Raw genomic sequence first — 144,179 nt, forward strand, 5'->3', positions numbered from 1 at the left:
GAGGCTAATCTGGAGTGCTAAATCTCTAATTCATTGTTTTATAAAGGAGTGAACTAATTATTCTTGTGAGCATAAATAAGACCAGCCATGCTGAGCGAAGAGACGTTTTTACGTAGCAAACAAATTACTTCATTTAAAGTGCTCTGACGGTTGAGAAAATCACATTGGAAAACAAATCTCAAGCGCCTCGAGAGGAATAAGAGTAAACGAAACGCTAAATCTGTCATTTACCGTGTATATGTCAGCGAAATGGACAGCTTTTTTTATTTGAACAGAAAGATAGTTTAGTGCAGGAAACCTGTAAAATATACACAGTCGGAGTGTAACAGTTCACCAAAGACACGGTTAACCTGAAGCCTGTGCAAAGCAACTTTGACATTTTATTTGGATGTTAAAAGGAAGAGTTTTACATTATTGGCAGACAGTTAGCTTAGCTTAGCATAAAAGCAAGGGGGGAAAACAGCTAGCCTTTTCAAAGAGAATCCGCTCGTTATGATGTGCGGGAAGTTCCGTTAGCCGATAAGTTCACAAAGTGAGAATCTTAGCTTACAATCTTCGCCTTAAAAGTCCACAAAATCGGCTTCACCTGTAAGTCATCTATTATTTACATTTATATTAACATGTTTAGCTTAATATTTCTTCGGTTGAATACAGTATTGTTGATGATGGGCAGTTTGAAAACACAACTGAGCTACTTTTTTATTTTATAAGGAAGAGTTTAAGCAACTGGCTTGTACTATGGGACAATATGTTAGATGACTTCAGTTAAGAAAACACACATCAATAGTAGTGTTAGCAAACAAAGAAATAAATGACATTCATGCTGTGCGTCTGAGTTTACCAGAAACACATAACTGAAGAGCTTACTTGATTTATTTTTTTTGGTGAGGGGTGAGGGGGAATTTGTGCGAGCAAAACGGCAAAAACACATAAATAACACCTCAAAACAAAGAGGTTGTTGACGCAGTGTGACTTTTGTCTGTAAAAAAGAAGAAGAAGTGTTGTGGTGGAGTGGGTTTATGAACGTGTGAAAGAGAAGAAGGCTGACACAAAGTGAGAAAGACGTAGACAAAAGGGTATTGTTCTCAGAAACATGGTGGATCCAGAGTTAATGTACACGCATAACACTCCACTTAACATGCCCAGCGGCTAATATTTTCCATATGATCGAATGTGAGGAACTCCTCGTCAGTAAAGCTCTCCAGAGTGAGTCGAGGGTTACAAGGTGCACATGTACAGACTGTAAGCTTTTGTGAGGCTTGTAAAGCTGCCCGGTGTTAAGACCCAGCACCGGTTCTGTCTTATTCTGTCCAAACTAATGACCCCACCATCAGGCTGTGTACCAAGGGAGGACGAACCTTTCATGCCGGCGGCCACAATGGAGGAATAAAATAGGATATTGGCCATTTTAAAGAATGTTTCGATCACTTTAAGCTGTGCAGTCGGATGATTTCGTCGGAGAAAGTGTTCGCTCTTATATCTATGGAGAGCCAATGAAACGGAGCGTTCACGGCGTCTCATCTGGGGCAGTGTTGTAGATCTCTGATAGTGGAAGCTGCAGCTCTGTATTATCACATTGTATTTCAATAAGCTCCAACTGCACATCCTCTAATAATCCTCCGGTGTCGAGGGAGAACTTGAGGGCAGCGGAAATCGCTGGTGAAGTTCTGTGATCGGCGACGTAAATCACATGTTTCTGAACTAGTCATTTGGACAACTGGAGACTCTGGCAGAGTTGGAATGAATTAGGTTAATTGCAGCCACAGTAAGTTTTTTTTTTTGTGGTTGAGCATGAACATTTTTCTTCTTTCAAAGTTGGGCATGACAAAAAAAAAAGTTGGAGAACCACTTAAAAGGAATTCTGCTACTTTATTTCCTACTTTAAAATGGTCGTTTTAAAGTAAAACATCGACACCAACATACATTCTAGTTTACAGTACCGGCTTAAATATGCACTGTGTTTCCTGGTGGACTGGATGATATCAAGCTGTGAGTCAATTGGGTCAATAGTACTGCAGCGTTCAGCCGCAGCTGCATTTCCTCACCGTGCTGCATATGACAATGCATCAGCTTAGTGAGTGTTCTTCAGTAAACAACATCACACATGATGCCAAATGTATTAAAGAAAGTACAATTGATGGCACAGTTCGTTTCATAAACCAAAAAGTATCACATAGAATATAATGTTGCCATCATGGTGGCAACCTCCAAAATCATCCGAATACGTGGTGGAACCACGAGTATCTGTTCATGTCGCAGACGTCGAGATGTTTGGACATTTATGTAGGCTCGGCGACCAGAAGGACATTAATGTAGATCTCCAAATTACATATCCTTACTAAATATTGGCCCCTAATAAATAACACATATTTAAAATGTGCCCAATCGGATAACGGCATGAGGCCGTTTGGCTGAACATAGAGTTCAGTTGCCCCGGGCACGAGTTAACGTTATGATCAAAATGTGCCCTCCTTTCTTTGTCCTGTGCTGCCACCACGCAAACAGAGATGCATAGGTTTGGCAGTACATCACTACGTCTTCCCTAAGCGTTAACGAGAATCATTTTTGTCATTTTAATAGCCCGCCCGTCAGCCAAAACCTCTCCTTTCCTCACCGCCAACATCTTTACATTAAAGGCTCTCGGTGGGAGGGGGGGTGCTTGGTTATCAGCCACTGCTTCATAGTCATGAGGTGTCATCGGTAATAAGCAGGTACCAGTTTACCTCTGCCAGCGTCTGTCAGGCAGAATATTTAATTCACATCTCCCACCAGGCCCCGTTGGGACCTTCAACCTGCCAGCAGCATCCATTAGCTCAACGTACAATAACAGGCCTCAGGGAGAAGGGCTCCTGGGCGGGAGCTCGGAGACCTGGCTGGCTTGTGGAGCCTTCACAAATACTGCCCCTCCATAACCAAAGAAGAACTTTTTTGCACGCGGATGCATTTACACAAAGGTGGAAGCATGCAAGCAATAAGACAGTGTTGAACTTCTCCTGCACGGTGGTGTAGTGCCTAGCACTGTCGCCTCGAAGCAAGAGGGGCCGGGGTTCGGTTCCTGGTCTGGGCGATTCTTCTGTTTGCACGGTTTTCCCCGTGTCAGCGTGAGTTCTCCGGCTTCCCTTCCGCAGTCCAAAGACATGCAGCTTAGATTAATTGGGACTCTGAATATGAATGTCTGCCCTGAGATGGACTGGCGACCTATCCAAGGTGAACCGTTCCTTCGCTCAATGTCTTCTGGGATCGGCTCCAGCGAGCCGTGACTCTAAATAATCGATGGATGGATGGATTGGAGAGGAGGTATTTCAAAACTCTCTTGTTTATTTTTTTAGTGACGGAAAACAATGTTGCGACTACATGCATTGAATTTAAAAGTCTTGTTGACAATGAATTCTCTTTTGTTTGTGTATGAGTACGTACAAAAAATAATCTTCTCAGGACCTTTTCAGGTTAGACACGTGAGACTGACAGAGGCAAGTTGTGCTGCTGATAGGTAGGTTCATAGCGGTCCACTTCTGTTCTGCTCTTCACTGTCACAACAATAAATCTCTTCGCACATGCACGGAGTTGAACTCTGCTCAACTTTCTCCTGTTTTTCAAAACCCTTGACATCTCCCTCTCCCAGCTCGGCGCTTCTCTGTCGCTCCCAGTGTCCGGGCTCTCATTTGAAATGAGTGACTCAGACGCTCAGTTTCTCTCTCTCTTGATGCCTCTGCCGGTGTGTGAGTGTTCGGTTATGGTGGTTGTCAAATGTGCTTTGAGAAAAAAGCTGGACCCTCGAAAAGGTTCCCGACTGTGGTAAGATGTCGGGCTATTTGCTGGAATCAGCACGTATCCGGACAAGCTGACTCTTGGAAAGGTTTCAGTCGGATGTTCGGCACCGGAGGTCAGGGTGGCCTGCCGGAATTTTCTGAAGTTCCAATTTCCTCACAACAAACTCTAGTACTTTGAAAGAAAAATGCAGCTTTCGAGTTTTCAGGAAATGAAATATAGCAAGGAAGAGGAAGATTCCAGGGTTCATGCTTTTCAAGAGATTTATAAAGAAAAGATGACGGTCAGGTGAGTAAAACTATTGCCTCAGTATTTCCTCATCCATTCCCGTTCCCTCCTTAGATTATTATTCCAATTAGTGTCCCGGCATGTCAAGAGCTGGCCGGCCGTCACGGTCCACCACAATACACGTGTGTGCTTTCACCCTGAAATTGCTAGTTTGATGCGATGCCCCTGTTGAGGTTCAGAGGAGAAAAAAAGAGCTTTTTTGAAAAATAAAAAAGCCTTGTCCAAAACTCAAGGTGAATTCTGCAAAAAGAGAAATTCACAAACCTCGAAAAACACCCGAAAGCTCTTCTGAGCCAACCGCAGACGTTGTGTGAAGAAGCCGAGAGTGACGGCTGCTCTCCGGCTGATCGTCGCAATTACTCCCCATCATCGCCGCATAATTCACAGCACGGAGACGAAGAAACCGACTCCGGCGTGACGTAATATCTGAGCTGCAGCACTCAGGAAGAAAGCTAATTTCTTGCATTTATAAATATATATATGTCCATGTGCGAAATTGAGGAAACAAATTGAAAAACATATTGACAGTTTAATTTTTTGGTAGCACTTCATAGTAACTGCAAACTATTTAGCAGTAGTATGCAAATCATAAACACAGTTATAAATACTTTCTTGATTAATAAGCTTGACTATTATGCATTTCATGATTAAGTGTTCATACTTAATAAATAATGGATTTCCCATTTGTAAATCAAGGACTTTCAGATGATTGATCCTTTATAAAATAGTCCTTTCTTTTTTTCTTTTTACATCTAGATTCATTAATTTAAGAGGGTAAAAAAATGACGTAACAACTTGAACGGCGGAAAAAACCTGATAAATTCTTTTTTTCCTTCATGTTTTAGAAATGATTCAATAGCAACATGCTTCACATGGAAATTCAATGGTCTTGACAGACGTCATCGCCGCAGCATAACTGTGTAGCCCTTTGAGAGAATCACAAATCCCTGTTGCGCGCTCGCGACGGAGCCCATCCTCACCCGACACCGAACAACGCACATGGAAACAAAGATGACACTTACATGAAGGAATATTAAAGAGAGGTCTCTCCGGCTTGAACCACATTCAAGCCGGAGAGACCAACGTTACAAAGAACAATGACACTTACGAGGAAATGTTTAAGTCATAGCTTTGTATATGAACATATATTTATGCATATGTTAACATGAAGGTTCACACTGTGAATAGGAACATTGATGTGAAAGTTTAGCTTGTGAAGTTGTGTTTTCGTGCTCGCTCTAAACATATTCTCAGGAGGGCAAGAAAGAGAAAAAGATGTTCGTGGATCGATTTGCAAATGAAAGAAAAATGGGAGATTAGGGAAGCAGAGCATTTGAGCATTTGTTTGTGTTATCACAGAGGTAAACCCTGATCGTTATATGCTGGATTTATTTCAACACTATACAGTGCAGAACGGCGTATGGGTGTACGTAGGCTTGAAAATATGTTGTACTCAATCTATAGTGCTATCTATTAGTAGCAATTGGTTTATTAAGAATCAGTAAATTACTGTTTAGTTCGTGAATGAAATGCCTATACCACATTGCACGAGTCCAGAACCGAAATATATTCACTTTGCTATCCTAGAAAGAAAAACAGAAGATGTTCACATTTAAGCAGCTGGAACCAGCGAATTCAAGCTTAAAAACAAAGAGACAATTTTGAGGTTAGCTTGAATTCCCGGCGTGAGGAATAAAACCCAATGGTAATAAGGTTTCACTGCGGGAAAAGTGTAAAATATAAACCTGAACCACTCCCGCAGCATAATCCACCTCTTCGTTCTCCATCTGTGCAGTCAATATGTTCCACTCCTGCTCAAGTATGGCCAGATAAACCTTTTTTTTTTTTTGTAGCTTGTGTGTTAAACCGCCGACAGTGATGGTCGTTGGCATCTGTGTTTGCTAACATTTTATCCAAAGGAAAAGAAGTGAGAACAACATGCCTGGGCAGTTGCATTAAATGAAGAAAAAACAACAACAACGTATGAGTAGTGATGGGTAGTATACACATGGACCACAATCCAGTGTAACATCACGTTTTTAGCTAACGCTACTTACATTTTTCTCTATACACCGTAGACACAGCAACGGGGAGCAATTCAAGGTTAAGTGTCTTGCTCAAGCACACAACGACATGGACTAGTGAAGCCGGGGTTCAAACCACCGGTCCTCAGGGTGAATGACAGGCACGCTAACCACTGAGCCACAGTCACCTATGTAACAGCCATTATCTGCTTGAACGTGGCGGTTCTACTGCTGCCACCAACTTGAAGGGACGCGCCGATGCAGGAAGGGATTATCTTCATGCTCAAAGGAGAGAGCGATCAAATCACTGAATTTAATTAATGTCAGCTCAAAGGTACATTAAAGAATAAAAGAAAAAAATGCAATTAATTGAGATTTGTCTGTACTCGCCCAGACTGCTTTCAGGTGCACACAAACACACACACGAGCGGCCGTCTGAAGTCGAAAGTGCTGCACAGCCTATTAATTATCATTTCTCCCCCCAAAAAAACAAAAACTGACTAGTCTCTTTGGAAGCTCTTCAAATGGCAGTAAAGCAGACGTTTAGTGGGCTTTACTCATTGTGATGCCGATGCAGTTACTGATCACATGTGAAGGAAATGAGGACACCTCGCATACTCTGTCTATGCTACATTGTGTTAAATCATAATTGTACCACACTTTGAGAAATATAAAAGAACACTCGTTCACCAGACAACGCAAGAGCGATCACATTTCTAATTATAATTGCTAAAATAGTCATATTCGCAAACGATAACCATTTCATTGAGCTTGAGCATAGTGCGTGGACAAGTACACACAAAGCAATGTCCACTTTATTATTCAGAAATACAAATTATTCGCATCTTTTTGTGTGTATATGGCTCAAGTCTACATGAAGAAAACACAAAATCAAGAAATGAACAAGGAAAAAACCTCCTACTGACTGCCATAATAAGTGTGCAAGTAAACAAAATATGTGAGCTTGAAGCAATCACATGACATCGTTGGCCAGCGCCCAAGCAATAATGAACAAGGCGACTCACAAGTGTGAACCAAAGCTTGCGATTTGTTTTCACAAGTTTGCCTGCATGAGCAGATCTGATTTTGCTGGAGCATACTGCCAGCCTGACTGTGAGTTGTTGTTTTTTTTGACACATGACACAAGGTTTTGATGATCTGGCAGCCGCTACACAGTTTTCATATCAAGAATTGTGTTGCGGTGTGTGTATTGTACTTATTTATTTTTTTTAAACACGCATGCCATTTGCAGACTGCTGCATCATCAAATCTCCGTCGTGATTAACTCAAAATGCTTCTGACGCGATGAGAAATTGACTGCGTGATTGACTTTGACGACACAAAAGCAACATGCGCTGGATTCGGTCGGGTATACGCGGCAGAAACAAAGCAACAAACAGTCACACAGCTCCTTTCTTTTGTACATTTCTGTCCTCTGCAGCAGGCTGCCTTCTGCTTTCCCAGCAAGCATGCTGAGGATATAGCCAGACTGTAATGCGAATCCCCCCATGGGTGTTCACAGAGTAAAGCCAGGGCAACAACAGTGCTGTGTTATCGGTGTCAGAGCCACTGGATAGACTATATCAGATAAAGCCTCGGGGAGGTGGGCGGCCAGGCTGTACCTAGCAGCAAAATGGGGGTGACAGCAGTTTATACAGCAACAATCAGAGTACAGCAAGTCATCTAAATAGGCCGACGGAGATTGGTGTGCGCCGATAGATTAGCGAGCCGTGACATTTGTGCTCGGCCTGAACTAACACAATGCTCTCTTTCAGTTCAGGTGTCCGTGTGCTTAGTTGGTTTTCGCGGCGCCGCAGTAATCTGTACGCTTTTACCCTGCCGGCATGCTGAAAAGAGACGCAGGGAAGGAATGCTAATGCGCCCCAAAGCTAGAACTGTGTGACACATAAGGTGGAGCAGATGATCTCTCTGTGAGAGACTAGCAAGCCTTCATACTGAACAAACAAAGAAGGCAACACGCCTGCCTCCTCTTTGTGTGCTCTTGGTCGGGGCTGCACATGTATGTTCATTTAGAGCCCTAGTTCACTCCCATGCAGCGTTTTTTTGCTATTTAAATGCACAGATTAAATCTGACTTTTGGGGAAATACTGTTAATCACAACTTTCTAATGTTGTGTACCTGTGCATGGCACTGGAGCAGTTGATTAGCTTAGCATCTCGGGAGTTGAACCCATGAAGACAAAACGTTTAACATTTCCTTAGACTATCTTGAAGTCTCAAAGACAAACGAATGGCAGAAATACTAGATGTTCCACAACTTTCCTGGAACAAATGGATGACAATATAAACACATGAAGAACCATCGGAGGAGTTTGTGATACCTCATACAAGAAATATGTTTTTGGGCAAATCACGCGCAATAATGTAGAAGAGAAGAACAAAAAACAAATCAATTTATTTTTGATTTATTTCATTTTTGTCAAGGATCCACATCTTTCTCTAATATGGAGATGTTAGAGAAAGGAACGTGAGGCAAGGTTAACACAAATACATAACATTGATTGGATTAAATTCTCAATAATCATAGAACATGTTGCTTGTGTTCCTTATAAATTAAAAAGAAAATACCACTAGTGTGAGAGGAAATGTCTTCTCGTCTTTAATGACTCACATTTGTGCTGAGAACATCTGGGATTATATTTATTGCACCTCAAGTATTCAGATTTTTTTATTATTATGATTTTTATAATCTCAGAGAATATGGAAAGACAATTCTCAAAATGTTTTTTCTCTCTTACCCAACTCCGTAATACTAATAATACAAATTTAAATACTTGTTTTTTTACCCGGGGCTATAATACACTGTCATGGTCACGTATCTCCAACACAGTCTCACGTAACCTCGTTAAAATAAATCACATAATAAGACTTTATAACTCAGTAACTTGTTAACAAATTGCACAGGATCCTCCACTGACGCGTCGTCGTCGTCCTTCCTCGACGGATCTCTGCACGGTACTTTAAAACAACTTCACGTCGTGCCCCCAAATAAGCAAACGCGTGTCTGCTGCCAATTCTGCACTTTGAAGGCGCCAAGTAGACCGGCGCACGCGGGGGCGTCGAAGGCCGCGTGCATCTGGTGGCTCTGCAGAGACGGGAACTCAGTCGCCGACATCATTTGCTCTCTTTTGAAGCAGGAATTGAAGCGAGCGATCGCACGCCTAGCATCGCCTCCTCGGCGTTACTCCCGCAAGTCGCAGCCTCCCCCCCCCCCGATTGCGAGTCACACTACTTCCAGGCAATTAGCGAATGCGCCGCGCGCCGGCTTTTGGCTTTCAGCCGCGCGCAGACACTTCGACATCAGCGATAAGTTGCATTGTGTTTTCCAAAACGCCACCTTAAGTGGGATGTTCACTGCCGGAGAGGACGCCTCGTGATCCTGGATATCAGCATCAGCATCCACGTACAGGCGGAAGTGTATTTGAAATGAATCAGGATGAAAAGCTAGCTAACGACACAATCGAACGATAAAAGCAACGGAAACCGTAAACGCAAAGCAATAAAATAAGTCCAGCGAGACGTGAAGTGCATGTGGAATCGCAGCGCTTCATACAGTACGGAGCCAGCGTTCATAACCGAACAAACTCATGGATGAATATAGCCTGTCGGCGTTGTCGTTAAATATGATGTTTAACTCCCTGAGACATGAGAGCACATTTATTTCTCGCAGGTTGGCAGCCCGTCATAATACAAGCCCTCCAACTGCCACATGTACCTTTTTAATATTACTATAATTTTTCGATCACAGCATTTGATTTATTAATAGCAGTTGAGATGGAAAGAGAATTTCAGCGATGTGACTTCTTGGCTGCTGAAAAAAGTAAAAACCGTGCACAGATTTTCAGTTTAAATAATTTGAGTCTCTTTTGTCTTTTGTTTGTGATGCGCATACCTTTTGGTCGCTTCCTCCGTGACGCTGTGGTTGTAGTTCTTGATGGCAGACTGTAGTTTCTTTTGCTGTGGCAGTAATTGTGAAACATTTGTTTTGTACCCTTTCATTGTGTTTGTGTGTGAGGTCAGCGTTGTTGGATCTGCAGCAGTCCAAACACTGAGGCTCCTCACATGTACCTCACCGTTAGCACCTTCATGCTTAGAGCCTCTTTGTGGCGTAGCGCACTAAATAACCCACGGAAATATAAACTAATAAAACCAAAAAAACACACCCATATTGGCTCCAATAATGAGCCAGCTGAGGAGTTCATCATGGAACTAGTGCAGATTAATTTCACTGTCAATAATGAAATGAGAAAAAGTGCAGCTTTCATATGAATATGATTTGCTCATTTGCTACCTTCATGTTATGCTGTTACTGCTGCCAATCATCCCATTTTAAAATGTCTCTATTAAATATGCGTGGGCTACTTTTTACACAAATATAAACATCACTTGAGATTTTTCTAAAAAACAAAAACACATAGGAGCAAAGGAACTCTAGTGTATCTGTGGAAATTAAGATAATACATGATTTAGGGGAAAGTTTATTAAAAGCTCATTAATTTCTGCTATCTCCAAACATGTTTAGGTATGCAATGGCATGGTGGAAGCAGCTCATTACTTTTTGTACAACATATTTTATAACATCCAGCATGATTATGAGCAAGATTTGCCAAAAATCCGTCCTTGAGCGGTCCATGAGTTTTTCCAACTCGATGGTTCAGGGCCTTAGCAAGATTCCTCATACTAATAACACACCTTTCTGGAGAGGTTAGGACCTGAGGAAACCAAATCTGCAATGAAAAGCACTGTAAAACAAAGCTTTATCATATTGAGAAGGTGTTTTAGTAAAAAAAAAAGTGTCGTTTGGTTAAAAAATACAAAAGTTACTTGATCTATGGGATTGTTGGAATTTTGCATGTTGAGGCTTTAAATCTTCAGGAGCTTCTGCTGGTGCTTTATGATCCGGATGCAGAAACATTTGCTGTTCAGGGAAGCCTCTGCCTTCAAAATAGTAAGACATGGATTGCTTTGTTAGATTCCCCCGAGCCTTACGGTTACGTGGATGTGTTCGTTATTCAAATCTGACTTTTTTAAGGGGAACTCATCACGAGTTTAGTGAAAGGTTACGGTCGCTGCAGCAAGTTCACAGAGTTACGGAAGTACTTAAATTTAACAATTACTTTAATTTTTTAACCATATGTATATTCTCACAAGAGTTCCAGTATTGTAGAACTTTAAATGAAGTGAATACCCGATGTGGTTGTGAAAATAATTAAGTTAACGGTTTAAAAAAAAGAGACTTTGAAAATGGCGGCTGTAAGCATGCGCTGAGAAAACCCCACACACTTCCGGGTGTTCCCCATTTATAAAATGTGAATGTTTATTAAATGTCGACAAGAACATTAAAACACAGTATCAAGATTCAGCAAAACAATCTATAGTACGTCACCAAAATGAAAAGGAACAGAAAACGGAGTTAGTTCTGCGCTGGGACCCGGAGGAAAAGGGGGGAAGGAGCCGAGGGCCGAGGAGGACGGGGGAGAGGAGGAGAGCGGCTGCGAAAATAAATAAATAAATAAGCAGAGCAATAAAGAGGGAGGCCGGGGAGAGGAGAGGAGGGGAATGGAGGAGCTGTGGAGTGAAGGGAGGGATTGGCAGCAGAGGCTAAGGCAATTAAAGGAGGAACAAGAGTAAGAGAAATAGAAGGTTTGGGGACCTAGGGGATCGATCCGGGCGCTGATGCACCGTAATGAGCGGGATAACCGGGAATGATCAGAGCCTCTGAGTTCCCTCTGTTATCATCTCTTCCGTTGGAGACTTAGCAAAGAGAAAGAGAGAGAGAGAGAGAGCGAGAGAGACTACAAAAGCATCCACTCAACATAAACACAGACGGGCGCCATGGCAAATAATACTTTTACATTGAAATAACAAGGGAGCATCAACATATACAGTGAGCACGACGTCGTGGTGGCGAGGGCGGAGGGGCGGGGGGGGGACCGCAGACTTCTCGGAGGGTATTTAAGTTCAACACGGTAGGTACCAGAGGGGCGGTGTCCACTCTTATGGGTTCACAATCACAATAAGTAATAGTTCTTTATAATTATGGTAAATCTCTCTTGGTATCAACACAAATAGCAAAGGGGCAAAGTTTTACAAGAAGCGTCACGTTACTCCAAAACTCCACAGAGAGATGCGCTCGGCCTTTCCGCTCCGTCGTCTAACACATGCACACCCGAAGCGTGTGCGTATATATGTACACACACACACACACACACACAGACACATTTACACACTCACTCTCTCTCTTGACACACACACACTCTTGCATACGTTCACCTTGAGTGACCTCACACGTGTCCAACTTTTTAAAAGTTTTTGCTAAATCCCCTCTGACATTATCAAACCTCAATAAATACTCTGTGCCGTAATCGTCGCACACCTGCAAGCATTTGCAACATGTGTCTGTGCTTTTGATGTTGAAGGGAGCTGGCGGCGGTCCACCGAGACTTATAGCCGTGTGCACACAGGCCGAGGTGCACGCACACACACACACACGAGCAGCAATGGGAGATCCTTCCCCGAGCACCGGGTGATGACAGACAGACTCACAGCTGTTCGGTGCTTGTGCGCGGCAGCTCGCTGTCAGCTGGGGCGACACCCTTTCAGCACACGTTTCATGAAATTGTCTCCCAGTGCGACTGGAATTCACCAAGCTGAGATAGTCAGTAAAGGTCCCGTATGTCCAAGCGAGGCAGCTGATGTGCAGCCGAGGGGGGGCGAGGAGGAGGAAGGGGTGGAGGGGGGGTTCTCACGGTGTGCCGCCGTGGAAAAGATTTGTATTTTTGTGCTGCGGGGTTTGAACCAAAGGGTGGGGGAGGGAGGTGTGCTTTTAGGGGACGACCGCGATCCTCCTCTTCATCCGTGTGAAGAGCCTTCTGTTGTCCAGGTAGACCAGGGTGCGTTTTTTTTTTATCTTCTTCAACCGAGGGAGTTTTGTGAAGTCCATGTGCTTGAAGTATTCTTTGTGTTTTAGCATAGTAAGAAAACAGCTTCACATGCTCTAAAAGTCATACACACTGTACAATAAAATCTACAGATATATTTTTTTTTTAAAGCTTTTTAGTACATCCAAATAAACTCCATGGAAAGAAAAGTTGTTCACCGACTTTCCCCGAAAAATAATTAAAAGAGACGGAAAATCAGGAATGCACTATTTTCTGCCCATAGTTTGCCTTTGTGCTTTTTTTTTCCTCTTCTCGTTTTATTTTTTATTTTTATGTTCTTTTTTTTGTTTGTTTGCTTTCGGCGATTCTGTTTTCGCCGTAAGACATTGTAGAATTCATACTCAGAAGAAAGAAAGGAACAAAAAAAACAGTGGTTGAGAGTGTCAAATGTTATTTTACAGCAACTTTGCATGACAAGAGAAACTGTGCCACACAAATAAAATGACCGGGAATAGAGAAAGAAAAGAGAAGAGGAACCAAAGAGGTGAGAGAATGGAGGGGGCAAAAATATGACACGGTTTTTTGATTCCTTTTTCCTTCTCTGATCTCATTATTCCTTCAAGTTGTTGTCTTCCCCTCCCTATAACACGTATGTGCATCCCAGGCGTTGTTCTTTCATGTAAGTACTGTATCTAAATGCAGAGTGAAGGTGTGCCAGCCTGCATCACGGTTAGCCAGAGCTAAACATTGCAGACAGTCAGGACGCTCGACTGAACTCATGACAGGAAATTGATAATGTTAGAGAACTCTGTCTGTCTCTCTCTTGTCGAAGACACGCACACACACACACACACACACACACGCACAGAGTGCTGGGTTACCATCTGTGTATGCTGCATCAGTTGGCCGGTACTCAGCTGGCAGGCGGATCAGACAAAGTGCCCAATATGCTTCCTAATGGCCCAAGTCGGATGAATGAGATCCTCCGCTTTCTCTTTCTTTTTCTAATTTTCATCCTTTTTACACCTCGTCTTCTTCCGCGTCCTCACTCCCATTTGATTTCCTCTGCCTCCTCCCCTCACCCCCTCACCCCACCACACCCTTTCCTCCGACTAATTTAACTCTTGTCAGATTGCTTCCTTGTTCTCGCCGTCTCTGTCTCCCACTAATCATCCGAGGCCCCCGCACTGCACCCTGCTGGGTGTCGTCCACACAGATCAAGGATGTAAGTGTGACAGCGCTGTTCCTTCTCACTGGTGGAACTTCCTTGCAGATGTGAGGGAGGGGTGGAAAAAAAGGAGGATTTGTGTCTCCTTTTTTTTGGTATATTTTCTTACACGGGGGTTTGTTTCTACAAAACCTCTCTCCACTCACAGATTATACAGCAATGGGCAGTGAGACTGAACCACGATCGAAGTGCCATGGCAGCACAGATGGGAGGTCAGAGTTACATGTCAGAAGCGAACTACTGGTGTGCGGTCCTGCAGGCGATGCTCGGACCGCCATGTCAGACCGGGGGGGGTGGGGGAGGAGCTAGCGCAGTGGACTGTCGCCTCGAAGCTCTGGTTTGCTGCTTTCATGGACCGAATGTTCAAAGAATATGCATGATGCTTATGTTTTATAACAAAGGGGACCAGCTGAGTGATGGAGGAAGAGGAGCAAAAAGGATCAGGAGGCAAACAGCAGAAGCAACTAAACTCAAAGGAGGTATGTGTTAGTGAATAAACAATATCAAGACAAGTAACTCCGCCTGGCTGTCAGAAATTGTGGTTTTGTAATGAAAAAAAATTTGTATCTCCTCTTTTTTCTTCTTCTTTGTGTCTTTCTCATTTGTTCTCAAGGTCGCGGGTGGGCCGTATTTTCATCTCGGAGAACTTGAGGGAGTACTGCCAACCGGTCCAGGAGGACCACTCGATGCCGTCGGCGTAGGAGGTGTGCTGGCCGCGCAGGTACTGGCCGTTGAGGTTGCAGGTGTGGCAGTTGCGGTACCACCAGGCACCGTGGTAGAAGGAGGCGCAGTTGTTCTCCGAGTGGTCGTTGTCCCGGTCTTTGGTGGTGAACTTCATCCCGTTGTGCTTCAGCAGAGAGTCACCTTTGTCAGGGGAGGGCGGGAAAAAGATTAAATGTGTCAGTACACGTATAAAGGATTGGGATAAAGATTGAGGTTTTGTTTCTAATAAATGATACAAGCTCTCATTAAAAGGAGATGCCACAGCTTTTGCACCTCCTTATAGTGTCTTTGAATTGGACATATATGTACATTGGCCTGAAATCAATCATGAAGACATCTATTTGTGTCTTTCACCAACATATTCTTGGATCTGTACTGAGAAACCAGTCATTGGACGGCTTTAAACTAAATTATGAGATACACTTATGAGATAAAAAGTCATAATTATGACTTTTTAGTGTGGCGGAAACGGGCTTCCATACATTTGACTTCAGCATGGTGCTGGATGAAAAGTTATGGGACAAGTTACCAGACTAACCAAGTCTGGTTTCAAATGAATGATACAAGCTCTCGTTAAAAGGAAATGACGCAGCTTTTGCACCTCCTTATAGTGTCTTTGTCTTGGAAATGTACGTACATTGGCCTGAGATAATAATGAAGACATCTATTTGTGTCTTTCATCAACACATTCTTGTATCTGCAGTGAGAAACCACTCATTAGACATATTCACTTCAAAAATAAGTGCGGGATGTTTCAATTAATCATTTCTAGAAACAGAGAGAGCGATGATGTAATAAAAAACGAGGCTTCGCGGTCCTCCAGAGTATTGCTTCTCATTATCTAAAGCAGGAGGTCGGGTGGCGTTGTAGCCCATTCATCAAAAGGTTCTGCGGTGACCTTTCTGCCTCCCATTCTGTAATGACAACCAAGGACTTCATCGGGATGTCTGTCAGCCGACGGATAGAAACGTTGAAAGAGAGGAGAAACGACAATGTTGCTATCAGTCTTTCTGTGTTAATCTTTTGAGGTATCCGGACATCTCGAGAAGCAGAAACCACCTGTAGCGGTCCTGGCCGTCTTTCTTTCCTGCAACCACGCGATCACGAACCGCTCGCCTAGACGGGAGTCCCCCAATCGCCGAAGTCTGATCCACGCGATCAAATTAGCCCAAGCTGAAAATATCCGCTCGCCATATGAAGATTTCTCGCTGGCAAAATTCTTCTAAATCGATAACTGCTTCAACGAACCGTCGCCCCGAGAGGCTCGCGAGGGAAATGAAAAGCGACGCCCTCGCGGACGCTGCTGTGGTAGTTTCGAAAACTTTTTTCAGCAAATGGATGTTCAAACAGCTCCTAATGTTCATTGGACTCCCCATACCTCCGCTGCACTCTGTGTCCTTTCCCTTTCTCTCTCTCTTTGAAAGCCGGCTCCACGCTGTTACCACAAGTGGGATGGAAGGACAAAAGCCCAGAGCCGAATGAAAGACGGCTCGTACGGCAATCAGGTGATGGCTAACGGCTCGTCGGGAGGCATCAAACAACCCTTAATTGCTCAGGATGTGGCGGCCCAGCTTCCCGTGTACCCTCTCGCTCTGCCCCTGTAACACCGCTCTCTCCATTTGGCATTGCCATGGTAACAAGTCGAGCGGATAAGTAATCTGACGGCCGTGGCCGATATTAATGTCGTGTGTGTGTGCTTCACCATTACAGTTGCACAGTTTGACAGTAGGGGGAGAGAGAGAGACAATGGGTTGATGTCCATGGGAGGGGGGTGTGGAGATGAAGTGACGGGGGAGGCGAGAAAACAACAACAACAAAAACGAGAAGGAAAAAAAAAAAGAGCTGCACTTAAAGGCTCATTTGCAACACACTGGTTGTGACCTTGGTGGTTTGGGTGGTTTGGGGGGCATCCTCTGATGTCCATTAAAGACCCAGCTGCCCCAAATGAACACCTGTCAGCTCATCGGAAAGCGGCCGCGGCGGAGCAAAAAAGTACGGCTAATAATACCAGCGGTCCGCCTCCAGGGAGGCCGAGGTGAGCATCCTGAGAGGGTTTGAGTACCCTTAATTTGACTGCATTCAAATGTCCAACAGGCGGATGAGTTCAAGGTCAGGCCCTTGCTGAGGGGGCATCTATGTGGGGGAAAAGCACTCAGCACTTTTTCTTGTACCCTCGCTGTACGCCGCTGTCCCTTAAATACCTGTATGCTTCTTTTTTTTATTTACCTCCCTCCTGTTCCTCCTCCCCACACCTTTTTTGTCGCTCCATTCCAGCCTCTCCATCCCTCCCTTCCTCTTCTCCACTTCTTTTTCCTCGCTCCATCTCTCATATCTGTCCCCATTCTCTCTCTCTGTCCTCGCGGCACAGCTCCCCAAAGGTTCTTTAAATTGCTTCCTCATTTTCAACGGCTGGTTTTTGTTTACGCTGCAGGTCAAGCAGTGCAATTAATTGGCAGTAATTTAATCAAGGTGACAGGTAGCTGGCTCGGATCTGACGGTTGGCGGAGCAGAGACGCAGACACCAGCGGTCCCTCTTTTCCCGCCGTCGCAGCCGTCTGCACGGCTTAACAAGTGGGCATATCCACTGCACTGTAAACATAACATTATTACTTCACGATGAGGCAGCGTGCGCTCGGAAAGTTACTGGAGGTTTCAGAAGAAGTAAGAAGAAAAAAAGGTATGGCATTTTATTATAACTACACAATATTTAGCATCAGCAAAGCACGAATGGACGCTTAATTCATCATTTATAAAGCATTGTTCCACCATAAACACTCATTAGTATGCATTGACTGTGATAAATACTTTATAAATGATGGATTCTTCATTTGGAAATTAAGTATTAAGGACTTATAAATGATTAATAAAATCTTTTATAAAGTCTTAGTGAATTATACCAAATAAATATAGGACTTTTTAATCTCATCATTATGACTTTTTTTTTTGTGGCGGAAACAGGCTTTCATACATTTGACCTCCTGATGATGCTGGAGGAAAAGTCATGGGAAAAGTTACTAGACTGACCAAGTCTAGTAACTTGTTAGCATATAACTTAAGTTAGCGCGCTAACATGCCAACCAGCACTTCAAATAACAATTCATTAATGGCTGGTAGACTTCTACATTAAAATGTCATTTAAATGAGTTAAATATGCACTTTATAACGTGTTATATTACTGTAATTCATGATTAACTCAGTTACAACTCGTCAGTTAAGTATGTTCTGTGACTTCATCTAGTGAGCGCCATATGCTATACAACTCATTTAGAAGCAGTTTCTCAAAGCTAACAAAAGTCTCAGTCATATTCTCAACAGAAAAGGGAAATAGACAACACAAAGTGATAGAGAACATTAATATGATGGTGACATGGGGGCGATGCCCATCAGTGCCACGAGTGTTGTGTTTGATAGTTTGTATATAGACATGATTGCTTATTGATGTAGTCCGCCGGTATGCTAGCTCGCTAGTGTTTATTCATGCTTAAATTAATTAATGCTACATACGATTTACAATCAAAGTAAAAGCATCAAGAAACCTTGCAAGCAAATTCTGGCCGCGCTCGTCGGGCTTACACACCTGCATTGCCAGAGTAGTCTCCCACTGTTAAAGGATATCCGTCATCATCGGGGTCCACCGAGAAGAGGCCCACTCCGAAGGTTCCATACTGGGCATAAGCAGTGCTATTTTCAAAGTCCTCCAGGTCGATACGTAGCTCATAGTTCCCCTGGATGGACAGGGCATGGATCTGCTTCAGCCCTGCAGGAGGAAAAGATTGAGACACAGACCAAAACAATCCATTACAAAGTGCTACCGTTGTTCTCAGCAAACAGCTTTAAAGCCATCTCAGCAGCCTCTCAATGCCGTAAATGTTCTGAAAATAAGATGTAACATGGTTTTTGGCCCATTTGGAGTCTCCCGCTGCATTCGCCTTCTTCTCCAAAACAAGATTAGAGTTTATTTTTCCAGCGCGTCTGCTGCTCACAGAAGGGAGTTTTGGACTAAAGGACGGAGAGACCAGCTGAACCCCCGACGACTATACGTACGCCATGTTAAAGGAAGTTGTGACACACCCAACTTCTTCACAGTACAACTCCGCAATGTTTCACGGCAACAAACGAGTATTAGCACTTTCACTAATACTCATGCATGGCCTATAAAAGACTGTGAATGTGTGTGGAATTACACTGAACTCTCCATGAAATGGTGGAGCAAGAAGACGCTTTAAGTCCCAAATTCCTGTTTGACAATTTTTTTGACTACATTAAAATAAAAAAGTATTTCTTCAACGAGGGAGAGCCTTGTAGCATCACATGCTAGCAGGGCTTCGCAGGAAGGTGAATTGCTTTTTGTATCTCCCGCAATATTAAAGCTAGTCCCCAAACACTATATGACTAACTTACTATACCTTCATTCAGAAGTGAGGTCAACAACATCTGTGGCCCCTAGCTGATGAAACATGCAAAGTATTTTGAAGTCAAGTGTCGTCTGTGAATCCCGTTAGCTATGTGTTTTAAATCGACAAAAAAACACACTGACGAGAGATGAGTGTTTTCAGCTCTCACTACAGAACTTATCACGTGATCATTTGGGTTCCCTTCAGGTCATAATGTGTGTATTTATTAAAGCGATGCCATGAACGGGCTAACGGGCTAATGTGATGTACCGCTGGAGGAGACAGTAATTAGCGAGAATAGGTAAAGGTCTGATTGGGCTCAAGGGTTTCCTATTTTTTAAGGTACACATTTCCTTTCCAGGAAAAATAAATGTATATACACATTAACTTTTAAATGCCCATATTTAATGAACCATTAGGTCTGAGTTAATTCATGCACATAAATGGCCATGAATGGAAGAAAGACGCTTAAACTGATGTTCGTGTTAACATGTATGTTATAACATTATCCCTGCAGCCTAAATTCACTTATTTTTGTTTCAAGAAAAGCATGTTTTCATGAATCCTTGAATGCTGGGAGTCATCACTTTCAGTAAAATCCCTTTCCATGAACCAGAAGACACACATCTAAGTTCACATCCACCTGTCTCAGCTATTTCTGATCCAAGTTTCGCTCCATCGGATGCCCCGAACACATCTTTCTTTTTTTAATTGTTGCTCAAACCTTTGGAGAGAATGTGATCGACAGAAGAGTGCCTGAAGGAAAAGTAGTTTCCATCCCTTCTTCCTTGCACCCTGCCGCTCTATGTTCCCCCTCCACCCCACCCGCTGCGTTGGACTGATGGTGCGTCCCAGGGCAAGTTACGCTCTTCCGACTTGATCAAAGGCACAAGCGGGACGATGTGTCAGGCGGGAGGAACTCAACCTTGGTGTCGCGAACACGGAGTTCCAGGCAGGAAGACAAAACTAACGTGAACTCAGCCTCGAGACTCCGTTAAACAGCCTTCCCCCGAAAGCTTTATAAATGAGGTTGCAGTGTTTATTTGGGCGACACAAGCAATGCGCTGACGGAGGGGCTTCAAAGGCTTCCCGGTTAGGACCGACGGTTAAATTCAGAGCGTTGGAGAGGAAGCTATAGGCTGCGATTGCCGGTTTGTTTGACTGGCACTCCTCTGAAAAAGCAGCGGTTTTATGAACCCGAAAACACCGTCATTTTACATCCGACTGCAATCATCACCTTCACAAATGAAACTCCTTCTTCCTTTTTTTTCAAGAGCTTACAATCCTCAAAACCGACATTGCCTAATTTGAATTCCTCCGTCGTGGAGAATTGCACTCTGCGAGCGCCTCGTCTGAAGTGGGGAGCTAATTTGATGACAAACACCGCTGAAAAAAGAACCCCATTATTATTCAGAGACTGAAGCTTCGCAGTCTGGTGCCCCGGCACTTAGTTTTGGGTTTAATCTCGCCCAATGGGAGGTTGATCCTGCTTTTTTTTTCGTTTTCACAGTGAATCAGAAGAATTGGAGGCGGAAGGATCAGTCATTCATACATTCGCGGGCAGCTAACGCTCATGCGAGTCAGCTAACGGTCACGCGAGTCAGCTCGCGATCACGCGAGTCAGCTTTCGCTTCATTCTCGACACGAGCGTATAAACGCGTGAGACACGGACGGAGGCAACAAAGTTTTCACGCGCACTCGTAGAAACCCCAAAATGTGCTCCTCGTAGAAATGTGTTTTGTCACCCCGGCGCCTCCTTTGAGGAAAAAAAAAAAGTATCAATCCACGCAAACACACCGACAGGGAAAAGTACCCTGCAGTGATTTGACAAACTTCAAAAGGAAAGACTTAGGATGTTTTCTCTTTCAGGGAGAAAAAAATTAAATAGCAGCTGCAACACAACTCTATTTAAAGACTTCCAACAGCTTCCAACTGTATTTACATAACTCTTATTCAGTCGCTAATTAAAGCCCCAGAGAATCTCAGCGAGACTCTAATTCGGAATAATTAAAGCGGAAGACAAGTGAAATAACAACGAAAACTTCTTTGGTTAAAAACCTAAATGCTCAGGTGTAACTCCCTGTTAATTAAATGCTATTGTTAGGTTATTCAAAAATGGGTTTTCTAATACAGGGGAGAGTTTTGAGGTGTTTTGCTTCAGGATTAAAATGCTGATTGCTCCGCTGGGGAGAGACTTCGCTCTCTTCTCTCTGATTTGCCGTTTATGGGAATTAACAGAGAGTCCAAAAAACTTCTGTCTCCTACGCGTTGCAGACGGGTAATTAGTGTGCGCCTCCTCCTTTATTTCCTCTATTCTGACTGGTTTCATATCTCGGCAGTTCACTTTTAATTGCCGTTTGTTTTCATTGTCATGAAGGTGTCCACCTTAATGATAATGATAATAATACTAACATTAATGATGATCATATCGGTATTATTATTTTGTATTATTATCAGAATAGCTTTTCCAGTTTGGTATAGGAAACTATATTTTTGCAAATGAGCATTTATCATTTTTCTGAATACGTGGGGAATTTTTTTTAGCATTTTGCTAACAATGAGGTTGCATTTAGCATGCTAACACAGACGCTACTGTTGATTACGGTGAACGCTATCGTCATCACCGTCTACGTTTTGGCGCGCTAACTTTTGTTCGTTAGCGTTAAACTAAAAAAATACAGCCGGGGCTGTTGTCACTATAGTTTTGCACGTATTTCGATTTAAAACCAAAATATTGGACGGCTTTAAACAAACTGTATGGAAGCCACAAAATAAATAACAAAAAGTCTTAATTATGAGATGAAAAGTTATATTTATTACTTTTTATCTCATAATTATGACTTCCATTATTTCTATTGAATTAAAAAGTCATATTTATGAGATAATAAAGTCATAATTATGACTTTTTTTGTCATAATTATGACCTTTTTTTTGCCGGAAACAAGCTTCCATACATTTTGACCTCATTTACCAGACTAACTCGTTAACAGACTAAATTGTTAGCATGTAATCTAAAGTTAGCTGGTTAGCATGTAACCTGTATTTAGCATGCTAACCACCACTTAAAATAACAATTTATGAATGACTTGGTAGACTTCTCTGAAGTTCTTTCTGGATAAATCTCCATGTTACACAAGCTGCACAGCGCCATACAGGAATAATTCCTCAATGTCATCTAAAAAGAAGATTAATAACGCTGGGAAAATCAGCATCTCATTTTGAACAATCAATGTGTTTACTGATAAGGAATCTCATTTAGAGTGCGCCTGATTAACAAACACGTCGATGAGACAAAAATCTTTAAGCGTTCTTTGGCGTTAAATCATCCGTGTCATTACAGCCTCCTTTACAATGTGTGTATATGAACGGGGCTGATAGTGCAGTACCGTCCACTAAAGCACAACATCATCTTCACCACGTCCACTGTGATGCATATGAAGCGCTTCAGGTGGCACGAATACAAAAGAGCGTCCTCATTTCGACACATGAAAAGCAGGCCGATCTTACAATTACAATAAAAAAAAAAAAAGATATATATCTGCAATTACCTCATTAAACGAGGCCATGGTAATCCATAACTCATTTTCACTGCTCCGGGGTTCATGGGAAAGGGGGACAAATGTAGCCTGTTTAGAAGACGAAGATGGCAATTTGTCATTTTTATCTCACGTTCGTTCTAAGAGGGCGTGCCGTGTTCCCCAAAATACAGAAAACGAATGCTCGGGTCCTTTCCATTGATTGAGCCATTACCCCCAGAGATGCCCGCTCCTCAAACGTGATCCTTACAGTTAATGAGACTGACATCAATGACTTGATAAAAAATGGAGAAGACCTCTCTGCGCGATGTCTGTGATTCTGCTAAAAGGCCCTAATATTAATGATTTATTTGCTTTTATTTGAAAAGTATGTAGTGGAGTGGAGGCTTTTAGGGGACGGGTTACAGTCTCAGCGTAGCAGCAGCACTACAGGGCATGAAGGAAAAGAATAAAAAAACTGATCTCTAAACCCAACAGAGAAATGATTACACTTCTCTCTGCCGCTTGTGACATTTCTCAAAGTTAATTATTCATCATGCTTTTCTCTCTCTGTTGCTGGGGGGCAGCTCCTGAGACTGTTTCAACTGGAAAGGAGAAAAGGAGCAGCACTCTTCCTCCTCCTCCTCCCCGCAATCCCCTCGACCATAACTCAAACCCTCCCTCGTTTTGTCTTTTCTTTCTCCAGCTCTCCCTCTTGCTTAATCTTCCTGTCAAGCTGTTTTACTCACAGGTTACTGGGGGGGGGGGGAGGAGTCAGGAGGGGACGCACCATTTCCACCGACCACGAGGACGGTTGCCGATGTGCCCTTTTCGCCACCGAGGTGCGTGAACACGCGCCTCGCTGAAGGGCTCGCTGTCGCCGGGGCTCTCGGGGAATAGAATAAGCTCTGCTGTTTTTCGCCGGCACTCTCCTTGTCATGAGAAGACGAGAGCGCGAGGGGAGGAAAAACAGGGACAGGTGTGCGCTGAACCTTTGCCGCTCCCCGGAGCCAGCGATGACATTTCAGTGGGACGAAAAGTAAAATCATTTTAGGATTAACTGGCTCACCTCTATCCCGTCTTTCTGGTTTTGCCAAGTCCTTTTGGAAACCTTGTTGTTCATCATGCAGAGGAAAACTTCATCGGTCAAGAATTTTATTTGTAATGTGGACTCACGACTTGTCAGCTTCTTCATATTCCTCGTGAGCTTTTTCATGTTCTCCATGTTCCTCGTGAACTTCTTCATGTTCCTCGTGAACTTCTTCATGTTCCCCGTGAACTTCTTCATGTCTCACCGCCTCACTTTCCACTTTGAGTGGTGAATGCTCAGACTGTAGATCAGTCGAGCTGAGGCTTTATTTATGTATTCATAAGGCCCGTTATGAGCGCTATCAAGCGCCAAATTATTTGTTGAGGAACAGAAACAAAGAGTGCGGAGGCCGCTTTCCTTTTTCTGCTCAGTCGGTTTGCACTCATGCATTCGACTGATAGAACAAGTGCACACGAGGTGATTCTTCTATATTCAAAAAGCATTGAGATACAAAACATATCCTTCAACTGAATGAACATTTTGGCGGCACTATTTGTTCAGCAGCGAACACACGGTGCCGTTCCCCAGGCTGAGTCTAATTTGGGAATAATGATCTTGGGAATGTTTGTTCACTTTGCCCACAGCGCCCTCATTACTGCTTTCAGGAGTCACTCGCTTCATCTTTGAAGATAGATACATTTAGCGATATATTATTAATACACATTGTTTCCTTTGAATCCTTACGGGTTTCTGGGGAGACTAAAGCTCGCAGTTTTCAGACCTGCAGTATTTCCACTGAATTAAATCCAGCAGCTTTAATGGGAGTCGTCGCACAGTGGCGGAGATGCCATGTGTGAATAGGGGGTGACAGCAAGAAAGAGAGAATTATGCCATTTATTTAGCAACACAATATTCTTCGTCCGATAACCGTGAAATAAATACAACATATTTTGGCTACCGTTCATTTCTTTTCATATTCGAGGCCAAAGGGGCCGTATTTAAGTGGGCAGTGTGTGGACACAAATCTATACAGGACCACAAAAGCAGACGGATCCTGAAAGCAAAGCAGTCCTGATGAGCTTTTAAGTGACGGCGAGCGTCAGAGAGACAGCCATTATGCTGGCGTTCTAATGCAAGGTATAATTAAATGTTAATCCACCACACAACACGTGTTCACTGCGCTTTAAAATGATCTTTCTCCATCAAGGGACGGCTCCGACTGCAATACAATTATTCTAAGTGGCAGGAAGATTTCTTTTTTTTTTCCAGATGCTTTTATCAGCAATAAAATACGATATTTTAGCTCTGACGTTAAATAAAGTGAGGGCAATGCAAATCAACAGAGCTGTGGAAGACAGAGAGAGCAATTTCAACTGCTCCACAATAAGATTTCAGTCTTTTTAAATATGGTCTTATACACTTCTAAACTTCTCCTGAAGCACTTTCTGATGTAACAATTGTTTATATTTCTTTTTTTTTTTTTAACTGTTTATGAATTACTTTTAACTGACTAAAACAAAAAAATGCATCAGTTAGCTATAGCTTAAAGCTAATGACTCAATGGTGAACAACATCAACTTTTTACCATTTATGTAATACTTATTATCTTCTGTTGAGCAATCCAGCCGTCCTAATTTCAGATATTTACATATTTTGCTTTCAATTCATTCCTTGTCTATCAATATATGCATAACTTCTGTCATAAAAGTTGCTGTAACTCTGTTGCGTTGTTCATTCTGGTCACATGACATCTGTTGCGCCTCTCCTGATGGTTTCTTCCTTTTTTAAAGGGTGTTTTCTGTTTTTTTTTGGGGCAGTTTTTCCGAATCCGATGAGAGAGTGTAACGCCCTTCGATGCAAATTTGCAATTTGGGCTATACAAAATAAACTGAATTGAATCTCTAATTTGCATGATGATTCATGTTTCTTACTCAAATCATTTTACTTTCCATGCATCTTGCAGAATTCTAGACTGATGTCATGATCCCTGCTTCTTGTGTCCTGTGTCCCCTGCACTTCCTGCCCATGTGACGGTCTGATTTTCCCCTTCCCTGGCTTGGCATTAGTTAGTTTTTGAAAGTAATATTATGTTGTGCACCGTTGCCTTGGCTTTTGGGCTCCTCCTCAACCACCTCGTAACACCTGAGACCGGCAGTGACAGTGTGGTTGAAGACCTGACTGGTCAATGCTTTTTTTCCATATCGTGTCCACATACCGAAAGCCTGTTGCCGTAAAATAAATAATCCATGTCCGTGTCAATGTTACTCTCCATGATCTATACAAATAATGAGCTGTCTTTGGCTCCAACTCGGCCGTGCTCATTGAAAATTGAACCGTCTGCTTAACTTTCTCCTGTTGCTGAAATCTCTCCGCCGGCTGTCAGTCGGCTCTCTGTCACTCCGCTGTCCCCCCGGCGCTCATTTGAAATGAATGAGCGCCGGTCACTTTGTCTCGTTGTTGCCGCTGCCAGTGTGCGCTCGCAGTGAGACATGAAGGAGGTGACAAGTTTGCTCGTGTTACTTGTGATGTAGTTTGAGCCGTTTGTTGTCATGTTTCTTACTGCGCGGTTCAACTGCCAGTGAGCTTGTTTCCACTAAAGACGCTCGCTCGTCTGGTAATTTGAAGAAGAAGAAACTCTTCATCCCTTCAGACACGATCTTGCATTTCTCTGTCATGACAGTAATTGATGAGCGGGAACATTATTTTAATAGATGGGGAGAGGCAGATGTTATTGTACCAGCAAGATGCGAAGCTAATTGGCAGTTTACAATGATGAATAGTAGCGACGAGGCTTGATTAAAACAGATTAATTTACCCCTCCAACTAACATTTCTACTAGAGTACTATAGCAACTATAGCACACACACAGACACACACAGTTCACTCCGTCGCAGACTCCCTTTATGTTTATTTCCTTCTCATCATCGCAGCATTTCACCGGTAAGATCCACGTGGAATTTCCTCGTGGGACTGTTATGATATATTATGCATAAAACATTGCCTTTGCTCCGAGAATAACTCATACAAACATAATTGAGCACAGAAGAGGATATCAAAATGTCTGCTGTGACTATGCAGTTGACAGTGATTACGGATGGTTCTAATCATAGAAATGGAATAAGGGTAGAATGGATATTCCCGGATAAACTCACGGCGAGATGGCCAGAGCGGCAGCCATTTTTATGTGTCCTGTTGCCACTGAGACTTCCAGTTAAAGTGAACCGACTTACAGTTGTAATGTCACAAAGCGCAGAGTGAACGAGTCAAATTTAACGCATTTCAACTACTTAAAAGCAATCCACTCACTCCCGACACAAGTGTAGGAAAGTACCGGTGTAGCATGTAGAATTAGAAAGCTAAATAGCCGCTAGCTTGTGCATTGAACCATAGGGGTGACTATACCTCATGGGGAGAGTGGTTTGTCCTGTAACCCCAAGTTAGCCGGTTCAATCCCCAGTCTCCCCATAGTTTGCATGTCAAAGTGTCCTTGAGGAAGACAGTGAACCACCAGTGGGTATATGTGTAGATGCAGGTTAGCTTTTATTGACACTAATATTACTTTTTGATTGTTTAATGTCCAGGACTGGTCTGCTGTGTTGAAAATGCAACAAAAAAAAGACTGGTCAATGTTTTTTTTAATGTAGTTTTGATTCACATGTTGATGACTGTTTATAAAAGATTGAATAGTACATTTAAAGGCCTGCACATACAATAAAACATGAAGAAAATACAACAATATCAGCTTCCAGGTTATCGCTTTTCTGTTGGTAGTTTACAGACAGGCTGATTTTAAAGACTTGAGACATTTTGAGTGTGTGTGTCTGTGTGTGTGTCTGTGTGTGTGTGTGTCTGTGTGTGTGGACGTCATCCTATTTGTCTGCTCCAGATGCGCCACAAAAGCAGCAACCTGCCAAAAGCCAGAAATCAACTGCTGCTAAAGTCCCAGGTAGAGCCGAGCCAGCTACCTTTTGTTTATTCCACTCGAAACGGATTCATTTGTTAGTGATGAGCGGAGCAGGTAAGACACGGGTGACACAACACATTTAAATCTCTGAGGTCACGCAGATTTTAATGTTGGCTAACGTCACGCAAGATTAATCTCTGTGATGCTAGAAAGCTCAGATTGATGTCGGTATTAGATTTCGGGGTTTGCATTCAACCTCTCGCCTTTTGTGCAACTAAACGCTTCCAAATGCCATCCACCGGGCAAAATAAAGGAGGCGATTTTGCTCAAGTGGCAGGATGTGAGTCATAAAATCGCGAGAGAGAGAGAAGAATGAGAGCCAACAACCCATCACGTCCGATATCATCAGAAATTAACCTTCGGGGGAAGGAAAGACTGAGCCAAGAGTGGTGAAGGGAGATACAGGGGGAGAGTGGAAGGAGAGAAAGAGAGGCAGGTAGACAAATGCCGAGAGAGTTGGCAGGCCTGTAAGGCTGTAATTCAGGGAGAAGACCCCATTAATATTGAGAGGTGCTCTCAGGTAAAACAAAATGAGCTCCAGCTGGAATGCCGCAGTCACGCAGACACATTATTTAAGGTTTAGCGGGAAAATACACCATTTTCCTAAGTAACGTCAATTTTGCTTAAAAGAATGTTAACTTAACAATACCAGGCCACATCTTATAGATCGAGACAGGAATAAGTAAATCCACAGGAGGTCTTCGTGCTGGTAATTTACACCAGCACTGACCGCATCTTGATGCACCATTAATCACCAAGCAGCTGCGGTTGGAAAAAAAAAAGTATCAATGCGCATCCTTTTTATGAGATGGTCGTCCATACGTCTGCATGGATTGGCACGACTGTACGGATATTCATGAGCCGAGAGGATGGCGATCACATGAGCTTGACAACTATGTTTGTTTGGATTACCATGAACTTTGGTGCATAAATTCATGTTCCTCTTAAGATGAAGTACAAGGACTTTCTTATCGGCCTTCGCTGCATGTGTGCCAACTCATGAGTGTTAGCATGCTAACGTGCTAAACTAAGATGATGACCATGGTAGACAGGACCAGGTAGCTACTTCAGATACATAGTTTGATACCAGATGGGAATGTGGGGATGTCATACCGCTGTCTCGTCCTCATTTCCGGTCTGCCTCTATGCTATCAGCTTTTCATCAGCATTGGGGGAAAATGAATGTGACAAAAAAAAAAATCCCATTCGCCTCTTGCAACAAAGCAGATGGGAAATCCACTTCGATACACTCGGGAATTAGACAACTGTAGCCCCAGACCCACGTCGACACAACTGGACCTGACAAATAAAACGTAGGAACTGGGTCGAGTCTTGATGGAAATCGAGAGCACCCGTAAAAAGACACTGTCAGTTCTTGATCTGCCCTGAAGGGTTGGAGTCCTTGGGGAGGCACTGGTGAAAATGTGGAATGCATTAAAAGGATTGCTGGGCAGAAAATCCAGCTGAGCAGAGAGGATGTGTTGGTTGAGAAGGAAACACTCCGACAGAGATGGAAAATAAGCAGAGAGACTGGAACCTGGAGCGATGCATGATGAGCGCGGAGTAAAACATGGTCTTTGATCGCGGGCACACAACACCATGAAAGCTGGGTGAGGGCAGTGTCTCGCTAAGCCCCACCTCCTATTTCAGGGTCAAAGTAATGAGAGGCTTGAGAGAGAGTGTGTCTGAGGGGACGTACATCTTCAGACCCTTCAGCGCTGTGTGCCTGTAATGAGGTTGCTGAGAGTTTGGCACTAATTAAGCACCAGGCATCCTTGTTTTACGACACTCCACCAAATTTCAGCACGGTCCAACAGAAAGACATTTCTCACCGAGGGTGGCCGAGAAGTGCTGGCCGAGAAGAAGCCACAAAGCAAGTGTAAAACCCGCCTGGACTTTATAAGGTCGTCGTTGCAAAGTGTGAGACGTCAGAGCATACCGGGCACGAATCTGACCCGCATGCATTGGGCGCCGATCACCGGTGATCGATTCTGCAGAGGTCTAGCTCACCTAGAATGAATCTACCGGCTTGTTTGATTGGCAAGATCCATCGTTGCTCACTTCCTGCTTTTGCATTTGCATTGCGGATGTTAGATTTGTGTTGTTGATGTTTGTATTTGTTCGACACTTCCCGTTTTGGCATTTACAATGTGCTTTTTGCACTCATTGGGACAGCTGTAATTTAAAATCGAAATCACAAATTCCCCGACTCGGAGCCGGATAATAGACAAACAAAATCCTATTGACATGGCCTTCAAAAAGTTCACGGGTGCACGAATGTCCCTTTTGTTTGTTGTTCTGGTGTCTAACGGCTGACCGAGCGTGAACAATGTGACACTGCTATGTACGTACAAAGTGTTTTTTTACCTGAAGGCCTTTCAGAAAACCATGAGGATGAAATTAATCTTTACGTGAAGCAAAACAGAAACTGAATTATGTGGCTAGAAGCAGCATTTTTTTGGCACAGAGATAATTCTGACAGAGTCATTAGGAGATCACTCAGTCAGTCCTCAATGTAATTTCCAATCACCCAATCTGGGCTCGTTCTGAATTCCTCTGTGAGAGGATTCTGTTCATACATTTTTACAGCCTTCAAGAAAATACAATCCCATTTAAAAGATCCTTTTTCTCCATCTCGAGCGAACCAGACTTTGGTGTCGGCACGAGTGGAGAGCTGTTGGAATATACCTGTGGGCCGGTGATGAGAGGCATCAAATAAAGTACCTTCCCGGGGCCTTGTGGAGAGGGCCACGGATTGCTCTGGTTCTCATACATATCGAAATTACTGGCAGAATTGCTGCAAATTGCAGCTATCTCCACTCCAGCAGTGCAATCTAGTGCAGATGGAGTGTCTGCCGGGGTACGGCCACACCAATCAGAGGCAGCAGACCTCTCCTGAAGGAAGCAGAGGCAGAGCTGGAGGCTGAGGCGTCATTGTTTAGCAGCGTCAAGTCTGATTGGCAAGACCTCAGCTGGCCCGGCCGACAGGATCCCTGAGCAGCCGGCATCAGTGTGTCAGACCGACTGAGGAGGAATCACACCGTTGAATAATTGATTGGATATGAATGCGGTATTGGAGGAGCTTTAACTGAAAACACTTACGTGCGCTCTAAATAATAGATTGCAGGGGATTCAAGTACTGGGAGATATTGTAGTTTATATTTGTCTTTGTTATGCGGGATATGGTATCATAGCGTTTATTCTTGCGATGTCTGACAGCTGGGTTCAACACATCTGTCAGCTCCTCCGATGTGTTTGGATTTGCACTCTGCATGCTTTGTGCTTGTGTTAAATCAACATAACAAGTGCATGTAATGCACATGTGCACTCGCAGTAGAGTTAACTAAGGTGTCCTTGTGGAATAAGAGATCTGAGACACAGTTGTGGTGGAGAAGACACATGCAAATTTGAAATATTATTCATTTGTCTGTTAAAAATCTATCTTTTTTTTTAGTATGAATGGTAAAAAAAAAGGGTGAACTTATGAAGTAAGACATAACGCTTTTGATGTCCGTAGAGAAAAATCGTTCCGAACGAAAGCTACAGTCTCAGAAATGCTATCGTAAGTCCCTCCAATGAGCACACAGAAAGCTATATTTGACAAAGCGCAGCACCCACACTGAGAGCCACTTGTCAATGACCTCAGAGAGACATCATTTATATGTGCAGTTATAGTGCGGTAGTATTGATATTGTTCCTTTTCCGAGGATTTTTGCTCTTTTCTCCGACCATTAACTGAATAGTCCGGGACCGTAATGCGACGCATAATAAAGCCATTTTCATGCAGAGCCACTTATTATGGCAGCGATTGGTGCGGCGCTAAAAAAACGCTCCTAGAGTTCTACACTCTGTCGTAGTGAGGATATAAACGCGGCGTTAGCAAACTGCTGCAGTGGCGCTAACCCGTGAAATGGTTTTCTGGATTATAATTATACAGCGAGTCCGGCCGGAGGGAAGTCGGGGGCCGGGGAGGAGAAGCCAACGGGCAGCGAGTGTGAGCCACCCGGGCCCGATGTGCGTGGGTCGACGGCGGCCGTAAAGCGCCGCACACGGCACTAAAAAACTATTATTCTCCCGGTGTTGGGGGGGTCATCTCGAGGTTATCACAATAAGCACCGTTTGATGTTGTAATTTAGTTGTGGCCGGTTCGACACGTATGGAATCGTAGCATCACTTAAAAAGGGAATATTATTCACAGTGGCTGTAAGTTGGGAAACTACAATGAACACATCAAAGTCCTGCAGAACTACGTGGTTTGGATGATTATTTGTCAAACTGTGGACTTGTTGGCAATATGCAAGGCACTCCACAAGTTATAATTATCATGATTATCTTCTTATATTGTTCAGCCGATTAATTACTGATTTCCTGGTCTGCTTAAAATGAAATTTTGAGTCAAATAGTGTGTGTTTTGATGCTATTTCTGAGTAAATCTGTGTTGTTATATTGTTTGGATGACATTACAGATAATGCGCTATAATTAAATATCCTTATAATTGTTTTCCTGCTGCATTTAAAACAGCAGAACATGCTCCAAGAGAGCCAAAACATGCAAAAAAGAATATGTATTCTTCTGGATTGTATACAAATACATAAAAACAACAACTGTAAACCAGTATGTATGAGATGGTTGAATACATTGGCTGCTCTGCAGAGTCTTGGCATCCGGTTTGGAAACCACACGACGAGCCGCAGCCGGCTCCTCGTGTACATCGAGGTAAATGTGTCACGGCTTGGTGGATCCAGCGGTGACATTAAAACCTGAGCGCCTAATGACTCGCGAGGACGAGCACCGACTCCGCCAACCACGCCATTGTGTCGAAAGAGCGAAACTGCGTTGCAGGATATGTAAACGGACAACTTGTTTCTCCAAATAAATCTAATGTCACCTGCTCTAATCGCCTCGCAGGGTGTAGAAGTGAGTATTCGGCTTCCTCGGGCGGAACAAAGCACCGTAACGACTGGTTCTGAATCACACACCGTGGACAGATTGCGCGTTAAATTGTGAGAATAATGCACAATAATTCTCACATATACGGTTATGGGGCACTATTGTGATAATGAAAAGAATAGTTTAGATAGCAACGTGATAGGTGGAGAAACAATGGGAGCTCGGATGGCGAGCACCTGGAGGAATAATGAGGCTATTTATTCCCTCAAACGGGAACAGAGAGAGTTCAGGTGGAGACTGTGTGAAGCCTTGTGGAGAGATCCTCTAAGCTGTGACCTTCCTGCAAGCCAGCAGCCTTTATTGACACCTCCACGCCAGTTTCAAATCAGCCTCTTATGCACGTTGTGGCCGTGCATATATATGAGCTGGTGCATACTCAGGCTCTGTTCATTTATGCATGTGCAGCTCGTACAATACTCCTGGCAGGAATACGGTGGAATTGCAAAAATGCTCTTTATAAGGAACTGAAAAACAAAATTTAAAGTAGCTTGCTAATGTAAGGTTTTATATGAAAAATAGCAAATATACCATTTTAAGATGTGTTTTGCTTTCGCCTCTTTTTCCCCTCTATGCCTCAATGTATCTTTCTCTTCTGTCCCAACAACCTACAGGATCTTTCCCTCCTACTTAATCACTGTTTCTCCACTTGGCTTCCGTGAACAAATCCTCGCTATATGCTTCCGCCAATTTTCTGCACACATCATCTCCCCCTCTCTGTCAGATTCTCCTTAATGTATTAATTCATAATGCATTTTCACAAACCGTACGGGTTGGACATTTGGGAAGCCGCGCAGCTGCTTTTGAATAAAACAGAAGCATCACCAGCAAGACGGGAGTAATAAATCTTTCCCGGAGAACAATCGATCAGCTCTCCATGCCCCCCCCCCCCTCCTCCCCCCTTCCTCTTGCACTGACCTGTGAGTGGTGTGAGCGCTGCCGACCTTTGACCCGGCTGCTGTCAGCGCTCCTGCTGCCAAGCTGAATGAAGACGCGGCAACACACGCGCGATCAGCGTTTGGCAGATTTTCACAGATGCGCCGTCGACGGGGTCGAGGCACGTCTAGCTAATTGTTTTAACTGCTGCTGTCGGCCACGGATGTTTCTGAAGGTCTGTGGCGAGATCTCCTGCCACCCGCCATCCGCCCACCTTTTTAAAAAATGTCCGATTCACAGAAGATGTCGCACCCGTGATATTAAAATGCAAACACGGCCAGAAAGTTTTGCAGCTGAGTACAATTTGCCCTTTTCTTTTTCGCCTGCGATCGCAATTATCCATGTGGCGAAAGTATAAATGTTGCACAGAGTAGGCAGAACAACTGCAAAGAGAGAAAGAGGATTTATATTTTCAGACTGCAGGCTTCAGGTCCTGACCGACGCGATGCTGAGGCGTTCCACATAACTTCAGACTAAGAATTTAACCTATATGTGATAAATATACCCATGTGTTACATCTAAAATTGGAGAACAATCTCAGCTCTCTATATAATGAGGCGCCATCGTCATGAGGCTGAAGTGTAAAATGATAATATGGCCCTTGGGATGAAAAATGGAAGTTTGATTTCTAAACATTCTTTGTATCTCTTGTGAAAACATAACTTTACTTATGTGGATGAACTGTTTCGGTGATGGAAATTGGTTCACCAAGGGCTTAGGGTTCACAAAAGCAGTGGAATATATGAATAAAATGGTGGATGCATCTAAATAAATTTCAAATACCAAATTTTGTATTATCGTTTTTTGAGTAGAGGTGTTGTGTCTCCCTACTTTCATCAAAACGAAAGAAGGACTGACATAAAATGAGGACTGAGAAATGACTTCATACTGCAGACCAAGCTTCATGGGGTGTGTGCAAATGAAAATTTCTGGGATTTAATGTCCTGGTCTGTGGGTATAAATGTCTCTTTGAGGAAACTTCACTGTAACTGTGTCTATGAACACGTCATTACTTTGTGCGATGATTGCGTGAACAGGGGTCCTGCTACCTACTCTAAATATGTGCAAATAGAATAAAAGAGCACCGATGAACTGTTTGCGTAACATTGCGTTTAGCAGGTTTCACCCCTTGCGGGTGTTTTGAGAATTACATGGGTCGATTTTTGTCTTATTTGTGCAGCGAAAGCCACACAATCCTTTTGTAAATTTGCCCCTAAGTATCCACAAACAGAATAATTGAAAAAAAAAGATACACAAAGAAAGGCAAAATGGGCCGTCGTCCTCACAGGAATTGTGATGTTCTTTGATTTGTGCTCTCTTTTGTAGATACAGTCCTCTTTAGATTTTTCCACTGCATGACAAGAATACAAATACAAGCCTCAGGATGCTGCATTGTGGCGGAGGCAAGCTGTGGAGGATGAATGTGTGTAAGGATGTATTTATGCTGGTCCCTGGGAAAGAAAAAGATTAGGAGGAATGGAATGATTTAAGAGAAGAAAAGCATGGTTGCAGAAGTTAATGTGTGGAGTAACTCTGTTCAACACGGTGGAGTATGACCTTAAAGGAGCTGCATTTAACGTTCTAAACGTAAATATAGCACCAAACAACGGAGCCCTTATGCTCAAATATGTACGGGCGACCGTCGAGATTAAGGCATTGTGGAAATCCTCCCAGTATTCAGACGCGACAGAACATATTTGAGATAAAACTAAGCTCCTGTAGTCCGACAGAGAGATTTCAGAGCGAGGCTGCGCTCACGTTCTTCTCTTCTAATGATGACGCACGCTTGTCAACAGTCAGAGCCCCTCAGTCGCAAAAATAAGAGCAATTTTAGTGGACGTAGATGACGGTGTCAGCTTGGCTCAAAAGGATTATGTCGCTGTCGCACTCAATACTGGAACCATTTTAAGAAGCTGCTAACCCTTTGAATCAATTACACATAAAAACGTTGCAAATTAGATGCAAAAACATGTCAAATTAGAGGCAAAACATAGCAAATTAAAGGCCCAAACATGGCAAATTAGAGGCTAAAATTTGGCAAAAACATGGCAAATTAGTAAAGTAACTTGGCAAATTAGATGCAAAAATACCAAAAACCCCTCTTTGTGCGCCAGGCAGTGTGTGGTCACATTCAAGTCAACAACCGTGAAGACTTTCAAAGCATCCTTCTTATTCCTTTTCTCTCTCTGTGTGGTTCAACGACACTAAGCTGTACCAACTATTTACCGGAATAACATGCGAACCAAAAAGACACAGTTTACATATCGCCTCCACACGGAGAGCATTATTTGATTGCAGAGAATAAACGCTCTGTAACGCATCCTGTCGAGCCCTTCCATCAGTCCCATTAGGCGCGTGTCCTCGTGTGGGCGTGTGCACAGACAGTATGTTCTCCCCAGGCGAAGGTTGAATGGGCTTCCCTGCTGTGTGTTGCTTCACCGCTTCTCTAAGCTCCGGGTAGTTATACAGCATGGGAGTTAATTGCCACAGGCTTTTTTTTTTGTTCTTGCAGCCACATTGATTTGAGATACAGGGGCAGGTTTTCTTACATGTAAAAAGAGACAAAGGTGAAGGTGGAGAGAGATGAAGGAAATTAAACTGCAAAAAGAAAGACAACCGACATTGTCGGCAATGTCTCAGTGCACCTACAGGTAGTAGTCGTCTTTGTCACTGCATTTCTTAAGCGTCTCTTCAATCCTCGTTCACTTTTTTTATTGAACATTTTCCTTTACCTTTTTCAGACTTGTCGCCATGTCGTTTTATTTCCTCCTCCCACTCCCCTATTCTTTTCCCGGTTGCCCTTTTTGATGTGAAGTGGCCCTCACTCGCCTTGGACTGCGACACACGGCCAAGTGTCAAACGCCCATCTCCAAAATTATAGTCATCCTCCTGACTCCTGTCTGCAACCCTCGCTTCCGCACAAACACACACACGCGAAACACGCAAAAAAACACCTTATTCTTCGTGGCTCACGTCCCTCGTGTGTAATCACACAAGCTTACACTACTCAGTTGGGGCTAAGAGCTCAATTATAGCCCTCGCGCATGCCCCACTCGCTGAAAGGTGAGCTGTATGTTAAGTAGTCAACGGTGCAATTTCTGCAGAATTCGGGGCAATTTTAGTGACAGGCGGGGAGGAAAGACTGCGGAGGAGGAAAACAAGGGTTTGCTTTTCTATCTCGTCTCAGTGGCAGCCGTAAGTGTGTCTTTAATGAGGCGGTCGGCCGAGGAATGTAGGTTCACGACGAGGTTCTCGCCAGATAGAGGACGACTTCCAGGCACACGGGCGTTATTACATCGCTCCTCTTCTCGTACTGCTGGGGGGCGGTCACAAACGTACCACGACGCGCTCTGAGCCACCTCACTCGAAACAGAATCGCTAAATATTGCACGGTAAAATCACTTTAGTGGCGCTAGAATGTAATCAATAGAGAAATAATGTCAGTTATTTTGCCTTGTTGGTGATCTTTTTTTCCCCATAATGACATTCACAAACTTAATGACCGACAAGAATCAAAACTACGTTTATTGGTAAAGTCTGCTTTCACGCTCGGGCATACAGCAAAATACCGTGAAACTCGGTTGCCAGCTGTGTCCCCGCTGTAGCTAGCTAGCGCTGCTGCTCGCTGGCTACAGCGGGTAGCTAGCAGCAGCAACAGTGGGAAGCTAACACTGCTGTTAGCTCTTCGCTGCTGTTGCTAGCCCCCCGCTGCTGCTGCTAGCCACCCACTGCTGCTAGCCATCAGCTGCTGCTAGCTCCAAGCTGGTGCTCCTGCTGCTAGCGGCGACATCTACCGAAGGTAGTAGCAACTTGTAACCCACATTTTTTTTTACAGTACACAGTATGAAGAGCAAATATGTAACTACTATATCACAGTACAATGTGCGTCCCTGGTTCTGGTTTGGTTTGCTGTATGTACAGACAGTACGAGTGCAACAAGGGTCTAAATAAATAAGTATGTGTAATTAATAAAATGATGGTGTTTTGGTGGGTCGTGTGCAGCTGTAGGCTGAGAACAATGGCTCACAGCTGCACAGCAAGTTGGAGGTTATGTACAGGGGGAGCTGGCTCTGCACAGCCATTGGGCAGATATTGTTTTGAGGCATCATGTGGGTGAGTTATCGGTTCATTACTGCAAAGACGCGTGGAGAGAAATTGTTTCTGTGCCCGATCGTTTTGCTGCACGCTGATCTGAATTAGGGGGCTGCAGCAGAAACGTTCAGACCCGGCATCATGACCACAGGATGAAGCCGTTAGAGCCTTCTAAATATGGCATTACATAAAGTTTCACTTTAGTTTTCTCTGTTGTTTACCTACAAATCTGAATCAAAACCACAAATGAAGTCTGGCATTACAGCATCTGGTTGCATCTCTCGCAACAGGAAATGACAAACGAGGACACGATACACAACATTTCCATCCACTTTTAGTCCCTACCGCCTCCGGATGAAGTTGTTTTAATTAAGCTTATTTTCAGTTCACATCTTCTACAGCTGGCTTATTAAACAGTTGAATGACTGTATTCACATTTTTGTTTGTTTTAGAGTCAAAACTATCCAACGAGGCTACACGTGTCCTAGTTTCCAGCGAGGAATGTTCCAGACCGAGTCTCACCAGAATTTCCCCCAACAGATCACCGGCGACAGTGATTTGAATCGGAAAAACCTGGCATAAGGGGGTTGAGTTAAAGTTGACGGGGGTCTGCAAAACATGTTTGATTACTCCTTTGGACCATCTGCTCTTTTCCCAGTTTGTGGCCAAACCAAAGCAAACCCAGCCGACAGTTGGCGCGTTCAATTGAAGTAACAACTCCAGTCGCATTTTCCTCGACTGGCACATGAAGAGCAACTTCTGCTCGGCCTTTTGATGAAGCTTTTGTATAAACCTTGAGGTTATTATATGTGCAGCGGAGTCACATAAAAAAAAAGCCCAGTGTGCCCTAGAGGCACAGTCATTCATGTAGATGACTGAGACGAACACACACATACACGCACACATACACATCCCTGAGGAATGCCAGAACGGGAAGTCTCACCAGCCTCTCCTGTTGCTTTGTCTGTCAGGCAGTTGGAGATTGAACCGCCGGCATACAATTGGATCACCTGTATGCAGGCTGATGCATGACTATACCTTCGAAATTGAACGTGTAGAATTTGTAGATCCCCCTCAAAATAAATTACTATGTGTAATGGGACCTTTATTTTATATTCTCATATAAGTAAATAGACTATCAAAGGTCATGTGACTTGTCGTTGCGTGCAGCAGACATGCAAATCCTCTTTTCTGTCTTCAAATAACAATCAAAGGAAATAGTTACACTACAGACGGGATGTTTCCAACACACTAACCCGAACCCACAATCTTTTCCGAAACCTCATGAAGTAGTTGTGTTGCCTGAACCGAACTGAGTTGTTTTCTATTAAGATGGAAGGTTACTTTGAAAAGGCTCGTATGCATGTAACGAGTGGAAATTGACACGTGTTTGCTGGAATTTAATAGGAAAACGCCCAAAGAAATGGACGATAACGTACACAGCAGATAGGTCGTATGAGGATACTTTGCTGTATTTGTTTTGAGTGAGTTCCAGGACAAGAAACCAGATCTTTGCGTACGGTTTCCGTTTCCACTAAAGACTTTTGCAGGATACGTGCAGTGCCATAATGACTGCTTCATTAACCAACGTGTTTGCCTCGTAGACAAACTGCGGGAGGGTGTGTGTGTGTGTGGGGGGGGGGGAATCCAGCAGGGGGGCTGCGATGTGCATCGGGTGGGCCGACACTAGTCTTTTCAAAGGACTGTGGAAAAAACCTGCCTGTCGCCGTTGCTCCTGTCACGCCAGCTTTACGGGGGGCAACACGACGGTTATGGAGTGTTTTTGAAAGAAGAGATAAGCTGCTCTCAGATCTGTGTGAAGACAGGAGCCAGTTAGTCACCACAGGCCTTCAGACAGAAGTGAGACATGCCATCTGGGCCCGGGGCTTTCCTGGTCTCGTCTCTGAAAGAGTCGCAAGACACCGATGCGCCGTGCAGGTTGACTGGCGGGAACGGTGCGTGATGGGATATCATTTGGAAGTGTGGGTTGTGTTGGCAGGGAGTTGAGGCCAGAAAGATTCATTTTGGGGCTTTTTTTTTTTACCATTTCTTGTCTTCTTCTTCTTCTGACTTCAATTGCATAACGGTGTCTGACGCTGTATTTTCTTACAATTTTTTGTAAATTGACAGAAGATGAGTTGAGAGAGGCAGAACCGTCGGCATCCTGTTTCTGTTCCCTGTGGGATGCCTGCTGCACTCTCTGTATCTGTGTCCCTCACGCCCGAGGCTCGCTCACGATTCCCCCAGAATAACGAGTCGTGAGTTTGGGCATTCTCGCTCCACGCTGGTCATCTGGTGATCCGAGCGTCGAGTTCACACACAAACCGGAGGCGGGACGCACGCGCCGGCCCGGAATAAAGGAAGAAAACTTCCTGCGGTGAGTAAAATAGGTTTGATGAAAGGAGCTGGAAAGGGAGGACAGCAGTTTGCCTGCACCACCGTGGCATCCATACGCCAACCTTCACTGATATGAAAAGATTCCCCCTAATTTCCCTGATCCGCCGGCTCTAAATAGGCGGAACGCTCCTTTTTTTTTTTGGGAGTAGAAAACCCAGCAGATATAATGCGATTCACCTCGCCAGGGTTCTACGTGACTCAGAGTGCAACAGAGAGTGAGCAGTAAGAGTAACAGTTAGTCTATCTTATCGCCCAGAGAGCGAAGATCCATCAGGCGCACACTGGAAAAAGCCAACGGTCGGAGCTTAAGCGGTACTAGCGAGCTTTCTCTGTTGCTTCAGCGGGCCGGCTGTTCCTCAAACTATACCATCTGCAAAAAAAAAAGAAGCCCTGTGTGTGTGTGAGGAATATGGTGTCAGCATGATAAGGGATCAGCAGTTTTTTTTTCCCTCCCAACCTCAAAATGCTTCAAGTGCAGTATCTGTGTCCGGGCTTTTTACCTCTACGTTTTAAAGGTTCTCTCCGTTTGATCATCCACGTCGTTATTGTAATTGTGTATCGATCGAAGGAAAAGAAGAAGAAGAAAAAAAACGGCATGATGAAATGACTGCAGTGTGACAAAGAGAAAAAGAAAAGTGAAACAAAAAGGGAGGGATGCATTTTCCACCTCCGTTGTAAATAAATAAACGGATGAGAGGATTCCAATCCGGCAGTTGGTATGACAACGAATTAATATTTATTTCTATTACTCGGAGGTAACAATAGAAGTAGAATTCCATTTAGAGGTATTGATTAAGCTGTTAATGCTTCACTGATTAATACAATTGTGCAGCGCCTAAGAATGTCAAGTGTTTCTGTTTGTCTTCCATACGGAAAAAGTGAAGAAATCTTTGACTCAGAATGAACACAATGAGATAATACTGACTTTGTTTTAGAGAAATTAATCACTTGAATGTAAAAGTTGGAATATTTAAATGCACTTTCAAAGACGCTACTATTTATTGTAGGGGGGGGGGGGGTTCAGGATTCACTGACAGTGTGAGCTCAAACAACAACTCAAACTAACAACCAAACCTTTTTTTTTTTTTTGACGAATGGCCTCATTTTAAAAACGTTTCTTCTGAATGTCAGTCCTCCTCTTCCCCTCCGACGACAGGTTTCACAAAAAGAAAAAAAGGACAAAAATGTCACAGTGTCAACTTTGCACCGATATTCCATGATTCTGTGAAACTCAGCGGACAGCAGCGTCGAGTTGTTTCTGTCGCAACACGTCGTTTACACAAGTGTGTATGCACATAAAAATTACAGCTGCAGTTAATGGACTCAAAGCTGGGAGAGAGAGAGAGAGAGAGGGCATGATTACGGCCTCTTTCGGGTGGATTTAAGTGCCGCTTTCAACACAATACAGAAGTATGTTATTGCAACAGGCCATTTGTAGAACTAGGTTAGTCTCTTTGGGAAGGCGTTAAACTGTTTTTAGGACCCACGTTACAGGTAGACGCGGCAAAAGCAGCCTCCGAGAGCAGGTGTCTAACGGATTTGATGGCGGCGATGGAATTGCCTTGACCCAGTTTTATGCTCTTTAAACAGAGTCCTGGGGAGGGGAAGGTTATTCATTGATACGTTAGTTTTTACAGGGAGACGCGCGGCATGGTGAATCCTATCTGAGCCGTATGGAGGACCGGCGATATATTACATGGTAGCCAAATAACGGCAGATCCACGATGCCATGGATGCCATATCCAAGACTCTTTGCAAGCGATCCGCAGCGCAGTCCGGATCGACATGAGACAACAACTTCAAGCCTAAAATTAATCTTCCAGAATTTCAACTAACTAACACCTGAGCTGAAGGAACAGATATCCGGTTGCGTTATCACAGGAAGGAAAAAAAAAGGGGGGGGGGGGGGCGCTAAATTGAGTTCATGTCTTGCACGTGGTCCCCAATGTGCTAGAATCTTCTCACACGTGTGATTGTGTCATCCTGCAAAGCAAACTAATACATGCAGGGAAGGACCCCACTTTAAAAGCACACGACGCTCGATGTGTTAACCCTCGACTGCTCTACTTCCCCTGAACGTTCTCACCAACGGCTCTTCTGAACGTAGACCCCGGCTGCACGTTAAGATAATGAGAGATGTAAAGATCAGCAGAGACGGGGCGATAAGGAGCAATATTTGTCCGACGGAGGTAACGGCGATGGATTTCTTTCTGGAGCATGGATCCATTCCTCCATATTTTTTGCCCTGAGGGTAATCGATGATGAGGGTGACGAGACAACGGCACACTGTGAATGCGCAAGGGTGCTCTGAAAAGGGTTCACAGTAGCACGCTGGCTCATTGAAATTCCCTGTGCTAAATCCGGAGCTTTCAATATTTGCACCTTTTTCCTACAGCGTACCGTTGGGGGGGATCGAGCCGACACATTTTTTTTATTACGGGTGCAATGGCCCGCGGGTCGGCAAAGAGAGACCGTAGATGTCCATTAATTCACATAACCTCTATATATAGTACATGCAAGCATTCCTATATCGAGCAAGGACACAGAGTGGTGAAGGTGATGGAGAACCAGATGATTATACCGTTACAGAGCATTGCGGGACCAAATGTTCAGCAGGCAGCCCGGCCTATTGACATCTTTATAATTATGAATTACTTTACGCTCACGTCTGATGGACAAGCGCCTGGAATAGATTCATGTTTACGTTGTGTTCCAGTAATTATTTCCATTTGTTTGAAGTGTAAAATACAAGTAGAATCCTAATAACAAGCAGTGACGTCTAACTACTGCTATACCACCCTTTGCCTCCAGGTGGCAGCACTCGTTAGTGTTCGTTAACGCAGATGTGTGTGTGTGTGTGTGTGTGTGTGTGAGAGAGAGAGAGAGAGAGAGTGCACGGCCCTGATGAAAGTCAGGAATGAAACAGAATTATAAAAATACACGTGTCATCATTAATTTACAGTCCAGTAACCAGATGAAACTGTTTTAATCATTAATGATGATGATGATGGAGATGATGGGAAATCATGGGAATATTGTCTATATATATAAATTCAATTCAATATATGAAGTTATGCGTATATATGTATATGCCATTGGACTGGACTCAGGGAGGAATTAATTATGTTTTCTGATTTCTTTGTGATTTAATGCAACGTATGTGTAATTCAGCCAGTAAAACAGCTGCATGATTTAGAGAAGTGACGCGCCGCCGCTCCGGGCGCCGAACCCCCGATGTACGCGGCTTTAATCAAGAGTGCTGATGGGGAGAGTATCTCAGCCGTGGTCTGTAACCTTGACCATGGCGAGCTCATGTTTTTTTTTTTTCCACCAGAAATAGACTTTTTCTTCAAGCTCCGCTTCCTCCAACCGGTCTGAGCTCGCGCACACTGCGATGAAAGCTTTTCTAAAGACACGGCGATGTCTCATTAACACGGCCGCTCGACCCACATTTCCTCAGGAAACTACATTTTCTGCAAATGCTTCAGCGCTTTTGGGACTTTTTTTTTTTGTGCATGTGTAAGCGGACCAGATTTGGAGATCAGTAATGCACTCATAAGGATTTCAGAGACAGCTCACTATGCCCGTGTTTCCCCGGCCCGTTGGTGCTGATTGGGCATTGAACCGTCGGGTTTCACGCCGGCGTTTAGAAGCCGAGTTGTTTTCACATCAACTTGGCGCGATGTGATGAATCCCCGGGTTGTCACAGTCACAAAATCCACTGTTCTTCGGCATGAGTCACCGTGATGTCGTGACATGTGTTAGATGCACTGTAAAAAATCGTAATTTTATTGAAAATGACTTTTTACTGTTTTTTTTTTAAAATCATATATAAATCACTGTAAAATTACAGTTATTATCTGAACATGAACAACCCAACTGTTGATTTAAGTATTACGCTAATAATATTAAATTACATTTCTTGTTATAGAAAAATGTTTTATGTTGGATTTTATGTTTTATATAAACAGTATTTTCACTGCTTTCTAGAATTACATAGAAATTCATGTAGGTCCTTTATTGAAGGTGTTTGATCGTAAAAAATATTTAAAAAAATATATATATATTTCTCCGCAGATCTTTAAGTGATACCACTTTATTGAAGGTGTTTGGTCGTAATAATACAGAAAAAAATATGTAAAATAACAGCGTTTCACTGCAAAACCTTTAACGAAAATGTCTTAATTTTAATTATTTTTTTTACATTTTTTTTTACAGTGTAGGCGAGCGGCAGCCCTAAAGGCTTCTGGGATCAGGACGAAAAGAGTGCACTTCAATGGTGGCCCGTGGTTCAGAAACACTACATCCTACAGCTCTCTCACCTCCATGAAATAAAAAAGCCTCCTTTAAAGATTGACTGACACAAAATAAGCACAACACATTTACCACCGTACGATGTTTGCGTGTACATACTGAGATAATATCTGAGATTAGGATGAGACCCAGAGAGACGCTGATTGTGTGATTAGACGTTCCTACAGGGTCTCGCTTCCTCAGCTAACTAATCAGGTCGCATGTCTTGTTTTTATTGAGCTTCATTGGTAGTCCATTTTCATACTTAACACCTGACGTGAGAAAACATGTTTTTCGGCCCTCATCTCATCACGTTCTCCCGCTTCTTGAACAAATGTCAGGCCAATTAAAAAAAAAAGAAGCCGGAAAGGCCAGTTGGTGATGGAAAGAACTGGTCGTCAATTTCCATACCGTACCGGGGAAACGTGTTGGATTATGAATGTAAAATAGATTTTTAAAAAAACACACATGCAACATCTGGCGCGGAGGTCTAAGCAGATGACTTTTAACTTTTTGAGACCCCTTGCATGCTTTTTTAATTAATGAATCCCTTTCAAGTCAACAAGTTTGCTCCATGAGACAAAAACTAATAACATGTGCAATCACTTTGTTATAAAAATGCAAAAAAATGTTATCTCTGTGCAAAAAATAACTAATATTTGGTGCAAAGATTACCACAAGGTAGTAAGTAAGTAAGTAAGTAAGTAAGTAAGTAAGTAAGCAAGCAAGCAAGTAAGTAAGTAAGTACGTAAGTGAGTGAGTGAGTGAGTGAGTGAGTGAGTGAGTGAGTGAGCGAGCAAGCAAGCAAGCAAGCAAGCAAGTAAGTAAGTCAGCCAGCCAGCCAGCCAGCCAGCCAGCCAGCCAGCCAGCCAGCCAGCCAGCCAGCCAGCGAGCGAGCGAGCGAGCGAGCGAGCGAGCGAGCGAGCGAGTGAGTGAGCGAGCAAGCAAGCAAGCAAGCAAGTAAGTAAGTAAGTCAGCCAGCCAGCCAGCCAGCCAGCCAGCCAGCCAGCAAGCAAGCAAGCAAACAAGGAAGTAAGTAAGTAAGTAAGTAAGTAAGTAAGTAAGTAAGCAAGCAAGCAAGCAAGTAAGTAAGTAAGTAAGTAAGTAAGTAAGTAAGTAAGTAAGTAAGTAAGTAAGTAAGTAAGTAAGTAAGCAAGCAAGTAAGGAAGTAAGGAAGTAAGGAAGAAGAAGCTCCCTCTCACCTGTAATACCTCGGCGCCCCACTAGAGGGTCGCGCCCCACACTTTGAGAACCACTGGCTTAAACGATGACGAGACACATTCGAGTCTCTTTAATGAGACGTGCGAGTGAAGAAGAGGAGTTTGGCTTTGGACAAAAAAAAGTTGATAATTTCACACTTAAATTCCTTCTTTGTTGGCATTCTTTTGCTGTCACATTTGAGGGGAGGCATGGACTAATGTGTCACGCTGCCAGCGAGAAATAAAAGGATTTGGACAAGCGCGCTCTGAGAAAATGCAAATGATGAGCAGAAGGCAACCGTTAAAAAGCTCTGAGGTAAAAGAAAAAAAACGGAAATAAATCATTCTGTTGTTCTGTTTGTCATGTGGACATCAACACACATTGTAATTGAGTTGTGTGTGTGTGTGTGTGTGTTTTTGTTGTGTCGTGATGTCTCTCAAGAAGTGCACTTTACACACGTATTTTGATTTGCTGCCATAATCTTTGTCGATGTCGCCGGAGTGGTTTTCATTATTGGATTCTTGATCATATGAAGGAGGTGAAGTCACCCGGAGTCTCTCCCTCCGTCTGTGTTTCTCTCCATCATTCTTCATCCAGCTACTTCACTCTGAGAGTTTCTCTCTTCCTCCTGCTTTCACCTCAAAGGCTGATATAGACAAGTGCATCATGGGTAAAACTCTATTACGACCATCAGTAACAAATGGTCAATTAAACTACAGTTATTTGACTCACTATAATTCAGTTATTGTATTAATAGTTCCTGTTATATGAAGTAATTAGTATTATAAATCACATCTGGTATGAACATTACTTTATGATTATATTCGTAAACTGTTTATTAATGCAAATATGGATACGCAATATGTCATGTTTAGTACTTTATCATGTATATGTTACTGATAACCTAATTATTTGTAAAATATCTAAACACATTACAGATATAGATGGACCAGAAACCAATTATTAAGCATTTAACAATACAGTTTACTCTACGAGAGCTCTTAAAAGAATGTCTTTAGACCGTTAAGGAGCCAATAATTAATGATGTTTATGTTACAATTATCCGTGAAATGTTTAAAAGATGTTTTACCAATAATTTCTTCAAGGTTTACAAATCATATATGACGATATTTGATCAAATATAACAATATTTGCGCCAATAAAACTGTCAAAATAACAAGCAATAACCCTAGTAGTCTTTAGTAAACAATATTGATTATTAATAAATAGTTTTTTAACAGTTAAATGACTATAAACTAAAGTTTGAGCGGCGTAATAATATAACATATCAATGTATTTATGATGATTACTATGAAGTGTTGTGTTGTATCAAGTGCAGTCAAGCGATACATTTATTATTATATTATTATATACACAGCAAAGGCCTGGCAGGTCACATGACACACACACACATGAGTCATACATCGCCAAACACACACAGACTCACACACAGACACACACACACACAGCTGAGACACTTACCGAGCCAGTGTTCGCCGGTGATCTTGCCGAATCCCTCGCGGTAAGACTCCCACGCTCTGAAGAAGTTGACCGAGCCGTCCTCGCGGCGCTGGATCACCTGCACAGCCGAGGCGGCGGGGACAAAGAGGTCAAAGGTCAGAGGTCAAGGGACTCCTCTCACACAGAGGGTGTGTGTGTGTGCGTGTCTCATCCTGCCCCGCGAAGAGGCATTCCAAGTCCAACTGTTGGCCGCCGAGCTCATCTCCAACTAACCTAAATGAACTTGCTCTTTGGCAAATGAATAATGCAAATGTTCTTCCCTCTGAAAAGGCAATTTGTCGGGAGCTAATAAAAGGAATCCATTAAATCTCTGACTGACTTTGAACGAAATCGCTGTGGATTCTGCGTCTGTAATTGAAGTCCCGGGAAAGAGATGGTGTTCATAAAACAATAATCCTAAATACACGGAGGAGGACGGTTCTTCTCTTCTTCCGTACCGTGAATCGCGAAATGCGATGACGCAACGGCGCGCGGAGAAAACGAGAAGTCTTTTCTTTGTTTTTCATTCATAAAGCAACTCTTTCTGTACACAAAGCAAAGGATACATTAGCAGATATTTAGCCATTTAGCTAAATTTAGCTGTGTTTGTGTGTGTGTGTGTGTGTGTGTGTGTGTGTGTGTGTGTGTGTGCGGGGTGATGGTGCAGCGTCTGTACCACCCCGATGAAATGCTCTCTGCATTAAAAAGTGCTGACATTCAAAGTGCCAGGTTTAGGATGAAGGGAAATTGGAAAAATCTGCTCCCGGAGAGGAAAACGCACGCACCCAGATGGGAAATAGCCGAGGCCTCGCAGTCGGGAAAAAAGGCTGCATTAATGTCCAAAACGACGAAGGGAAATTCCCCGAGACAGTTTACGTTCAGCGTGACTAATCCCTTCACATACCACGGAGGCACCAGATGGCACCAAACCAGCATATTTGCTTTTAACATCAGCGCAGACAAAAAGGGGCTAAATCCTGCAGAGCAAATGGCAACAAAAAAAAAATCTGCATCCTCATCATTTTCATCATTTGTCTTAATCTTCATTACGTCATCGTCAGTTATCAACGCCATCTTCCGGGGGATTGTTGGGGGATTCTCCTTCCTTATCCTCTGAGAAAAAGCTAGCTTTCTCATCTCCACACGCGGAGTCGCTCTGAAAACTTCCTCCGACATAATTCATACGACAATTTCAAAAGATTGATTCACTCCGTTATTGCGGAGATACGATCGTCTTCTAACCGAGATTGTCGGATTGGAGCTCATTGCTCTCCTTTAGTTCAGCGATCGTGGTCGGGAACCTCAACACTCTGGCGTTTAGCAAAGGTAAAAGTCTCCTAAGATGGCTTCAGTCTGCTCTTCTATATCTTTCAGACTGTGAAACCACAGACAGACACATTTTAGAAGTCCTCATTTTAGATTCAGGGTCTTGTAGTTGGAACATTTTAACGCAACGATGTGACAAAATATCCCTTTTACTTGTCTTTTCATTTGATTTGCTGACAATGAAACGTCTTCTTCCCTGCATGCGTACCCTGTGACCCCCGTGACCTTTGAGGGTCAGCGAGGCCTGCACGGAGGCCAACGTTTCGCACGAAGCCGTCTGCCAAACATAAAAAAAAAAACAAAGGGATTTGCACCAGCTGTTGCGCAAGCCTCTCACAGGCTTTGGCGCAGTCACGGAGCATTAGAGCATCACACCACTGTCAGTTCTGTTTAGCGATGTCAGTGATTACACTTCTTAACGGCCTTAAGCTGACACGCAAATCCAACTTGTACACTTCTCCAGAATGTGACCCCTTATATTAAATCTGAGTATAAGGTCAAACTCCTAACTGTTATCAACATGAGTAATGGACTGCAGTGCAGTGTTACTCATTTGCAAATGTATTTATTTAGAAATATAATGTTTACTTTGTCTGTATCTCTCCACTGGATGTTATCGCTGATCATTTTAACGTTAATTCATGGTATACATTGTATATACTGTAGATACTGTCATCACACGTTCACACAGACTGGAGGGAAGTTCATTTTCACAGCTTAACACACAGATGGAGAGGTTTCAACTGCCCTGTAATTCACAAAAAACGAAAACAGCCCGAGTGTTATGTTGTCCACACACACACTTACGCATGCTCTGTTTCAGAGAGCAATTATAAAACATGGCACAGTCTGAATGAAACACAATCTCAAGGACTCCAGGAATACACGTGCATTGTGATTGGACCGTGCAAACAATGCACCATCACCGCGTTACCGATATATATGTCAGTGGGGCGGTCATCAAGGCCCCTGTTGGGGTTTCTACTGGGGAGATTTACGTCCAGCTCTCTGGTGAAGAAAGGCCCTGCAGTAAAACACCAGCGCCGGTTGAGAAAATGACTACATTCATGTCACAAAATGTCTCCTTGAAATTATGACCCTCCCCTCTGGCGCTCTTTATCCTCCTCTCTCCTCCCTCGTCCCTACGTTCAAATGAGCTGAAATGGAGAAGACCTTAAATTGATAATGCAATATGTAAAAAAAAAAGCCGAGGTTTTCCTTTTTCATTCATCCCTAATAGTTTATTCACTGTCCCCTGGCACTCGCTGTACAAATCAGCAGTTTTTATGAAGGCAAGAGAATTGCAAAAAAGTGTCCCCTCAACTCAATAAATCACAGAAGAATCTGTTTTTATTTTAATTTTTTTTTACAAATGTACACACTAGAAAGTCACGGACGTGTCAGACTACAGTCAGTCTTCTCTTCAAATCCTCTGTGGCCTTTATTTTTTAGAACGCTGTCTCGCTCACATTATCACAGCGAGGAGGAGAGCCACTGGCAAACATGTCCGCTAGGCCGGAGACGAGGAAACTGAATAGCAGTAAGCTCTCTTGCTGTCATTGTTCCGAACAAACAAACAAAATAAACAACAGGGTAGACAAACCCCCTCCTGATGTTAAATTTGAGGGCTGGTGTCACTGGAGATGGCGTTCGTGCCTCGGCCGAGGTTTCTCCCTGTTGTTTGCTCTGATAGAAAACCCGAGACGCCGGCATTTTGCTACAGTAAACCACCGGGGCGGTGAGGAATTGACCGGTGGTCGCACGAAGCGACTCTCGGGTTAACCGGCACGCTGCCCAGTTCAGATAAGGGTTAACGCTCTTGTCTTTCTGGCCCTGCCTCCTTCCACGTCGAGGATTCTTGTCAGACTGGAGAGGCCCTTTGAGGTTTAATTGCATTGTTGACCCTGAAGGCCAGTATCTGTGTGTGTCAGTGTGTCTGTGTGTGTGTGTGTGTGTGTGTGTGTGTGTTCCCTGGAGACACAGAGCTCACAGGGATCTCCAATTCTTTTTTTTTCCTTCACATGTTCGAAGAGGGAAAAGGCTGTGGTCCAAACTGCAGGACGGAGGGGTGGAAAAAATGGGATTTTGTGAGTGAGTGCCAATGCAAATATCTGTACATTGTTTGTGTGTTGGTGTACAGCAGCCACCCACAAGCTTGTACTAATGCTGCACGTGTGCACGAGTCTGCATGTGTTGCATCGAGAGAGCCAAAAGGGTCATATTCAACTGGATCTCTGCATGTGTAGGTTTCAAAAGCTGTTAAATAAATGCGTTTTAGAGCCTACATGTTTGTGCACGCACCGTTGCTTTTGTCTGTGTGTGTGTCTGTGTGTGCGTGTGTGTCCGTAATCGTATTCATGGTTGTATAAGCTTGTGGGTGTTAATATTAATGTTGAAGTTTGTGGGCACCGTGGAAAAAAAAAGTTTTGTTGCTTCTGGCCTGTTTTATTACTGATAACATGCGAGTGAAGAACACGCAAAAATATGCAGCCGAGAGGCAGATAAGCAGACAGCACAGTGTCTCCGGCTCTTACATTACGGTTGGCTCATCAAGCGCTTGCTCACCACGCTGGTCAACACAGTTGCAGAGGGGCAAAAAAGGGCAAGGAGGAATTCATAAGAAGTGTTAGCGCTACAAAACATCAGCTTTTCAATTCCACCTTTCAAAGAAAACAAGCGGACCGCTTCAGAGTGTAAGCGCGAGAGCGGCTGGAGCGGCAGCGCGCGGTCGCGCTTGTGTTTTATAGAGCTAGCGACTACGTCGCCTCATGTCCGCAGACACACACACTGCCCCGCTGTGACGCAGCCCAACATCGCCGATGACAAATCCTTACACACGATGTCTTGTGGGCAGAGCCCGACATCAAAGTTGTTCCCGTCGAGGTCAGAAGCTGACAGAATGGTTGTATCATGGCGCGGGGGAGGGGATGTTTGAGCCGTACGCATGCAGAGAACTGCGGTTGTGACACAGCAGACATTTTAATAAACCGTTGAAACAACGCTTATGTTTATTGCGTGCACACTCGCAAATTGTACAAAGTTACCCAACTTTGAAAAACTGTGGACGCCATATATGCTGGTAGGCATGTAGAGTTTGTAAGCTAGCTACTGTCCAAGCCCCCGCTGGCTAACTGGGGATAAGATGCAGCATAACTTGTAAGATGTTCTGATGTCTTTTGATAAGTTTATCATGAACATTCAAGCTCCCAATATCCCTCTTCCTACAGCTAGCTACTCCACTGATAAGTTAACGTGCTAAACACTGGCGTTTCACTAGCCTAAACAGCATGCTAGCGTCATTAGCATGTTAGCTAGTTGACATTTGTCACTACATAAAACATTTAACTTGACTGACAATCCGTTGAACATATATTGATTCGTGGAGAAAGTATTTTGAGTATTTAAACACACAATTACTCCACTCTAAAGTATTTTGTTACAAATTACAAATGTTTTTATTGGCCTTATGAAATACAAATGACGAAAAATTCTCAAAAGTAATTGAAATACCTATTTCAAATACAAGTAATAGAAATAGCCTGTATTCACATTATACTTGAAGCATTTAAAAAAAATAGGGAATATAACTATTCTGTCACATGCTTGTGCTTCAGTGAAGCCAAAGAAGAGTGCTTTAAACCTGCATTCTTTCACACGGCCAGCATGGGGCGACGCTCGTGGGAAAAGTGAGAAAATGACAGTCATTTTCACTGAATTTGCTGCTATGCCCTATATTTTCATATTTGACTTTTTCTTCTTTCCACTTCAACCCTTTCACGGTGCGTTTTCAGTCCACGAAGAGTTCATTGCAACATTTTAGTCGCCTACAGAAAACCTTCCAGCAGTCGGTTGTTGTTCTCAACAACCCTCTTGTGTAACTTCTGGTTGTAGAAAACCAAGCGGACTGAGTGTTTCGGCATTTCCCACGGCGAATGCGTCGGACGTCCGCTCTCCGCGCGACTTGCGTTACATCAATTACAGCAGGTGGATTCTCACAGTTAAATTTTCATTCATATCAAATGAATAATTTAAGCTCATAAATGTAATAGTTTGGACCCAGGCGCTGCAGCATTTGGCTCAGGTGCAGCTCATAAAAGACGGCATGTGAGATGAAGCAGACTACCGCTGATCCCTTCAGAGCGTCACAATAATCGACAGTAAAGTCAATATACTGTCAGTATCAATAGAAAATTGATCATCTGAACAAACATGCAGCATCTGCTGCTTCATAGAGCGTCTTATTTATTGCGTTTGTATTGTATTGTCGTCGTTGTGTGTCTGTGTGTACGTGTGTACCATCTGTACGGTAAAAATAAAGGACGGTTCTGGGACTGTTGTGCTTTCAGCTTCCTCTCATCTCGTAGCTCTGGCACTCCCCATCAGTCTTTTTCTATATTGCAGTGTTTTTTTACTTCATCCCTTCTCCTCCTTTTTTTTTTTTTTTTTTTTTTGCAGCTCTTTGCTGCTCGAAGGTAATTAATTCTTTATACATGCTGTTCAACATGCCCCACAAAGCCCAAACAAGCCTTTTCTGGAAGGCAACTCTTTTTTTTTCTCCCCAGAATCACCTCCAGTTTACAAGTCAGTCTCGAAGAAGTACAAACTACACCATAGTCTCGCCATCTTTCAGTGCATATCTACACACATTGTACTTGTTTTTCGTTGTCTGACGATGGTAAATGTCTGCCCCAATTATCCCTCGTCTAAATATAAAACTTTTAATGACTTATACTTTGCATATGCACGGCCACACAGGCAGCCAGGCCACTGTGATGCAGAAGGAAAGTACCTTCGAGTGTGAGAACGGCGGCTGTAACGTGTGTCTGTGTCAGCAGGAACAAAGTACTGAAGTCTCAGGCACTTCCTCCTCAGTAAAGGGAACTCTGAGAACGGGAGACCGACAGGGCTCTCAAGTTTTGAAGACAGGCAAGAGTGACATAAATCCCCCGGGAGCCGTTGACGGTGGGACGACGACAAATACGCAGCTCCAGTCCCGCCTGTATTAAGTCTTACCCAGATACAACAGATACGTTTTTTCTGATTCGCTATTCGTGTAGCCGCTTTCTCTTTTTTTTTGATTGGCTGATGAGTGGCACCTCACAGCAGAACCCCAGGAGATTTGGTGGGGACGTACTCCTCCGTGGTGAGAGCAGCTTAGGGTTTGTTTTTTTTAGCGTGAGAAATACGATCGTGACTTAAGGCCGAAATGAGCGACAGCCACGCTCGATGCACGACGCTCGAGAGCGCTGGACCGGTGTTCCAGGACTGCAACTCAAATACAAGTGTCACGGGATGGAGGAAGTAAGGACCCCAAACGCCGACAACCGAATAAAGAATATTTAATTCCAACAAAAACGAGGAAAAGATTAAAAAAAACAAACCAGATTCCGACGGAAGGGAACAAAAAGCAGGAACTGGAACAGGACCAGAAGTGCCGAGACACAGAGGACACAAGACTACAAAATAAAACAGGAAACGGAAAACTACAAATCATGATAACAAGTTGTAAAAAAGAAGAAGAAAAAACTCACAGTACTCAGCACTGCGAATGGCAAACAAATGAGTTCCAGGTAAACTATAATCAACCCGTTAAGCCGGACGGCCAAAAGGTGTTAACGAGATAATCTCTGATCCTCCACCGTGTCACCTTGCGCTTGCTAAAGGGCCGCTGCCTCTGCGTGATCGCATTAAGCCGTCTGTAATCTCCGCGGTGGGCGAAGGCTCCTTAACAAGGTGCCTTAAGCTCTTCAGCGGGCTTTCCGTCACCTACTGGGAGGCCTCAGCGTGCACAGACGGACGCCCTGACTGACAGATCAGAAACACGGGGGGGGGGGGGGGGGGGGAATCAACACGGGCACTCTGGAGCTGATCGGGGAGAGATTTACAATCTGGCGTGCGACCGGGTGGAAACCAGGAAACGTGCCAATATCTTGTTAGCTCCTGGCGTGTGCACGCTGCGAGCACACTATGTTTATATGTTCGCTGCTTTGGCAGCAGATGTCACTCGGTGCCGCCGCTCTATACTAACTAACTGGAGATAATGCGTAACATCTCCAGAGAGTGATTAATGCATCGGCAATTACAGTACAGAGAAAACAAGTGGAAAGATACAGAAAATACGGCGCAGGGGTGTCGAGGCTAATAGAATCAGCTGCAGAAGGCTGCCTCCCTCCACAGATTTAAGATGGATCCAAACAGACGGAGGGATTGCAAACAATTTGATTACATTGTTAGGAATATTGATGATGCGGTTATAAATTCAACAGTGTCTGACGAAAGCGCTCATAAATCCACAGCGAAGTCTGCGCGGATGCTATCTTCAAAGGGGACTGCGAACATCTGCCGGTGAATGTTTTATAATCCCATCAGAAAGACAGATGTGTTGCTGAACACGGCGGCGGCAACGGCGGCGAGCGAGCGGGGACAGAAGGAGGAACACGGGCAACCGTAAAAGAAACGCTTTCTCCCACACTCCCTCGCACACGTGTCGGCCTGAGCGCCATTTTTCGGCATTTACATTCTGTACTTACTGTGGGAGGGAAAAAAAAAGAGATTATTCCTGGCTTTGAAACGCCACATAAACAAGAAACCATGTTTGCATGATTAGGTTAAAGGATTAAAGTAAAGCCAGATTAACACAGGTAGATTTCTGCTAAAGCTTTTCTAAACTTTTTTTGTTTGTTTTTTAATCTGAGACCCGGCGCAGAGGAAACATACGACGATGTAATGGTACGATATGCAGGATAGTATCCGAAAATCACTCGAAACTGAATGAATTCAATATAAATCTACATAACTGATAGCAAGTGTTTTTTTTCTACCAGTCTACGCACTGGATTGTGAGGCTTTAGCTCAATGCTAACGGCAGCACAAGGCTACGCTGTGTCGTTATTTAACTCACACTATTCGTGTATTGAACGACCATAAAACACTCTTTGTTGTGACGTCATTATTGAGTGAGGAAATTACAGATAATCAGGATGAAAGAGTCTTTGTTTCCACACCCTTTTATATCAGGTCACAGGGCGCAAATCTATATAAATCCCCCCAAAAAGGTATCAAATCAAACATAAAAATCAGGGCTGCAATAATATATAATCCCCATGTATAACTCAAATAGGATTAGGGCTTAAAGGGCTACCTTTTATGGAGTAATAGTCATAATAATGTATAAAACATCTGCACAGCAGGTCCTGCAGCAACTGACAGCTATATGTGTGTAGTTCAGAGGAAATATATAAATCAGCCAATGCTCCCAAATCTTTTCTCTCAAATAACCTCCAATGGAGGTAATATCCTGAAAAACATGTCTGACCCGACCTGAGGTGATGCTGCAGGTGGACAAGCTCTGACGAGGACACAAGCGGACGCGCTTTGTCCGGGAAAGCAAGTTCAAACCTCAATGAGCATCTGCGTTCACTGTCCGTGCACGCTGGATCTAAACATTATGAAAAAACAATTACGTCCTGGACAAAAAGTTAGATGGCACTCTGAAGTTTTCAATTTCCCTGTGCCTCACACAACATTTGCAGATAAGACACAAGTGCGGAAACATCCATCCTGGATTCCTTTTTTTCCAAACCAATAAACTAACAGATGAAATATTGAAGAGCTCGTGAGCCAGATAGAGACAGTGAAAAGCCCATAACGTTCACTCGGAGAGGCTGAAAAGGCACTCCCGGCCTCTAAAGCAGCGCTACGACATGCACACAATCGTACATTCAATCTGAAAAACTTTTGCTTTCCGGGTTCTTAGCTGAATTGTATATTTGAGAGTGATTGCAGTGGTACTTCTGATAAAAGCACCATTTGATAATGCAGCCGCGCACCGCACTCCGATATATATCTACTCTCATTCATGATTAATGCCGTGGTCATTTTTAGTCCCTTCCTTTTAACAAATAAAATAGTAATAATAGAAGACATTACCCCGAAGCCGCCAGGTTGTGTTTAAATGCCATTTGGATTCCCCCTTTTGCCCGAAACACGCCGACCACGAGCCCAGAGGATTACTTTATCCGCGCGAGGGGCTCGTGTGTGTATACATATTTCAGTACATGTGAGTCTGTCAGCACACACGACCACATATTTACTCTATGGAGACACACGGCACGTGTGCGCTTCTTTGATTGTGTAGATGTTTCTTTCGGATGCTCCGAAATACTCTTTCACGTGTTCATGTTGTGTGTGAGCGTGTTGTTGTTGTGAGCGAGCTCGGGGCCTCGTAATGACAGGTTTTTTCTCTTTTTTTACGTCCTATCTGCCATCATCCCTCCTGCCTCTGTGGTCAAACAGTCCCCGGGGCTTGAGTTATGGCTGTGGTTGAAATACTGACCAATTTCCTCTGATAACCATCCACATCAACCCGTACGCTTCTCCTCTCTTCATTTCAGCTCTTAGTGGACACTAAAGGACACAGTTGTGTAGTGATCTAGACTGTGTTATAATGGAAATAACCCCCTTTATCCCCTTAACATTCACAGTACATGCACTGCATGTAATATATATATAATATTTATATATGCTGGAGGGATTTCCCCCATTCTGGTCTACATATTTCTGACCCTGCGGAGTCATTTCCATCCCTGGAGGCGGGAAAATGTATTCCCCCTTCATAGTGATGAATGTCCCTTCACCAATGGCAACATTTAAATACCAAACGTAGAATAATATAAAAAATATAGCCCGGTAAAGCGCTGCAATGTGGGATCAGTCCTTTGTGCAAACATGGCGCCAAGTGGCGCTGTCCATGGTCCTGGAAAAGGGGATTTAATTCGAGGATCTTTTATTAACGTGTCACCTTTTTGTTTCTTGGCGTGTGATTGCATTACATTTGAGTAAAGGACATTTAGATGAAAATATCCCTTTTATTTGCTCCTTATTAAGGCCACGTCCGCCTTGATTGGCAGCTGAATCGCTGCAGTAATGCCCGCCCTCCGGCGCTACTCGCGTTTCGCAAACTCAATCTCCACACTTCTGCACATGCTCCATCCAGTGTGTATCTCCTCTGCCGGCTTCCACGAAGCAAACACTGTGCACGGAGCAAAACAGATGACGTGGCACGCTCAGCTCGGGTCTCTAATAAACACCTGGCCGCGAGTTTTTGACATCAAGAGAAAGCAAAGAGTTTCTTATGAAACATCCGTTGCGTCGACGTGTTTATTTCTGTATCGCTTCTTTGCATCTAAAAAGGGAAAACATGCACGTACATGTGATCTATGAGACACCTATTCTATCTCACCATTGTGTTCATACAGCAGCACGCTGTACTCATGGCCGTAGATGTGTCCAACGCTTCTTCAACCGTTAATGTTCCTCTCGTATCCTTTCCCTGTCTCTCGTATTCCCTCTCTAAAAATACCTGACAGGCGTGGTAGTACACGAGCGTCTCTTTCTCTGTCAACCCTTTCTTTCCTGCTTGAACCATTCATCACAAAGTCCTGATGAATCTGCTCTGTAGAAACGTGCATCGAGCGGCGGAGGCTTTGTTATCAAATGTGTAGTTTTGCGCCTCGTTTTAAAAGCTGGTTTTCTCATCTCATGAAGTGAGGAACGTTCGTGGGTGGCCGGCTGTGTTCGGTTCAGACTCTCCGATTGTGCCTCATGCAGAGTATTATGTTTAATAGTTGTTGTTTTTTTACCCACGAAAAGCTGTTGCCTGCCTTTTGAAATCGCTGAGAGCCACCAGCTGTTTCCATCTGACGGAAGAACACCTGGTTCATCCTGACTGTCGGCCACAAAGCGCGCACACACACGTTAACACGTTAAGTATCATGAGATAAGAGAATCTTTATTTAAAACGCCTTTATTAGTCCCTCAGTAGGGAAATTACTGGATTACAGCAGCATTGCTCACAGGTAAATGAAGATACAAATCAAGTAATATAAATAAACAGTAGAACCGTAATAAAACCAAATTAAAAATGAACAGTAAGAATATTAAATGTGTGTGCTCCGGTGAATTAGGACACTGAGATATACAAACAGATTTATTGTTAATAATCATCTTGATCACTTCTACAGTAATCTGGGTGTCTTCTTGTCACCATCACTGAGGAGCTCTGTCCCTGAGGGATACCTGTTTACCGCCGAAACGACCAAAGAAAAATATGTTTTATTGAAGGCGCATCTGAACGAATGCGGAGAAAACAAAATTAATTGCTGTTTTAGATATTTGTTCCTGTATGTCTCCCTTCCTCTCTCTGTCTCTGTCTCTCTCTCCACGTCAGATTGGGATGTCTCTCTCTCTCTCTCTCTCTCTCTCTCTCTCTCTCTCTCTCTCTCTCTCTCCTCTCCTCCTTCATCTCGGTAACCCCCCAGCGCGTCTCCTGTCTGCCTGCGACGCCGCCGCGTTGCGTCAAAGTGTGCTAACGAGGCGGCGGCGCGCGCGGCTCATCCCTTATTTAAGCTCAGCCGTCAGACCGGCGGTAAGCCCCCTGAACGCACCGCGGCGTCCCGTCTCCCTACCTGCCCCCGTTGTCTCGCGCCGCGCTCATCTCTTAATGAGGCTCGAGCGCGTGATCGCAATCAGCTCAGCTGCTCGGCTGAACCGCAGCAGCATCACTTCAAATCCCAGCTTTTTTTTGGAACAATGGCGCAAAGAGCCGCTGCGTAACACCTACTTATGAGCGTGACCCGCACTCACACGCTGCTCCTGACGCACACAGTTTGGCGCACACACACACACACACACACACACACACACGCAAGAGCGTTTCCCCGCTGACAGCGTGCCTCCTCCATCGCGCTGCGCTAAGCACTCTGTCAGTCTGACAGTCTGGTTTTATTTGACGACCTCGCCGATCTCGCACAGTTTCGTCACCGGTTCACGAGCGGACACACACGCGCAACCCCCCCCCCCCCCCTCCTCTCCCCCCGTCACGGGCTTTTGGAGTCGTGGGTTGTCGTTTGACACGTGCTGTGCGTGTCACAGGAGTATATTTAGCGGATCTAAGCTCCTTCTCAGTATAAGTTATTAGACTGGACATTCATTTGAGTGAAAGCAGCAGCAGATGAGGAGGAACAGACAGAGACACGCGCACGCGTTTGCAACCGGATATTGCCGGAAACTATCCGTGTCGAGCAACGCGGAGACAGTTTTACACCCCGATAACATATTCACACGTTCAAGGGGAGAAAGCATCAAGACGTCCATCTTAAGTAGCTTTATAATATCCATGAAAGCGACGTCAACAAGCTGGAAGAAGAAGAAGACAGGCGATTGGACTTTTATAACTAAATGCGTTTTTTGGTGTTTTTCTTCTCTCCCCCACGCAGCTCGCATCACTTTGCATGATGTGAAAGGAGCAGAAATCATTTCTAGAGCAGTTCATTGTACACATCTCTTCAATCAAACAGCCCTGAATGCGTATGAACAGAAACACACAGCCGGCCTCAACGCACGCCTCACACACAGTGAACAAAACTAACTGCAACATTTTGAGTGGTGATGGGTTCGTGGCGATGAAATTTCAAACTGTTTAAGTGTTACAAGGCTTTAGTTGTCTATTAAGAAGCGCTCTTCTTTCCCAGAGGACTGCTACAGTATGCTTCAGAACAAAGGGAAATAAAGGGCTCTAACCAGTAGGCTGGCGTGTGTGTGTGTGTGTGTGTTTGTGCGCAGTAAAACACATCCAAACCACACTTCCAAATATAACTTCAAACAGCTCAGTGTCAATGTTTGTTCACCTCGCTGTCTGTCATTCCCAACAGACGCAGCTTCTTTAGTATACTGTCTCTCTTAAAGCAGCGATGTTTACTGTAGCAAGGCCAAGACAACTGACAGATGTTTGATCAAGGGAAAGAAAACAACTTAAAGAAACTCTTAAGGAGCTTTTTCTTCTTCTTCTCCCGCGTCACCTCTTTAAGAATCCCAAATCCGCTCGAAAATATCATTGCGCGAAGACGAGAAGGCGAGAAAAACCAGAAACATAAAGGGGTCCGAGTGCGGCTCCTGATGGCGTTTGAGGCTCAGCGACGACCGAAATGGAAGCCGTCTTCACGCGAGCCGGCTGTCACGTCTCCGCTACGAGCGCGCGCTCGATTTTCACTACTTTTCGTGATGCGATCGCGGTAAGAGCTCACGCTAAATTTTGGTGTAAGCTCCGACCGTGATCGCACGAAGGTATAGCGTGTTACATGTGTGTTGACTGTGTGTCACCTGTGTGTTACCTGTGTGTTACCCATATAGTAAACGGCGCCATCACGAGAGCTTCTAGTGACTAAAAGCTCTCGTGATGGCGCCGTTTTCTCGTCCGAACGATACGCCCGGCGTTTCATCGGACGCACTTTGCTTTCGCCGCGTTTCCTTAATGGCTTTCTTTGTCTCGCTCCTTCTCTCTTCATTGTTTCCTTCCGCTTAAGATCTGACTCATTTGTCCCCTGTTTTCTAAAACAAACAACAACAACAACAACGCATGAGAATGAAACGGGCCGCTTTCAAACGGGTCCAGGTGAAGCCGGCGCTGAAGATCTTCCTCGTCGTGATGAAACTTTGATGAGACCTTTTGGGATTGATGGATGAGATTCCTAAGGCGTTACAAGTATAATCACATCGGGCGCCTCGCAAAGAGGAAAGAAAAACAAACACTGCATATGTTGTGTTGTGTGAACCGGTGATGCAGTTTGAAAGACTCACACTCAGTGAATAATTTGTATTAATAGCAGATTTGTAAAAACATACCTTTGTTTCAATGCTGATTAAAACCCCAGCGAGTGATTTATTTTCTACATATCCAGCTTCTGAGCCCGTGTGTGTGTGTGTGTGCGTGTGTGTGTGTCCACTGTAACATGTGTGCGTTTCCCCTCTGACTCACCGTCCAGCCTCCTCCGTCTGTGGTCATGTCGCAGTAGACCTGGAAGCCCGCGGGGGAGTGGACAGGAAACACCGAGTAGATGCCGTCCTCTCTCTGACCGGCGGCGTACAGATCACCGCAGTCACGGGGACGCGAGCCTGCGGAGAGGTGAGAGGAGCGGGACACGCGACATGAATTAGATCCAATATGGCCGGCGGGAGGGGTGTAATCAGGAAATGAGGAACACGAGAGATCGGACTTGTCACACTTTGTCCTCTGACTACTGCCACAGAGAGAGAGAGAGAGAGAGAGAGAGGCATGGAGGTAACACATTTTTCAAAATGGAAGCTCAAAGTGTTGGCTTTTTCCACGGTTTTCAAGAGAAAAAAAAAAAGATGTATGGAAACTCCACCTGCTCTTGAAGAGGAGAGAACGAGCAATGAGGGGGGAGAGGATGAAGAGAAGAGAGAGGATGAAGAGGAGGGAGAGGATGGAGAGAAGAGAGAGGATGAAGAGGAGGGAGAGGATGGAGAGAAGAGAGAGGATGAAGAGAAGAGAGAGAATGGAGAGAAGGGAGAGGATGAAGAGGAGAGAGAGGATGAAGAGGAGGGAGAGGATGGAGAGAAGAGAGAGGATGAAGAGAAGGGAGATGATTGAGACCAGGGAGAGGATGGAGAGGAGAGAGGATGGAGAGGTGAGAGAAGATGGAAAGGAGAGGATGGAGATGATGGAGAGGAAGAGAGGATGGAGAGGATGAGAGGATGAGGGGATGAGACAATAGAGAGGATGGAAAGGATGAGAGGATGAGAGGATGGAGAGGATGACAGGATGAGAGGATGGAGAGGATGAGAGGATGAGGGGATGAGACAATAGAGAGGATGGAAAGGATGAGAGGATGAGAGGATGGAGAGGATGAGAGGATGAGAGGATGAGAGGATGAGAGGATGGAGAGAATGAGAGGATGAGAGGATGGAGAGGATGAGAGGATGAAGGGATGAGACAATAGAGAGGATGGAAAGGATGAGAGGAAGAGAGGATGGAGAGGATGAGAGGATGAGACAATGGAGAGGATGAGAGGATGGAGACGATGGATAGGATGAGAGAATGGACACGATGGAGAGGATGGAGAGGATGAGACGATGGAGACGATGGAGAGGATGAGAGGATGGAGAGGATGAGAGGATGAGGGGATGAGACAATAGAGAGGATGGAAAGGATGAGAGGATGGAGAGAATGAGAGGATGAGAGGATGGACACGCGAGAAAAGCTATTTGGCGAGATGGGTGATCGATGACAAAGTGGGACAACAGAGTCTCAGTGAAAAAAAGAATGAAATGAAGGCAGAAAGAGGCGGAACGTGGACGCGACGCCACGGAGAAGACGCCGAGATATATCGCACACAGACGGAGAGATTTGAGATAACACAAGGAGCAGCGAGCAGGATGAAGCGAGGCTCAGTGAGACGTATGGATCTGAGCGACGCCGGCATACCAAGAGAGGGAAGAGGAGACAGACGGGGGGAAAAAAAGGAGAGTTGAGAGAAGGAGAGTGCAGAGGAGAAGACACAGCGTCGGTTTTTACACCAGGGAGACAAAGTATATTCCCCAGGAGGGATGATGTCATAGATTACGCATGCCGGCCCTCGCGGGGTCAAACCCCCAAGTTTTGAAAAAACAACCGAGGGAGACTTCTTCTTATGGAAAAAGCCAGACAAGATTTCTCTTTTTTGCGTTGTTGTATTAGTCGTCACTGCCACACGACGCGGCGGCGAGTGTTTGGTCTCCCCGAAGCGCCTCAGATCCTCGGCGTTACGCCTCGACTGCTGCGCTGCGGCTTTCATCATCACCGCACATAAATGCTAACATTTCCCCAGTTCTTCTCCTCTTCATTACAGGAAACCGAACGCCGCCCGGGTTCCACGCAACATTACGAGGTGAAAAAAAAGACTGTCATCGTTATTTAAGAGTGTGGCCCGCTGGAACGAGAGAGTTCAAAGTTTTTCAGTTTTAATGATCCATTACGGCAGAGTTTTTTCCTCTTTTTCTTCCCAGAAACCTCCACTGATACTCCAGGTTTACTCTTTGCAAACACAGATGAACACATGTGGGGTCTTCCATTGTCTTCCATTGTGTGCCCATGTGTTTCACGTAGCTTATAGCTTATAGCTTATAGCTTATAGCTTATAGCTTATAGCCGTCCAACCGGCACGATGTGTCACGTCCTCGTGCGGCCACTCGTCCCGCTGCCTTCTGGTCCAGATGTGTTCGATATGTGTCGTGACGTAAGTTTGACTGTTTCCTGTTTTATTTTGTAGTCCTTGCCTCGCGTGTCCTCTGTGTTCCCTGCACTTCCTGTCCCCGTGATCGGCCCTGATTGTTCCCTGCTGTGTCCAATCACCGGCCCCTAACCCGGTGTATTGAAACCCTGTTTGTCTCCGGCCCCAGTGTGGGACTGTACGGTGTGTTACCTGTGTGTTACTCGTGTGTTACTTGTGTGTTACCCGTTCGTTCCTCTGTGTTCCCCCGTCTGTTCCCCGTAAGCTTGCCAACCTTCTTCTTCAGATCTAGTCTTTTGAAGCCTTCTCTTGTTTAATCAATGTACTTTTTGACCCTGTTGCCTCTGCATTTGGGTCCAGTCCTTGAACGCCGTGTGACAATATTATTCTCCCTGTCAACAAATCCAATGAAAAGACGTACGGCGATGCGTCTGTCTCGCAGTACTTTCTGAAAATCTGCCGAACACAGTCGTTTTGTAGCAGTTGTGACTCAAGCAGGAGAGTATTTTTCCATCTATTTCCAGCTGTGGATTTATCCGGTACGCCGTTGAACGGTTCGAGCAGCCGGATGTGGGATCGACTCGGGAGAGTGCTCCTGTCGGCAATAAAGCAAAATGTCAGGCGGCGAGAGGTGCGGCTCACCGCTGTGTTTCACGAGTATTCGCACAACAATGGAGGTCTGCGACACGCAGGAACACGCGACAGTACAACGGGCTTCAGACGTGTTCGCGGGACCAAACTGTAGGATTTGTTGACTATTATAAAAATATGTTGATGGCCAGTAGATATTCCTAGTTTGGGTGGTTGTGCGCTGCAGCATGGGATTCGTTTACCAAAGTTCATGCCTTGTGTCGCTACGTGGCGTTGTTACGTTATTGTTTTAACACAAACAATTTGTTGTCTTGTCGGTACTTGACATTGTCTCCTAAACAGGATGCTCGGTGTTTTAATATTCTCACATTTCACATTGTTTCTAACAGGGTCAACATGTTATAACATGGTATATTTATTCCTATTTCTGTTTTGTAGGTTTGTTTTTCTCTCCTCTCGGGACTCCAGATGAAAAATAGCCTCTTGGCTAACTCATTTACAGAAGTGTTTTTATTAATGTGCACTGTCCCCTCATCGAATAAACCATTTAATAATGATCTTTTTATTGCCTTAAACAATACGTTTCTTTGCCTAAAGCCAAGCAGCCGTATCACACATTGTGTTTCCCTGCAAAGCGTGATACGAGGCTGATATGAAACATATTTCTGAAGTCTATTTTTGCTCCGGGGGCGTTGACATTTTGACCTATCGCGTGGTTCTCCAATGCCAAATTATCCCGCCAACCCTTGTCATGCTCGGAGAGTATCTGTCGTGAATCTCATCTGCTTGGCGACAAACTCCCCGAGTTGCATAAACCCTTCAAAGTAAGTCGCTCTGACATCACAGGCGCTGAACAGCAGGAACTGAACTCATTTAAATGCACCCCGCACCGGCATCTCCTGCTACCGCTGCTCATCTGTGGCAGCCACTGTAGTCGTTTTCCAACCATGCACAATGGCCCACATCTAACCTTTTTATGTATGCTTTGTCTTTCTCCCTTTCATTTTGAAAATGCCCTCTACTCATGAAGCTGAATAATTAACGCGGCAGCAACAGTGACAATAACAGAACTGGGCTTTCGCTTGTAAATCAGTGGCCCAGGTAAGAAAAGTAGGACTCTTGCAGTGGTTTTCGAAGAAAAAAAAAAAACAACTTCAGAAACCCTGCTGCCGTCGGAGCGGAGAGGGGCTCGGCTGCTGTCAGGTTTGGATTCGTACAACTTTGAAAATCTAATATGCTCTTATGGGAATCCAATGCAAACAGCACAGAGATGAATACTTCAAATATCCACCGGCACAGTGGGACCGACAGGTTTTATGATATGAAGATATGTGCGGATGTGCCCCCCATGTATGCACACAGCCGTGAAGAAGGAGATATACCATTTTGAAACATGTGCTGAGTGTGTGTGCAGAGAGTTTCAGTGTTTCACCTATTGTACCTTAGTAAAACCAGGTTGTGTATTAGATGGTCGGTACCTGATACTTGTACACACCAGTCTGAATTCCCATCATAAAACTATATTAATGTATAAGAGCTACAGCTATATAGTGCGCTATCCCGCACAGGGACGCCATAACAGTACCAACCAGGATGTATTGCATAATAAAGACACATAAAGATGATATATGTTTGTACATTTTAAACAGCTCTGATGTGCCTGTGATATTTTTTTATAGCTGTTTTCTAGTTCAGTGTCGATGTCCTTAAAGAAAGGTCAAGGCTGTGTCTCCACTGGTTGCTGCTGGAGACCTGCACGGCGCTACGTTTCAAGAGGGATGGATGTGGTGGACTCAACGCATGTGCAGGAGAACACTTCAAGGACAATATTGTGCACGCGTTGGATGCACTGCATCTAAAAGTGCTTTCGGAGAATCCTGCGTCCCGCGAGCCTCCAGCAGAGAACATGCCAGGCGGTTCTCCGTGGTGCTGACGCTCGGTCCATCGCTGCGGATGCTGCGCAGCTTTGCTCCCGACATTCACGCCGCTTTAGGATATCTGTGTTTTGAAATAGGGCGACGTGAAGCACTCGGCGGACTTTTCTAGTCCATGAAACATGCGGCGGGGATTAATTACAAGCAAAAAAAAAACAGAGGAAGGAGTCCTTGAAACCGTTTGGTATCGTCAAAGCAGATTAGTGATAGTTTACAAAGACACCGCGACTAATAATAGCTGTTTTTGCTTCATATTAGGATGCTATTTGCTCCCCTCGTGCCTTCAGGGAGCCCAGGACAGGTGTCAGGTGAGGTATTTATGCTGTGAGGGTTCTCTCTGTTTGGCGTCTTCCCTCGTGGACGACGTTCAGAAATGCAGGAAACTCTCGAGAAATCTCACTTCAAATGATAGACAAGAGAAAATATGACATTCATCCTCCCGATACCTCTAAGAAAAGCAAACCCCAAGTCCAGCGTGCCGCTGCCGAGTCGGCTTTGTGTGGAAAAGTGTCTGCGTGTTTCAGTAATCCTCCAAAACAGACGGATAATTTATGCACATTTTTTAAATTTTATTTAAAAACTTCAAGACTAAAACTGGGAAGAAGAAGAAAAAAAGGCTTTTAAAATATGCATTTGTTTTTAGAACACACTTCTTTCCCGTAATAATTTGCTGGAAAGTCCTCAGATGTGTACAATAATAATTCTAATGAGGCGCTGAGTGAGCTGCACCGCTCTTGAAACGATGACAACACACTCCGACGGCAGCAACACAACTGATGTAATCGTCATTACAACCTTGTCCCGACTGCTGAGTTCGGCGCGTCAGACAGCTGATACATCATCCTCATCCTCATCCTCATCATCCCGGGTCATGCTCACTGCACCGGACATTTCTCTATTCGACATACTGAAAAACAGCAACGCGTCGAATCAAATGCGATGCAACGCGTCACCTCATTAGACGTGTTCTCGCTTGTGAGGTTGTTGGTGACGAAACTTTGTGTTCCTGTTGCTTCACATTGACAGTTCGTTCTCGCAGCGAATACACGGACTGGATGATGTTGTGAGACGACGTTCTGCCAACATCTTCACATGGAGCGCCGCTCTGGATTCTGGTATCTTTTAAGTAACTGTTTACTTCAGATAATCGAGTTCAACCAAGACGCGTCTGGAAGGCATGAAGGATGTGAAAGCACCAGACGAGTCCATCGCTCTCTGAGACATCCATCACAGGACTGTTTTTATGCCTTTTCTGATTACCCAGTAGGTGTATTTGAGAAGTTTATATTGCTTAAGGAGATTTTTAAATGCATTTTAAATGCTCAATGACCGAAATTGGAGCTAAATCGATATCCTAAAAATCCAAGTGTTGGGTTTAATAGTTTGTTTGGTCTTAATTAGCTCTTAGCTGGACGTATTAAGATACAAGTATGCATTGCTGTCCACATACAGTTCAAACATGAAGTTTGACATCACCTCAAAATGTGAATTGATTGTCGTTCAACCCTCTGGAGCCGGGGGTCATTTTCTCAATTTGATATCGTTTCTTAAATTCACTTTTTATAGTCACTTGCATATGATAGATACCCATGTGTTGTACATCTCAGCTGTCTATATAACGAGGCGCCATTGCCATAAGACGAAGGTGTAATGTGAAAATATGCCTCGAAAGCTGAAAAATGTAATCTTGATTTTGGACATCTTGTATGCAACAAGAAAGTCCTCTGACATTTCAAACGTTTGGAGTAAAGTCACATTCAAGCTTTTAGATGAACTTTCAAACTGCTAGAGATTTCCGCTGATAGAAGATGATGATGATGATGATGATGATGTCACAGGCCCAAACTGTCTGTAAGATAACCTATTAATTAATAAATCACCCGATGAGTCATTTGAAGCACTTCAGTTGCTCAGCGGGAAAAAATAAAAAAGTCCTTTGCCCTCATGTCTGCAGATTCATGAGATATATATTCCCCGCGCTGCTCTCTCTCTCTCTCTCTCTCGCTGTGCTATTGTATGCCGTGTGCTAAACATGAGCGGTGCTCGCTCCGTGCACCTCGGCTATACCTTTTGCAAGAGAAATGCAACAGAGGGGGAAACGCCATCGGGGTGTACTGCGCCTGGTTAAAAGCCTCGGGGCCTTTTCTCTGCCTCTCAGCGACGCAGCCCAGTGGACATGCAAGTCCTTTCTCGTGTACAGTAGAACAAAAGTAAGAAAATCCACATCTCTTCCAAGGCCGCTGGATAATGTGGATGAGATGCAGCCCGGGGAAACACACCCATCTCACCGGGAGGTGTTGAGTTGAACGCCTGTGCGGTAAGACGGACGACAGACGGCACTGGAATACCGAGGCGAGGTGGATCAAACAGGGAAGGAGGTCGAACACGTAGGTGGGCGGCGACGTATGAATGATGGACACGGAGGGGCAGAGGGACGCGGGGAGAATCAGAAACATAGAAAGACACGATGGCATCCCGGTTCCTCTTACCGTTGGCGCAGCCCTTGAAGCGGGCCCCTCTCGCCGGCGCCCTCTGCAGGTCGGCCTTGACGCGCGCCTTCAGGCCCACGTTCTCCTTCTGCATGGCGTTAAGAGCGTCACTCACAGAGTTCACTACCTTCACCATGTTGATCTGACTGTCTGACAGCAGCTGCAAAACACAGACACACACATAAATATATACACATTACACGTATTAATAATAGGATTACACATGGCGCTACAAGCTGCATGAACCTCCTATTGCTTCTGACTATTTACAACACTCCAAAAGACGTGTACAACTTCCTCACAGGTAATATTCCAATCATGTCAAACCCGATTTGCAATACTATCGCCATTAAAACCGTATTCCATCGTTCCCACGCTGGATTTGAACAGCGTTAGAGTCCCAGGAAACAAGGCGCGAGCATATTTGACGTCACAAACGCAAGAGGAATCGTGTGCGAGTAAAGCGCCGTAAAGGAGACGTACATGGGCGTTTTCATCACGGCTGGACGAAAGAGAGGAAACGCACGCGAGTGGCTCGTCTTCCTCGGTTGTCTTCCTCACAGGGCTCGCCGCACCAGGTGCGTTTTCTCGCCCCCTCCGGGTCATTTGGAGCATCGGTCTGGGGACTCGCCGCATTGTTAAGAAACGTCTGGAGCGTTATCACCGGTACGCACAGGTGTCTGCAAATCAAAACCGGAACGGGGGAAAAAAAGCTCACGGATTATTACGACTTTTAAGATAAGCGACGAGCCCGAAACGCTTTTGCTTCTGATTTTGTCAGAGTTACATCACCATCGCATCAGCATCGCAATGCAACCGCGAGAGGGAATTTAACAGTAAAAAAAAAACAACAACTCCCTCTTGATTCGGCCTGCGCAGAATATAAGTTTCCTGGATTTGATTCCATGTTAATAGCTCCGGGAGACGCGGCGCTTTTTTTTTTCTTCCCACAGCCGACTCAAGATGTCGGCGCATCAGTAAACACAACAGCCTTCACAGCACTTTGCCTTGAGACGACAATTTGACTTTGAAGATGGGGCGAAGTCGATGTGCACAGTCTGCGTATGGCAGATTTAACCCGCAGTGAACGGGCGAACACATACAGTGTTAAACCGCCGGTGCCGCAGCGTCGTCCTCATCGGATCTCCAGGAACACCAGAGTGCAAAGTGTAGCAGCGGCGCCACATGGTACCGCCGTCTCACATCGCACCCCCCGGTGACTGCTGCGAAACACAAAGTGCCCTGTGGGAAGCCGGGTGATGAATGCGTGTGCTCGGCCTCGCGGAGAGCCGGACAACCTCTCTGATCTACTGTGGTCGCACTCCTTACCCGCAGCCCTTTACGGGCTGCTCATTGCCGAGAGGAAAAAAGGTCGTTCTCACATATTGCCCTAGTTGGCCAACACACACCCGATGCACAGCCAGGTGTTGGTGTACACACACACACACACACACACACACACTTTACTTTTTGCTGGCATGCGAAATGTTCTAGCTCTCACATCTCGTCTCTCTCGCTACCTTCCCTTCACTGTTCCCTCCACTTTATCACACACACACACACACACTCACAAACACACTTGAACAGTGTTGAAAGTCATTTATAAAGGGGTTCAGAGCATCCTATCTAAGGTGTGTCTGTGCAGCTATATTCGGGCGTTAAAACTGCATTATCAGAAACCCCCGTGGCCTTTCTCTGGCCTCAATAACTATGCAACGTACCTCTGAGGCACAGAGAGCTGCACAGCAATCACATTACACGGGCGCCGGGGCTTTAACCCACACACACTCATAAACAACAACAGCACATTTAGGTGCCCACATGGTACAGAGGAAACCACATGCATGCGTACTACACAGAGATGACCCACCGCGCCCATCAGCTGGAGGCGGGATGCATAAAACACACCCAAAAAATCTGGGTTATGCCTTTTTGTTTCTGCACATGTGTGGCGGCGCAACGTTTTTTTTTAAAGGTTAACGCGACGTGATCGATGAGTTTGCCTCGTGTGTGTTTTTTGTTGCTGCGATTGTTGAAACACAAGCAGGGGGAGCGTCTGCGGTCGATGAGTCGAGCCTGGGCCGACGCCTCAATTAGCATCGGGCTGTAGTTAGCGCTCGTTAGCGCTCGTTAGCAGCCTTCCCATTGGCTCACACGGTCAGTCTTTGTTTTGGTTTTGTGACATGTGGTGCACCTGCAATCAAAGCCACGCTCTGTGCTCGTCAGTCCAGCTCGAGTCCGGTTTGGTTTTAACGTCAGCGCGATGAGTTTACCCCTCAGTGAATTCAACATGATTGAATCCTTATAAAGCACACGACAAAAGCTGTTCCTGTCATCAGCTGGTTGCATAAGGCCGAGATGGAGGAGGCGGCCTCACAGCAACATTCACCTCACAGACAGCGGCTGTGCAGTCCACTGGAGCTGAGAGGGAAGTGGGCGGAGCTCTCGCATAGAATATGTTTTATATATTTTATTATATATATATATAATTTTATACATATAAATATATATATATATATATATATATATATATATATATATATATATATATATATATGAATACATTATGTATGCATATACATAATATAAATATGAAGTATGTATATAACATATATATATATATATATATATTAATACATATATATGTATTTGTTTATATATATATAATTTTGTATATATTATTGTTTTTGTTTCTCACAATTTCACAATTCATATATATATTTAATTTTTTGAAATATATATTTTTCAATATATAGATTCTTTTATATATATATATATATATATATATATATATATATATATATATATATATATATATATATATATTATTGTTTTTGTTTCTCACAATTCATTGGTCAATCCTGAAAATATTGTTTGAATTCATAACTCTCAGCCCTGCATCTCCAAAATGAATTCTGCCAAATCCAGAGAGTTAAAGAACATAAACATTAATGAAGTCCATATCATCATCAGAAATCCTGACCGTGAACCTGACCTCCTGTGTCCGAGTGTTGCCTCCCATCTCTTCCCATCTCTTGCTTCCAGATGTTAATTGAACATGAGCACATACTTGATCTGCAGCACAACCTCACTTACTGTATTCTTCTGACTAAACACGAATCCCAGACATATACGAGGCTTCTGAAGCATACGATCCATGAATAAAACATTTCCCCCGATGACTGACAGAACTCCACCGCATAAAGGGAATGTTTTCGTAGCAAATCGGGTGCGTATCACATAAAGAGCCTCTGGTCTTTGATACCGTCCGTGTGTAGTTTAATGTCGGGGGTTGAGTGGGGCAAAAGAGTCCAGATGTACAATTAAATCATCATTTATTAATAATGTGACCCTCTAATGTTTCTGCGCCACACAGCGCGTTACTCTTGAGCGACACTCCCTTCAAACTGCATTAGATTCATACACAGCTTATTTTGCTTTTCCATAATACCGTCATATATTTCACAAAAAAACTAATTCCAGTAATTCACATTGCACTGAATCACAAGAACTCTCCAAAGGGTATTGTTCGCGTTGTAAGCAAATGGCTTCAATATGTATTTTCTGTAATTTCCATAATTGGAGATTTCACTTTGAAGCTCCAATTTGCTTAATTGAATTTTAGTTTCCACATTGCATGTGCCTTTTTTTTTTAATCCTCATCCACTATTACTGAGTGGGATTCAAGTGTATTGGTAGCACCTCCCGGGCTGCATTGCTGCAACACGCACTGAATTTCCTACTTTTTCCAAGTCCTCAAAGGACGGCGTGTCCGCCCGAGCGAACACCTTGAGGCGTTTTTTCCTCTTCCGCGGCGGCGGAGGTCGGCCCCTGGACGCGCACCAGAGGTTGTGGCAGGCGTCGCTAGTCAAACCCATTATTATTCCACGGGCACAAAAAAAAAATCCAGTTTAAACTGCGACCCGTGGGTTCAAGGAAATCAGTAAGTCATGCTCTCCCTCGCAGAACCTCGCAGCCTCTCTGTGTTTCTTTTTTTAGCAGTCAGACATTGTGCAAGAAGTGAATGTCAAGTCGGATGATTATGTCACGCACACGTGACGTCTGTTGGACTTCTGCTGGAGGGGTGAAAGGTCACCCGCATTATGCACGGCTGCCTTTTTAAAAATGTAATTCATACCCCTGCCAAAAGTTTGTACTTGTACTCTGACAAACGAACAAACAACACACGCGTCAGTCTATTTTTAGACTTTGACATGCGACTGTCAAGCGAGGCAGGGCGCGTGTCAGGGAGCGGCTTTGTTAAGTGGCGGAAGGCGATTGTTCGCTTCATTAGTCATCCACAGGTGGTAACTACAGAGAGGTGTCAGGATGACTGTCTCTGTATGTGTGTGTGTGTGTGTGTGTGGTAATTCTGCTAATTACTTTCTAAATGTAAATAGATTGACTGACAATATTCAATCAGGCTCATGACAAAATAATAGCGCAGAGGCGGCGCTGATGAAGGCACTATGTAACGCTGATTCAGAGGGAAAACAAAACATCTGGGATTTTTTTGGTCCTATGTCTGTTCAGGTTGTATCTAGAAATCACGGTGCAATGTATGAGGAGATTAAGCCCGCAAAGCGCTCCCCAGGGCTCAATTCCCGGGCCCGGGAATATTCAGGAGGTAACTAGAGGAGGAGGAGCAGGACGAGGAGGAGGAGGAGATACACTCCCGGTGTTATAAGTTTTGACTGCGAGCAAACACTCGCGGCACGCTGCAACTTGTCAAATGCTCCGCGGTCGAACTATCAGTTAAATGTATCGCCGCCTTCCTGTGCAGTCGCCGGTCCCATCGATGTTGTTCACGCCAATGCAAATCCCTTTTTTAAAATTTCAAGCAGCGTGACGCTCACGGTGAAAACTTAAAACACATCGCTCCGCGGTTGGATCCCTCCTGTTTAAATCCTCAGTGGGTCATGTGAGAGGGGTTTCTCGGCCTTACGGCGGCGTGACAAGGCTTCTTCGGGGAGGGGCCTCGGTGCCATTACTAACGCCGGCACAGTCGGCTCTGTGTCGTCGTATAAATCAGAAGTCCGGGGGCCACAAGTGGCTCGTAGATCACGCAGTCACACCGTCGTGTCAGGCCCTCGAAAGGAAAAAAAAAAAACAGCGGATGTGCGCACCGCATGCCTCGCCTCCGAAGAGGAAATCAATCACCTGGAGTGTCCAGGGCCGCCGTGCAGCACCTCCACTTAGCCCCGTGCTCACCGCGCCATGCCACCGACACCGCATTGACAGCGATGGGGACGAGCCTCCAGCGGATGAACAATCAGCACCCGGGGTTTTTAACCCTAGAACACTCACGTGACGAATAGTAACGCCATCACTAAAGACGGGTGTATTTTACCCGATAAAATGTACCTGATGAAATCTTCTCATCAAAATATATTCAAATACAACAATATAAGGCAAATTGATCGATACTCTCCTTTTATTTTACCCTGTAGAACTTCTCATAAAACAGATATCATGAGAGGACCCTAAGAAAGGCTCAAAATGGGGTGAAAAATTAGGGAATCCTCAATAAAACATGATTAAAAATATAAATAATGATTCATAAAATATGTGCCTGTTGAACAAAACAGGGATTGGAGCAGAGAGACACGTCTACTTTCAATAAGACACGCCCACCTTCAATAAAACACACCTTCCTTCAATAAGACACACCCACCTTCAATAAGACACGCCCACCTTCAATAAGATACACCCACCTTCATGAAGACACACCCACCTTCAATAAGACACGCCCACCTCCAACAAGACACACCCACCTTCAATAAGACACACCTTATAGGCATGTCTTACTGAAGGTGGGTGTGTCTTATTGAAGGAAGGTGTGTCTTATTGAAGGTAGGCGTGTCTTATTGAAGGTAGGCATGTCTTATTAAAAGGTAGGTGTGTCTTATTGAAGGTAGGTGTGTCTTATTGAAGGTAGGCGTGTCTTATTGAAGGTGGACGTGTCTTATTGGAGGGAGGTGTGTCTTATTGAAGGTAGACGTGTCTTATTGAAGGTGGGCGTGTCTTATTGAAGGAAGATGTGTGTGGTTGAAGGTGGGCGTGTCTTATTGAAGATAGACGTGTCTTATTAAAGATAGGCTTGTCTTATGAGAAGTTCTATAGGGTAAAATAAAAGAAGAGTTGTGTTTTAATATATTTTGATGAGAAGTATATTTTATCAAGTACATTATATCGGATGAAATACACCCGAACCGTTAAGACACACCCACCTTCAGTAAGACATGCCTATATTTAATAAGACACGCCCACCTTCAATAAGACACACCCACCTTCAGTAAGACATGCCTATATTTAATCAGACACGCCTACCTTCAATAGGACACGCCTACCTCCAGGAAGACACGCCTACCTTCAGTAAGACAAACTTAGTTTCGATAACGTCATTGAGCAGCATGAAGCTACACAAAGACAAAAGCAACACAATGAAAATAACAAAAGCACAATCGCTCGGGTGAAAATACCAGACGACGTTTGTGTTCGAGAGGTTTGAGCCCAGCGAGGCCTTGCAAACCGATCCGCCTCAGTTTTTTGAGTGATTTCAAAATAATGTCGAACCATGAGCGAAAGAGAAAACACTGTCAGGAAGACGTTTTGTTGTTTGAGCTGTTTGGCTGACAGCTATGAAATCTATTTACTTCAGAATCGAGAAAAAGAGCCTGATGGGCCAAAAATTAAAAGAGCGCGCGGTGTGAAGACGTTCCACGCACACGCATCCAGGAAATGCATCGTCAATAAATCAATGTCGACAGTGCGAAACTAAAGGGGGTCTAATTATGTTTTCATGCAATGTGGAAGGCTGCCTTACACGTCGAGGGACGCATTATGTTATCTTATTGAATTAATGTCCGAGTTATTCCGTTTCTTGAATCTTGATGGACGTTTCTTCCCCTGTGACCTCATCTTCAAACACCAGACTGAACGCGCTCTACTCAGCAGGAACGTGAGCACTTCATTCTAGTCGCTGTTGGGTTGGTAAAATGCAAAGAGAAATGAACACGGTCGAGTCGGCACCGGCTTCGTGAATGATGATGTTTGAATTTTCGCAGTCAGGAAAAGGAAGGGGCTAAATCAGACCGAGTTCAAGTCCAATGAGCTGTCACACATTTTAAGGTGGTTTCATAATCAATACATATTGATAGGCCTCTTTTAGATAATAATCCACGTCTCTGTACAGTACTTACAGCCATTACTTGAGTACACTGGATTCAGTTCATCTGTTTTTACTGCTCAACCAATCATGTTTATGTTCAATCATTACAACAACAAAAAATGAAACACATAAATATGATGCAGTATTTCATCTTAAATCTAGTTATGGGGAAAAAGATGGCTGCAAACTCTTGCAGCCATCTTTTTTCCAGCATCTAAACCACTAGAAACCAAATGAGCACCACTCGTGTCCATGTGCATGCATGGGATGTCAAACCCTTGTATATTTGTGATCACAGCAGACATTTAGTATGACAATACACTACTTTATATGTAACGAGAAGGATACTATGAATACTTTAATGTATTCAATGATCACCATTACAGCCCTATATGTACCTTTTAAAAACAGTAGACCCCAACGGGGGTCAAGTAGTCAATTTATTTGTGAAAATATGTATGCGAGCAGATTACATGTTAAGTCAATGCACAGACGTATGTGGGACTTCCTCAACTAGTATGAAGCAGAACTAGTGGTCATTTCAATGGTGAATGGCAGCGCTGGAAGCGGCCGTCATCCAGACGCAGTTCCTGGAGGAGTCGGTGAAATTCACCGAGCTGAGCGCGGCCACGGATGATGTCATGAACCCAAACACGAGAGTGTTTGATGTTCCGACGTTTGTGGTATTTCTACAACAAGTATAACGCAGAAATAGTTGTTAATGTGCCATGGTCGATAGCGGAAATGAAAACTGTTTTACAGGAACGTGACCGGGTCAGTTTAGGTTAGCTAGGGAGGCTACGTGCTGGTGACTTGGGGTAACGTGCCCCGTTTCCACCGCGAATGACTGCGAAAAAGCAAATCAACCAAATAAAGTCGAGCGAGTAAAGTCAGGAGAAAAAGCGTTGCAAAAAAACACGCAACTGTTTTGGAGTGAACGCACAATAATGGGTACTCATTTGGGATTTAGCGAAACCTTACGACCGCCGCGGCATGCTAACGGAGCTGACGTAGAGACGACGGAGTTGACGTAAGTACTTAAACTTAACGGTTACACGATGTGTATCTTCTCACACGGGGTTGTGGTATTGTAGCACTTTAAATGAAGTTAAACAACAATGAGGTTTTGAGATCATTAAGGAAACGTTTAAACATTAATTAGGCACTTTGGCGCTTCTTGCCCTTTGTGCTTAAAAGGTTAAATACGTCAGATCTACATCATCTTTTATATGCATGTTCTCTGCATTTCTATTGGTGTATGTTTGCGTGGGCGTGTCTCACCTGTATGAGGCGCCCCTGCTCCGTCTGCAGTGTGTTGAGGTCTTGCCCCAGGCTGCCTTGCCCCCTGCGTAAAGACTCATAGTCCATTTTCAGTTGCCCCGCGTGGGCCGACAGCTTGGCCACCTCCTCCGCCAGGCTGACGAGCAGAGCCCGGTCCTGGCCTTTCACCGACTTCAGGTCGGAGTCGTGGTCAGTGAGCGAGTGGAGCAGGGACGTCTGCACGCCCTCCAGGCGCAAAAAGTTACTGTTGTAGTCGGGACAGTTGGGGTCGATGAAGATGTTGATGCGGGAGCCGTCGCCTCTCTCGACGGTCACCAGGGCGTTGGCTTCGTCCTGATTGGTGGTGATGTGGGGCAGGCCGTCGGACATGGGCGGGGCCTGGTAGTGATTCATAAAAAGGATGGTGCCGGTTACGGTGACGGCCAGCAACACGGCCACGAAGAGCAGGATAGTGCAAAGCAGATAGCTGCAGCTCATCCTCTGTAAGGAGGAGGGGAAGAGAGAAGGAGGAAGGGAAAAGGAGGGTGAGGAAGGGAGGAAGGAAGAGAAAAAGGTGGTGTTAGAATCACTGTTGCTGGAAAATTTAGAAGTTAGAAGGAAAGAAAAAATGAGAAAAGAAATGACGCTCATCCATCACCGGGGATATGTTGAATGCCAGATGCTCAGTACTCAGCAATATAAACATATTCCAATTTGCGAGGATGTAGTTGTGAAGGATTTATGTGGCAACATAACAACTGCCAGTCGTCTCGGGAATTTAAAAACTCCGTGAAACTCCCTGTATGTCATTAAAGTATAACAGCGGTGCGGTGGAGGACACCTCCGGTCAACGCACAGATGTTCTACATCTCCATTTCAGAGACAGGAAGGAAAATAATAAAAATCCAGAAACAACAGCAGCCAGGAAGAGAAAGTAAAATAAAATTTTAAAAAAGACTCCAATCCCAGCCGATAGAATTTAAATGAATGAGCAGAAAGTAGAATCCTCTCAGAGGACAAAGACAGACCTCTGCCGGTGACGTGGTCTCCATTAACTGGACTATAAAGGCCTGTGTGATGGCTTTTTTATGGTCCATTTTCCCACTCAGGTCCAGAGAACAAGCAAAAGGTAGGAAAGAGCAGGATGCATGATTAAAAATACCTCATATCTTCCTTCAAATGAATCAGCAAGTGATCTCTTACTGATTTTATTTCCATTCTCTGCACTGGAGGATGTTCTCTTTGAGAATATGTGGGCAGGTGTGTGCGTGTGTGAGTGTGTTTGTTGTCTGTTTGTATGTGAAAGTGTGAGTGAGTGCAAGCTCATTAATATGTAAATTGGCTGCACAAGCACAGTGAAGCACACATTAATAGACTGCTAATGGTCTGCTTTACGAGGGGAGGTTTATGGTTTCCTCAATGTGAAGAAAATCAATCGTGTTGTCCAGGAAATAGTCTGATCCATAAAAAAAAAGAAAAAGTTGTAACTTCCCCCCCTGCAACTTGTCCTTGTGAAATATGGGTTTACGCTGTGCGGGGACCAGATGAGCTCCCAAATATTAGCCCTTGCACGATGGTGCAAGAAAAAAAAAGGAGGGTTATATGTGAGGCCTCAATTGTTGCCCTCCTTACTCCATGAGCCGATGCACATGCACACAAAGGGGGGTTCATGTGGAGCCTGAGGGTGCTGGTTCTCACGTGGGTCCCATTTGCAACCCCCCTGGCTTCATTCTCAACTCACATGGGCGGACACATATGGGGCCCGGAGCCGGGGAGCGAATGCTGCTCGGCCTGCTGCAAAATCGCATGTGTCTGTCTATGATTCACAGGAGAGAGAGGGCGAAGAAAAATGATTTTAGCTCTGATTTTTGAAGAGAAAAAAAAAACACAAAACAAAAACAACAAGCATACGTGGACTCGTGTGACACATTATATGTATTTAGTAGATTATTTGCACAGCAAAAAATGAAATTACCTGGAATTTTGAGAAGACAAGCTGTTTTACAAAGCTACGCTAAAACCTAAGAAGAATTTTATTCCAGGGAGAGAAACAAAGTAATTTTTCAGGAGGTAATTGGAAAATGACTCCTTTCAGCGCATTTATCGATAATTTTTTCCTGTAATATAAAAGTGAACGTGGTAGAATCTACTGAGTACATTGAATTAAATTAAATGGATGCATTATTGTTTTTTTCTGCAGGGGCCAACTTCTGTTACGGCTGTTTCCTGAACGCCGCTGACCTATCAGCACTGTCACCGCAGACCGGCCCGAGGCTCTGCTTGTCCGAATGGGTTGGAAACTGCGTACACACACACCGACACACACGCGCACACACACACACTATTTCCACGCACCCTTTTTCTGACAAATACTCGTAACAGACAGGCAAGAACATGCACATACTGCACATGAAAAATAAAAGGATTACTTTGTCAGAAATTTCCCACTTTTTCTTGTTTTTTTTTCTCCTTCCACCCAAATACATCATCACAGCAAACAGCTCCAGGGAAGTATTGCCGCACGTAACATTATTCTTTTTTTCTTGTTCTTCTTCTTTGGTCTCCTTGCTCTAACTTAAGATGCAGACCGTGACGGCGTGATGAAATCTCTCTTTTGCAAGTCAAACAGTGGGTTTTTTTTGGTCTGTGTGTTTGAGTGCAGGTGCAGCTGAGTGATTGTGACGAGGTCTCGGCAATGTGTGTGTGTCTCTGTGTGTGTGTGTGTGTGTACGTGGCAGCAGGGTGTCTGTGCTGTGCATAATGTCCGATGTAATGGCCGCAGTGTAACATTAGAACAGTTTCACTGAGCTCTACACCGCCAGCGGGCCGGGACATCAGTGGAAACCATCATTGGCACTGAGCTAAATATTCATTGCCAGCATACTGATTGTTGACTTAACAGAGAGAAGGTTTGCGGTGACCCCGTTGCGCTGACAGTGAGACGCACGCGGGGAATATACCTCGAGCAGCCGGGCATGTAATAAAAAAAAAAAACCTTCTTCGGATACACTGCAACGGGCACATAACGGTCCTCAGACGTTAAGCCACGAAGGTTTGAAGCCGCTTCTGAGTTTAAGGAACACATTCGAACCTGTAATACAGCCAGAAAATGAAGGAACAATCGAGCGCCTCGGCAGCGCAGGAGCTGAAACACAGTTCACGGGACGCGTGAATGGACACGCTTTGTACAGTTCCACTTATTTAGAGGTCGGGCTGACACGAGGACAGAGGGAATGAGTCAGCATGACGACGACAAAGGGAGCTTTTGCTTCTGCCTTTTCTTTTTTTTTTTTTTTTTTTTTTAAACACAGTTAATAAAAACTACCTGTTTAATGTCCCAACGGAATAAAAAAAAAAAAACCTGTCAACTCAGCTGAAGACCTGCAGCGGGCTAATAATGACACTCACACAATGAGTGGTGCGCGTGCAGCCTCCAAACACTGTTATCTTTTTCTTTTTTTGTTTGCAGACGGGTGTCTCGTTCTCGCAGCCGGAGCCCACTCTGTAATTACCGGCTGACTTTCAGATCCTCTCGCGTCTCTACTCGTGCCACCACGTGGGATTTTTTAGGACAACTGGGGAGGCGGCGGGGGGGGGGGGGGGATTCTTCTGATGGATGGATTGAAACAGGAGACTCAGAGAATGACAGAGAATCATTCTGTACGAAAGTAAAAGGATGTCGTCCACCCACACCGGAGCATTGGCGAATGAGATGGCTTTGTCTGCTCATTAGATAAGAGGGAAACAAACTGGAGTGTTAGTCTCTCTCTCTCTCACACACACACACACTGGCTTTCTCCCCTTCAAATACACACACACACACACACACAACTATATGTATATGCAGATGTATAGAAATGGAGAATTTCAACTTGCTGCAACCCAACTAGAACACATTGGCTCACATGCTATATTATATATGCATGCCTGATGCAAAAACTCCTCCCCCTCCCCTCCCCCCGAAAAAATAAGTATATTTATCGCTCCCACTTTTATTTCATTCACCCGCAGTTTGAAAAACACTTCCCCATCGGCATCGGTATCCAACGCATCCGGCAGCTGCCTCCAAACGTTCTGCCGTGAAATCTTCCCACGATGACTCCGCCGAGTTAAAAGGGAATCTGCGGGGTCTAATCCCGTCTAGAACTTTGTGTTGCCGCCGCGTAATGTGCAATAACCCTTCGCTCTGCCATCACCCGAGCAGGGAGGAGGCAGATTGCGAGGAAAATCATCATCAATGACACTTAATACCATCCGCAGGTAAGAAACTCACGAGATAAGAACGCAGTTTTCATTAGCACGGTGTTGGGATTTATATAAATATATATATATATATATATATATATATATATATATATATATATATATATATATATATATATATATATATATATATATACACACATATAGTTATATATTTATATACATACAGGAGGACCGAGAGGATATACATGAAACAATACACTGATTTTGGACAAAGGACACGGCTTATTATTAGATTGAATCAGCGGCTTGTATCCGGTTCAACGCTAACTGGAACCTGCAGCATCAGCTGTTTCAGGAAAAGCACATCCAATTAGTCGAAACATTGATTAAAGACATAAACTAATCGACTATACTGTTCTTAAGTTCCAGGTTTCTTAGTCTACTTTGATATTCAGTTGAATATATTTGGGTTTTTGACTGTCAGCCATGTGACGATGTCACCTTGGACTCCGGGAGACGAGAGACTCTGACTATCTTCTCACCACTTTCTGTCATTAGAGACCATACAATTAATTAAGAACTTGATAATCAGATTAATTGATAATGACGATAATTGCTACTTCTAGACCTTGCCTGTGATTTCCCATAGAGTGGGTAACAAATAGTGAATAAGTCGCTCTGAATAAAACACGATAACGCATTATAATTTATGAAAAGAAAATCAGGTTGACACATTAATTACACTCTAATTACGCTATCACTAATGACGTCCTTCTGATGTAACCCAGGACACATGAGCACATGTTGGTGTGTGTGTGTGTGTGCGTGTGTGTGTGTGCATGCCTGCGTGTCCACGTGCACGGTGCTCAGTGATGGAGACAGGGCCTTACCTTGGCAGGAGTCTCCCTGGCAGTTTCTGAGTCTGACCAGCGATGTTTGAGCTGGGAGGAGCTGGGCACACACTCACAGAATGTCTGCATGGGACAAACAGACAGGGCCACCAGTGTTGGCGTTTGTTCAAGTCACATGTGCAATCAAGCATGCAAGCACATGCGCACAAACACACACACACACACGCATGCACAAATACACGCAGGGAGACAACAGGTTTTTGGATCTGTATTTGAATAAAGAATCTAATAAGTGGGCTGGCGCGCTCTCTCGGCCTTCAAATCCAATGAAAAAATCATTGTTTGGAGATAAATGGCGCTGGCGCTGATAAACTACAACCACCTACACACATAACTGCGCGCCGACATCGACGGAGCTGAATAGGCATCTGTACATCTCGACGGTATCACTGAATTCAATAGATTATGACAGCCTCAATGCGTCTTTCACCGGAGAATGCGCCGCAAGATCCTCAGTACACAGAGTTTCCTCCTACTCCAAGTACAGAAGAAAAGCAATGAAGAAAAAAAAAGGACAATTTCATAAAATGTGAGTGGGCACAGCGTGTGCATGGAAGCGGGAACTCGCATATGCAGTTGGATGTGGGTGTTTGTATACAAGGTCTAGGCATAACATGCTTCAGAGTGTGTGTGTGTGTGTGTGAGCGTGCGCGTGTGTGCTTCTCGTGCTCGTGTCGGTCTGGGAGGACGTTGAGTTGCTGCGCAGATAATAACAGAGTAATTATGAAAGTGGGCTTTCCAACTGCTCCAGGAGAGCCCCTTGTTCCATGACCGTAAACCTCGCTGCTCCCACTGTGGAATTGCTTAATTAGCCCGGGACCACAACGTCGACACACACAGACACACACACAATCGTGGGAGTGCATGCACACAAAAGTGCCTACTTACAAAAACGGATGCAGGAAACATTAGCAATTAATGTTTCAGGATGTGTTATCTATCCGAGTATAGTGTTCTGAGCCTGTGTATGAAAATGTATACGTGACTGAGACTAAATATGCTCTTCACACTTGTTATGACACTGTGTGTTTTAATAACATTACCAGGAGTGTAACACAATTATTTTTAAGCCGCATTAATTCATTTTTATCCACTAGGGGGCAAAACACGATCAGAGCAAGCTCCGTTTGACGAAGACTAAACATCGGTTTGGGTATATGTATTCTCTTTTTACCGCTATTTCTGTCTATTTCTACATTACTGGAGGACAATATCTGGCTTTGTGGCTGCTCAGCATTGGCTTTGGCTGTCGAGCGGTTATTCATTTAATTGTAAAGGTAGGTTTGTGTCTTAATTACGCAAACAAAAAATTGTTTTAAGAGCAAATTTCTCGTTTGGAACTACAAATTCTGGCTACAATTAAATAACTTTTCCTCTCGAAATATAAACCTACGCGCTCAAAACCAAGATCGATGGATAGAAGACTTTATTAATCTCCAGTGGGGAAACTCATTTGTCACCATAACAGACAAGGTTCAAAGTGCACAGCAGACAAAAAAACACATTACAAGAACAAACACCAGGAAATGACATATGAAATAAGACAACGACACACATAACCGACATAGAAAAATGCAACATTTCAATCTGAAAACCCAAACTGTTCATTAAAAAATCAAACTGCTGCGGGGACAAAAGACCTTCTCAGTCATTCAGGCGTCACGTTGGCTCCCTGAATCGCTCACTGAATGACCCGAGCTACGACGTGAGTTTGGACGTAGTGGGCGGGGCATACGCCCCTGAATGAACGAGGAGTTTCTATTGGTGGGTTTCGACTGAGCTCTCGGCACGCTAAGCTAACAGCTAACGGGAGGTTACGGTGAGGCGGACACTGAGGAAAGTTGACGTCACATTACTCTGTTTTGTCTAAAGTATTTTAAATGTAGCACCACTTCCCTTTATTTTCATGTTGTTCGTCCCGTGAAGTCTCTTTTTTTTTTTTTTAAGAGCGACATGGAGGGCTGCTGTGTTGACATCTTTGTAGCGTTAGCTTACGGTGAGCTACATTTTTAAAAAAAAGAATTGCGTGCGATAAAGACACAAATCTACCTTCATATTTAAAAGCCGCCATTTTAAATCGCTTGCCGGTAAAATATATATTTTCCATCGAAAATATTCAGTTCCAGTTCTGGCAGCGTAACATTCACATTCTGTGTGAGTTGAAAAACAGCAAAAAAAACACCCAAAAAAAGCACATTGCCGTGCGACTGCACTGCTTGTGCATTGCTGTGTATGCAGCTCACACAGACATTGTTATGATGGCTGACCAATAGTTCAACCCTTTGCTCGCAGCATTCTCTTCCAATGTGTACGACAGCTACAGAGGAGGGTTGGGGGGAAAAGGCTGCGATGGAAAAAGTGATGGAGGGATATTTGGGAAAAGGTGTGCTGAATCCTAATGAGCAGCCTTAGGGTAAGCGATAAAAATCTGTCTGTTCTGTCTAAAACATCGCAGCTGTCTGCGCTCGCGGTACACAGAGGACCTACAGAGCTACCATTACTAAGTAAACACAGACCCCACAGTGAACGCGCTAACAAGTCAGCTTCAGAGGGAGGACTATTTAAATGGATTTGAGTGTTGTTGTTTTTTTTTAAAAAGAAGGAAAATAGCAATGCGCATTGTATGCTTCTGCACAAGTCCACAGGTGTGCGTGTGCACCAATGCGTTGTCATGGTGTATAGACGCAGAGGGATAAGGAGACGGGGACAGACATGCGTGCACGTGTGAGCACATTCACACGGAAACACGGAAGGCGGCGCGTTGCAGCTGCAGCCCGCCGGATCCCTCACACAGTCTCCCCGTTGCACCGAGCGGCACGTATCAGAGCTTTAGTGTGTTCATCCCCCTGCCTGCTAATGCTCACATTGGGGTTCTGTGCAGCCCGTGCAAAAACAACACACAAAAAAACACGCACACACACACAGTGACACGGGGCTTCTTGTTGGCAGTGGTCCCGGTGTGGGCATGACTGCTTGGCAGTGTTTGTCTAGTCCTAATCTGACTCCACAAGCTCCACCAGCAGAGAGGATTTGCACTTAATAGAATATTTGGGCTTTTTTCTTCTTCTTCTTCTTTTTTTTCTTCTTCTTTTTTTGATTGGTTGGACCTTACATGCAGAATTCTATCGGATGGACCAAGTCTCAGAAGACAGGAGGCTCAGACATATTCTGGGTGTGACTGAACGTGTACGTGCGCTCTTTGAGAATGAGGCCAGCCGACGTGTTCGGGCCGGAGTGTGTGAGTCCACGGACGTCTTCAGTGCGACGATCCCGGCTTCCACCAGGAGAACGCTTGGATTGTTTTGCCGAAGTCGCTCTCGGAATACACCTGCTCACCTCGCTGAATACCTTAGCGTGTTGTTGTTGTTGTTGTGTGTGTGTGTGTGTGTGTGTGTGTGTGTGTGACAGGGACTTTAGCGAGGTGTGTTTAAACCTTGCTGCTCACTAAGCCGATGGAGTGGAAGAGGATTTGCATATATTCACTTGTGGGCTTACTAATCATTTAACGGGACTTGCAGACTGCTAAACGAAGGGGCTGAGACTGACAGAATAATGTGTGTGTGTGTGTGTGTGTGTGTGTGTGTGTGTGTGTGGGTGTGGACCATAACAAGCACAGGTGTGGACAGTTCAGCAGTGGAACATATCGCAGATTATGTATGTATGTAAGTATGTATTGTGTGCAGCTATAGCTATGCCTTCTCAAAGCCACTATACATGAATGAATGGGTGAATGAATAGCATGAATAGTTCTTGACTGCCTTTAGAAATGTAGACGCCATCTTTAAACACAACAAAGCTGCATCTCGCCCTGACAACAACAACTTGAGATTACTCAACACAGAGATGTAAAGAAATTACTCCAACCATCACAAAGAGTCTGAGGAGTAGTAGTAGTAGTAGTAGTAGTAGAAGCAGTAGTAGTAGAAGTAGTAGTAGAAGAAGCAGTAGTAGTAGTTGTTGTGGTAGAACTAGGAATAGTAGTAGTATTAGTAGTAGAATTAGTAGTAGAAAAGTAGTAAAGAAATTACTTCAACCCATCACAATGAGTCTAAGTAGTAGTTGTAGTAGTAGTAGTAGTAGTAGTAATAGTAGTAGTATTAGTAGTAGAATTAGAAGTAGTAAAGAAATTACTTCAACCCATCACAATGAGTCTAAGTAGTAGTTGTAGTAGTAGTAGTAGTAGTAGTAGTAGTGGTTGTAGGGGTAGTAGTGTGTGTTTTATTTTGTTAATTATAATACAATAAGTAAAGCTAAAATCTAATATACAAAGAAGAAAGACTGAAAAGGTATAGGTAGCATAATGTTTATATATTTCCATCCTGAATTCTCATCAATGGAACCAGATAATTAATTTGATATGAAGAAGAAAAAAAAGAAACAAAATATATGTATTTTTAGTTTTATTCTTACATTCCTGTTAGCGTTGTTCCATAATTTGTGGCTATTTTACAGGCCAAGTTAATGTAGACAAAATGAAAAATCTTTTTCTTCATGAGGATTCTCTCTTTCATTATTCAAGAACTAATGAACTATACCATATAATGACCTAATAAATCCTAAACTAACGACACAGTCCCAATAAAAAAAGTCAGTGGCCACTGGAAAGCTGAGTCAGATGATGTGCTATTTCACTTCAGGGCACACAAGGAAAATAACTAATATGAAATGCATGTAATCAGGAAGTAATAATTAGTTATCGGCTATGTGCTATTAAGCAACTGATAGTTAATACATTTAGAAACTCATTAAATACTGCATCATTGGCATAACATCATTATCATCAACTCAGTTATTCAAGAACTACTTATTGATAAGCAGTTAGCCCCTGATGTGCTTCTTATTTAATAATTATCGGATTTTGAGTACTTCATTTAAAAATGTTTCTGCTAAACAATTTAGCCGCGAAACAAAATAACTCTTTCTGACCGTGCGTTCTTTGCATATCTGGAGAACCGCTCTGCTTCGCACTCAGTTATGTTGCCAATACATGAACACTCTGACGTTACAGCTAAAATTGTCTTACGTTTTTTTGGCAAAGTAATAATGTTAGAATATTACCTCGGTGGTTGTCGGGGGGCTATCAGCAGCGCTAGCTGGCTACAGCGGGTAGCTCGCGGGGACATCTACCGAAGGTGGTAGCGGCTTGTAACCCGATTTTTTTTACGGTATACAGTATAAAGAGCTAATATGTATTATGTAAATAGACTATCAAAGCTCATGTCACTTGTAGTTGCCTCTTTTCTGTCTTCAAATAACAATCAAAAGAAAGTGTTCCACTACAAAGGGACAACGGTTCTTTGAAAAGATTAGCTTAAATGCTAGCTTCAAAATGCTTAAATGCTAGCTTCAAAATGCCATCTTGAAAAGCTTGTAAAGAACATAATTGTGTTACAGTGCCTAAGTCACATTGTCTTAAGGCAAAATAAAATGGCCACACTCTTGACATCGGCCGCTATAATATAAGGGGTAAAATCACATGATCTGTTCCACTGAGGATGTAGGAGAGGTGGCAGTATCACAAGGAGATGATTTAGCCAAGAAACATAACGTAGGCCATTATTTTAGGAAGGTGGCGACATGTGCGAGCTTATGTTTGCTACGATATTCCATTGCTGTCCATCATCTTGTATACACATACAGTATTTAGCATTTTAGCATTAGTGTTAGTTGGTGATCGCATACCAGTCATAACCACTAATAGGCGCTGTTCAGGCGGTTCGAGGTGAGAGGGTACAGGGATGAGAGAAGGAGGAGGAGGAGGTTGAGGAGAGCGTTGATCCAGGCCGGTCTGGTTGAGTGTTGCAACGTCACTGAAGTTACGAAGAAAACCCAGAACGTGTTGGACTGATTTATTCCTTATCTTTCACTCACACTCTCTCACACAGACACACACACACACGCACACACACACACACACACACACACACACACACACTTCTTAAAAAGGAAGGAGGATAACAGATCTTGGAGACTTTCATGGCATTTGATCTAATCTATTCATCTCAGCACATTTCTAAAAACCTGTGAGAAGAAAAAAATAATAATCCTTCGCTGCAAATCTGATCCTTTTTTTTTCTCCGACGTCTGACGTACAATCGTCGGGGCGACCTCATGGTCTGAAGCATTGAAATAGCAGTTTTGATCTTTTTTTTCCCCCCCTAAGTAAAATATTCTTAATTTTTAAACTACGTTGCAATAGAGCGGTTACATGTCAGGTGTGAAGGTTGAGTGGTGAATGAGATTCGAGGATGATAGTTTTTAGCAGTCGTCGCAATTAACATGTATTGAGAACAATATTTTCCTAAAAAAAAAAGAAAAAAAACCAAAGCAGACTTTTTTTTTGTCTTTTTTTTATTAAACTGATGCAGACAGACATTTTAGGACCACACAGTTCAGATCAAATATTTTCATTACCTCCCCCACCGCTTTCATAAAACAAAATGGAATCGGGTGGCAAACAGAAGATTGTCGCATGGACGCCTGAATATGATGAGCGAGGTGTTTACCTTGCCAGAGCCTATATTCTATTCTGCAGACTACAGAGATTTTGGTCTGGATATTTTAGAGGACACTGCTGTGGTGGATGTGATGACCGGCCTGGCGGCTTTTCACAGACTTCAAAGGGACCCTGCACAACTGATGGCTGACGACAGCGCTGCACACTTTTTTTCTGGATTACTTTGCCACTGGAACATAAATAATAGTGTTATATGGTGCCAGGAGGGACACTGCTGTGATTTGGTCGCAATACTAAGTGCTGTATATGAGGCAATATGATACATCGGACATTATAACGGCAGATAAATCATTGGTTCATTGTTCACGTCCTCCAAATGTATATGCATACTTGCTTTTTATCTGATTTCTGGCTAAATAAAGTGAATAATTAGGAGGCTGTTTTGTTTGTTTCTGCTTTGGGTCGATCTCTTCGTCTTTGCTTATTGGCTGCATCTGCTCGGAGATAAGCTATTTCAGAGGTGTAAACAAAATATTCCTTCAAGGCACGTTATTAAGACTCGCCAAAAGGAAACGTACGCATCTAAACCAGCCACAGTGGGAACAGAGAGTCTCTTAAGAAACCTACATTGGAGAGACAAGTGAGCTGAACATGTTCAAAATTCAGAGCGTTAACATAGCAGCAAGCAACTATTTGCCTTTTGTAGATATAGTGGAGTGATGTCTACCCAAGCAGAGCAAAAAAATGAATTCTCCCTCTTTGAGTGTTGTAATCTGAGTTTATCTGTGCTTCTTTTACATTCCCAGTCTGGTGTATATGTTAGTGCTTCCAGTCCCCACTGGCGAGCTAATCTGCAATGCGTCTGTAAAACGGCTAACACTATTAACCCCGTCACGACCCAAAACGTTGTCGGGGAAAGAATTATGCCAAACCCCGTGAGCACTGTTGGTCTAAAATCCTTATATATATATATATATATATATATATATATATATATATATATATATATATATATATATATATATATATATATATATACATGTATGTATGCCGCAGGGATGACATTATTTTTTAAAGCAAAGCTTGGAAGATAGCATTGCACTGGTTAACAAAAAAAAAGGAAAAAGCCAATGGGCATTGGGATTATTGCAGAAAATAAGCTTTGTGGCAAACACAAGTTTATGTTTCTTGTGGGTTTTGTTCAGCAAAAAATCTTCACAATTGGCTAAAGTAAAAAGCTAACTATACACAAGACTCTGAAGGCGATCTGCTGTGAAGGCACGTTGACAATTAGTACTCTTACATAGCCACTTTTTTAAGATACGTGGATATATTTAAATGACATATTTCTTCTTTTTTTTAAAAACAACATTGACTTTTTTTTAAGTACCACAAATTTGGGTTTTAGGACTCATTCCTGCAGCACTCTAAACAGGAAGTGTCTCTGTATTTCTACTATGAACCTCCATTGGGTGAAATAGCGAAAGAAAAAAAAGGCCATGGCTCATCTACTGTTTGAATTGTGAAAACCAAATCAACTGCATCAGCTAAAAACGGATGCATGCAAAACACTGAGAGAAATGCTCTTCACCTTGGAATAAAGACAGCATGCGGGCTAAGAAGAGGGAGGAGAGGCCTGCGGAGACCAGGGCAAGATGACTTCAATCCTAAGAGACAAATCACCCGCTCTACCCTCCACTGCTCGTCCTTGGCACTGGCACCGCAATCGGCCCCCACACGAGGAGTGAGTCTGTCACCCACTGTCCCTGAGGCGCACACGCACACACACTGGAATGCAAAAACATATCACTGCGGCCGCTATTATAAAGCACACAATCACCGAGAGGTCAGAACGGCTGCTTTGTGAGCGTGAACTGAAACGCCGAGATTGAACGAGGACTTTCAATTTCGCACGGGCGTTAATGACTTAAATTGTTACATCTCTCCGCTTTCGCGCACAGGAGGATCCAAAACTGCTGTTGCTTATGCTCTCTTATCCGCTTATTTATTTACTAAGAACCTAAATGCATGCTTGCAAAGGTCTCCAAACATGTAGAAGCTCAACTAGTCCACCATCTACACATTTTTATTACCGTAAAAGTCGGGTTACAAGCCGCTACTACCTTCGCTGGGTGTCCCCGCTAGCTTGACGCTGTGGCCAGCTAGCGCTGCTGCTAGTTACCCGACAACCACCGAAGGTAGCGGGATAAGCCCCAGCATGACGCCTGACTCGAGCAGCGGGGACGTGGGCAGTAGCAGCAGCAGTAGCATGGAGCTAGCAGCAGCGCTAGCTTGCTACAGCAGGCGGCCACCCACCAACAGTAGTAGCGGTTTGTAACCCGACTTTTACAGTACCTTTGTTTTCATTATCTTTAGCTACTGGCCCTGCCATCAACAGTCATCTGCATCTCTTTTTTAATTTCCTGTCCATGAAGATGTTCTTCATAGAGAGCGTATAGGCTTGAACTGGTGTTTCAGTGGGCTTGTACGGCTCATTGAGACATTGAACGTAAGATCAGGCTGTGCCAATAAAGTTGATTTCTCAGGACTTGATGCAGGCTAAGTCAGAAGGATGACTGCAGAAAACACCACGTGACCGCCACAAACCCAAATGTGTTCAAATGGGGGTTAATGAAGGCAAAAGCAGCATTTCTTTGACTGTAAAAAATACTGGTACTACACCGCAAAGGTCTTAGCAACAGACTGGCCAGACCGATAATACTGCTCCAACACACGGACATAGAGGAATCTTCATTAAAAATAACTTACTCAATCTTACAGAAAATAGCAGGGAGGTAATTATGCCGCTATTCGCTTTACCTTTGTCAGTAATAATCAAAATTATGCCTATCGAGGATGCCTCACATTTCAACTTCACAGGCTTGCATCACTGTCTACCTCCTTTTTCTCCTCCAGTCCACACTTCAATTTCTCTTTTTGAAAATGCCGGCCACTTACATGTCTTGATTGCAGTTGCAAGCACAGTTAAGTGCACCAGCACAATCACGCATGCACAAAAATCCACACGAAAACACATTCACACACCTTTGTGGTCGCGCGCGCACACACACACACACACACAGACACACAAACACAGACAGACATGCCATTAAAAGACAAGATGGATTTCCGCCCCACAGCCTTGCTATTTTAATAGAAGTGGTGATAAAGAGGGAGAGGGAAGACACTTCTTCCAACAGACATGTATCAAGAGCCTCCTCTCTTTAATGTATGCATTAGCATACATCGCTATGTGCCAACCGTACAGGCGCTCATAAATAACACATGCATGTTATGGATACCGGTTCCTACACTTCATGATACAGCTACCTTGCAGAATGACATATGGTTGTGGATTAAGTAGCACAAAAGGCCGACCTTACACTGTGTGTGTGTGTGTGTGTCTCTGTGTCGATACATCTCTTGCTGTGTGTCTGTGACCCTCAAACCTGAAAGTTGAGATCCGATTTTGATGCTGACGGTGCGAGCGAAACGTGGAGTTTTCTCCTTTACTCACACGGGTTGTGGATATGGGTGTGTGTCTGCACTTTATTTATGTGAAAAACTGCAGGTATTTGTCTTGGTGTGTGTGTGTATTTGTGTGGGTGTATCCGTTTGTGTGGCACTGCGTGACTAAAAGATATGTTGGTTGAGTGCCATCGGGTGGTAAGTGCTACATGTTCATTCTCCCCCCGAGGGGAGGTCGTGTTGCACTGGATGTTGGTCTTCGTAGGTCATACAAAATCAACTTTCCTATCATGCACCCTTAAAGTTATGGGATCCCAAACAGACAAACAAATCCGTGCTATAGCTCCCACTATCTGAGCTTTCTACGCTGAGGAAGATGGAGCAGGAATGGATAAATAAAGAAATTTCGTTTCCTACACAGCAGGTAAGAGAGGCTGGCTCCTGTTCATGAAGGTCAGTGGGAAGCCATTTGTTCCCTTTAGGCCCTTAAACCTGACTTCCTATACTTAAAAGTGAATGTGAAAGCATTGTATCCGGTTGAAGTCCAGCTAGCAGTTACAAAGCTACCTAGCATGCCCAAAGTGTAGTGCTGGTAACCCGTAATAGCACTACTTGTAAATACAATACAATTTTTTCAACAGGGCCTTCACGATAATGGGAGCGTTCTACTTTTCTGTACAAAAATAACCTGATGTTTAGTGAGTGCCCTGTAGAATGAGGGAATGAGAGAGGCCTCTTGATGCCGAGTACGGGGGGTAGATCACTGCCTTTTCAAGAGCTGGAGTCACCAACAGGGATATATGCTCAGGGAATTGTGTAACATGTAACAAAATGAATAAAATGCATAGTTCCAGTCTGAGTCTGAGTAAAGGTTTACTTTTGAAATTGTAAAGATAGAAGACATTTAATATTTGATGCTTTTGACAAAAACAACTAATTCTGAAACATATAAAAGCAATACTCATTTTAACAGTACTTAAAACCTATTCATTTAAATCTGTTTTAACCTATGGGACAATTTTTTAAAAATTTTATTTTAAAACTTGTTATTATTAATAATGAGCCTTGTTTGTGGAAGTATAAGGCCGTAAAACATACTAGACGCATGTTTGATGAATATAATAATGTGTTTTCTATTCTGTTATTGTCACAAAATCCAATACAATGATACTGAGCTGTTAATAATAGATATAATCAATACTAAGTGAAGGCACACCCAATCACCCATCCAATTTGGCTGTGGTTCATTTGACAATTTTTCACACTTATTTTTTAGTTTCTCAGAAATTGGTGGCACATTTAATTAGTTCTGCTGGCCGAAACCTTTCTTCAGATACACGTAAGCGTCAATTAACGCATCAATGTAATCTAATTATGTTATCCAGAAATGAATTTAGTACATTTAATACTTCCGACAGCAAAATTATAAACTTGCATATTGCGTCATACTTTACTTTAACACTGTCGAATGAAGAAAAGAACTGTTAGAGCAATACAAGAGGAGTTTGGCAGAGCGATGTAAAAATGGAGGTATGCACTTTATTCTGAAAAGCTAAGATTTTAATTCAATAGTGTGAATCCTCGGGACTGAGGAGCTGGCAAATGTGAGAGCAGGAGCAGTGGCATGCTCTCTGGCTGTTTGTAAAAGGAAACTGCCACAACTGTCTTTTTTTATTTTTATGAATGAGGTTCGGCAATGTCAAAGAAATTGTAATCCAAATGAACACTCTGAAGACGGCAAGAAGTAAATCAAAGTGGAGTGACTGCATAAATAGATCGCTTGAGTGTGTGGTTAGCCAGTGCTAAACATCAGTCACACTGTGGAAATAGCAGACAAGCGACTCTGTTTACCCAACTGAAACTATGTAATCACTGAAAGTCGTATATCACGTCGGAGTCACCACAATCTGCAGGTTCATAATTTAGGGGGAGGGGTGTGTCCTCTCTTTTTTTCTGCATTTAAAACAACAGCATCCGACAAGCAGCTGAGCAAAGCGAGTCTTAGTGGGAGCTCAGAGAGATTACACGATAATAGATTAAAGATGTTGACGGATTTGATTCCCGCGGACTCACACGGTTGCAAATGGGGTAATGCAAATGTTCAGAATCGGCACGTTCCCCCCCCACCCCCCCCCACCCCAAAAAAATGCATGCAAATCCGTACACCTTGCCAACTACTCTACACAAGTCACGAAAGCAACCGTAAGTGACCCGGGAAATGTGGAAACTTTCAAATGAAATAGGCGCGAGAATTTAATTAACGCATGCCTCTGTGGAGTTACGAGATCAAACCGCTTCATTAGTGTCAAGAGAGACAACAGACATGAGATGAGGACGCTTGGGCAGGCAGAGAAAGAGTACGAGTCGGCTTTGTTAGTGTTGGAAAGAGACACTTTCAAGACAATAATTATGATGCCGAACGAATGTAATTATTTTTTCCTGGAATGCCAGAGGCCTCCGAGTGTCTCCTAATAGAGACGGGTGACAATCTAATAGTCCATAGATGTAAGTGGTGCATGGGGCATAATTGGTGCGTGAACGTAGCTTGTCTTAACACATCCCGGCTTTCTCCTAAACGTGTCGGCGCCTCTCTACCTCTGTGATTCCCGCCTGTCGCGATGTGACACATCGGATCAGAAAGAAACGTGCCTTTCACACGATCTGATAAGTGGCGATAAAGCCCGAGGGAGGGCGACTCTTTTTAGGACTGTCACGTTTTGCGCCCTCCCGCCGGGATCCCTTAAAACTGTCTCGCTCCAAATACGCAATTAAAAATAAGAAAAGGGGAGGGACTCAATCTGAAGAGAGATTGCCACGGGTGACCCAAGGAGGTTTTTCATTGCAAATTGCCGCTGCAGCCAAGGGTTTGTCTTGCGCCTATACTGTAGAATAATAATAAAACACGATGCGCTGTAGGTTGCACTTTTATTCTTGTCACACACACCACTGTTGCCTTATCTCTGTGCCTTATTTTATATATATTTTTACAATTTTCTACTTTAATTTTATTGTAATTCTTTGTGTAAGGAGGACGTAGCAACATTAGCTTTTCATTGCACGTTACTGCCTGTTATCTGTCCATATGACAATAATCTTGAATTTTGAATCTTGAATCAGAAGAACATTTCCTATCCTCTTCTCTTTCCATTTTTCCCTTCACAATAAAAGCACCAGAAACATACACCGGAACACTGCTTCCGAGAGAGCTGTTTATACTCAATATAATAGCTTACACCAGTATGAGAATGAGTGCAAAGTGAGAAAACCATAGTCATTATTCAATCAATTCAAATCAATCAAGTCAAATCAAATTATTATTTTTTCCTTTCCGGGATGTTAAATAGCGAAGAGAGGTATTTTACGTCAAATTACTTTTCTCACGCGGGCAAAAGTGACTGAATAAATTATCCACTATAATGGGCAAACCACTTTGCACCTTGTTGCATGCCTTTCCCAGGACACTAGTGTGAACACGGCTTTATGGGAAATGAAAGATCCTCTGTGTACTCCTGCAGGAGAGCTGCAGCGATGAGTTAAAACGTCTGGACTCCTAATGGAAAGCTCGGTTATGAGAACAAACCACAAAAGGTTTTTCAATTTTTGTTATCTTTTTTTTCGTTTTCTACGCCGGGCCTTTTTTTTCGGCGCACTCTTCTCCCGCCTTTCACACCGTCGCTTCCTTTCCTCGCCGTTCAGCCGAGACGTCGATTCAAGAAGCTCAAGCATTCTGCTTGAAATCATGAATCCATTTTTCCCCGTCGAGTTTCCAAGTTTTTCATTTTTGTAAGATCTAGAGGAAGTCGCTTGCAACAAGGCGACCTCGCCGGTGGCGTCGGACCTTTCGGGGACGTCCGCTTGAAAAGCGGCGTGACCGACGGTGTCGCGTGACGCACGCCACGATGACGCGAGCAGATCCGTTTTTCTAATAAACCGCGTACACGTCCGTCCCCCCTCTGGACGCTCCGGATCAGGGTCACGGATCAAGCGGTTTGACCCCCCGTGACCCGGCTCACAGACGACTCCTAATTGTGACAAGGCACATGTGGCGGAATAATTATTCAGAATAATCTTTTGCCGTGGTGACGGCTGACCCAATGCACCCTCTTCATGTCCGGCTCTGTGGTTGGAGGCGGTTTCTTCTTTCTCTTTTGCCCTCTTAAAAGTGCTGGGGGGGATTAGAGCTGTACATTATCACTTTAATCTCCTCTTTAACCCCTTCACTGAGCCCCACGGCCACTCCGCTGAGCTGCATATGGTCACGGAAAGCCGTATGTTTCGCTGTTTTGTGTGTTTTATGAAAGCCTAATATAAATAAGATCTCCTTCTCTCTGTGTAGCGTTTCCCTATCTCGGTAATCCTCTTCAATCCTCGTCTCCATCAGCCCCCCCTTCAGTGTCTCTTAGTGTATGCATGTGGTATAAATACACCGAGCTACGATTGAGCTCTTATTTACTCCCGACTCCCCCTTCCGACAGTCATCTGCTCCAAAACGGATAAGCAAGCCTTTCACTCTCGAGATGTATAATATAGAAAAGAGCATTTACTGTCGAGACATCCCTCCAGATATCCCCTCTGAGCGGCGTGAGCGTGAAATGCAAAATTGCTCTGAGTCATAATTGAGTGGCAACGGCGAGATAATTTGTTTTGAGTTTTTTTTTAAAAAAGAAAGTGACTCAAATAAATAACGACAGTCAAAAAGCCCATTACAAAATGCATTGGGTACAAATGAACACTTTAATATGGTAATGCTTTAGTTCAGAACACTGCAGACATTTCTTTTTTAAAAAAAGCGTGTGTTGATGACGTTTGAAATAATAAATATGCTTTTAAAAGAAAGAGGCTCAAAATATAGGCAGGTACACATACAGGCATCTATATAAATGTTTATTCCTTTAATCAAACTATTGCCTCTCATTCATTTGTGTCACTTACGGTTTACTGTATGCTTTGAATCCTCATTCTGAGTTTAAATACTACATTTTATCACTTTATCATGTTTACATCGAGATTTGGTCATGAAAATGTGGTTTGAAGTCATGGAAATGTGGTTTAAAGTCATGGAAATCCATTGGTCACAATGTGTATGAACCCTGATTTATGAATGGATGGATCTTGTTGGATCCATTTTTTTCTTTCCGTCTTTTGTTTTTCTGGATGATCGAGAGCCTAAGAGATTCGAGAGAACATTTTTTACTTCGTCACCAAGAAGCTAAAAGCGAGACTGTATTCAAAAAGGAGCCTGCGAGGAATGTACTTCTCTCTCCAGCCCTCAGATGAAGAAAGGCAACAGCATGAAGTCATCGTTGAGATCTCTCCTCAGAAAGAGAAAAGCTTTCTGAGGACTTCACCTCGCTCTTCTGTATTGAATGGAGTCTCGGAGCTGACGGGTTTTGCACGCCGCTCCAGCCCTTTCAGAGGCGTGACATCATGCATGACTGCGATGAACACGCATCAAAGCGTCCTGCGATAAACTCAGTTACTGCGTCTTAAAGCGAGATGAAAAAGTTGCAGTGCAAAAAATATATACGGAGAGAGTCGTGTCTCAGTTTGTCAGGTGAGTTCACCGAGCGCGTCGAACGGGAATCCAAGTCTCCGCCATCCCCGTGACCCCGTGACCTCTCTCGCTGCGGGGCTGACAGCAGCTGTCACGCTGCACATACTGGAAAAACCACAGCACACAGCAAACACATCACAGCCATCTAAAAAAAAAAAAAAAAAAAAGAAAAGCCCCAAAAAAAACCACACGATCATCGTTTTCTCGGCCGGTGACAGACGCTGACGCGACCCCCGAGGTGAACAATGTCAGCCAATGAAAACAAAGGTCAGCATAGCCTCTTTCCTTGCTCCTCCTCCTCACCTGTCATCCCCTCCCCCCCCCCCTCCCTCCCTCCGTTATCCTTCCTCCCTTGCATCCACTCCCCTTGACCGGCGTGCCCCACAGTGCTAAAGAGCGTCTCTCTTCATCACCAACACGTTCGCAATAAATCGATACGAGCTGAGGGCCTGTAGAAATACTGCGACTCTGATTGATTTCTTATGTTTGCACATCACAGAAGAGGAGCCTGCCAGACTCCATCACCCATGTGACAGAGAGAGAGAGAGAGAGGGAGAGAGAGAGAGAGAGAGGGCTTAACATGCAGACGCTGTATGAACCAAAACAACAGTTTTCAAGATCTGTCGGCGGTAGTCCGGTCACAAATTTAATGTTGAGGAGAAAAAAAGAAGTTTTACTTTTAACTTTTTCTCCGAGCAACCAAAAAAAGAAAATCACATTTTCCAAATGAGTTCTCACACTCTGTACATGTAGTCCGGCCCCATCGCTCGCAACCGCCATCTATTAGTCATCGCGTCTGCGAGTTGGAGATTTGACTAAAGGTGGCAGACAAATGGCTGAGGCTGCACCGCGCTGACAGGCTGCACAGGAGGAGGGCTTCTTCTTTTTTTTACAATACCAGAGGAACTTAGACTGCAAGTGCACGTCGCTGATTATCTGACGGCGTTGGCCAGAGGACTTCCATTTTGAGATTTTCATGACGCTAAGTGAAGATGAAAAGTGAGGTAGCGGGAAGAAAAACACGTTCCGCGCTCCAGCCACAGGATTTTTTACATAATATCTCATCAACTGAAAGATATTCCAAAAAAAACACAAGGCTATATAAATAATGACTCCGGTCGCAGCGGCGTGAGTGAATATTGAATGGGAGCTCCTATTGACACGGCTCGCCGTGATTTAATAATCTCGCCGTGATTGAGGTGAAACTTCATATGTGATGACATCACCCGAGGTGAGGTTGGGTTACTTTATTTGTACCCGCAGGTCGGCTTGCTTTCATGAGATTTGATGAAATGTGTGCATTTCTGGACTTTCTTCAACTCTATTCTCATAACTCAACGCTCGCATATGTACAAGTGAACAGGAAATACTGGAACTGGTGGTGCTACGTATTCCTTTTGATCCAATATACAGACTCTAGACTTCATTTCAACCCGCATGATGCAGCTTATACACTTGGAGATGTTTGGGGGTTGTGGACGACGAGATGCCATCATGTCTCATGTTCAAAAATGAGCCTCGAGCGTCTGTTTTGGTCCAGTTGTAATTGATTGGAGGCCACGATGCTGCACACAGACGGACAGTAAGCCAAGTGTTTGGACGCTGCAGTGTCTGGTCAACGTGTCGGCACGCTGTGGAGTATCATAAAGCAAAACATTCACATCAAAGCCTGATAGCTGTTGACGCTGTCTGGGGTAGTAGATTGAACGGTAATGCACAAGTGTCACCCCGTATATGCGCTATGCATTATGGGGATTGGAGAAAGAACAGGAGTGTCCTCTGCAGTGCAGAGGTGCAATATGTAATACCTGCATATCCGATATATATCTACTTCGTTAAACGACCCCAAATGGCACATGACACGCTTCATGTGTACATACTCTCGACCCTTTTACTGCGGTTGCTTTTCTTCCGTAGTGCACTCCATTAAATGAGGAGCGTGTGCCGGGCGTGTGCGTGTCGGGTTTCACGTGTCCGGTGGCGCGCTGCCGTCTGGTCGTTCCTCAAGAGGAACGCGACCCCCGGTTCTCCAGGCTGCCGACTTCCAACGACATCAGCAGAAACCGGCGGCCCTGCAGCGCGACCGCATTTCCATATCCAATCGCATTCAGGCTCAGAGACTGCAGAGAGGTGCAGAATTCTTTTGTCAACCGGGAGGAACGAAGGCAAACTAAATGTTGTAAAGAGGAGCTCGTCTGCTGCAGCCATAGACAGCAAATGCCACTAAAGGAAGATGGTGTGCGATGGTGCCACTTCCAGCAGTTTGATGAGTCAGATTCGTGTGTCTCATTTAAGGTTTATTGTATGCTTTGGGATCCTAATTGTTAGTTTGCTACATTTTATCACTTTTTTATGTTTACACATTTTTGTTTGGTCATGGACATTTGGTTTTGAAGTCATGTAAAAGTGAAAAAGTCATAGAAATTTGGTTTAAAGTCATGGAAATTTGATTAAAAATGAAAAATTACCATGAAGATTGGTAAAAAAAAATCATAGGAATTTAGTTAAAAGTCATTAAAATTTGGATAAAGTCACGTAAAAGTCATGAAAATTTGATTAGAATTCATGGAAATTTGTTTAAAAATCATGGAAATTTTAGATAAAGTCATGTAAAAGTCATGGAAATTTGATCAAAAGCCGTGGAAAATGAGTCAGATTTGATGTTAAATAGCCAAAAAGAATGAAACTTGTTTGTTTTTTTTAACAATAAGCTACATGAACAAGAGAGGGCTTGTGTGTGTTTTTGTTTTTTCCCCAACATCAAACCATCTCCTGGATTTGATTTGATTGATTTATCGTTTGAATAATTGAAAGAGAGGGTTTTGGGGACAGAAACAAGCCACGGGAGCGGTGAGACTACAGTTCCTCATTTATTCAAATCCCCCCCCCCCCCGCCTCCAGGCCATCTGAATAATGGCACACAGTCTGCCAGATTGAATTTTTGATGATGAATAAATAATGGACGTTGGTGGGTAAGTCGGTTAATATTTCAGCCGTGAGTTTGTCATAACTGTTTAATAGGATAGCTGCAATAAATACATCTCTTTGTGCCTCCATCTGTGTCTGTCTTGTGTGTTTTTTTAGGCCTCATTCAATTTTTTATCTCCTTCCTAAAACTGTCCTCACTTCAAAGCTCTTCTCATCCCTCCTATCTGATCCTGACCCCTCTCACTCTTTATCACATGTTTTAAATGAAACATTTATGCTAAGCTAAGAGAACAAACTGGATCTTTCTGTGGGAACAGTTTCAAAAAACAGTGAAATTATAGAGCCAAAGTCAATAAATATAACCTCAGCTATATTGTTCAGGGTTCATACACATTGTAACCGATGGATTTCCATGACCTTTAACCAAATTTTCATGACGTTTAACCAAATTTTCATGATTTTAAATACAATTTTCATGACTTTTTACCAAATTTCCATGACTTTTAAACATATTCCCATTACTTTTCCATGACTTTATTCAAATTTTCACGACTTTTAATGACATTTCCATGATTTTTAAACACATTTTCATGACTTTTTCATGACTTTTAATCAGATTTCTATGAGTTAATCTGTGTGTAAACAGTAAAAAGTGATAAAATGTAGTATTTAAACTAACAATGAGGATTCAAAGCATACAGTATATCTTAAATGACACATATAGATGCCTGTATGTATGCCTGCTTGTATTTTGAGCCTTTTTCTTTTAAAAGCATATTCATTATTTCAAACTCAGCGTAAATGAACGTCATGAACACATGAATAAAACACATTTACAGGACTTTTACCACACTTTCTGTGTTTTTCAGGGACTTTTCCAGGCCTGGAATATACCATCCATGGCCTTTCCAGGTTTTCCATGACCGTAGTATGAACCCTGCTCGTTTTTAAATGACGGCGAACATGCGGGTGGCGGACGTCGAGGCACGTTAATATTTGACACACATCTCGGCGTGAACCGCATGCACCGCCGACCTCGCCGCTTATTCCTCGGCTGTCATCGGTCGCTGTTTAATGTTTTGCTTTAAGGCCTCATCAACACATTTTAAGTGCGGCTTGTTAAAGCAAAGCACCTGCCCCCTGAAGATAAAAATACACCTGTGATAACGACGCGGGCCGCTGAGGTCCGGTAACGAGGGAATCTTTCTTTCTTTCTGCATCCGCAGATCAAGGAAACGGCTTAATAGGAGGCAACAAGGATTTCTCAGCCTTCATCCTTCCAGTCAATTAATGCCGGCGACACTTGATGGCGCCTGGCCCGTAATGATGCCATTACGTTTCAACGTTAACTTAAGCAAGTCATTAGCAGGTAAATTATATGGAGACAGCTCGCTTGGAGGGAAAATGACTCCAATTGGCTCAAAGGAGAACCAATAATCTGATGCTTTTGGAGAGGCGACCAAAGTACGAGAGCACTCTGAACGCTGGCGGTGAAGCAGGTGTCACGCTGTATAGCATCGCTAACTTAGCAATCAGGCATTGTAGCATTTTTTGCAGCACTTTTTTTTAAGTTATTAAACCTTTTAGAACAGAGCCTGTCGACGGCAAACAAGATGCAAAACTAATTTGACTGTAACTCCTCGAATATTTGCGCCATCAACGTAATTCCAACGGATTTTAAACGCTAAGAAGCGTAGCTTTACAATGCTAAATGGTAAACAAGTCTTTAAAACGCCCGGATGTGGACATTTATAAAAGCATATAACATGGACACTGAATGCTCTATGCAAACAAAACAGTTTGACAAGATGTAAAATAGGTTACATTTCATTTCTGTAATCTTGAAAGCTTTGCTCATTGTTCATTTTCAATTGTTTAGAAGAGAAATATGATGAAAATTCAAGTATCTTTCTTTCCTTTTTAGTTTTTACACAGTGTTTTAAGCCTTTGGAACATAGAATAAGGCCTGATACTTGCCAGATTTTGAAAGATTTCTCCTGAAAACAATGGAGCAAAATCGATTTGCCAAAAGGACTTTTTATTTTTTACATATCTTATGATAAATAAGACAAAAAGGACCAGGCAGCCTGTCATTATTACAGCACCAAACGGGTTAATAAACTGCATCCTTATCCTCATCTCTCTAATTAGTCTCCTGCTCCAGATGCGGTGGCCGGACCAGATTGATTGCTTGATTAAACTTTTCCATTTATCATAAATTATTCGCTGGGATTTTTTCAAATTAATTCCCTTATTATTTACTCTTCCGTTCTACCCATGAAGAAGGGAACTGCGCTCCGGTGCACATGCGTCGATGATTAATGACGAGCCGAGGGAGTGGGAGGACAAAAAAAAAGAAAAAGAAAAGGGGGGGTGGGCTTTGTGTTGTGGGAGAAAGTGTGTGAACCCTTCCTCTCATCTCAGATCTCTATGTGATCAGGACGCTGCGGCGTCGCAGTTCTTCAGCTCTTGGATGGAGATCGCCGGCAGGAAATTGGACACTTGTCACCGCGAACGCGGAGATATTACCGCGTCTGTCGGTGGACCCGCACGGCCGGTTGTCCGTGGACCCGACTGAACTCTGGAACACACACACACACACACACACACACGCTGCATCTCTCTCATCCCTCTCTCTCTCCACGCGGGCGAGTCTCAATGCATTTTTAATGATGGGTGAGTGAATGATAAATTTCAGAATGACGATATCAAAATAATTTCCTTTTGGAGCGTTTTTTTTCTTCCTTTCTTCTGCCTGACTTTAATGACCCTCCTTGGCACTCACACACACACACACACACACACACACACACACAAACATGCACGAAGGGCCAAATCCTGCAGATGGAAATCTAATGCCTCCGCCTGCCTCATCTCCCTCTCCACCTCTCTCTCTCTCTCTCTCTCTCTCTCTCTCCCTCTCACACTTTTAGCTCCTTCGACTGTGAAACCCTGCCCATCAGGTCGGCCCGCTGACACATCTGTCAATACGTACTCTGGGAGGTAGAGTATAACCTTGCCCCCGCGGTGCCGTGCTAATGTTTCCTACTCGCCGTCGCTTTCTTCCCTCCTCCTTCTGTCAAAAGGAACAAAGAAAAGAATCCACCGGTGGCCGTGTGTACGACGAACGCACGCAATCGACCCGCACGCAAAGGCTGTGTGTGTGTAGCGCCTTAAATCCACGCAATTACAAATGAATTAGGTAAAAAATCACAGTGTGTTGTCGCTGGATGCGGGGCGAGCCCTCGGTGACGCTTTGGGGCTTCTGAGATTGAGCCGTGGAAGTGATCCAGGAGCAAACGGGAAGAAAAAGAAAAGACTCTCTTCCCCCCTCCGAACGGCACCGTGTGGTGCATCTGATAACAATCCTTTGTTGTAGGTATGTGGGATTTTTGAGCAGCTGGAATTGTCTCTGCGTCATCTCGCGAAAAAAAAAAGAGAAGGTACATGTGCCCCCAGCTAGCCCCGCCGCCTGCTCCACACTGATCCGGGACCTACACTGTGATTCATGGTTACTAAGCTCTGTCCTTTCATCTCTCACTCCCGGTTACTCTTTTCCTTTCTCAATACTCCTCTCTCTCTCTCGACTTATTTTTATTCTCCTGTTTTCATCGACCCCTGTCTTCATTCTTCTCCTTACCTTCGCCTTCTCTCTCTCTCTCTCTCTCTCTCTCTCCCAAGGCCTTCACGGCCAACTCGCAGCACACGAAAGCTGATATTTCAAATGTCCCGTCCCTCCGCGTCAGCAAGAGATATAACGAAAATGAGGGGAAGGAGGGTGAGGGGGGCGGGGGGGGAGAAAAAAAAGGACATCGAGGGTCAGATAACAAAAGGCGGACGGAGGCGGAGCGAGGCCGAAAGCTCGCGGGACAGCTTCCCGTCATTTGTAACCTTCACACCAGCAAAGCCCCTGGTTTCACTGGGCCACTGTACACACACACACACACACACACACACACACACACATGCTATCCCCAAAATGGCTCCATCTGTCTGCAGCAGGAAACTAAACCAGTGAACACGCCGCTCCATTAAGGCACTAAATCCCTCTGTGCAAAAGAAAAAAAAGCACTCTTCACTTACATAACGGCTCGTAATGGCTCGTTACCGCTTTGATCCACACACACACACACACACACACGCACACACACACACTCCTCTCACACATTCATACCTTTATAGGTCTTCTAACAATAGGCCTCCACTCCTGCGAGCCACTTAGGCTTTGATACCACAAACCAGCAATGGGCCTCAACTCTACTACATAGATGTGTCCAAAGCTAATGTTGCAATGTGGGAAGAAAGAAAAAAGAGAGGCGATTAGAAAAGGATCCGCGTGTGTGTGTGTGTGTGTGTGTGTGAGGACAACAGGCGTGAAAAACACACTGCAACATTAAAGCTTTTGAAATTCGTCATAGCACATGCCAATAGAAAGGCGGTGTTTTCATGAGCAGCGGTACCAAACTGGAATCGATGTAACCGAGGGATTGTTGTTTTTTTTCTTCTCTTGATGAACTGAGTAACTCTCCCTCTCCTCCCTCCCCCGTGCTCTTGTTTAGGAGGAACAATGGATTGATGAGCACACACGAGCACGGCGTGTGAGAACTCGCACGAAATGCATCAAACTGTCTTTTTGATATTCTGCGCAGCAGCACAACACACACACACACACGCACACACACACTCACACACTGACATGACCTAATTTGATCAATCTCTCCCTCTGAGGAAAAAGTTAACTTCTTTCAACGGCAACATGCTGTATGTATAGCCTGAGTGGAGCGATGTATGCACACTGAATGCCGTCAAACCGTCACATCACACGCGTGTGAGGAGTTCCCATCCGTACAGACACACACACACACACTGTGTACATAACTGAATGCAGGATTTGTGCGTTCTGAGTGCGTCTGCCGGCTGTGTGTTGCGGTAAGCGATCTGACAAATGGATGAGGTTCTTCAGGGGGGGCTTGAAAACTTTCCTGGTGTTTCCTGGAGGCCACCCGGAGCAGAAGCAGAGGTTGTTAGAGTTGCACGGCTGCCATAGAAGGACACACACAAACACACACACACACACGCACACACACACATCCCCTCCAACAGGGAAATCACAGGCCCACTGAAGCAGGGAAGTCTCTCTGCTTTGCTCTGCTCCAGTCCACACTGCCTCCTATCCCTGCAGCCAGCTCAGCAGGTTCATTAGCTTCAACAAGGATACCCTTAAAACCAGCCAGCCCATCGTCTCACACACACACACACACACACACACACACACACGCACACACACAGTAGAAGGCAACAGTCTCCACCTCTTCACTGGCTGTTACGTGTGACCGTCAGGTCATCTCACACTCGCTGCACCTCGCAGTGAGTCTCCAGCTCTCACTGAAATAAATTCAGCGTTATTATTGAGGCTTTGTGATTAATAAGAAGTGCAACTTTTTGATTGTCAAATTGCAAAGAGCTTTTTTCAGCTTGAGGGCCACATTATCGCTTCACACTTTTGCCTTCAGACAACGGCGCCTCGTTACGCACAGAGCTGAGATTGTGCTGCAATTTTTTCCGTGTAACACATTGGTGTGTGTCTTGTATGCAAAAAAGTAAAATGTAAAATCGAGAAAATGACCTCCGACCCCAAATGAATATTATTAAGCAGCCGTGCTGGTCACTGAGTTATACTTAATCAACAATCGTTTTTTTTAAGTTAAAAAACCTAAAATCTATAAATGTTGAGCTTCAGGATTCAGACCAGTCGCCTACATTAACTTGCAAAGTGCAGTGATGCAATATTTTCACACGTCTTCAGTCTAATATGTGATATTATCTCAAGTGGCGCCAACAAATAAAACACAGTAGATTTAAATACTGTTGCGCAATCTCAAGTATACCATAAAAACATGGAATCAGAGTAATTAAAGCATGACTAACTGGTCTTTTTTTTTCTTCCAGAAAACTCTGCAGGTGCACTTCCCTGACTGCTTTGCATCTATTAAATGAATACTTGTAGATGTGTGACGATGCTTAGTGCAATTAGATAGTTTCCATACACTCTTCAGGGCATATTTACAAGATATGTCGAGGAAGACGGATGCCTGAAGGCCGTGCCCTCTCGGCTCTGCCTGATGTGCCACCGCCACCGCGCACAGGAGCAAGGAGTATTAAAGCGAGTTAGTGATAAATCCTGGCAGACATGTTTGTGTGTGTGTGTGTGTGTGTGTCTGTGTGTGTCTGTGCCATGGCTGTCATGCCAGCCTGATAGAATATCGGAGCTGGGTCTCTGCCGAGTGCGTTTTTGATGGATGTGGGCCTGCAGTGGGTGAGCTGTCAAGGCAAACCTTCCACCTTTTTTAAACATTTCTCATTTGTACGGCTCCGCGTTGGATGCGTTGGAGATACATAAACACCGTTCGGTGATTTGCTAACTCATTGACATGGTGGCGGGTTTTTGATCCGATTGTGTTTGTTCACGGCACAAAAATGGAGCTCGGGCTATAAAGAAATCCAACATATCGTCTGTAAAATGTATACCTCTTTAGTGCAATGTGTGTGTGTGTGTGTGTGTACGTTGATGTGTGTGTGAGCTAGCAAGGCACAACTGTACTTTATGGTATTCTACTCATACACAAACAGTTCAGTGCTTTGGAAGGTTTGGAGCTCTCATAGTGCTATTGATCGCCTACAAGCCGACTAGGCAACCCCATCGGGCCTCATAGAAGTCAGTGTGTGTGTGTGTGTGTGTGTGTGTGTGTGTGTGTGTGAGATAAAAGACAAGTGGCTCAAACTTATCTCACGTGTGATTTAAGGATGATGTCATAGAAACAGATGCAGCAAACGGCCCTATGGGAAAAAAAACTAATCAATATTGGTGTTTTTACAGAACAATATCGCATCCCTGGTTTGTGTTTCTTGTGTGGAATTATATTTCCCCTTCAGAGAAATCTTGAGAAATGGAAAAAAAGCTTTGTGTGACTCACACTTCGATGAGAACAGAAGGTCCTTAAGTCCTTTGGTCACATTGAAAAGCAGCAACCTTGATTTATCTCAGCTTTCTTTGTACTTTCTGGACCAGTTTACTGTCTTTTTTATATGTATCTTTTGCTTATTGCATACATGTACGAAGAGCAACGTGAAACCGCCGTCAAATTCCATGTCTTTGCAAATGTGCATTGCCATTAAAGCTGATTCTCATTTTATTACAACGAAAAAGTGGTACAGAAGTGTCCCTGCAGCCGCTTATCATGGTCGCCATTTTGTTTCTTTCAAGTCTCTCGACTTAAGTGTGAATCTGTGGTCACTGCTGCCGTTCATCCGGTGAATTACACTTCAAAGCTGACGCTAAGCAGCGCTCTAATCTTGGCTTCACTCCGACTGGCCTCCGTCTGTCGTGAGAGGGCAGAGGTCATGCAAAATCTACGGCAGCAAATACAAATATGCAAAGTTCCCGCGCTTATCCCCAGCCACGTCTTGTGACATCGACACAAACGGAGAGACCACGAGGGATCTCTATTACGCCGCCTTCGGAGATGACTCTGTCAATAGCGCCAAGGCTAAGAGATGAATGTTTGCTGTTACTGCTTCAGATTACAGACAGAGGGAGAGAGAGAGAGGGACAGAGAGAGAGAGAGAGAGAGAGAGAGAGAGAGAGAGAGAGAGAGAGAGTGAGAGAGAGAGACGCTGATACACAGCGAGGGGAGAGAATAAGTATTTATGTGTGTCTCCGTGTGTGTGATAGCGAAATAACAAGTGGCGAAAGATGGAGATGTATAGATGGAGGGAGGAGAGCGTTAGCCGTCCTCCACCCCCCCCCTCCCCCCAAAGCCTCTCGTCTCGTCCGACTCCCGCCTTTGCCGACTGATCCGGGTTCAGTGGGACGCGCTCCCCCTTTCTCGGGCTCGCCGTTTCACGGCGTTAGCGCTCCGTTTAGCCAAACAGGATTTGTTCTTATTTGCTTCAAGAACACGGCAATTAACAGGAATTTAGACTCACGTCGGGTATTTTCCTTTTTTCCCCCCCTCTGTGCAGAGCTTACTGATCCGAGACAGATATATGTGGCTATTCCAGGACAAACACAGTCAGGGGCAGGCGTTTGTTTGCATATTTGCGTGACGTTTGAGTTAACAAAGCAGCTTATAGGCAGCACATCGTTGCTCACAGACTCTTAGCCGGCATATCTTCTCCACCTTTAGAACGTAAAGGTGGAGCTGTGACGGCTCATATAGTCGGTCGACTGCGATGTAGAAGGATACGGAGGATGATGCTGATGGGACTGGAGCGCAAACACAGGCCCAGTTCAGAGCGCAACCGCATGCAAATAACTACAAACTCCACTGAGCACGTGACAGGAAGGACGACATCGTCTGCCACCTGTCAAGCAAAAGACACAATCGTATACTTATGATGATGAGGTTAAAGAACAACTCATGTGGTTGTTTGGGTGAGCTTTTAAGCTGAAAGCGCATATATACACAATATATATACACAAGTATATGAGGCAATTCATATTCACTGCAAAACTAAGTTGTCCAGTTTTGTGTGTGTGTTTTTTTAGGTGCAAGGTACTTATAAACCAGACAAAAGCACAGTACTACACTTCTTTTCTGTGTCAAACATGTTGCAATGAGGAAGTTCCCCCCTCCTGTGATGCCACATAATAACTACTGCGACCCTCCAGAGGAGGAGGAGGAGGAGGAGGAGGAGAGGAAGGGTAAATCATTCTGGCTTCTCAGAGGCGCCAGGCTTTACTCGATGCCCCGAAATCCGATTCCGGACTCCAGGGGGATCCCTCTCTCCCTTTCTCTCTCTCTCCCTCTCTCTCTCTCCATCTCTCCCTCCCTCATGGGCCGTCAATAGCCCTCCACTGACCTTGTGGAGCATTGACAATTCCCCAAAGTGAGCTCGCGCGCGTGCACGTCCTTCCATACCTGCCTCAATCCATCGGAGCGGACGGACGTCCGCGCGTCATATTGCAACACCAGCAAACACCCGCACAAATATGATTTGCGTGACGTTCACAGCCCGGAATGACAATGTAGGAATACTCAGAGAAAGACGCGGCTGAGATGCGCACACAGCTGTGATTCCAGCATCGTTCACTTCCACTCACATCATCACACACACACACACACAAACACACTCCGGAGCGTCGAGTCACGCTAAGCACACGCACATGCCACGGGGACTGCGTGATCCGCGGGTGGGTTCAGACATTTATGACGTGGAGCAGAAGTGCCAGTGGCCGCCGGGAGTCGGCTCGCTGCGTGTCTCCACAGGATTCTCAATAACTCGGCTCTTGTAACACTGCGCCAAGCAAAGATATGCAGCACTCCTCCTCCTCCTCTTCCTCACAGACCCACAGCACACACGGGGTGGACAACATACCTGGTTTTTATGCCGAGTCCCATCTTCGAGTTCAGAAGAGCTGTTCATGATTCCCCATTGGTCATTTACCAAAACCACGGAGAATCTGCGCATCCAGAGAATAAGCCCGCTCTTCTGGAGTCTGTACCTGTGATTTAGTCTACTCCATCGGGTGTGTGTGTGTGTGTGTGTGGGTGTGGGTGTGTGTATGGGGAAACGGGCTATTTCACGTTATGAAAAAGAAAAAGAACAAGAAGGGAGGCACAACTACTTCTGCGGAGCTCAGCCGCCGCAAACACCGCACGAATTACGCACCACAATCCTCTTCCCCCCTCGAGAGAGTCTCCCGGATAGCTTTCCGTTATTCCAATTAAAAAGCGCGGAGAGGAGTGTCGGCGGGCTCCGGGGTTTGTTTTTGCATCGCAATTATGTTGAATTGAACCCAGAAAAAAAGAAACAAGAAGCCCCAAAATGATCCCGAAAGCAAGTCGCAGTCTTTTTTCTTCTTTTTTTTTTACTCCACAAAAAAAGGAAGCGACAAAATCTTCTTGGGCTCAGCTGTCAAAGTGCAGTCTGACCTTTCTGTGCATCCGCTCCCGTTTCCTGGACACTTGGTGCGACGCCAGGGTTGGTTAGTCCGGACTAGAGTCCAGTTATGACTGAGCACAAGTCTCCAAATCCCGGATAAGAGCCTCCTCTCTCTGCGCCGGGCTGCTCTCCGCGCGGGGCGCTCCGTGCCTTCGACTGTCACTCTCAGTGCGTCCGTCCGGTGCGCGCGCCGCGCTCCAAGGCAGATCCTTCCCCTTCTGTGCGAGCCCTCCCCGTGACTACTGCTGTTGCCACTGCCTCCACCGCGCCGCGGACCCTCCTATGCCACGCACTGAAAACCCCCCCAAACAGCAGCAGATTGCGGGGACGCGCGGATGCACGATGCGCAGACTGCACACTAATGCAACACAACCCCGGGAAGCAGGTTGCCGATGAAATCCTCCCGACTGTGAAGGTTGCCAGGCATTTCTGTGTACATCGTCTCACAGAAGCAGCAGCAGTGTGTGTGTGTGTGTGTGTGTGTGTGTGTGTGTGTGTGTGTGTGTGTGTGTGTGTGTGTGTGCATTAGTGTAGCCAGAGACCTGGAGAGGTTCTAGTGCTTGTCTCAAAGTCTTAATGGCGTGGCTGTGACATCATCCAGCTCTGCTAATTTGAGTGGCAGACTCTGGAAGGAGCCCCTCTAGCTGCTTGTTTTTGGGGAACAGAGGAGACCTCACTCCAGTAGAAGAATAACAGACACACACATATTTGTTATGTATCCACTATTTAATGTGTTGAAAAGGAATCTAATTTAAAAAAAACAGCAGAGTGCAAATAGCTTAATCCAAGTCCAGCCATGTGCTGAACAGCATGAGATATCATAATGTGACCGGGCTGTGTTATGTTTTTTAGAGGTCTGTGTCTCAGACATTGGATTTCTCAATAGAAAAAAATATCAGTGTATTGACTGTTATAAAGGTTTATTGCAGCACTTAAATAACACACAGGAGTTCTGCGTGATGTTTGAACTCCAGGTACACACAAGTTAATGAACAATCCTATACAGGAATCAATGCTTGACAGTTTTCTGTTCCTGCCGACATGCAGCACACACACACACACACACACACACGGACACACACACACAGTCATTACTGTCAATAACGTGGTCCACGAGAGCGGCCATGTTTTTTGCTCAGTTAAGGCGGCTTGATGGGCAGATGATTAGAGGTTTAATCATTGGAGCAGGGACCGAGGAGAGAGTGGGATCGCTCATCCCTGAGATGAACCCGCACCCACGATGGAGGAGGAGCAGGATGGGGGTGGAGGGGTGTGTGTGTGTGTGATGCACAATCGGGGTCGGCGCTGCAGAAAGTGCGTTATCAGCAGGTCTGACACCCAGCAGTGCGGGGTGAAGTTACACGTTTACACGCTGGATGGATGACACCACATCGAGGGATTGCAATGGGAGAATATGTTGTTATACGTATGCTGTATGTATCTAATGGTTTTTAAGTTGAGAAGAACACAGAGACACACACACACACATGATCAAGAAGATCATGTGTCACACACACATGATCTTCTTGGGTCCTTCTCTCATAAGATGCTATTCGCTCCACATATTCTACGTTTTGACTGGCTTGACATGTTTTTGTAGCTCTCTCACCTGATGTGAGTGATTTCTATATATCGGGTTGTGTTGCTGGATCAGAGTGAGGTGTCACGGCATCAATCATAACGTACAAACACACACTTTGACTTCTACTTCGGGAACAAAAAGGCACTTAACACCAAATGTCTTAACGCCCTCAGGTCGTGGTTCCTATTTAATGGAACAAAAAGAGTGATGTGCAAACTGCTGACTAACTGTATTGAACTAGTTCCTCCTGGGCTTTTTTTTTCTTTAGCAAATATTGTAATAATACACGATGAATGAGCCATGACTTTAATATCAAATGAGAAGGTATGAAGGAGGACTGACGTACACACAGCGGGGCAAAGGACCGTGAAAAACCTTGGTCACACCAGCTGGTGGTCATGTCTTTGTATAATAATATGTGTGTGTATGTGTGTGTGTGTGTGTGTGTGTGTGTGTGTGTTTGAATGTCACTGAAACCTGATCTGCCAAAGACATCCAGAGAAAAAGCGCTACAATTAGCCCACAATGCAGCCTTGTATTGGTTTTTCTTTTCGATGTGTACACTATCCAGACTAGCGTATGTGTGTGTGTGTGTGTGTGTGTGTGTGTGTGAGACGCTTTGCTCGAGCTTCTTGGTTCAATGTTGCTGTCTGACAATTTTTTTCCCCCTTGGCTGTGTTTTTTTTGGGGGGGATTTTTCACGCATGGAGCGGCAGCAGTACAAATGCACAGAACTGTGAAGAACCAACAGAGTGAACTGCCCTTCCCAAAATGCCAAGCCTATAATTTGCAAAACGACAGAGTTGCAAAAAAAGAATGAAAAATAAGAAGAAGAAGAAGAAGAAAGAAACAGAGAGAAATGGAGGAAAAAAAATAGGAAAAAAGTGCGAAAAAAGTGTCGGAGTAAGAACACAGCGGAATGACACTGAGACGGTGACGCTAACACAAAGCTAAACAAGTGCAGGACGCTCTTTAAATAAGAAGTTACAATATGCACATAGAGACACACACACACACACAAAGTGCACAACACACACCTGAATAACTGTAAGCGTAATCAAAGTGGCAGTCCCTCTACTCTCATCAAAAGAATTCAGTTAAAAAAAAATCAATGCGGGACCCAAACAGAGGCTGAAGGAGAAGTCTCTGGTGTTAATAATGTATAATGACGCTCTCTCAAGAGGGAGGGGAGGAGGGGCGAAGGACCCACACCTCTGAAGTGCTAAGTCAAATGCAATGTTGCAAGACTCCCCGGCCGCTGTTAATTCCTTTAACTTAGCCCGAGGTTAGCCGTCGCTGTGTGAGACGTGACGGATGCGACCGATGCGTCACGTTCTTCGCAGCCCTCGTCCCTGTTTTTGGTTAACCCTTCGTGGGCGAAGCCGCCTCGTCAAAAGACTTTACAGTAAGTCACCGCTTGCTCTTGAGCCTCTTTGGATTAATCGCTGTACATTTGTTGTGATTTAATGTCCTAAATTAAGCTGCACATGTCTTTCATCCCAGCTTATTTTTATTTTAGTATGTACATCTGTCATCCCAGTTGTGTCTATATCAAGATTCAAAATGTTTTTACTGTCATATGCACAGATAACAGACAGTTATTCTGTACAATGAAAAGTTGATTTTGTTCGGTCCTCCGAACATAGAATCACAATATAAACTGTGGAACCAATTTTGTCTCCGGACCTCCTTCATCCTGTGTTTGAGTCATCGTAGGAACCCCAAATTGATTCCAAAACTTGTGTTTATTGTATTTATTTGTTCAGCAAAGTCTTGGGAAAAAAAAATATATGTATGCAAAAAAAACAACCACTTTTAAAAGACATTTTGATCGTAACTATAAACATCCAGAATGATATGAGCCAGATTCCCCAAAAAAGCCTCCTGGAGCGATCAATAAGACACCCTTTTGGAAAGATAAGAACCAGAGTCTGCAACAAAAATCACATTAAAACAAAGTCTTGGCCTGTTAGGAAGAAGTTTCAGTCAAAAAAACTGTGTTGTTCGGTTCGAAAATGGAAAAATTACATATTTTATGCCAAAGGATTGTCTGAATGGGGCATGCTGGGACTTAAAATGGGAGCAGGAGGGTTTCCGCGCACGGTTTTCAAAAAGTTAAAGTAAAAAAATCAAAAAATAAGGCACAAAAATATAAAAGATATAACAGTATTGCACAAAATATGATAATAGTATTGCTATGCTAAATATGGTACAATATGATAATAATATTGCTCATTGTATCTTTATTCATTGCTACAACTTTGCAATTTGTCAGAACGTTCATGTGTTGATGGTATTTCAGGGGGACACTCTTCAGGTTGCGATGTCGTTTTTATATTTTATTTTGTGTCTAAGGTGTTACCCCGACAACACATTTCCCCCTCGGGGATTAATAAAGTCCATATTCATTCGCTCCTGAAGCAGCGAGGGTCCAGGGAACACACGGAGAGCCGGGCTCACCCCAGCGGGGTGACATTTACTAATGAGGGTAATTAGACGTAATTCCGGGGAGATGAAATTCCATAAGTGGCGACGGTGCCGACGATGATCACAAAAGTGATTGTAGCGATTATGAGCTCGGGAAATGTGGCGGGTGTGTTTCAAACCCTTTACGAGCGGCGCAGCCTCTTTTTTATTTATTTTTTGACTGTCTTTATCACCGTCTCCGAGCTACGACGTACGGTTATGTTCTGAGTTAACCGCGTTCTCTCTGGGATGGATGGCAGTCTGAGCTCTGCTGTCGTCGTCTCCCACCTCTCAGGTGTTCCCTTCGCCGCTCCCATCCCGTGTTTTTCCGAGCAGGTCGCTCCGCGTTGTGTCGCGTCTGTCTTGGCTCGGCGTCAGGGTGTCTCCGCCGAGCCTCCGAGCCGTGTTTGCTGAATGGTTTGTAATTATCCGCGGGCCTCCCTCGGGCACTGCTCCCGGAGCTCCTCTGCCAGTTTGAAGCGCTCCACCCACCAATGAACCCTTTTCTTTTTCCCGGGCTGTGAGAGCGGCGGGATGACGATCAACACTGCGCATCGTAACAAAAAAACAAAACAAAAATCAACCGTCTCTGTGCTCTGTTTACCTTCAACCTCATCTTACCACTCGCTTCCTTCTGTTTCTCTTCCTGTAGCACATTAAAAAAAGTGTGTACCCACCAAAAACACACAAGCGTGTGATCCTATTGCCCTCTGAAGGAACGTCTTTCATGTGTTTTAAGTAGGGCTGAACTCTTAAAACTCCAATCTGTACCTTTTTGGGGGGGATTGGGCATTAAGTAGGCAGGCGGTAATCCCAGAATTCTGCTCTTGTAATGTTTTATAATTCCATTAAGACTCCTTACCCCCAACTGGGACATCCCTGATGAAGACTTTAAGCGGAAAAAAGTCTTGTAAACCAGCCTTTTCCCCTCTTCTAGTCCCATTTTACACATGCGATTGCAGCTTGAAGTTTATTTACATCTTACAAAAGGTGGGAGGACACCTTGTCTCGCGCTACAAACAAGAGGCGCGACGCTGAAGCAGCTAGTGACAGTGCTGTCATCCCATTCTTTGCACCTGTGGACTACACACACACACACACACACACACACACACACACACACGCTCTGTATGCTGGTGTCGTAATGATATTTAGGGCCCGAGCACTGAAGTAGTCAGAGCGGAGGACCTATTAAAATGCAAAAGTTTGTTATGATTTTTTTTTTTTTTTCGTTATTCTCGTTATTTGCCCCCTTTGCGTTTGGTAAAGAGGTGCTTTTTTTTTTTTTACCAACAATGACCAATTGACTTGAAATTTGGCACACACGTCTGGGTGGGACTTCTTTACAAAAAAGTCAATTGTAGTACTAAGCTCCGCCTACTTATATTTTCCGCCATTTTACATTTTGTGAAAAACACTTGATTTCCAAATCCTCCTAAACGCTGGATCAGATTCTTACAAAACCTTCTGTGGGTTATTAATGGTTCAATGTGATCAAAATATATTTACAACATTGTTGATATCTTATTGCGTTTAGAAGATATGAACCAATTAGAATGGGTTTTTAAAATGGAATTTTAGATTTCTAAAATGGAATTTCGTTTATTTGGGATTAGCCTTAAAGGTTAGGGTTAACCCTAAATGAATTAGGGTTAACCCTAAGGGCTAAACCTGGAAAGGAATTTAGGGCTAGGGTTAAGCCTAAATAAACTAAATTCCATTCTAAAATTCCATTCTAGAATTCTAAAATTCCATTCTAAAAATCCATTCTAATTGGTTTATATCTTCTAAACGCAATAAGATTCAAAATGGCAGAAAATCTAAGTAGGTGGAGCTTAGTACTACGATTGACTTTTTTTGTAGAGAATTCCCACCCGGACTAGAATTGTGTCTAGAATTCTAAAAGAATAACCAAAGGGTCGCCGTACTCGTCCGGCCGAGAACGTTGGCCCGCCAGGCGTACGTTCTCGGCCGGGCGAGCCGGCGACCCGCCAGGCGTCCCCGGCGTGCTTGATCGAGGGCCCGCTCACAGCTGCTCACAGCTTTAATTGGCCTTCAAACTGCAGAGGAGGGATGTATTTCGGACATAATCTGGGTCCCGTGCAAGTATCCTGCGTTTTAACCTTTGGTGATGATTTCACTGAATTTCACGGGGCTGCACAGCATGACCCCCCGGAGCTCTGCAGAAGATCAGCTGGGCAGTGTGAGAGGGAAAGAGAGAAAGAGAGAGAGTCTCTTCTGTGGGGGCTATGCAGCAATGTGTGCGAGGCCGGAGATGAAATTCTACTCCTCCACTCTGTGCACTTTCAGGTGAAACCGAAGCGAGGGAAGCAACGAGATGAATGGAAATTATATATAATGATCACGGCCCCGCGGCTCCAAATAATGCCCGCTTATTAGAGGCGGATAGACGGGACCGATGTCAACCCACCGAGTACACGCCTGAATAGGGAGAGAGGTGTAAAGGGAGACTTGATAGAGGAGGGATGTGCGGTTGAGCGGGCACGGATGAAAGAGACGCCAACTCTTTCATCTTCGTGTCAAGTAGAAAAAGAAGAAGACATAAAATCCATCAGTGTACAAATAAGGTAAATTGCTGAGTTGGGGAGACACCCGGCACGTGTTCTCCGGAAAGCATTGGCTTCCCTCCACATCTCTCAATCTACCAATATACAACGCCAACAGGGAATAATATATATATATATAAACTCTTTGAATAATTGATACGTGGCTGAAAAGACCGGATGCTGTTGATATTTGTTTTATGGCTAAACCCTTCCATCAGTCAGTCAGCAAACACTTTCACAATACGGAGCGATTGTTTCTCGCAAAAATTGAAAATGTATCAATCAAAAAATGACCTTTTCCACCGCGGGCGTTCGTTAAATTCATGACAAACAACAAAGACCGAGCACACAGATGATTGTTTCCAACAGGATTTTTTTGGAGAGACTACACAGTGGCTGGATGCTCTCCCGGTCGATCATAATGTACATTTGAAATTTAAGTGCTCAAACTGGGGGCACTTTGAGGGCGAAATTAAGAGGCTAGATCTCTGAAGAACACTGTGTTCTTGTGCTCGAATGTAACGAAGTACATTTAGGCTACTCAAGTACTGTACTTTAACTTTGAGGTACTTAGCTCACACATTTTCTATAACTTTATACTTTCAGCCCATTTCATTTTAAAGGGGTATTGTACTTGTAGCTTTATTATTTGACAGTATGAGTTAGTTTGCATTAGTTTGCATAGATATTCATACATTCATCTTCATACATGTTGAATAGTATTGAGTAGTATATGAATGGTTGACATGCAAAACCTCGCGTCTTCTTTTTTTCATTTCATGTATTTACATGTTGTATTATGTATTGGCTATCCTTAACAAATAGCATTCTGCAAGAAAACCACACATTTTATTCTCAAAAAGGGTTAGGGTCATTTTTCAGATGGGAGGTTTTGCTCTAAAGCCATTGATATGACGCAAGCAAGGTTAAAAGACTTGCTCCACCTTTACCAGCTTTAACATTGGCTGACATTTAGGCTACTCAAGTACTGTTCTTTGTTCTTTACTTAAGTTAACCCATTTTCTGTAACTTTATACTCTCAGCCGACTTCATTATGCGAGTGCAAAGTGGCCAATCTAGAGCCGGTTTGCGACGGAGGAAAAATGCAGCCGCCCACCTGTTGAGAAGTGTGAAATACATATTTAGTTCAGTATGAAACCGTGGCGGAACAAAATACACTCTGGCGGGCCACCGGTAATTAATGGGAAACGCTGTCGCCGTGTAATAGCTCAAAAGATGAGAAACGTTCTGTTTGACTGACAAAGACTTCCTGCTGGCAAATGCACGAGGAACAAAGACCCATCCTGGAATAAAGAGGGGCATCATAGCACATAATACAATAGCACTGCCAACAAGAGGTGTACAGCAAAAGATGAATAAACAGGAATCAATACGAGGACGTCTCTGCAACAATGAACCCCTTACACTGAATATACTAAACAAGTACACTCCACAATACATAGAGATACGTAACTGTGGCCATCGGTTTGGAATCAAAAGAACATTGAATCTACTGCTATACAGTTCAATGTTTTTACCACAATTGGTTCTTCAAAAAAAACCTTGGGATTCTTTTAGAGTGTAATATATAATGGAATTATAAAAACACAAACACGACAAGCAAAAGAAAACAAAATATACAAAAGCTATTTTTTAATGAGGCCCATCTATGTACCAAAAAAAAACAAAACAGAAAGTATCCCTCACATCCAATTTAGTCTCCTGAGGCATGAACGTTCAAAGGCACAATGAAGATAGAAAAATTCAACGCTGGCTTTGTGCCAGCTCTTGGCAGTCATCCAATTAACTCCTCAGTTTGGGTTAATGTATTGTCATGCCCCTTTAATAGCCTGCAATTGAGGATCCTTGTTGCAACGACTAAACCAATAAACACCACATTACTGTGTACAAAATAGAAAGAACAACTCTCTTTCTTTCTTTTAAGCACGTATCATGTGACACTGTGTCGGTGTAACGCTATTAATCTAGCGCACCTGTTTCAGATGATATTCTTGTGCACGCCGTCATGCTTTTTGAAGCGTAAGCACATGCCACAATGAGACAGACAAGGCAGGAATAGATCGGGTTGCTAAACCGACACCGCGGCCTCGGCCTCCTGCTGGACGACACCCCCTCTCTCTCAAGGCTGCATTTTATAAGAGTGAAAATATAAAATGAATGAATTCCAATCGGTGAAGTTACGCCATTGACCAATTAGCAAACCGTCTTGACAGTGCTGACCTTTGAGGGAACATAGAGTCCAAAGTATAAGAAGACATTAGCTTGTTAGCGGCATTGCACCATGCGGTCCTCTCAAACCGTGTCGAACTGAGTGGATACAATCCGGTTTGAGTTCCACGATCAAGAGTTCCCTATAGCTATTGTATACACGAGGACGTAACAAAATAAAAGGTTATACGCTGAAAAAGAACATATGGTGCATTAGCATTCAAGGTAACTTCATCCAGGATTAGCAAACCAATCCTAAAGTTGCTTTTAACCAAATTAGCTGCATGAGAGCACAGTGGATCTTTGTGTTCGCCCGATAACGGCACATCAGCAAGAATTAGCTGAGCCCCGTTTGAAGAACGCGGCTCCGGCTTTGAGAATGAATTCGGGAGTTTCCCGACCCACCGTCCACCGTCCACCATGTTCCTTGTCTTCTCCGCAGTGAGCTGTACACGATTCACATCGCCGTCACTCATCCAAGTAGTCCAGCCGGGTCCCTGTGCTCAGGCTCCTGCTTACAGTTTTGACACATTTGCAGAGTCATTGGAGGCATTCTGCAGAAGATGTGACTCCAGGTTGCATTTGAAGTCGGCGGTGTGCAGTGCAGACATGAAAGGGGACAGGATGGTTCCCTGCAGAGCTGCAGAGATACTTACCAGCTGTTCATGCACACAGTGCCAAAGCTGCAGAAACCGGCGTCTCTCAGGTAGTCAGGCGTTATTATTGTGTACATGGGGCTAAAACTGAGCAACTGCAATCTGAGTAACAGCAATAAAGCTGTGAAGGAAGTGAGTGCAATCGTCCATGATGCAAGATATATGTTTATCCAAAAGCAGCTTTTAATAAGCTGCACATTCATATCACACAATGTGTATTTGTACCAAGAGAGAAGAGAAAATATGTATGAAAAGCTGTTCACAGGACTGAAATGAGATGAATGCAGTACGGATGAGATCGCTGTAAATTCTATTAAAGAAACAAAACAAACAAATAAAGATGTACAATACTTGCTGATGAGTGAAAACATGAACGCAACAACTACACAAAGTAATGGAAGAGTGAAACACGATATGCAGGAGATCATTGGAGGAAAAAACGAAGCCTGCATTCTAAATATAGAGGTGATTACGAAGCCGAGGGAAGAAGAAAGATGCATTTCAAGTATCAAGAGCTAATAAACTGTCGTTTGTCAGCGCTCATTTTATCACAGGTAACGTTACAAACAGCCTGTCCCGCAGCTAAATGCCTTTTTCCAGAGGGACAGAATGAGCACGCCTTGTCTCGTATCATCTCTAGTTTGCTTTTTAACTTTCAAATACTCTGATTTTGTTTCTTTCCGCGCGAGCAAATTAAAGCAAAATGATACCCCTCATGTTACAGACACAAGCTATAAAGGGATCAGATGACAGAAAAACCACAATATCCATGTGAATTCCTTCACAAAAGCCTGAAAAACAAGTGCACTGTCGTTGCCCATCGCTCGATGGAAAGATGCCGATATCTGTAAGTTCTGAACAACCGTATTTCCATTGGGACTTTGGCGTGAATATGCATGACCTACGAGGGAATTATATGAGCGCATATGAGCGTGAGACGCTCACGTTACCCGACATGACCTCGCCGCTTGGCGAGCGGGGAGATCCGGGCGTCGGAGACCCAGAGAGGACCGGACAACGCCGGGTAAAAATTGGCAAAGTAATCCTTTAAGTAGTTGATGAGTTAACTTTTTTTCTTCTTCTTTCTCGGCGGTTTAGCGGCTCTGCGAGCTCACAAGGAGGCAATTAAAGTTGGTTTCCAAGTTGTTTTTTTCCGCAGGTGGCACTCAGCATACAACCCATTAGCAAACCGACCTGAGCCGGGCGCGTTCAACGAGCCAACGCGCTCCCAACTAATGGAATACCGACGCTCGGGAAGCAGCCAACATTTCAAGAATACGTCGCTCCGGGCGCCAGTGTGAGGACGCGAGAGGCCGCTCGCCGCTCGTTACGCGCAGAAATGAAGTTTACATGTAACGGGTTGGACCAGCAGCACGGGGGCGGGTGACTTTCCTCCTCACATTCACCGGCACCTGGTTATGACTCATCGGGCGGACAAAGAGAAAAGCTAAGAGCAGGAAAGACGCTGCAGCTGAGAGGAAGTACAGAGACAGCTGACAATGCATTGCTTCCAGATGCAAATGATGTGAAGCTGTCATCGGGGACCAGTGTATGTTCAAACTGTACATGGTTCCCTTTTAAATAAAGATAATCAAATGAATTTAGTCTTTGGAAGATCCCTGCAAGCGACAGCTTTCACATTATCACAATTATTGATTATGGCTGTTCTGATATTTTGGATTGGAGGTGATATAGCGGCGTGGTGGTTTACCGCTGACAAAGATGTTGCGCAGCCAAATTTCAATAATGACAAGACTTCTAACGGGGAAGTGAAGTTAAAGAAGGTGAATAACAACTTCCAGGAGACGTGCGTTCTTTGACTTTGACTGCGGTGTAAAGAAACAACATTTCTCCAGACACTTCAGACAGATAGTATGTTATGTTTTCTCTCTACGAGGAGAAGTGTCGAGTGGGATTGTGCCCGGGTGAGTGGACCTTCAGCAAATAAGAATATAACCTGCTGATAGTGAATTGTCTCATTAAGAGCCAGAAAAGATCAGATTGAAAGAGACTAAATGATCAGCTTGCACTCAAGCCTCAAAGGAAGTTCATATTTCATTGAAACATTGGTAATTTGGTCAAATTACAGCATTGTTGCATTAATTATAATAACAGTGTTTGACACTTTAAGACACTAGATATCGAAGTTTCAGGGCCGATGTCCACATACAAGGCTACCAATGGCCGATAAAATCATGTTGCTGCTGTTTTATAAAGTTTCATTGTAGTTTGTATTCATGCATAAGTGTGTATTGTCTGTGTATTGTGTGTATTGTCTGTTTGCTTGACGACGTTATCTTCACTAGTGCAATAGAAAGAAATACAGCAGTGAAAGAGCCCACTCTGACGTGGCACTGCACTGAAAGTGTTTCAGTATTTTAAATGTAAACGCAGACTTAGGCTAACATTTATGCATTTCAGTTGGTTCAGCCATTAAAGTTTAATGCGGTACCGGTCCACCGTGACACTGAGAGGACCACATCATTATTGTAATGCTAGAAAAGCTCCATCGCCTCTGGGTGCCGCTTCGGCTTTCACATCGGTGACCCCGCGAGGTGACTGTCCTCGGGCCAGACGTCACATACATACAAATACAGGGGGGGGGGGGGGGGATGTACACACACCGAACATAATAATCCGATTGCGTGGGCCTGCTCGTGTGCAATTTCCTTTCATATATCCTAAATCAACTCGAGTGCACTCGGATCCGCCTCATGCGCCGCCCTGTACATGCACACGCTCAACCGTGAATAGCGCACGCGTGTGCGATGACGTCAGTCGAATGACGGCAGCCACGAGACCTCTCTTCACTTTATTCTCTCGCTCTGCATCCATCATGCCACGTTGCACATTATTAGTCTCGCTCGTATATGTTTCCAGCAATCCCGCTGATTGCGTCCATCGCGACAATCAGCGGTACGCTCGCTCGCTCGCTCGCCCGCCACGGGAAGTTTGATGGCGGCGACGTGATTTTGTTATTTATTTAAATGTTGTCGCCGTGACCTTGGCCCCGCATTCATGATTAGGACTCATCACGAGGACGTCGGAGCGGAACGATCGTGCGAGCGCTTCTCTCCCCGCGGCTTTGTTTCCCAGACGTTTGCCACGTTTACATAATCCTTACACGCACGTGAGCGGGAGCGAGCGGAGGGCGCCGCAGTCACCGCCGCGTCTCCGAATAGTCGCATCGGGCAGATGTTTTCAGCGTGTCCACAACACACAGTACACTGCATCTGTCCCTTTCAAAAAAACAAAACATGAATGAATACAGTTGAATACTGCAGCGATTTTACACGCTTCTTACGTATGAATACACACTATTTAATACCACTGATGCTGTATTCTGCAATGCCTTGTTGCTATTGTTGCTATATTGCTCCACCGTGTCGGTAGTCCGGCCCTCTCGTGCTTTTGAGATTTTAGTTATGTTTGTGTCTTTTTCCCAATGAAGAAGTGGAATAGCGGCGGCTCACTCGCACGAGCACAGAGAGGTGGTTCGGGTGATGGTGATGAATCGGATGCGAAGCAAAGTGTGATAGAAAGTGCAACAAAATCATTACAGGTTTAATGATTACCCTCACCTTTAATTTCCAAAAGCTGGCGTGCAGTTTGCCACCCCGCCATCTGCAGCAGAGATTCCCCGGGTGGCCATAACCGAGGTCGCAGCTTTTCAGCTTCCTTTTTTATTTTTTGATAGAGATCACAGCTTCTGCGTGGGAAGTTGAAGAAGTGGCGTACGCTTCTTGCAGGAGTGCGAACACTCTGGTTATGAATGAGACATCCGAGCAATGACGACATGTTGATGGTCGGGTCGTGGCCTTTCTTAGGTTTTGGCTTCATAGGATCCAGAATCTAAATTATGGGCCACCTGAAGAAAGAAAAAACTTTATTAACAAAACAATCCTCAGATACTAGAGCGGAGAGTTATCATTTAGATTGACTAATCTGTCTGGATAATAACACTTTTATTTGGAAATGATGTTTTAATTGATTCATTTGACAATTATTGTTTTAATTTTTCATCCAGCAAATTAGACTTTGATCCTCGTGTGAGGCTGCTCGTCCCTGATCGGATTCAACAACATGGCCGCCTCAATAGTCCAAACTAATTTGTATCATCACTGAGTTGCAGCAACGGTCCATCCCTTGTCACTCTGTGCAGCACAAGCTGGAGTGTCGATCATTGGAAATGATTCTGTCAACACAATTAGAAACTGATCACTCTTCCAGGTTTCAGTTTCTCTTAACCAGCTGGCTCCTCCTCCTCCTCTTCCTCCTCCAACACAACATATTGTATTATTTTAAGAAAAAAAAGACGGCGAAACATAATGAGATGAACGCATGGCACCGGGAATGAGCAAAAAGTGAAACTGGCAATCAAGAAAAACACAATAAAAAAGGACTTTATTTCCGTTAGATCTAATCAAGTCCAATCACAGCGTCTGCATCTCAATTAAAACACATTGTTTCTTACGTGACCCTTATTCACTCTCTTTTCTGAAATGCTTCCAATATGTTAACACGGATAAGTCTACAACCCTTAAATGTGATCCATGTTTTAGTGATCCTTCTGATTGAGCCTCGTACTCAAAGAAGTTTATAACTCATTTAAAAACTCTGCTCTGTGTCGAATACGCAGGAAAGAAGACGTCATCGTGAGTCTATTGATCAACCGTTTGATACGGGAGGGTTACTTTGCGTGCAATACACCCACCAGTTTGATTAAAAACATGCTTGAAGAAAAGTTGAGGGGCCATTTTGAAACGTATGAATATTACCACACACACACACACACACACACACACAAAAAGAAAACACCCACATTACGGCTATTTTTGCACAGGCCTGAATCACACCATCACATGAAATGAGCAAAAAAAAAAAAAAAATCTCCAAAACCAAACAAGCAGTCCAGTAAATAAAATAATCTGACGCGCGGAATGAGCTGCCTTGGGACGGAGAAAATCAATTAAGTCGGGGGGTCCGTTGGGTGTTTTGGGGGGTGGATGTCTGCTGCTCCCGACTGATAAGAACATTTCTGTGCTTGATTTGGTTATGCCAAGAGAAGATTATTGCCTGGCAGGGCGCAGCGGTAGGTTTTACTCATTAAGTGGTGGGTTATTGCCAGTCCTCAACACCAGAGCCAAGGTTTCAGTTCATTGTAACAGGGCCTCGGTAAACACTCAAACGCGCTGGGAATCCTGTCCCGCTTTAGTTTGGCTCAACTAAATTGCCTGTTTTGTAAAGGATTAGTTATCAACCTTGATCCCGTTTTAACGGGCGGGGAGAGGGCGCTTCATCGGATGGTTTAGGAGTGGCACGTCGCTGCAGTTGAAGGTCTGGATTTTTTTTTTTACACAGAACAATGAGAGGAGGTATCTGCTTATCCTTTCAGAAGGAGGCGACGCGGGTCATTAGACCGGCTTCCCTGCTGCTGCTGCGAGTGTTTCCTTTTTTAAATGATTTGTGGGATTCCTCTTTGCAGCAGCGTAGCATGCGGGGATCTGTTGGACCCGGCAGTGAATCCACGGATGAACCGCACCGCCAAGCAAGCTCTCCATTTGTGCTTAAAAGGTGATAATTGGTCTCGCATGAGCCAACACCAGCTTATTGATACTTTGCCTGTCAATTATATCATTTCCTGTTAACACATTGTGGCTTCATGCTGTAAAAATATAAATACTCAGAGACTTTGCAAACCCAATAATCAAACGTCAACTCTAAACCCACAATACAAATACAATTATTGTAAAAACAACAATACTTTTTAGGCTTCATCAGAGTAATGTTTACCCTTATCCCCCATAGGTGTGTTGTTTGCCCTTGAACGTGTTTAGAACGGTTTCAATAATGACGGCATCACCTCAGGTCCCTGGACTGAAAAGTAGAAGAAGAAGTCTGCCATGTGTAATTGGTGTGTGTGGCATTGCGCTGAGCCACTGGGACTGGAGTAAATATAACCTGACAGTGAGAAAAAAGGGAGCGAAAAGACCCTTTTGATCCCTTTTTCATCTCTCCTCTGTCACTTATAAGGCCGGCGGTGTTGGCCGACGGACGGATGATCTTCCCCGAGGATACACTCCGGGAGGCGACACTGCTGCGCCACAATACAGACACACACACACACACACACACACACATACACACACCATAGGGGTTGAAGTCAAAGAATAACGCTAAATGTGAGCGATTACCGTAAAAGTCGGGTTACAAGCCGCTCCTACCTTCGGTGGGTGTCGCCCGCTGTAGCAAGCTAGCGCTGCTGTTATGCTAGTTCCCCGCTAGTTGCTGCTAGATACGGCCCGCGCCCCCGCTGCCTGAGTCGGGCGTCGACCCGCGGCCTGTCCCGCTACCTTCGGTGGTTGTCGGGGAACTAGCCGGTAGCTATCGGTAAGCTAGCAGCAGCGCTAGCGGGGACCTAGCAGCAGCGCTGGCCGCAGCGGGGAGCTAGCGGCGACACCCACCAAAAGTAGTAGTGTTTTTACGGTACAAAAAAAATCATTTTCTTGTGGAAACGGAGGGCAAAGTCAGACAGGAAGAAGTATTCTTACGTATTGAATGGAGTGTTTCACAAACTGCATCTATTGGAGGAGCTTCTGCAGCGTTTGCTGTCTCCCCTCATCTGTCTGAGGCACGCAAGATAAATACTCTAAATCTCCACTTTTGACAGTAATGCTTTCTTCTTTCCCCCCCCAACGTGCCTCATTGGTGTTGAATGCATTGTATTTAATGTGCAAACAGCTTTCTGTAAATGAATATTAAAATAAAAGTGAGATTGTGTGTGTGTGTGTGTGTTAAGATAGAACAAGTCAGAATGAGAGAAAAGGGGAGAAAAGTGGAGAGACACGGCTGTTCATTCAAGCATGATTCTATTACAGTTGGTGGCTGCTGTGAAGAGGAACCATTAGAGGTGTAATCAGGATGGATGGATGGTGATGAGGACGGGAACGATGAGCAACGGGAGATATACAGCTGATGCTTTGTGATTGAGCCGTCGCCCGTGACCCATAACCCTCCATAGAGGGAAGGACTGTAAGAGAATGAAATGACACCTGTCAGTGGAGGAAAGCGGCTCAGTACTTCTTGCTTTCTTTCCCCTCCTCTCACCTCTTTTGGTCTTCAGACAAAGACACACAAAGAAAGACACACAATCAATCCTTATACTAGATAAAAGTAGCTGTACAACAGTGTAAAAAACAGCCAAGTATTCGAAACCCATTCGAAATATTCCTGAAGTAAAAGTGAAAAAATACTATCAGCAAAAGGTATTTTATTTAAATATTAGGAAGTAAAAGTCCTTAATCCTCTAAGTGTTGTATACATGTAACTCAAAGGTAATTTTGACTGTTATTTTAATACTTAAGAACATTAAAAAGGTGAAAAGTTCAATGTATTTGTCATTTTACAACACGATGACATCCACACTGTCAGGAGAAGTACTTATATTTATATATTCACTCTTTTTTTCCTCTCCTTTTGAGAACTAACTTGTATTTGTTTTCATTCTTTTTTTGAATTAGCAGCCAACGAGAGAGAAGAAAAAACGACAATAAATCAAATACAACTAACGTCAACAAAATGCCTTCAGGAAAATAATAATAATTTAGAAAAAGAAGAAAGGAAGCAGAAGACAGACGGGGGCGAATAAGCCGGAAACCTTGACGAGGTATCAACAAAGACACAAGAGCACTCCAGAGGAGACGAGGACACACACACACACACAAACAACATGAATGAAAACAAGCTGACAAACAAAGAAACACAGTCATTTAAAAGTGTTTTACATCAGCGTTAAAAAGAAAAATCGAAATATTTCAACCACAGGTTGATTAAGGATGAGAAGAGCTTCTTCCCTCATGGACTCGACATGCCGTACTCTGCAGACTGAAGTTGCAGAAGGGCTGAACCGCCTCCATTTACCATGATGCAACACTGCAGCGTGGTTTCATGAGACTCTGCCTGCGAGGTAAACACCCATGTGTTTCATCAACTCCTCGCCTCAAAGTTTCAACCACAGCCTTTTTCTATAAAAAGAGTCGCCTTCGGGCCTTTTTGGGCCTTTTTTTTCCTCTCCTCCAAATGTCCCCAAAGAGCAGAGAGCATCTTTTTTTCTGAACTCTCCTTTTTTAGTGCGAGGCCGCTCGGAGCAATTCGAGTTGACAAACTCTTGAAGCTTTGGCGACGTCACCGTCACCAAAAACGAGCTCCTGCCGGGTTTACCGCCGTTCATCTTCAAAATCTATAGAAAATATGAAGCAGGCGTCATAAAAAACTGTGAATTACAAACAGATCGTCACATACGCTGGTCGCCCGCACGACGCTGGAGAGAGAGCGGCGATATGTTGTCGAGATATCGCTTCAATAGAAACATTTTAAGGGAAAAAGCTCGGAGCGCTTTGGCTTTGAAACGCAGGGGTGAAGCGCTGCCCGGCGACCTGCGACCGCTGTGTGGACACACAGCCTCCAGCTCGACTGGGGATGAATTCATGAAGCTTTCCAACACACTGTTATACTCTTTTCACAGGGAGGAACATTACTTCTCCTCCCGAGAGCAAACAGATCGCCCCCTTTAGAGTGAAGAGCGGTGAATGTACAGATATGTGTAGAAGCTGTTCGTCAAGACGAGTTTATTTACGAGCAGGTTGAAGAAGAAGCGAGAATAATAACGTCATTTTCAAACTTCCCGTTTGTATTCATAACGGATTGTTTAATTAAAAGCAGGGAAAGCCAAAGCTATCCTTCTTTATGATGTTGAAATGAATCATATGCAAACCTACGCGCCCTAATTCCTCCAAAGAGCTGTCGTCATGATCAGCTTTACATCACGCGGAGGAAGTGGAAAACATCTCAAGCGACGATTCCGTCAGCGCATTTCAGCCGTGAAGTTTGCTTTTTGTCGGACTCGTGGAACGCCCTTGACTTCCCCGGAACGTTGCGTGGAGAGGTCAAAGCCCAGATGAGGTGCGTTTAAAGCGATCGATCGGCACCGCGTGGACCCCTGGGGTCCCGCGCCGGAGCGCGTGCAGTTTTTCTTCCCAAGACGTGGCGCTGAATCTAAAGTACAGCGAGAGCGACTCCACGCCAGGAGTGGAGTCATGTGCGTGAGCGCCGCCCCAGCTCTTCTGGAAAAAGCCGGTCATATATATATATATATATATATATATATATATATATATATATATATATATATATATAGTACATATATATATATATAGTATAGAATAGTATAGTATATAGATGGTAGGTAACGGCAAATTCAATATGATAATTGTATCTTCTTTCAATGCAATTGTATCGCGACAAACTCATCCAGATAACACGATGCACAATTATGTAATCTTTAACAGCGCGCACATATTGACTAAAAGTTCACGGAATATATTATCATTTTTGCATTGAAATTCTTAATCAATAGGGAAAAAACCTTGACTTCATATTTTCCAATTATTTAAATCACACGAGAGTGAAGAAAAACTCATTTACAAACAAAACACACACACACACACACACACACACACACACATATATATATATATATAAATATATATATATATATATATATATATATATATATATATATATATATATATATATATATATATATATTTATATAGATGCATAACCCTTTGCCGTCCCTACCTGTGGAGTAAACATGGCTCTTGTTTGCATTCAGCCTCACAGAAAGGCACACTGTGCACCCTCAAGGCTAAACAAGACTTAACGTATTCAATACATTTTCTTCCACATGCAACATTTGCAAAGCAGATTTTTTTTGTTTTATGTTATTCATGCGGCTCTTCTGTGCTCATTCACCTAATGGCCTTCCCTCTCGTCGCCGCTGCGCTGCTGCGTTGCTCGGCACGACCCCGCCACATGCAGCCCAGTGAAATAGTGCGAGAGCATGGGCGGCAACCTGTAAGACAACACGTTGAGCAACATCAGCAACGTCATGCCTGACATCCAAAACCAGCGATACATTTAATATATACATAGACAGCATGTTGCAACCTGGGTATTCAACTTATAATCAATATAAATACACAAGAGTCGTGTGTGTCTTTTTATAGATTTGTTCAGAAATGATAACAAACAGAAAACAAGCGCTATTAAGACACAACATTATAGAAGAATATAATAATAATAATAATAATAATAATACATTTTATTTGTAAGGCACTCTTCATCCGAGAATCTCAGAGTGCCTGTGAGGGAGTACACTTGAAATACAGCAAAGTGTAATACTTGTGATCCGAGTACATGACTTTTGCGTTTTAATTTTTTACTCAAAAATGACAAAAAAAAACACGAATAAGTCAAAGTAAAAAGAGTCAATATGATTTTCTACTTTCGCCGGTTTTACTTTCAACCGTTCCAGGACACACACATACACACACACACACACACACACACACACAAACATGAATTAGTCAAAGTAAAAAAAAAAAAAAGGTTTTGCTACTTTCAACCGATTTACTTTCAACTATTCCAGGACGGACACACACACACACGCACACACACACACACACACACACACACACACACACACACACACACACACACACACAGAGAGAGAGAAACATGAATTAGTCAAAGTGAAAAGAGTAAATATGATGTGCTTCTTTCCACCGTTCCAGGACACATTTGAGCTTCTGTAAACAGATTAAGCCCCGCCCCCTCCCGCACCAGACCCGGGCGACCTCCATGTCGACCTCCACACTTACACTCTCTGCCTTTCCTGCATCGGATGTCAAATCGGGACGCGTGGAATGGTTGCAACGCAGACACGGTTCCTCCGTGTGCGGCGCCGCTTTACAGACACACAACACACGTGGATGAAAGGTGGAGGAGCAGGTGGAGGAGGGTTTCAAGCAGAGCTGCGCTCACACTGCGACTGATTCATGTGAGGATCTCTCGCCACAAAGCTCCAGCTGAGGGGTACACACACACACACACACGCACACACACACACGCACACACTCGAGCATCGATACCCCGTGACTCATCCTCAGCTGGCAGCGGGGCCGTGAACAAAGTGCTTGCTGGGTAGTGGGTCCAGTTACTCGCTGCTGTTTCCCACCACAGACTGACTCACTCACTCACACGGGCTGTAATCCAGCGCCGCGGGGCGGCCGTCTTATCTTCACATCTAATCACACTTTCTGCACACACACAAAAAAAACAACTACTTGACAGCCAATACGGCGTTTTGCTTCTCTTTTCAGCCCGTGAGCACCGTGAATACGCAAAAACATGGCGAGTCACCGGGTAATGCATATCAGCTATGGACGATAAGAGCCTGTTATTTGATAGCGTGATGAAAGCCGCTGTGATGACATATTAATGATGCACATTCTTAACAAAGCTACAGACATTATACGGCACAGGGTGTCGTGGAAACGCGTTTTTATCCGATGCCAAAGAGTGTAAATATTCATGAGTCCTAACAGATAGCTAATGGCCCCTATTGTTGCACCTTGATGCGTAACGGTTTAGCGATGACGCACATTTAGAACTTAATTCAGATGCAAATACAACCGGGTTCCTTGTATTTTAGTGCAACTAAAAGGGCAACAAGAGCTTTTCATGTCCAGCTTCCGCTCACAGACAGAAACGTGGTCGCGGTTTACAGAAAGAAAGAAACACCGTCAGAGTGTGTGCGAGTGTTTCAGGCCGAAAGCTGAGGCTCAGAAGTTGGTTGTTGGGCTCCTCTCCCAGAGTCACACTAAGCAGCTTCCTGTGAACATTGGGTATAACCAATGGGAACGAAACAGAACAAAGCATTACAAAACAAAATTGCAACGGCTCTACGGATGATTTGGCTAAAAACGTCACATTTACATAAAAATCATAAATTGTCATAAAATACACAAACAGCTGTTCTCTTCCCATGTGTGTAACATGCATCTTACTTTATCACGTTCATCCTGAAATGAATGAATTTTGATGAAGATAGTCTTTGAACCTGCGCGTTGTTAAGCCTTACTCAACCTGCTCTTGTGACAAGTTGAAAGATGATTTGAGATCGTTTTAAATCTGGAGTCGATTACTTCAGTCTTGATCCTTTGACAGGCTGTAGTATAAATGTATACAACTGTGTTAAAGATGTTTTGATTTCATTGTCTGTCTGTTATGGAATACGGCATGTGTTGGAGGGATCGTTTTGAGATAGTTTTGAATTGTTTGAGAAGTATTTTAAATTATTTGAGACCGTTTTGTTCTAGAGTCTGGGCTCGATTGCTTTGGTCTGCGCCCGTACATATCTCAGGGGGAAATTCGCGGTCTTCTCATTCCAGTAAAGTTTTATTGATGGAAACAACCAAATCACTCTCGTGATTATTTCTCCCCCTGTTTACAGGTATGTTGTTTAATAGATGATGTTAGCGTGTCAGTATCGATGTGGGATGTTTCCGAAGAATGTTGTGTATCTATTTTGGGACTTTAGAGTTGTGTGTGTGTGTGTGTGTGTGTGTGTGTGGGGCGCTGCGCTGTGTGAGTGAGTTCCTATTAGCTGTAGCTAGCTGCGGCTAGTTTAGTGTAGCCGCCATGTTGTTAAGGGAATATGTAGATGTGTATATATATGACTGTATGTTGATTATTGTTGTGAATGTACACAGTCATTCCAGTAAAGTTTTATTGATGGAAACAACCAAATCACTCTCGTGATTATTTCCCCCCTGTTTACAGGGGTGCAACACTCTCATGCATGAATACTTTCATTTATTCAACCCGTTAAAAACTGTGTCTCCAGACCTTCTTTTCCCTGTTTGAGTCTTTTCTCCAGTGTTTGAGTCGTCGTAGGAACCCTGAATCAATTCCAATACTTGTGTTTATTGTATGTATTTGTTCAACAAAGTCTTGGGAAAAAAAATGTATATCTGTAAAAAGATATTTTAAAAGATCTTTTGATCATAACTATGAACATCCAGTGTGATATGAGCTAGATTCCCCAGAAATGCCTCCTGTAGCGGTCAATAAGACACCTTTTTGGAAAAATTAGGACCTAAAGAATCTGAATCTGCAATAAAAATGACAATAAAACAAAGTCTTGGCCTGATAGGAAGGAGTTTCAGTCAAAAAACTGTGTTGTTTGGTTCAAAAATGGAAAAATTACTAATTGTATGCCAAAATATTGTCTGAATGGGGCATGCTGGGACTTAAAATGGGAGCGGGATGATTTTCCCGCACGGTTTCCAAAAGGTTAAATGTCCCGGTGCAACAAATATAACCAAAGATAAACATTTACTGGACTATTTATTGTTAAAGTGAAACTAATAAAGTCAGATCCTGACACCTGTGTAACTGGAATAGTATTAGTACACATGTACACACGCTGTACAAGTATTCTGAGCCAAGTGATCGACATCCTATCCTATATCATTGCTGGCTGAACTGCAGCAAAAAGGCACCGTGGTGGCTCCTTGCCCATCTTTCCCTTTTAAGAAAAAAGATGTTTATATAATTTGTTGATGTGCATGACTCCAGAGCTTTCACCGCCTAATTTATCTCATTGAACTTTTTCCACTTGCGGAGGAGAATATTTCATCCCCCTCCCTTGTAAATCAGGCCATGCATGGGACAGATTTAGTGGCTGCTGTCACAGCTGCTGCTGCAGAACTGGAAAAAAAAACTCATAATATGAATTCACAAACATATTTTTTCGCCTCCTTTAAAACAAGCATCTGTTCGGGGTTCAGCCAGATGTCACGGCTCCCTTCATTGTTGCTTTATGCAAAGAGGAGTGACAGATAAGGCCGAGGAGGAACACCTCCACTGCGTCCCGGTGCCTCACACACACTTTTAAAATGCAACACAACATTTATACAGATGAAAACGCAACTTTCCTCCTAAAATAATGTCAGGAGAAGTATTTGTAGCACTTTATTATAACTATAATACGCTATTTAGCATCAGAAAAACATGAATAAACACTTAACTCATCATTTATAAAGCTTTATTCCAACATGAACGCTCGGTAGTAACTCATTATATGCAATTAATAAACACAGTTATACATCTTTTATTCTTGATTAATAATCTTGACTATTGTGCATTTCATGATTAACTTTATGAATGATGGATTCCTCATTTGTAAATGAAGTAGTAAGGACTTATAGATGATGAATAAGATGACTTTAGATGAGGTCACAGAACATACTTAACTAATACTTAACTCACGAGTAGTAACTACCTTAGTTAATCTTAATTTTCAATAAAAAATAATAAAATTCTCTAAGTCCTTAATATTTCATTCACAAATAGGGAATCCATCATTTATAAAGTATGAAAAACCCAACAATGAAATGCACAATATCTTATTAATCAAGAATAAAACATTTATAACTGTGTTTATGAATTGCATACTTATGAGTTATTAATGAGTGAGGAGCAATGCTTTATGTAAGTTATTTATTAAAGGTCCATTCATGCTTTACTAATGCTCAACAGTGTGCACTTATTATAAAGTGATACCAAAGTGCAGTCGGACAAACGCTTGCTCTTCTTGATATTAATTCCATGGATTTTAAAGACGTTCATTGATGAAGTTCTCGTTGAGTTGGAGTATATTTCCCGCTGCAGATGCTTCAAGGCGAGCCCGAGATCCCGGACGGCAGCGCGCTGTGGACGCAGGGTGTTTGGCTTGAGAGGGACGAGTCCCCCCCGACACAGAAAGGTCAAAGTTATTAACGCGGCGGGACTCAATGGATCGCAGCGGTCCTCCAGACCATTATGAAGGTCGACCCGCCCGAGCCACCTGTCCAACACTCATAATAACCTCCATCGGCGCGTTCGGCCGTGATGCGGCGAGCCGCTGGCAGTCTACTGTCCCACCCTGTTGATGCATTTGGAGTATGACGGGAGCGTACTTGTTTTTTTTATTCTGCAGGTATCAGATGGCTCGTGATGGGCCCGACGTCTGTTCGGTAATTGGATGCTGCAGCTGATCTGACGGGGGCTGTAAAAGAAGACAAAGGGGGGCGCCGGTGTGGAAGTCAAGGGCAATTTTTTCTTTATGGGCGTGATTTTAAATGAAACAACATGCTCGCGTTATAATTGGAAGGTTCGGCTCTGAGTGGCTGCAGTCTGCCACGCCGCTCTGTAACGACACGCACGCGTTAGAAAACACTCCAGAGAGCGAGAGGTACACGACGCACTCGCGCGACAACAGCTGTGGGGCGCGTTAGCATTATTAGCCGAGGTGCTGGCCGCCAGCCGACGAGCGCCGTCCACTTTGAGGAACACGTGTCCCAATGAGTCGCATCCACATTCATCCATCCTTTATATTGTTCGTGAGGAGGGGAAGAAGTGTGAATGAATGAACGAACACGGGGCTTCTCGAGAAACATCCACTCACAGTTAGTTTGATAGCGGTCATGAGAATTCCATATAGAATATAAATACATTGAACATGTTGTATATTTGCTATTCCAACAACTAAAACCATGAATAACAAAAGATATGTCTGTCTTTCAATACTTTCTGACTAAAGGAATGCATCTTTTTAAAAAACAGAAGAATATTTAGACTTAATGGCTTAATTTTCTGACATAAATTGGCAGTTTTTAGCCCATGAAACAGACGTATATATATGGTGCATTTCTTGTGGGCTCTGATTGGTGCGAGTTTTTTTCTGCACCTCAATTTCATGAAAATGTATTTTTGAAGTACATCCACGGCAGTCGTGAGTTCCCTCATTGAACACAGCGATTACGAGGAGACACATATGTCTGGCGTGATCGTCTGCATGCTTTGAATGAGCTTTCATACATTTCTGTCATTTCCTTTCTGCTCTCCTGACAACATTCACCGTAACGTGATCCGGCTCCGGTCCCACGGCGAGCGTTACGCCCGGCTGCACCGAGCAGATCGGACCTCATATCCTGCGATCGATATCACAAGCTGTGAGGGATGGCTATATTGTTGCATCAATAATTTGGTTTCTTTATGAAATAATGCATGAACCTCTGTAGGACAAAAAAAGAAAAGAGATGGTCTCACGTGCATGGAAAACAGGCTGCAGCACTGAATCACTCCTCCATTTCTAATCATGCATAATGGATCGGTGTGTGTGTTTGTGTGTGTTTGTGTGTTTGTTTTGCATGCTGTTTTTTCTGTGACCTGCTCTTGAGAGGTGAGGCTACCGTATATTCAGCGATGCCCCGCGGCCTCGAGCCTAATTGGTCTCAGAGCCCGTGTCACTTTGCACATTTTGAAGTAATTTGCGGCGGGTTAAGGCTAACGGCTCCCAGGAAAAGGGCTTTTTTTTGGGGGGGGCCCTCTGTTCATGTTCTGACTGTTAGTATTCGCTCTAGATTTAGTTTGAGACCTTCTGACCTTCTCATTTAAAAGTGTCACATCGTGATCAATATGTAAGACAAATGTTCGTAACCTTGGCTTCACCTCCTCCTCTCACCGTGCCAGGTGGACATGGATGTGTAGGCTGTCAACGTTGTGTGTGTGTGTGTGTGTGTGTTTATGTGAGTTGTATGTTGACACTTGACGGTACAAGACTTTAAGTAGACGTACTCTCTCACAACCAATAGGAAATGCTCCCGGTGACCTCTTGAGTAATTACGCCGTTGATGAGTTCTTATCTCACTTTCCATGTTCCAGAGTAAAAGTCACACTACACGCTTTTCAAGCGCTTCTTTTGAGAATATTTTGTTTGCCTTTAACATGTTGTCACATAGAACAAGTAACTTCTCTATTTTCGAACCGAACAACATGTTTTTTTAACTAAAACATCTTCCCAATATGCAAAAACAGCCATTCACATGATCGGCGTAGTTTTGCACGGATTGTTGTTGTGGATTCAGGTTCCTCAGGTCCTAACCTTTCCAGAAAGGTGTGTTATTAGTATGTGGGATGTTGTTAAGGCCCTGAACCACAGAGTTGGAAAAACTCAGGGACAGATTTTTGGCAAATCTTGCTCATAATCATGCTGGATGTTATAAAAAATGATATGAAATAACACAAGTATTAGACCTCATTTAGGGTTCGTACGACGACTTGAACACGTGGAACAAGAGGCACATGGAGTCGTCAAAAAGTCAGACACACAGGAAAAGTGGATGCAGTACGAAAAAAGTATTATTGGTTTACTAAACATACACACAAACATATTGTGCATGCACTTCATTTCGTTAGAAAACTCATTCTGCTGCTTTGTGTAAAGTTCGTTGCGTGTTTGATGTCGGGAACCAATAACGCATCATATTAAAAATGCATAATCAGGATGTGAACCGACTCGCATTTTATACAATAGCTGTTCAGAATAGTGCCAAAAAATGAATTGCCTTCATATTTAGAGATGCTCTTTGTCCATTTTCCCTCTTCCATTTTGTTTTGCAGTGAATGGTTATGTTTTATAATGTGTGTCTGGGGGACCGGGGTTAAGTTATATATTTTCTCTGTCTCCCATCTGGCCCTCTTTCTGCTCTCAATTGAGTGGCAATTGTCGTCGCTGAGAGACCCGCTGCCGCTCTATGACAAGTGCTTTTGAACTGTTGGTCTGTGGCGTCTTCATTTATTTGCGTTTCATTGGCTTGTTTATCGTTTTGGATGCACAAACAGAGCCGAATGAGGGGGAAAGGTAAGATCAGGTAAAAAATAAAAGACACTAGAAATATTATTTAAGATCCCCACAAGGATAAACATTGAAACTCCTCTTATCAATCTATTAATCTATCCATAAATTCAATTAAAATAGCATGTTAATTGGAAAATTGAGGTCCTTTGAAGGTACAAATTAAGGTGTAGCTACCTGTGATGTTGTTTAGTCCTCTTGTGTTTGATTCAACGGTTAGCTGGATCATCTTCACAGCCGATGAGCAAAGAACCAGTGAGAGACCTTCTCTTTGGGAAACCTGCCGAGACACAAAAGTACATCGACGTCACGCTGAAACCTTTTCACGCTGAGATTGCTTCACGCTCAACCGGGAGTGTGAGAGCTTTACATTCGGCAAGTTGTGGGTCCAACTTCCCTCCAGGATTGTTGGCATTTCTCCAGTAGAAAACCATCTGAACCTGAAGCCCGAACGCTTTAAACTTCTTAGAGGATGAAATCTCTTTAATTAACTGGACAAAAGTGTGTTACGCTTCTTCTTTTAGGACGAAGTGTCTCAGAGCTTGCTGTCACGCTGATGTCTTGGAGAAATCTTTAAACCCATTCAAAGATCTTTTGGACGAAAAGAGAAAAATAACAAAATGGACGTCTCATTAGACAGGACTATAGGGCGACGGACCCGAATGTGATTGAAAAAACCCAAGCAATCGTTGCCCCTTAGTTTCATTTCATCTTTGTTCATGAAATGGAAAAAGGAGAGACAGATAATCCGCTCACATAATGCGGCGATCACCGGTCCGTAAAAACTCGGAATATATATCCGGCGCTGACAGTGACAATATGTAGCTGGAATTAGAAAAAGCCGTGTGAGGACTTGTCAGGTGGTGCATCTAGTTAGAATGCATTTCAGAGTTAAAGCAACGCTTATACTCTGAGGATGCACAGCTGTGGGCCATCATCACCGCGCTAATGTAGAGGAATACAGGAGGTATGCTGACGGAGGGATCATCCCAGGCTTCCGCGGAGGGAAGACATTTAGGATTCACTTCATCATGAGATCACAAGCCGTCACATGAATGCCGCTCTACGGCAAAGTGCATGATGGGGGCTGGGGCGGGTATAACATCTGAGCCGAGCTGCAGCCTGGAGGAGTTTGAGGAGGCGAGACCTCGGGGGAGCAGGGAGGAAGAAAAGGACTAAAAAAAAAGGAAAAGGTGAGAGAACGAGGGAGCGGTCGCGACCACCCGCTGGCCAGACAGCCAGCGCAATCAGTTAATGACCTTTTCACGGATCACACACACTCACACACACACACACACACACACACACATACACCCGTGCGTCGTCTTCGAGTGGTCTGAGGACGTCCTCGCTAATGTTTTACGAAAAGGCTAAACGCCGGCGACATCGAACCCCGCTCCAGAAATTGGCGAGTGGGAGGGATTTTCATGCAATCGCGTCTTTTTGAAGTGTCACGGGAGCTTTTAGCTTCCGCGTAACCCTGCTCAGGTCGACAAAGGTCAAAAATAATGAAAGGATTTAAGTTCAACACCGTGTACCTGGGCTGTATTTAACTTGTTGGAAGGGAGTTGAAGTACAGTTCCTTTGGATAATGAGTAATGCGTTTCCTATGGCGCTTATTGAGTATTAAATGTATTTATGAATAGAATTACATGTAGGAGTGTCATTTCTTTCGGTGAGTGACTTTCCAACACAGTCTTATAGAAGCAGTTACAGGAAACGCTGCTTTAAGGGTTACAAAGCTGTCAGCAAGTGTTATCACACCCGGCTTTTTTTTTTTTTTACTCTGAGTCAGCAGTATCTTCAGAAAGAAGTGTCTTTCTCTCCCCGCGACCCTGAACAGGATGAGTGATTCAGACAACAGATGGAAGCTTGTTTATTTCAATCCACATTGGTCTAATTGTGATGCTTTAATCACAATATCGCTTCTTACCGCCTTACCTCGCCGTCTACACACCCCGGAAACATTGGCAGCTGTCAATCGTTAGCTTCCCCTCATTGATGTCGACGTGCTGGAACTCCGCGTGAGGCGACTTCTCCGTTTCCTCTCCAGAAAAGTCCCCGGCGCAGCGCTTTCTGTTTAATTAGCGCATAAGTCATCTTTCGTTCTTTCCAATATTCCGTCCGCTTCATTTTCTCTTTCAAACTCTGCGTTGTAAATCATTATGAATCTCTGCGTTGTAAATCATGTGGGAGCGCGCGGTCTTCACGTTGATGGATGATCATGATGGGAGCTGGCGGTGGCCTCCCCAAAATGGCACTGAAAAAAGGTAAGTCATGCTTAATTCAGCTGGAGTGTTTCACTTAATTCACACATATAACTCGCAAAAAACATCTAATCCATCCAATTGCATTGCACATTAAACCTAAATGCTCTGTTTTGGGTTCTTTGAAACCTCTTTGAAAGCACAAAAAACAAACTTTTACAAATTATAAGCTCTATATTTGTAATTCTTGAGGCAGTAATACTTCTCCTAGAGGTTATTTACCGTAAAAGTCGGGTTGCAAGCCGCTACCGCCTTCGGTGGGTGTCCCCCGCTGTAGCAAGCTAGCGCTGCTGCTAGCTTCCAGTTGCTGCTAGCTTCCCGCTGCTGCTGCTGCTAGCTCCCCGCTAACTGCTGCTACTACTGCCCGCGTACCCGCTGCGCGAGTCGGGCGTCGAGCCGGGGCTGGTCCTGCTACCTCCGGTAGTTGTCAGGTAGCTAGCGGAGAGCAAGCAGGGAGCTAGCAGAGAGCTAGTAGGAGCTAGAGGGGAACTAGCAGCAGCAGTGCTAGCTGACTACAGCGGGGAGCTAGGGTCGACACCTACCGAATGTAGTAGCGGCTTGTAACCTGATATTTATGGTATGTCTTATTTGTGCTTTATCCATATTTGGAATCAAACTGACTCCAAACATAAGTCAATGTAACTGTGTTAGATTACAAACTGTGTATGCGTTTGTCTGTGATTCACTATTTCCTTAATGTGTTCATGCACAGCCCATTTTGCACATAAAACGTAACATATTTACGGTGGATTAAACAATGCTTTATGGTCTGTAAATGCAAGCTCAGTTTTATGGCAAAGAGAGAGATCACCTTTTCAATATGGGGCCTTTCTCAAAAGAATAAAATATGTACAGTGCACAGTACACTAACGCTGCTGCCAACCAGGGAGTGTTGAAGTTTTCCTCCTCCGTTGAAATTGGCAGTTTAAGCCCTCTGAAATAAATTCTACCGATTAATAATATATCATAAATGAATGAACGAACAAGATTATAGAGAGTATGCTGTTGCATTAAATTTCCCATAAGGCAGCTGAAGATGGGAGTCCTGACCAAAACGGTCCGCTGTGTTGAATCTAAAGGCGGCTACGATCAATAAAAAACCTACCTCGCAGGGATACATCTTCATTTTTGTGGCGCCGGAGTCTCATGAGAACAACGAGGACGTGGTATTGTGTCACGCTGGAAATTGGAATAAATGTGCATTTTGGGATTTATGTTTGGAATCCGAGCTAATTTACCTTTGTGAGAGATGAAGACGATCTCGGAGTGAGATCCAAAAACGACTTCCTATAGAATAAAATGCTTCGCTGGGTGCCAACGGCAGACATGAAGGCCACGCTGGCGCATGTACGCCGCTGTCTCTGCTGACCTACTGAGACACAGAGAGACAATTATATGGGAAGAAGATGACAAGCTTGTCAGTGTGACGGCTCACTGTGAATTCCATTTGTCCTCCGAGCCTTTTATTCACCGCGAGTCACACCTGATTGAACCTCCGCAGGGAGAATGAGCGGCGCGAGTCGTCGCAGAGTTATTCTGCCCATCTGGCTCAAATCCACACTGTGTGCACGCATTTGGAACACAGCGGATGTATATAAGGTTGCTTTAAATGATAACGTACGTAACGTGAACGTCTGCTTATACACATATTAACCCCAGAGCTATAGATCTAATAAGTCGTACTGAAAACGCAAACAGGAAAGTAAACAGGGATACAAAAGAAAGAACAATGGAGGAGGGAAACAAAGAGTATCTTGGAGGAAGAAGAAAGAGGAACAACAGGAGACACTTGGGGGCAGTTTGCAGTGAATGGATATGATAGATAAGGATTATGGAGCCATTTGTAATTGGTGAGTCACAGCTGCTGAGAGGTGGCATTTGGGGAGAGTTTGTGTGGAAGAAGTGGAGGTTATGAAAGAAAGAGAGGAATAACAAATCAGATATTTCACATTGGATTCTGATTCACAACATTGTCCCGATGACAAGTGAATGCAACAAAAGATGGTTGTTTATTATAACAAATGATGAGTGACAATAAAGTTGACAGCAAGCCTTTGGGGCTGATGGTGCTTGTGAGACTGTGATGGAGGAGGGGGCGAGGGGGGGGGGGGGTCACGTGTAACAGCAGCATAAAGGCATAAAGGCAGAGAGAGGATCTTCTTTAAGACGAGACGGCAGCAAGATAATGATAACGTAGGTGTGCGGCGCCGAGCTCCGAGACGGATGAGACGAGCCGATAAGAGCGATGTCGACAGCCCCAAACAATGGCCGCAAAGGACATTGTGAGTGAGTGTGAGAGGAGCGAGTGGATGGCGGGATGTACGAGATGCACGGATGACAGGCCTCCTCGTGTGAGAGTAAAGTCCTCCTGATTAAACTCATGCTCATCGAGCTTCTCTCAGTTTAATTCGATAAGTTATGAGTGTGCATAAGTAGTGTGAACGGAGGGAGGGGATCTGGCAACAGTCTGGGCTTCGGTAAAGGTGAGAATTAAACATGTGAAGTTATCGCCGAAGCTGCTGATTATTATTATTACGAGGGGATGGATTTCAGTGTGCTTTCAGTACGATGCATGAGGGACTGTAGGCCTCTCAATGCGGTGAGCAAAAGCGTCAAAACAAAGCTAAAGCGTTAAAGAGCGCAAAGTTAGATAACGATAGCAGACAGTGACAGTTTTCATTACTGAACCTTCAGAATATACTATGTATATACATCTATACTAGCTCGTTGTCATGCAGTCCCTCAGCACTATGACTCCATGCAGTCCAACAGCGTGGAGCTCCCCGTTGATACACTATTCCCACTGGAATAACTCTGAGTGAATTAGCAATATAATTACATTTTAATTGTCTCCCTCCATAACAGTCAGCGTTCAATGACTCATACTTCAGGGAGAGTGGGCATCACAACTGCATCTGTGATCAAAAAAAATGAGCTTTGAATGCAATCAGTATTTCGGATAATCAGCCTCACAACAGCTCCGCGCCGTGTACTGACATCCATCATGACGACGAGGGGAAATGAGGCCGAATGAAGATCAATGCAACTCAAGGATGCGGCAACGGAAAAAAAAACTCAGATTTGTCCCTCACCTATGTTTTTAGGAGGCTGTGCTCTGTGCTCGGAGACGCTCCTCCAGCGCATATATTATAGATGCTCGGCAGAACGGCTCAGTCGCAGAAGCCTGCGGGGCTTCCGCTACCCGAGAGGTTGTCGTCGGGACAGATGCTCGTGTAAACTTAGCAGGTGGACGGATCTCCGCTGAGAGACTCCTCTTTTTTTTCCACGTTGTCTTCCTCCCCTTGTTGTCTTTTCTCCAGACACTCAGCACGCATCACCAACATCTTTGATTACTCGTTGTTGTTGTTGTTGTTGTTAATGCTCATGGACAAGCAGACAGATGCGGGTGTGGTCTTCATGCGATAAAGAAAGAACAATGGACGCCCACGCTAAATATTTTACTCTGTAAGAGACCCATCAGACGGGCAAGACACGTTTTCTATTTTATTTGTATTTTATATATATAGATAAATATATATATATATATATATATATATATATATATATATATATATATATATATATAAACTTTTAAAAATAAATAAATAAAACAATTAATTAATTAAATGAATTAAACAGAATGTATAAGTATATAAGTAAAATAAGTAGAATAAATAAATACAATAAAAAATATTAATAATAAAATATATATCATACATACATATATATTTGTTATTATTATTTTATATAATAATAATAATAAATACAATAATAATAATAATAATAATAATAATAATAACAAATATATACATATTTTGTATTCTTTTTTGTATTTATTTTATATTCTTTCTTTTTTATTCATTTGACACATACATATATTTTGTATTTATACTTTGTGGACCTCTGACTAGAAAATGTGTCTCTATAGAGTAATATATTCAGATCAATCCACAGCGTATTCTGCAGGTGTTTGACACCCTTAAAAACTGCCCTCAACACGTTAGAGCGTTTTAGAAAGTCTCACCCGGAACAACCAACAATATCACAACACATCTCGGGGAAATTGTTGTTTATGCATTTACAAGGTCTGCAGCCGGATGTATTCAGTAAAAGGAAAATGCTTTTTTGTCCCGATTCTGAACAGCAATCTTGGAAATGAGCTGAAATCAAATGGACACGAGCGTCCTCATCCTCAGCTGACCATGACAAACACACTTACTTCTACACGGTTACAGCAAGCAATCAAGACTTAAAATAAGTGTAATTCTATTTCGCCACTATTTGCGACGTCCTGAAATTACATTCAGCCATCTGTTGCA

At 43.9% G+C, this 144,179-nt stretch overlaps 1 protein-coding gene across 3 annotated transcripts; it reads right to left on the minus strand.

Annotated features, from left to right (window-relative positions):
• Positions 1 to 12,296: 12,296 nt before the first annotated feature.
• On the minus strand, positions 12,297 to 110,980 carry fibcd1b (fibrinogen C domain containing 1b). Of its 3 annotated transcripts, none has more exons than XM_068573999.1 (8): positions 109,943 to 110,980; positions 82,137 to 82,220; positions 77,062 to 77,541; positions 68,610 to 68,769; positions 61,342 to 61,478; positions 47,184 to 47,280; positions 18,510 to 18,689; positions 12,297 to 15,073 (listed from the first exon to the last, which is right to left on the minus strand). In XM_068573999.1, exons 1-8 carry the CDS (start codon positions 110,033 to 110,035, stop codon positions 14,808 to 14,810), a joined length of 1,497 nt encoding a protein of 498 aa, XP_068430100.1. In that variant the 5' UTR covers positions 110,036 to 110,980; the 3' UTR covers positions 12,297 to 14,807. The 3 variants fall into 3 exon arrangements, with proteins under 3 accessions (XP_068430100.1, XP_068430102.1, XP_068430101.1); XM_068574001.1 differs by lacking the exon at positions 109,943 to 110,980 and adding an exon at positions 84,207 to 84,320 and having other exon boundaries at positions 77,062 to 77,439; XM_068574000.1 differs by lacking the exon at positions 82,137 to 82,220.
• Positions 110,981 to 144,179: the final 33,199 nt, after the last annotated feature.

This window comes from Clinocottus analis, unplaced genomic scaffold (assembly GCF_023055335.1).
Source record: "Clinocottus analis isolate CAN_PGR_092001 unplaced genomic scaffold, fCliAna1.0.p SCAF_13, whole genome shotgun sequence".
NCBI classification, from domain to species: Eukaryota; Metazoa; Chordata; class Actinopteri; order Perciformes; family Cottidae; genus Clinocottus; species Clinocottus analis.

Coding starts and splice junctions, on each gene's coding strand:
- fibcd1b (XM_068573999.1), bottom strand. CDS start 110,035: ATGCGCAGATTCTCCGTGGTTTTGGTAAATGACCAATGGGGAATCATG. Junction 68,770..77,061: donor AGCAGGGGCGCCTCATACAG/GTGAGACACGCC, acceptor TGTGTTTTGCAG/CTGCTGTCAGACAGTCAGAT. Junction 61,479..68,609: donor CTTCAAGGGCTGCGCCAACG/GTAAGAGGAACC, acceptor ACCTCTCCGCAG/GCTCGCGTCCCCGTGACTGC.